Source organism: Microtus oregoni, unplaced genomic scaffold, assembly GCF_018167655.1.
Source record: "Microtus oregoni isolate MIOR12 unplaced genomic scaffold, Mior012 000017F_ref0000208, whole genome shotgun sequence".
NCBI classification, from domain to species: Eukaryota; Metazoa; Chordata; class Mammalia; order Rodentia; family Cricetidae; genus Microtus; species Microtus oregoni.
In genome coordinates this window covers 36461743-36605921 of record NW_024543076.1, presented here as the reverse complement: position 1 = coordinate 36605921, position 144179 = coordinate 36461743, and the positions used below count along the sequence as shown (strand labels likewise).

The 144179-nt window shown below is 37.7% G+C and overlaps 1 protein-coding gene, 1 long non-coding RNA gene and 1 pseudogene across 3 annotated transcripts; 1 reads left to right on the top strand and 2 right to left on the bottom strand.

Annotated features, from left to right (window-relative positions):
• Positions 1-4670: 4670 nt before the first annotated feature.
• Positions 4671-5752, bottom strand: LOC121458316 (annotated as a pseudogene).
• A 30375-nt stretch (positions 5753-36127) lies between these two features.
• Positions 36128-88744, bottom strand: LOC121458348. 2 transcript variants are annotated; one of them, XR_005975833.1, is made up of 4 exons: positions 88486-88619; positions 84163-84223; positions 84005-84010; positions 77647-77667 (listed from the first exon to the last, which is right to left on the bottom strand). It is a non-coding gene; the product is annotated as an uncharacterized LOC121458348 (long non-coding RNA). The 2 variants fall into 2 exon arrangements; XR_005975834.1 differs by lacking the exons at positions 77647-77667; positions 84163-84223 and adding an exon at positions 36128-36145 and having other exon boundaries at positions 83956-84010; positions 88486-88744.
• Positions 88720-102143, top strand: Pex2 (peroxisomal biogenesis factor 2). Its single transcript, XM_041667568.1, has 3 exons — positions 88720-88974; positions 99499-99610; positions 100887-102143. Exon 3 carries the CDS (start codon positions 100904-100906, stop codon positions 101816-101818), a length of 915 nt encoding a protein of 304 aa, XP_041523502.1. The 5' UTR covers positions 88720-88974; positions 99499-99610; positions 100887-100903; the 3' UTR covers positions 101819-102143.
• The last annotated feature ends 42036 nt before the right edge of the window (positions 102144-144179 follow it).

Below are 144179 nucleotides of genomic sequence, written 5' to 3'. Positions count from 1 at the left end.
ATGTCATTTTTGATTAATTCTTTTTGTACTCTGATGACAGCTAATGGAATGATTTGAAAGCTATTTGCTTTGCAAAAAGAAAAAGAGATTCAATATAGCTGCCTTTTATGCCCATTCTTAAAGCTTTTACCTCTTTCTCTTGAAATAATTAGTAAAAGAGGGGAAAGATTGCTGTAATTACTAAGCATTATAAACTATATCTGGGTTCCTGACATTAACAGTAGCTGTCATTAAAATTAGATCACTTGTCTCATCTTAAGAAAATGTTACTTTTAACGATTTTATGATATAATCTGAAAAATATCTTGACAGGATACTAATTCTGAGAATGAAATACAGACCTTTAAATATATACATAGTTTTGCCCTCTACAGAAACCTATAAGGTGATTAAAGGTCTGTCATTAAGTGCTTAGATTGGTATTATGAAAACGGGTCATCAACTATTTCATAAAACTGACCAGAATTTAGGTATCATATTTGAAATCACTTTTAAGAACAAATGAAACAATAAAAAGGGGATTATTTTTTAATTATATTAAAGTAATCAAATAACATACTTTAGGGGCCAGACTTTGGGTAAAGGGTTTTCGCATACAAGAATAAATTTAAGAAGTGCTTGTTATCTTTCTGACATTTGCTTCTGCAACATTTTCTTCCTCTTTAACTTATTTGTGATAATTATAAGAAAATACATTTTATGGCATTGTATTTTATATAAATATGTGTCTAGATAAAAGTATGCAACTGTAGAAGGCATTATTAGAATGTGGGATGTGATGAGCACAAACCTGTAACAGCAGCTCTTGAGCATTGAGTCCAGGAAGATCAGAAGTTCACGGTCAGACTTGTCTAACATAGTGAGTTCAGGGCCACAACTGGCTCCATGAAACCCTGCCTCAAAGCATACAAACAAATAGGTAAAACTGTGAGCAAGCCATCGTCATACGCAAACATGGAGAGTGCTTCTGATACAAGGGCGTACAGCAGTACGAATTATAAAAGTTCAAAATATTATGAGCTGAGATACAGGCTATTTTGCTAATATGAAAATGTTAACTATCAAGTAATAGTCTAAAACAGACAATAACCTCAAATTATGTTAATTAAACACTCTCACTGTGTTATCAAACATATAATCCATACAAGCATAAATATTTTAAAATTGTTACATAAGTGATCATTACCAGTAAAATTTTGTGTTATGCATCTTAAATTTTTATGTTAAATACCATGCTAAAGTGTGCTAAGTATGAAAACCAACAACAAAAATACCTGAAATTCATAATATCCAAAGTTATTCTAGGAAATTAATGACTTTCCTTACTCTGAAAAAGACAAAGTTGATTCTATTAAATGTGATAAGTGAAATGTAAATTAAAATTTTAATAAGGTGCTTGTTAATCCATTTGTTCACAGCTAACTTGAACTCAAGTTAAATTAGCGCCTAATTATCAACAGTAGAGATATGATTTCGTCCAAATCTCAAGGGCAAATAAGTGTTGGAGGATGGCTGATCCCAAGACAACAGCTTAAGTGTTATTAAAAGTATCCACTAGTCACTTTTTCTGTGATGTATTTCATTTAGAAAATCAATTCCATGTTGTTAAAGATAGCAACAGTCCTCTAGAAAAAATCCCCACAGTAGATTAAAGTCACAAATAAGTTCATGCAGGATCTTTTATGGAGTTTCATCTTAGCCATGGTCATTTTACCTAAGAGAATTGTAGAAAATATTTCTCTATAACTATAAAATATCACATCCACAGAGAACCAGGGATTCTCACGTACAGGAAATATTCAGAATCTTTTAAGTGTTTGCTTCATCCTGCATGACAAGGTTTCTTGGTTCTGAACCTTAGATGTTATTAAGTTAGACAATATATCAACAATCAATACAAACACCACATTTTAATAAACTTTTAAAAATAATTCTTTATAAACAAAAACACACAATTTTAACATAAGAATTGGTAGCCTATGCATATAGATTTAGTTTGTAAACTAAAATCTGAAAACATATCATGGAAAAATGTGCAAGCAAATGTTGAGAATCATGTCAATATCTCAAAATGTCCAATTGCTGATGAACAGAAAAATAAAATATATACATATTGATACCCATATAAATACACTATACTGACACTGGAGAATATACTCAGGGGTATGATGTAGTGGTGCACACTACAACATGCATAAACTTTGAAAGTATACTCTAAGTGAAACATGCTATTTTAGAATGATCATATTTGTAGCCTGTGTTGATAGGTGTTGTCTAACCAATAGAAATAGAACTGTTCGGGGTTTCCCGGGACTTTGTGAAGGACAATATACTGAACGTATTTCTAATGGAAATGGGGCTTCTTTTAAGGGAACAAAATGTTCGCAAAGGTATTATTAGTAATGTTCACACTTTGTCAGTAGCCTGATAACTTAAAAATAGCTGAATTATATTGAAGGTTGAAAGTCCATATTTCATTAGAGATGCAGAAAAAATGGAAAATAGCATGGAACTGCTTTCAAGATATTGTTTTTTATTGTGTCTCATTTTACTACTATTTTTAGATGACTGTATTCTAGTAAAAGAGAGGAAGAAAGAGTATGGTTTGAGTGGGTGGATAACTGGCAAGGATCTATGAGGCATTGATGGAGGGGAAACTGTAATCAGAATTTACTGTATAAAAAATCTATTCTTAATTTTAAAACAGATATGTTAAATTAGGAAGGAAGAAATGAAAGAAAACATAGTGGAAAACTGAAAATAATGTCTATTAAAGACTGAAAATAATTACTTAACAGTGTTAAAGAAGATGGTAATCAACAGTTTTCATATACTGAGACTGAGTTCATATACAAAAAAGTCTAAAGATTTACCAAAAATCCTGCCTCAAATGATGTGACAGACCTTACTGAACCCCATGGGAGGCCTCACCCTCTCTGAGGAGTATATGGCAGGTAGAGTTGGAGGAGGGGAGGGAGAGGAAACTGGGAGGGGTTGGTATGTGTGATGTCAGCATGTACCAAAAATTTAAATAACCTGTTATATTGGTTTATTAAACACACAACTGATAGTCCTCAGAGATTTCTCTAATGCAGAGAAATATAAAAATAAGAATGGAGACTCACTGATATGTTCTAGAAACTTAAGACTAACAAAATAAAATAAACCAGCAACAGGAAAGCATAGTAGAATAATATTTATTGTTGGTGTTGTGTTTAATAACATTGTATTGTTGGCATTTTGAATGTTCATTTACAGTTTTAGTAATGAAAGCATACTGGAAAGTTTATAAGAGAGAAGATCAAAAATATCACTAAGAACAACAGTATTGCCTGCTGTGACCAACGAAGCAGGTTAAGGGAGATGAATCCCTTACTTCATTTTAAAGCTGCTGAGAAAAGACAGCAAAATTACAGATGAGAAGACTTCGTTGCAGTCCTTGAATGCCCATCTGTGTGAAGCCATGTGTTCTTTTTTTTTTATTCTTTTTTTTTTTTTTGTGGTTTTTCGAGACAGGGTTTCTCTTTGGTTTTGGAGCCTGTCCTGGAACTGATGAAGTCCTGAGTGGATTGTTGCCATTAGGAAGGCCATATAAAGGACCCAATGGCTCAGATCCATGGGAATGACAAAGTTCAGAGGATGACAGAACCTTCCACTGCTCCATGTGAGGATGATGGCAGTGTGTGCAAAACTTAGCAACCTTAGCTTCCACCTTGCGTGTCATAGCTGAGACTGCTCACTTGCAGAAACCTCTCACCAAGAGTAGCTAACTCTCCTCCACCATGCTATACATAATACATGCTCCAAGGTTTCAGGTTGTTTCATATTTGGTGCAGCTCCATCAGAGCATGTACAATTCACCTAATCCCAGATTTTCTTACGTGCCTTGTATTTTCCTTGTTTTTCCCCTAGTTGGGTTTTAAGAACCAAGCCATGCAGGTTCAAACATTTGCACCCGTCTGAAGAAAAAAAATTATACACGCGAACATGCACACCTGCACATAAGCATGTGCACATACAGACACTAAAATAAATAGGTATATAGATAAATATAGATGGTAGATAGATAGATAGATAGATAGATAGATAGATAGATGATAGATAGATAGATAGATAGATAGATAGATAGATAGATATGATAGATATATAGATAGATGATGATGATGAAGAAGAAAGATAGATAGATAGATAGATAGATGATAGATTGATAAAAGAATCTATCCATCTTTGAATTCTTAGAAGGAATATCACCCACACACATACCAGTAGACATCTTTATTGTTTAACCAACCATCATCAAGTCATGAACAAAGTTTACCAGAGGCTGTATCAAAAGAGAACACTTTTCACAGCCATCTTTCCTTTTTAGAAAGACTCTAATAGATGCAGTCTAGAACGCACAATGCTTTTAGCCTCTGAAGAATTCAAATGGGATCTTGAAAAGCATAGATGAATCCTGATGCAATAAGACAAGCTGAGATGCCATGCAACTGTTAAATGGTTCCTGGTTCTGCATCTCAACCACAAGTTGAATCTTGTGCTAACACCAACTGGAGATGCAAAGCACAGCTATTTGACTTAGGGGCTTGCACAAGAACCAGAAAGGCAGGAAAGCACTAAACATTCCTGAAAGCATCCACCTCCAGGAAAGACTTTACCTTCCTGGGGCTTTAGACTGCCCCTTTAGAGGACCCCCCCCCCCCCATGCTCACATAGCTGAATTTATGCTCTGTGTTCCATGTAGCACAACAAGTAGCAGTGTCCCCACCACTTCTGACAAGACTGGAACCCGTGGAAATGGCTTTTATCACCACATTCATAAGGGACTTGTCTCCCCTGGCAAACACGTCTCATCCAAATACTCCAACAGGTTCATTCCAAACAGTCTGCTTAGCTCGAACCACAGCATCAGCATATTTCTTGATACTCTCAGTACCACAGTTCAAGTACATCCAACCAGTAGGTATGCCAGTGGCCATAGTAGCTTGGCCACTTTAAGTATTTTTATCAAATTTTCAGCAGTGACGAAGTCAAGAGACAAGGTAATCTTCACATCAGTTTTTTCATCTTTGGATATGATATCTTTGACCATCATGACCCCTTCTTTTTCATCATGAAGAGAAATGCCAATCTCCATGTTGTTGAGTTCCTTAGAGAAGGTAAAAACCATTTCATCATCAATGATCATTGAATTGACTTTGTGCAGAATCGTAGTGATCTGCAACATTAGCTCCTCCCAATAGCAGGAGTAACGCAATTCCTTCATCAAAAATCATCAACCATCTGTGGCAAATTCATATCAACCATGGAACTGTGGACTCAAGATGCAACCCCCAAATCATAATTGACATAAACATTCCTTCCTTAGTTTGAGTAATGCAGTTCAGAAAGCATCAATTTTGGCTTACTCAGCTTTAATCTTGTTCCCAGAAGCTTCCTTTCCCTTCCCTTCTTCCTCTATATGAAAGCAGAGATTTTCCAGCAGGATGGCAGACATAGAGACTGGAATGACACAGACGTTCTCTACTTCTGGGCCCACACAATCCCTCAAGAACAGAATATCCTTGCCCACCAGAGATTTGAGTTCTGCGACAACTGGCTCTAAAGACTACATTTCAGGCATGGGAATACCATCAGACTGGCCCATATAGCTCATAAGGACAACACACTTGACTCAATTATCAAAGCAGAATTTGATGCTTGAGACAGCAGTCGTGATCCTTTGGTTATTTATCATTTGGTTTTTCTTCATGGGATTATTGACGGCTTCCCTCATTGTGACCAGCTTCTTCTTTGCTTGTGACTCCTGTTAGAAAGTGACATTTTGACAACACAATACTGTGCAGTCAAGAGACCCAGAGCTGAGAAAGAGGTTAAAAGTCCTTTTTTTTTTTTAAAAATACTACCTTGTTAAGTTGTAAGATGGGAAGAAATGAAATATAACCAGTTGGGAATACTCCATGAGTAAAATGTCTTGGAGAAATAGATGCACACAGGACGTGGGTCTAGATTAGAACTTTAGTTCTTTTTGATCAAACCACTTGGATGTGCTGTTGTAATATATTCACTGTCAAGAGATACATTACTGCGCAAATGATGGAATCTATCATATACAGAAAAATTGACTTCCTATCAACTGCATAATATGAAAAGAAAAATTGTAATGAGAAGCACTGTCAAAATGTGAAATGGTATAAAATATATTCAGCATTCACACATAAAAAAGACAGAGAAGCACCTGGTGCAAATCCTTACAGAGAAATGAACAGTAGGAAGAAGGTGGGAGGCTGCAGACTGGATGACGACACTCATATTTACCTCATGCTAGATTTATTGACTCTTTTTCAATCTTGATAAGACTTGGAAAATGAGTTCAGTGACGGAATAAGGTATAGATGTGTCTTTATCAAAGGACAATGATTACAATACAACATCAGTCCAAAGATAGGCTCTCAGAGTTCCATTTCTGACTAAATATGTATTATAATTCAGAAAAAAAGCATTTAAAATTTCATAAATATTTATGTTTTATAGAGTTTAGACCATCACTTCTTTCGACTGTTTTGAAACCAAAAGATAAACATCATTGAAATGCTTTCACAGAAATAAAGATAAAAATTGGCTCTTCAGCATTTCTCTTGAAATGTAAACATACTATTAATTGAGTAGCCATTCAAAAGACAATAAATTAGTGGTGGCTGAAACCAATAAATACTTTGAATGCATTCTCCTGAAACACTATGTTTATAGTAAATGTTTTTGAGGAAAAAATAACAGATTTTTTGGAAATTATTATTGTATCTAATTTACATTGTGCTCATTTAACAACTATAACAAAATAATCTAAGATTCATGATTTGAAAAACAGTATATATTTCAAGAGTATGAAATCTTCATTTCAGGCAGAGACTGTACCTTTCTGCTGATGTTGCCACCTTCATTTCAGTTCAGATAAAGGAAATACATTACTGTCCTCAACTACATGCATTTCCCTAGCTTTCTTTATTTGGTCATTTATTTTTCTGAGACAGTATCCTGCTATATGGCCCAGGTTAGTTTTGTATGTTAGTTTTTATTTACTTTGGGGGACTTTATTAGGAAGTAGTTACATACAGTTACAAGCTAAATTTTTTCAAATAATTGCTTAATCTTGCCTAATAATTGTTAAATTAAATTTATTGCTATGGCAAAGGCTATTTTTATTTTCATTTTCATTCACCAAAAACAAATATGCTTTATAAAACCTAACATTTAGAGATATATAAATGAAAGGATATTTTGAAGACATTAACCAGATGATATTAACCTGAATTCATAAAATTTTATTATTTGCTTCCCCATTCTAATCAAAATTTTACTGGAATGACAACTGTAACTTGTGGCATAGTCAATAAGACACTGGTCTCAATTTAATTCAGTTTATACAACCTCTCTGTAACTTACGTTTCAGTATCTGTTATTAGTTAATATGTGCCAAGAACTTAGGTAAGTTAGTCACTGAATTCAAAGTTCAAACCTAAGTTGCCTGACCCCCAGGCATCTACTTTGGTCAATATATAGAAAATTATTTTTTTTTTAAATTTTCAATACTCTTATACTATGTAAGTGGCTATAATTTTTTGGTTTTTTATTAATTAAATTTATTTATGTTTTGTATATCTTGTCCACAATTTTCCCTCCCTCCTCTCTTCTCATTTCCTTTCCCCCTTCTCTTCTTCTCTCCCCCAATCCACTTCTCCTTTTCTATTCAGAAAAGGGCAGGCCTCCCATGAATATCAATAAAAGATGGTTTGTATCAAGTTACAATAAGGCTAAGCACCTCCCCTTGTATTAAGGCTAGGCAAGGCAACTCAGTATAAGGAATATGTTCTCAAAACCAGTCAAAGCATTAGGGACAGCCCCTGATCCCACTGTTAGGAGTCCACAAGTAGGCCAAGCTACACAACTGTCACACATAGGTAGAGGACCTAAGTCAGCTTCATGCAGGCTCCCTGGTTGTCAGTTCAGACTCTGTAAGCTCCCAAGAGCCAAGGTTAGTTGGTCCTGCGGGTTTCTTTGTGATGTCCTTGACCCTTCTGATTTATGCAGTCCTTTCTCCCTCTCTTCATCAGGATTCCCTGAGCTTGGCTTAATGTTTGACTGTGTATCTGTACATCTATTTCCATCAAAAACTGGATGAAGGCTTTCTGATGACAACTGGACTAGACACCAATCTATGAGTATAGCAGAATATCATTAGAACATTGACTTTTTTGCTCCAATCATGTTTTCAGCTATCCCATACCTCTGGGCCATCCAGCCTGTGGGTCTAGGTGGTGTCAGTGCTGGATATTCATTATCATGGAGTGGGTCTTAGGCTATACTAGTCATTGGTTGGCCACGCTCAAATCTGTAACACCAATTAGTAACTTTTTCTAGAGGTCGAGAAATTATCTGGGAAGAGGTGGGACATTTATCTGGAATGATGGAAATATTTTATATTTTATGTGGGGTAATATTTATGCCTGAGATCTATGTATTTTAATGTATGTAAATTATACCTAAATTAAAAATGAATAGAACTGAATAAAAATCTGTACCACCCTTTTCTCAGCACATCCCATAAGCAGGGCAGACTGTAGATCAAAGGTTATATGGTTGGGTTGGTGTCCCAATACTTCTACTGGAAATCTGGCCTAGTCAGAGGAGATGATCAGTTCAGGCTTCATATTCGCTATTGCTAAGTGTCTGAGCTGGGATCATTCTTGTAGATTCCTGGGAGTTTCCCTTGCACTGGTTTATACACGGCCTAAAATGCTCTTCCCCTTTTCCCATCATCAATTTTACTACTCTTCCACTCTATGCTCCTTACAACCTGATCTTTCATGTTCCCAACTGGGTCTTTGTTTCCATTCCACTCAGCCACCTGTCTGTTTTTAAGCCAATACCATGACGTTCTTATTACTATAGTTCTGTAGTAGATGGTAAAATCAGGAATGGTGTTCTGAAATTTTTTATTGTACAGGATTGTTTTAGTTATCTTGGGTTTTTGTTTTTCCATATGAATTTTAGTGTTTTTCTTTCAAGGTTTGTAAGAATTGTGTTGGAATTTTAATGGGAATGGTTTTAAATTTGTAGATTACTTTTTGGTAAAATGGCAACTTTTACTACAAAATTCTACAGATCTCTGATCGTGAGAGATCTTTCCATCATGTCGTGTCTTCTCCAATTTCTCTCTTCAAAGACTTAAAGTTCTTGTCATACAGATCTTTTACTTGCTTCATTAGAGTAACTCCAAAATACTTTATTATGTGTGGCTATTGTAAAGTGTATTGTTTCTCTGATTTCTTTCTCAACCTGTTTACAATTTGTATATAAGTAGGCTACTTAGGTATTTTTTTAGATGTTCATCTTTTCAAATTTAAATAACACATTGTATTTATTTTACATACAGTTTCATTTTACCACTACTTGCCTTCCCTCCTCTCTTCCTGATCCCCCAGCCTCCACTCTCAAATCTCAATGCCAGCTTCCCATCTACCCTCTTCCCTTCTACTCATTATCTGCTTCCATTCAGAAAGGGGCAGGCCTCTCATAGACTTGAATGAAACATGACAAATCAAGTTGAGTCAAAACCAAGTTCTTCCCCCTTGCTTGGAGGCTAGGCAGGGTAATCCAGGATGGGGATCAGATTCTCAAAAGCCAGTTATGCACCAAGTACAGACAGGTTCTGATTTCACTTGAGGGACCTGAATGGGCAGGCTAAATTTAAAGGCAGGCTGGGGACAGGAAGGAGGAGGAGATAATGAAAGGGACATCTTTATAGGGGATACATTTCAGGGTTAGAGAGAAACCTGGTGCAATGGAAAATTCCCAGAAATCCACAAGGATGACCCCAGCTAAGACTCCTAGCAATAGTAGAGACCTGTAATCAGATTGGTGACTAACCTAATTGTCATCAGAGATAACTGATTGAGATACACAGCCACACACTGGGCTTAGCTCCAAAAGTCTTGATAAAGAAATGTAAAAGGAATTATAAGAGCTACTGAGTTTTTTTGAGTTAATCTTGTATCCAGCCACTTCACTAAAGGTGTTCATCAGGTTTAAGAGTTTCCTGGTAGAATTTTTGGTATCACTTATGTATACTATCATATCATCTGTGAATGGTGATACTTTGACTTCTGCCTTTTCAATTAGTATCCCCCTTGATTTCCTTTAGTTCTCTTATTGCTCTAGCTAAAACTTCAAGTACTATAATGAATAGATATGTAGAGAGTGGGCATCCTTGATTTGTTCCTGATTTTAGTGGAATTGTTTGAGTTTATCTTCATTTAATTCCGTGTTGTCGGTTGGCTTGCTGTATATTGGTGTATCATGTTTAGGAATATCCCTTGTATGCCTAATCTCTCTAAGATCAATGCCATGAAGAGGTATTGGTTTTTGTCAAAGGTTTTTTCAATATCTAATGAGAGGATCATATGTTTTTTTTCTTTCAGTTTATTTATATAGTGGATTACATTGACTGATTTTCATTTACTGAATCATCCCTGTATCTCTTGAATAAAGCCTACTTGGTCATGGTAGATGATGTTTTTGATATGTTCTTGGATTTGGTTCGCAAGTATTTTATTGAGTATTTTTTGTCAATACTCATAAGTGAAATAGGTCTATAATTACCTATATTTGTTGGGTCTTTGTGTGGTTTGGGTATTAGGATAAATTTGGCAATGCTCCTTTTTGCTTCTATTTTGTGGAATAATTAGAAGAATATTAGTATTAGCTCCTCTTTGGAAGTATGGTAAAATTCTGCAATAAAACCATATGACCCTGAGCTTTTGGTTTTTGGGAGCCTTTAATGATTGCTTCTGTTTCCCTGGGGTTGTAAGTTTAAATAAATAATTTATCTAATATTGATTTAACTTTGGTAAGAAATATTTATTTAGAAAATGGTCCATTTCTACAAAATTTTCAAATTTTGTGTATACAGGTTTTTGAAGTATGACCTAATAATTGTTTTGATTTCTTTTATTTCTGATTTTAGTAATTTAGATATTCTTCCTCTGCCTTTTAGTTAGTTTGGAAAATGGTTATCTACCTTGTTGATTTTATCAAAGAACCAGTCCTTTATTTCATTGATTCTTTGTATTGCTCTCTATGTTTCTGATTTCAGCCTTGCATTTGATTATTTACTGCCCTCTACTCTTTTTGGATGTGTTTGCTTCTCATAATTCAAGGGTTTTCATGTGTTCTGTAACATTGCTAGTATTAGATTTCTCTTATTTGTTTCTTAGGCACTTAGTGCTGTAAACATCCCTCTTAGCACCGCTTTCATTGTGTCTCATAAGTTTGGTTGGGTTGTGTATTAGTTTTCATTACATTCTAGAAAGTCTTTAATTTCTTTCTTTGTTTCTTGACTCAGTAGTAATTCAGTAGAAAGTTGTTCAGTTTCCATGAGTCTTTTCTGTGATTTCTGTTGTTGCAAACTACCTTTAATCCATGGTGGTCTGATAAAATACAGGGGGTTTATTTCAATTTTCTTGTAACTCTTTGTAAATAGAAGTCTCCGTCCCACCTAATCTCACAGCCGTTCAGTCCCAAAGAAACACACAGAGGATGATATTAATTATGAACTAACATTATGTAAATGGCCACTATGCTTTTGTTTCCCAGCCTCCCAGACCTGAATAATCACACAAAAGTGTATTAATTACAGCACTGACTCAGACATATTCCTAGTTAGCTCTTATATCTTACATTAACCCATTTCAATTAATCAGTGTATTACCATGAGGCTGTGGCCTATTGACAATGTTCTAGAGTCCTTCTCATTGGCAGCTGCATGGTATCTCCCTGACTCTACCTTCTTTCCTCCTCTAACTCTGCTTGCATTTTCTGCCTTGCTATACTCTGCCCTGCCATAGGCCAAAGCAGCTTCTTCATAACAAATGGTAATAAATATTCACAGCACACAGAGGGACATCCCACATCATTTGTTGAAACTTGCTTTGTGATTCAGTATATGCTCAACTTTAGAGAAAGTTCCATGATGTACTGAGAGAAAGGTATATTCTTTTGTGTTTGGATGAAATATTCTTTAGATATCTGTTAGGTCCATTAGAGACAATATGACTATTATTCCCTTTATTTTTTCATTTAGTTTCTTTCTGGATGACGTGTCCATTGGTGAGAGGGAGTGTTGAAGTCTCCCACTATTAATGTGTGGAATTTGATGTGTGATTTAAGCTTTAGTAATATTTCTTTTACAAATGTGGTGCCCTTGCATTTGGGGCAGAGATTTTTCAGAACTGAGATATTTCCTTTGATGAGTATAAAATGTCCTTCTCCTTCTCTTTTGATTAATTTTAGTTTGAGGTTTATTTTGTTAGATATTAGGGTAGCTTACACAAGCTTATTTCTTAAGTTCATTTAGTAGGAAAATCTTTTTCCAGCCCATTATTTGATGTAATGTCTATCTTTGATATTGATGTATGTTTATTGTGTGCAGCAAAAGAAGGATGCAGTTTTCATATACATTCTGTTAACCTACGTGTTTTTAATTGGAAACTTGAATTCATCAATGCTGAGAGATATTTATGACCTGTTAATTTCTGTTCTTTGTTTTGGTTTTTGGTGATGGTGGTTGTGTGTGTGTGTGTGTGTGTATGTGTGTGTGTGTGTGTGTGTGTGCGCGCGTGCGCACGCGCACACGCACATATATTTCCCTTCATCAGATTTTGCTGGTGTGAGATTATATATTCCCTGTGTATATGTAAGGGCAGGTAACATCCTTGGATTGAACTTTTCCTTATAGTATGTTCTTTAGGTCTTTATTAGTGTATAGATATTTTTTTTTAATTTGACTTTGTCATGTATTATCTTGTTTTCTCTTTCTAAAATAGTTGAAAGTTTTGTTGGGTGGGGTAGTCTAGACTGGCATTCATGATCTCTTAGAGTCTGTAAGAACCTTGTGGATTTTAAAGTCTCCATTGAGAAATCAGGTACAATCCTGATAAGTCATTTTTATATGCTAATTAGCTTTTTTCCATTGTAGATTTTAATATTCTTTCATTGTTTTGCACATTTAACATTTTTATTATTAGGTGGTAGAGACATTTTTCTGGTCCAGTTCTATTAGGTTGGAAAATTTTTCTTCTATGTTTTGCTGAATGTATTTTATGGGCCTTTGAGCTGGGATTCTTCTCCTTCTTTTATTGCTAGTATTCTTATTTCTGGTCTCTTTATACTGTCCCAGCTTTCCTGGATGTTTGTGTTAGGATTATTTTTGACTTAACATTTTCTTTGACTGATGAATATATTTGCACTATAGTGTATTCAATGCCTAAGATTCTCTCCATCTCTTGTGTTCTGTTGTTGATATTTGCAGTTCTTGTTCACTTACCCAGAATTTCCATTTCCAGAATTCCCTCAGTTTATGTTTTCTTCAGTGCTTCTTTTATGATTTCCATGTTTTGAGTAGTTTGCATCACCCGTTTGTTTTTCTTAGCTTTCTTTGTGTTCTTAGCATTCTTTAAGAGATTTATTAATATCCTTCAATTTTTTTGTTCATGTTTTCTTCCATTTCTTTAGGCTTTTTTCATTTCTTCTTTAAGGACCTCTATAACCTTGTTATAATTATTTTAAGGTCATTTCCTGTGCTCCAGCTGGGTTGAAATGTTCACATCTTGCTGTGGTAATGCATTGGAAATTTGCTTTTTTGCTGGTATCTCGTGATGCCATAGTGACCTTTCTTTCAATGATATTAACTATATTCTAACACTGGTGTTTAGACATCTGGATTTGGGATGGTTATGATTCTAGGTGTTAATTCCTGCATTTGCCTTTGTTGGATTGGTGTTTTGCTCTTTGGTTTTTGTTTCCTCTCTCTTTTTCTTTTCTAAGTGGTCAAGGATTTCAATGACTAGCATGTCTTCAGGTCTAGTATGGTTTCTCTGCTAGGTTTTGGGTGCCTTGGGTCCCTAGTTCTGGCCTGACCTCTGTCAAAGTCTTCATCCAAAGTTGCATGCCGGAATATAAAGCCTGGGAGTGGGGTTACAACTGTGATTATTGGGTGGGTTGTAAGAAATGTTATCAGCGCATACCTCTTCAAAATAGTGCTTGAAGTTCTAGCAATAGCAATAAGACAACATAAGGGAATCAAGGGGATTCGTATTGGAAAGGAAGAAGTTAAGCTTTCGTTATTTGCAGATGATATGATAGCATACATAAGAGACCCCAAAAACTCTACCAAAGAACTCCTACAGCTGATAAACACCTTTGGTAATGTGGGAAGATATAAGATCAACTCAAAAAAATCAGTTGCCTTCCTATAAACTAAGGATAAGGAAGCAGAGAGGGAAATCAGAGAAGCATCACCTTTCAAGATAACAACAAAAAGCATAAAATATCTTGGGGTAACTCTGACCAAGGAAGTGAAAGATCTATTTGACAAGAACGTTAAGTTTTTGAAGAAAGAAATTGAAGAAGACACCGGAAAATGGAAGGATATCCCTTGCTCTTGGATTGGGAGGATCAACATAGTAAAAATAGCAGTTCTACCAAAAGCAATCAATAGATTCAATGCAATACCCATCAAAATCCCATCAAAATTCTTCACAGATCTGGAGAAGACAATAATCAACTTTATATGGAAAAACAAAAAACCCAGGATAGCCAAAACAATCTTAAAAAATAAAGGATCGTCTGGAGGCATTACCATCCCTGACTTCAAACTTTATTACAGAGCTACAGTGATGAAAACAGTGTGGTACTGGCATAAAAACAGAGAAGTCGACCACTGGAATCTAATAGAAGACCCTGACTTTAACCCACAAACCTATGGACAACTGATTTTCGATAAAGGAGCTAAAAGTATACAATGGAAAAAAGAGTGCATCTTCAACAAATTGTGCTGGCAGAACTGGATGTCAACCTGTAGAAGAATGAAAATAGATCCATATCTATCACCATGCACAAAACTCAAGTCCAAATGGATTAAAGACCTCACTATCAGTCAGAACACACTGAACCTGATAGAAGAGAAAGTGGGAAGTACTCTACAACACATGTGCACAGGAGACCACTTCCTAGGTATAACCCCAGCAGCACAGACATTAAGGGCCTTATTGAATAAATGGGACCTCCTGAGACTGAGAAGCTTCTGTAAAGCAAAGGACACTTTCGCTAAGACACAAAGGCAACCTACTGACTGGGAGAAGATCTTCGCCAACCCCGCAACTGACAAAGGTCTGATCTCCAAAATACATAAAGAACTCAAGAAACTAGACCGTAAAAGGCTAATCAACCAATTATAAAATGGGGCACTGAGTTGAACAGAGAATTCTCAACAGAAGAACTACAAATGGCCAAAAGACACTTAAGATCATGCTCAACTTCCTTAGCGATCAGGGAAATGCAAATCAAGACAACGTTAAGATACCATCTTACACCTGTCAGAATGGCTAAAATAAAAAACACCAATGATAGCCTTTGCTGGAGAGGTTGTGGAGAAAGGGGTACACTCACCCATTGTTGGTGGGAATGCAAACTTGTGCAACAACTTTGGAAAGCAGTGTGGCGGTTTCTCAGGAAATTCAGGAACAACCTACCCCTGGACCCAGAGATACCACTCTTGGGAATGTACCCAAGAGATGCCCTATCATATTACAAAAGCATTTGTTCAACTATGTTCATAGCAGCATTGTTTGTAATAGCCAGATCCTGGAAACAACCTAGATGCCCTTCAATGGAAGAATGGATGAAGAAAGTGTGGAATATATACATATTAGAGTACTACTCAGCAGTAAAAAACAATGACTTCTTGAATTTTGCATGCAAATGGTCGGAAATAGAAAACACTATCCTGAGTGAGGTAAGCCAGAACCAAAAAGAGGAACATGGGATGTACTCACTCATATTTGGTTTCTAGCCATAAATAAAGGACATTGAGCCTATAATTAGTGATCCTAGAGAAGCTAAATAAGAAGGTTAACCCAAAGAAAAACATATAGGCATCCTCCTGAATATTAACCTTCATCAGGCAATGAAAGGAGATAGACACATTGGAGCATCGGACTGAAATCTCAAAGTCCAAATCAGGAGCAGAAGGAGAGAGAGCACAAGCAAGGAACTCAGGACTGCAAGGGGTGCACCCACACACTGAGACAATGGGGATGTTCTATTGGGAACTCACCAAGCCCAGCAGGCCTGGGTCTGAAAAAGCATGGGATAAAACCGGACTCGCTGAACATAGCAGACAATGAGGACTACTGAGAACTCAAGAACAATGGCAATGGGTTTTTGATCCTACTGCACAATACTGGCTTTGTGGGAGCCTAGGCAGTTTGGATGCTCACCTTACTAGACCTGGATGGAGGTGGGTGGTTCTTGAACTTCCCACAGGGCAGGGAACCCTGATTGCTCTTTGGGCTGATGAGCGAGGCGGACTTGATCGGGGGAGGGGGAGAGAAATGGGAGGCGGTGGCAGGGAGGAGGCAGAAATCTTTAATAAATAAATAAATTTAAAAAAAAAAGAAATGTTATCAGGCAGTGCGCAGTGTCTTTACTGGACTCCTTAGGACCAGCCTGGCTCTGATATCTATAGGGAATCTAGAAGGAAACACACCAAAAAAAAAAAAAAAAAAAAAACCTATCTGATGGTGAAGTTTATCCAATCACATTCTGTTTAGGGTGTGTCCCCCTGAGGCCAAGGAAAAAAGATAAAACATCCAGGTACACTAGCCAAGCTGTCTTTGTTCTCTCCGTGCTCCTGGTTTTCCTTAGATCCTTGGTTGTGTGAGTTTCCTTTTTCACCAATTATTAAATCTTTTTAATTGAGCTGATCTGGATAATTCTAACTACCAATCGACCACACCCCTTCAGAGTCTCTGGTTTGGGCCTTCTCCCTCAGTGATGGCTCTCTTGTACCTGCTCCTGTGGAGGTCATTGCCTTGGGCCTGCTCTGGCTGAGGTTGCTGGCTGAAGCCTGTTTCCATAGATGTCCCTGACTTGAGGTTGCTCCCGAGGAAGTCCCTGGTTTGGTCCCACAGATGTCTCTAGTTTGGGCCTGCTCCCTTGAAGATCCCTGACTCATGCTGGATCCCACAGAGGTCTCACTTCAACTTCTAAAGAGAAGATATTTTTAGAACTGAGTCACAACTACCATGCATTTTGGTGAGTATGTTCATTAACCAAGGACCTATTATTTTTTGTTAAAATATAATTAGTTGTTTTAGATAATACCCACTGGAATTTTTTTTCTCCCAAATGAACAAAATTTGTTGTTAGCAATTTTACCTTTATTTCTACTCTGTTTTTCATCTGCTAGTTGTAGAGATGAGGAGCAGTGCACACCACTTCCCACCACCTGGCTCCTGCACGGCTAGCTTTATACCTGAAATAACAACACACAAATTGTATTCATTTAAACACTACTTGGCCCATTAGTTTCAGCCTCTTATTGGTTAATTCTCACATCTTGCTTTAACCCATATTTAGCAATCTGTGTAACATCACGAGGTGGTGGCTTACCGGGAAAGATCTTAACCTATGTCCATCTCAGAGAGGAGAGCTATGGCGTCTGCCTCACTTCCATTCTTCCTAGCATTCTGTTCTGTCAACTCCACCCACCTATGTTCTGAGCTCTCAGGCCAAGCAGTTTCTTTATTAATTAACCAATGAAAGCAACACAGAGAAAGAAGACCCACCTACATCAGACCTCTATGAGACAGGGTGCAAATTGGCAAACTACAAGGGAGCAGGCCTGATCCAGCAACTTCTATTAGAGCAGCCCCAACACAGCAACCTCAGCAGAAGCAGTCCCAAGCAAGCAACCTCTGTGGGATCAAGACCAAATGACCCCTGGATTGCAGAAAAAACCCTGGGAGTGCTGCGGGACCTCCAGAAACACCATGTAACCTGCAGAGTAACTGGAATCATGACTGCACCATGAGGAGTAAGTATCTGAGTCTTGGGTCCACTAGTACCTGGAAGATTGATCACCAGAGACATAGCCCCAACTATACCAATCAGAGGAAAAGATGGGTAGACAAAATAACACATTCAATACCATAAAGAGCAACAAAACATCAACTAGTGTCTCTACAACAGGAAGACTTGAACCCAAATATAAATGAAGCAGAAGAAAATGACCTAAAAAATAAGAAAATGTTTGAGACCCTTAAAAGGGAAATGAAAATTTCACTCAAAGAAATTAAGGGAAAGATAAGCAAAAAATTGAAAGAAACCAACAAGTCCCTTAAAGAAGACCAAGAAAAAGCAATCAAACAGTTGAAAGAAATAATTCAACTCATGAAAACTGAAATAGATTCAATAAAGAAAACATAAACCAAGGAAATTATAGAAATTTAAATTATGAAAAAAGGAATAGGAACCACAAAAGCAAGCATACATGGCAGAAAACAAGAGAAGGAAGAGAGAATGTCAAGTGCTGAAGATACAATAGAAGAAATAGATTCATCAGTCAAAGAAAACGTTAAATCTAACAAAGGCTTAACACAAAATATCCAGGAAATATGGGCCACCATGAAAAGACCAAACCTAAGAAAAATAGGGATAGAAGAAGTCCAACTCAAAAGAACAGAAAATATATTCAACAAAATCATAGAAGAAAACTTTCCCAACCTGAAGAAAAAATGTGCATATGAAGATACAAGAAGCTTACAGAACACCAAATAGACTGGATCAAAAAAGAAAAAAAAAAGTCCTTTTGCCACATAATAATCTAACCACTAAACACACAGAATAAAGAAAGACTATTAAGAGCTGCAAAGGAAAAAGACCAAGTAACATACAAAATCAGAGCAAGCAAAATTATACCTGTCTTCTCAATTGAAACAATGAAAGACAGAAGGTCCTGGTAAAGTGTTATGTAGATATTAAGAGACCATAAATAGCAGCCCAGACTAGTATACCCTGCAAACTTTCAATCACCATAGACGAACAAAACAAGACATTTTGTGACAGAAGCAGATTTACCAATACCTAGTCACAAACCCAGCCCTACACAAAGTACTAGAAGTAAAACTCCAACCCAAGAAAGTTAGCTACATCCACAAAAACTCAGACCATTGATGGTCTCACAGCAGCATATCACAAAGAAGGAAAAAACATACACAATAACATCACCAACAACAAAAACTAAAATAACAGGAACTAGCAATCACTGGTCATTAATATCCCTTAATATAAATGGACTCAACTCACCTATGAAAGGACACAGGTTACCAAATTGGATATGAAAATGGACTCCATCCTTCTGCAGCATACACGAAACATACCTCAACCTCAAAGACAGACATTGCCTCAGAGTAAAGGGTTGAGAAATTTTTTTTTCCAGTGAAATGGATCTAAGAATCAAGCGGGTATAGCTATCCTAATATATAACATAATAGACTTCAAGCTGAAATCAATCAAAGAGGCAAAGAAGGACATTTCATATTAGTCACAGGAAAAAATCCATCAAGAGGAAATTCCAATAATGAACATCTGTGCCCCAAATACAAGGTCACTCTCATATGTAAAAAGAAAGACTACTAAAGCTTGCATCACACATTAAACCCTACATACTAATAGTGGGAGACATCCACACCCCACTCTTATCACTGGCCAGGTCTACCAGACAGAAAATAGCAGAGAAATAAGGAAACTAATATGTTATCAATCAAATGGACTTAACAGACATCTTTAGAACATTCCATCCAAACATAAAAGAATATACCTCCTTCTCAGCACCTAATGGAGCCTTATAAAAAGTTGACACCATACTAGATAACAAAGCAAACCTCCACAGATAAAGGAAATTAGAATAAGAAATTGGGAAAACTCCATGTATATTATCAGATCACCATGGCTTAAAATTAGAATTCAACAGCAGCACTAATTTCAGAAATCTCACAAACTCATGGAAATTAGAAATGCTCACCTGAAACATCAATGGGTCAAAGAAGAAATAAAAGAAGAAATTAAACACTTCCAAAAATTCAATGAAAATGATCACACAACATACCTATATTTATGGGACACAATGAAAGCAGTGTTAAGAGGAAAATTTATACCACTAAATAATTACATAAAGAAGCTGGGAAAAAGCCATACTAGTAAGCTAACAGAACACCTGAAAACTCTAGAACAAAAATAATACAATTCACCGAGGAGGACTAGATGGCAGGAAAAATCAAATTAAGAGCTGAAATCAAAAAATAGACAAACCTTTATACAAACTAATCAAAAGTCAGAGAGAATATCCAAGCTAACAAAATCAGAACTAAAAAAAAGGGGACATAACAAACACAGAATCCAGAGAATCATTAGGTCATATTTTAAAAGTATGTATTCCAAAAAATTGAAAAACTTAAACGAACTGGACAATTTTCTGAATAAATATCACTTACCAAAATTAAATAAAGACCAGAAAAACAAATTTAATAGACCTATAATGGATAAAGAAATAGAAACACTCATCAAATTCTCCCAACCAAAAAAACAAACGAAAAAAAAAAAAAAAAAAAAACAGGATCAGATGGTTTCAGCACAGAATTCTACAAGATTTTCAAAGAACTAATACCAATACTTCTCAAATTGTTTCACACAGTAGAAACAGAAGGAACATTGCTAAACTTTTTTAATGAGGTTACAGTTGCCCTGATACTGAAACCACACAAAGACTCAACCAAGAAAGAGAATTACAGATCAATCTCTCTCATGAACAATAATGCAATAAAATCAATAAAATACTGGCAAACCGAATCCAAGAACACATCAGAGAAATCATCCACCATGATCAAGCCAGCTTCATCCCAGAGATGCAGGGATGGTTCAACATATGAAAATCTGTCAGTGCAATCTACCATATAAACAAACTTAAACAAAACAAAATATGATCATCTCATTAGATACTGAATATGCCTTCGACAAAATACAACATCTCTTCATGATAAAGGTTCTGGAGGGAGCAGGGATACAAGGAACATACCTAAACATAACAAAGCAATATACAACAGCCAACATCAAACTAAATGGAGGGAAGCTCCCAGTGATCCCACAGATATCAGGAGCAAGACAAGGTTGTCCACTGTCTCCATAACTATTCAATATAGTTCTCAAGGTTATAGGTAGAACAATAAGACAAGAAAAGGAGATCAAGAGGATACAAATTGCAAAAGAAGTAGTCAAATGCTCACTCTTCGCTGATGATATGACAGTTTATATAAGTGACCCCCAAAATTCTATGAAGACACTTTTATAACTTATAAACACATTCAGTAATGGAGCAACAAAGAAGATTAGCTCGAAAAAACATCAGTAGCCCTCCTTTACACAGATGTTAAATGGGCAGAGAAAGAAATCAAAGAAACATCACCCTTCACAATAGCAACAAATAACATAAAATGTCTTGGAGTAACTTTAACTAACAAGTTGAAGACCTGTTTGACAAGAACTTTAAATCTTTAAAGAAATAAATTGAAGAAGACACCAGAAAATGGAAAGATCTCCCATGCTCTTGGATAGGTAGGATTAACATAGTAAAAATGGCATTCTTACCAAAAGCAATCTATAGATTCAAGGCAATGCCCATCAAAATCTCAACAAAATTCTTCACAGACCTCAAAAAAAAAAATTACTCAACTTCATATGCACAAAGAAAAAAATCCTTGGATAGACAAAACAATTCTGTAGAATAAAGGAACTTCTGGAGGCATCATAATCCCTGACTTCAAAAACTATCACAGAGCTACAGAATCTGGAAACATAACCAGAACCTGGAAACAACCTAAATGTCCCTTGACTGAAGAATAGATAAGGAAAATGTGGTACATTTACACAATTGAGTACTACACAGCAGAAAAAAAAATGACATCTTGAAAATTTTGAGCAAATCAATGGATCTAGAAAGCATTATATTGAGTGAGGAAACCCAGACGCAGAAAGAAAAACATCATATGTACTCACTCACAAGTGGCTTTTAGACATAAAGCAAAAAAATAAAATAAAATAAAATAAAATAAAATAAAAACAGCCTACAATTCATAATCCCAGAGAACCTAGACAGCAATGAGGACCCAAAGAGAGATATGCATGGATCTAATTGACATGGGAAGTAGAAAAAGACAATACCTCCTAAGTAAGTTAGGTGCATGGGGACTATAGGGGAGGGTAGGAGGGATGAGGGCAGAGGAAGGGAAGGGTGCAGAGAATATATAGCTCAATAAAAACAATTAAAAATAAAAAATAATAAAATAAAATTGTTATTCAAAGAAGCTAGTCCAGAAAGCAGCAAAAACTTACTTACAGAAAGAAAATATTTACATTTGCTACTGAAATTTCTACTAATATTCCTCTTGTGTAAGTTAAACCATTTCTCTCTAAAAATTAGTCAAATTAAAACTAATAAATCTTTTTAAAACTGTGTAGTGAGAAGGGAAATTGCCCTCCTTTACTTAAAAGTGTAGCTCTGTGCTACCTTATTAAAATAACAGCATATAAAGTATATATGGTAGGTACAGAAGAAATAAAGAGTCTTGTCAACCCTTAGGTTAGCAGATTTGTAAGTGACGTTGTTTAAAAGTAGAGGATTATCACCTTCCCTGGAGGTGAAAGGAAGTTCCCCAGAAATAAAACATCCCTGTTAACCAAGAGGCAATTTTCCAACATGGCAAACACACACATAATCTAGTGTGCTTCAGAATGTGCAAAATAAAAACCAAAGGCCACCACAGAAACATTTGCAAACAGTTACTTAAACACTGAGTGTATGACTATTACTTAGGCCCCTGAAGATTTGCTTAATTTACTTTCCTATAGTAAAGCTTGTAAATATGGCAAAAAGTAATGTATTTTTATATTGCTTTTGGAATTATTTCCAATTATTACATAGTAGGTTTCTTGGGTGTTCTAGGAACTATCTCAAAAATACATGTATCCAGAAATTATTATTATGGACATTATATCTATACAAATTCTTAAAAAAATAAAAATATTGATAGTTTCAAAAAATCAGTTGTCATTATTAGAATGTTTTAAAAACATAGAATAGTCCAACCACAGCACAGACAAAAGTATTGTAAATAGCAAAGCACAAAATAAATCTAAGGTCCCCACATTTTGTTACAAGTGGTGATGGGACCTGTAAGAAGTATGCGGATTTGTCAATAATGTTTTTTTTTAATTTAGTTATTAGAGAGTAAGTCTCTTTGAACTTCTGTTTGCTCCTCCAGTGCTATGATAGAAATCTCATATTTCTCCAAATAATCAAAAAGTGAATTTTGATGTATAGGCAATGGAAAACGATTCAGTCACTAAAAGAAACAAACTACTGAAACATATAACATGGGTAAACTGCCAAAATTCTATTTTCAGCAAAACAGCTGGTTTCAAAAATTGTATACTTTGTGAAGTTCTGGTAAGAAATCTCTTTTCCAGGGAGAGAAATCACTGGTCTGTAGTATAAAAGCTGGACTTGCAATTACATGGAAAGTGTGGAAAAGAAAGATTTAGGAGGAAAAATATCTTGACTTTGGCATATGTTACACCAGAATATATATACCACTATATTTCCTTAAATTCAATAAACTCGATGTTTAAATTGGCTTCATTTTTGGTGTATAGTTTAAGCATTAATTAATAAAGTAGAATTTAAATTTCATCAAAGAAAAACAAATGGGGAAAAAAGGGGATTTTTCTATATACTAGCCATTTGATATATTTATGGATAATGGATTTATTATTAACAGATATCAAGAAAATGAAAAATGTCACCAAAATTTCTCACATTTTGTAGGTTAAGATATTGACACCCAGGAGTCATAAAGTTTAGTTCAAACTAAACATTTTTTGCAAATCATAGGCTAATCAGAATTCAAGAAATACATAGTAAAGACATAGTACTTTGTTTGTTACCACAATTCAAATCCAGTTATAAGAAATCATGAAGTTACTCTAATGCCTACAACGACATTTTATTTTAACATAAAATATATTGTGGGGCTGGGGAAATGCCAGGTTGTCCTACAGAAAGAGGAGGGGCAGGAAGAAACACACACACTGCATTGGGAGTCTGTTGAAGCATGATCTTGTTTAATTGCATCAGGCAGGAACTTATGTAGGGTGTGAAGGGGATGGAGAAGCTTTGGATGGGTTGAGGCAGTTTAAAGAATAAGAGCCAACAATATTCTGCCATGCTAGCTGTAGCTGGGCAGAGGCTGGTCTAGCTCGGGTAGCCAGAGACAGGTCTCCAAACTCCAGCCAGGCTCAGAAAGTTACACTAGGCCTCACCAAACTCAAGTTAGGCTCAGGAAGTTACACTGGGCCTCACACCAGGGCCTCACGAGGCCCAACAGGGAAATGGTTCAATAGATAAAAAGCTGTTACTTGATAAATTGAGCTCAGATCTCCAGAAAGTGTGTAAAATGTGTGGTATCACCAACACCATCCCAGCATTCTTTCTGATAGATAGATGACAGAGACAGGAAAATTGCCTGAAATCTCACAGACCAAGTAGTCTTCAGGCATAAACAATAAGAAAGTCTGTGGCTCAAATAATGTTCAAAGAGAGAACTGAGTCCTGAATGTTATCCTTTCTCCATAAATACAAGAACATGTGAAATGGCAGCACACACACACACCTTAAAATAGTTCATTTCTTAGTTTTATAAATTTTTATAAAAAAGATTTCTTAAGAGAACATTTGTTAAATTGCTATCTCTAACTTTAGGAATTGATAAAATTTATAATGTTTAACATAATTGTCCATTAAAACTTAGGCTGAACCATGCAAAAGAGATTACTTTTACTGTGTACTAGAAATTTAGAACAACAAAAAGAAAAATTTACTGTGGCAATCAATAGGTTTATTGCCCAAAAGCAAATAAGTGCATGCATAGAAATACATACTATTCATGGCTTATTAAATATTCCACTCCATTTATTCTAGTTTACATTATGTTGCTGTGATAAACACATGTCTAAAAAATATTTGATGAGGAAAGGGTTTATTTCATCTTACACTTTCAGGTCAAGATCCATCACTGAGAAAAGTTGGGACAGCAACTCAAGACTTGAACATAGAGGCAGGAATCATGAAGCAAACCTGATGACTGACTTGCTCCCTATCTCCCCCAGCTTGCTTGCTTGTATAATCCAGGTCCACCTGCCTAGGAATAGTGCTGCCAACAGTGGGCTATGCCCTCCCATGTCAATTATCTATTGAAACTCTTCTGCATAGACATGGCCATAGGCCAATTTGGTAGAGACAATTCTTCAACTGAGGTTCCTTCTCCCAGGTGACCCTAGTTTGTGTCTGGTTGACAATAAAACTAACAAGCCTTCCATGTACATCAACAGGTTTTCTAACCTATTGTGCTTGGAATTCTTGGCAGTTTCCCTTCTTGGATTCAGCTAAATAAAAGTTAATTTCATCTAATCAATGTGTAACTTTTATAATAATGCATAAAAACTAATTGTAATATTCAACTCTAAAAAAAAATCATAGATCTTACCCTGTCACAGACTTAGCAGTTTAAAGAAGATAAACAGCAATAGCCACTGTGAGATCTGTACCCTGAGGGTATTTCCCCATGTCCTTTTCTACATCAAACACCCACTTCTGGCCTAGAACTATAGGAGAGATTGCAAACTCGGTGGGGAATTTAAATTATGAAATCATATCCTTTCATATTGCAAGGGTCTTGGGTACCTCACCCACCCATGGATTGCAGGGTTATTTGTGCACAAACAACTGTACCAGCTCTTTGTTCTTGCTACTAATGTGACACAAACAATTCCAATAACTTTTGATCTTGGATTATTAATTAAAAGCTCTCTCATCACTTTGTTCATGATGACAGTACTATTATGCTTATTGAAATGAGATGTGTAGTGTACTCTTCAAAATTCAAAAGTATGAATAATTGACTTCCTCCTAATTTGGCTTGGCACAGTCTCATAGTAGAAAATTTGCAAAACAACAGACTGGGAGTCATACAGACTTTCCAATTCTAAATTACAGTACCCAGTCTCTCCAAGAGAATAGAAGCAGCTCACTCTCCACAAGTTAGTATGGCTGATGGAACCAAAATCGTACAGCATGGATGTGCTTTGTATTATATCTTCTCAGAGATTACTTTACACATTGAGTGGGATGAATTTTCAGAGATTGAGGTACGGCAATTTCCATGATGCAAACCATAATCTTCTCTAGTCTCCTTCGGTCTCCTCTTCCTCATGACTTCACTTTCTAGATGACCTTGGTGGAGGACATTTATCTCAAGGATTTCCCTGCCTATCTCTTTCCTTCAGATCAACTGGACTCTCATATTTGCTCCAACTGGGAAGATTGCTTGCAATCAGACTTGATGCCTTTGCCTTTGCAGTGAGATAGATGCCCCGTGAAAAGTCTCTTGCCTTCAAAAATCTGTCATGAGTTCAGATACAAATCCCCACACCTTCAGCAGAGTAAGTGAAATTTGAGCCCCTTTTCACTGTCTTCGGCAGAAGGTAGGCATTCTACCTTCTTCTCTTACTAAACGTTATTTCTTTCTAAAGTTGCTCTGTCAAATTTTTCACATCCACCCAGTGGATGAGAATTGATTGATTATTAATACCAATAGAACTCTTATCCCAAGTTATTAGAAGACTCAAAATAGATGTGAATAGTGGGGAATGTGGTAAAGTTCTTATATCCCTTAAAATCTGGAGCCTAGGGTAGAAATGGCAATGAAATAACTGGGAGGACAAACACACACAGACACATGCTTTTATTATTTTGTTGTACTATAAAGCAAGATGAATAATGGTAAGTGAAGAATAAATTAAGTGGAAAGGGAGCAAAATAAAGCTAAAAGTCAACCATTTATTCCTATACACGTCAACAGCCTAGAAATACACCACACGGTTGTAGCAGCTCATTCCATATTTCAGAGCCTTTCATACAGTATAGTTATGTAGGTATAGTAGATAGAATATGATTTTAATATTTGACTACAATGCCTTCTTAAAATCCTCATTGCTTCTACTTCGGCTACTGAAACCCCCCCAAAAAAAACCCTTTTCCTGTTAAAGCCATAATATGGCTTCCACATTTCTGATAAATTACTATGTTTGCACTAAGTGCCAGCTCTAATATATCCAGTAACTTCTCAAAGGTCTTGTTTTGATTCTTTCAACCTATTGAATGCTCAACTCTCAACCCATCATGTGCTTTGTTTCATAAAACATCCTTAAAGCAAATGCTACTGAAGCTGGAGCAATATTTTCCTGTTAGAATTAGCCTACATATTTTGCTTCTAACAAATCAATAACAAATTATCTTATTCTTTTTGTTGACAGACATATAGTTGCCTTTTTGAGTCTTCAGTTATGCAAATGCCTTGATATGGGCTTTTAAATTGATAACCATGGCTTAGAAAATATAACAATAAGATACTTTCAAGACAATGGAATTGGGAAATTTCAGCAGTGTGACTTATTTATTCCAATTATAACACACCAAAACCAAATCTCACAAGATTGTATAATGCTACAGAAAAGAGAAATAAAAATATGCAGACTGCAAACTGAAACAGAAACTAACAAATTTAGCTATTATATCAAGTCAAAATATTAATTCTGCATCAGTCTTGTAAGTTAGTGTAGACAATGCAGATATAAACAAAAACAAAGCCTACAAGAAATTCCCATTATTGCTGCACGCGGTGATGCAGGCCCACAGCCCATTATAGATGCACGCGGTGATGCAGGCCTACAGCCTGAGGGAAACTAAAGGAAGACTGACATAATTTGTAGGGTAGTATGCGCTATTCATACGGAGGGTGTCAAAGTCAGATTCGCTGAATTAGAAACATAAGCACACATTAGTTTTTAGAAAAATATCATAAAATAGGTTTATACTTACATTTTACATCAACAATGTTAACAAAGGAATGAAGAGTTTTGGGGTGTTTAATAAAGACGTTTTGTTATAAAAGCTTTAACAAAAAAGGCAATATATCCTATAAACTTGGGAAAGAATGAAACTCAAGTCAATAGAAAAGATGAGGGCTAGCATTCCAGGTGCTGTGAATACTGTATGCCCAGGGCACAGAGAGTAGAGGTGTGTGATACACCAGAAAGGTAGGATGGGAGATGAGTTACCTTAATCTCACTGCCGCTGGAGAGAGATAGTCACTAGTGGTTTTGTCCACACAAAAGCATCCATAAAGCCATATGTAAGACCCCAAATCCACGTGGAATACATGAAACAGATGGGTAAATTGGTTGGTGAATTAGAAGTAACTGCCAGTAAATGAGACACAATAAGGAATGGCTCTTAAGATATGTTGTCTCTGGGAAAACTATAAAAATAGCAATCTGGTAATAATCTGAATGTAGAGCCAAAAAGAGAACATTTAAAAAGACATAGATAATATGGTTGCCTTTGGCAATGATACAAAATGGAAATTGAATAAAATTGGTTAATTTGAGGAAAGACTAAAATGCTCAGAATAAGGCTGACGGGTTGTGTGGGGCCAAAGCTTAGGTAAACAGAAGCTAATGTGGCTTAAGCTGAAAGGAAACAGCTGATGTTACGAGCCATAGTGCTGTAAGGATGGTGGGAAGATAGTAACTAGGAATGCAAACGGCAGACTCAGAAAACAGGAAAAGACAGCGGAGAGAGCAGCCGCACAAAGGAAGCTCAACCAGGAAAAGGCATTCTCATAGATCCCTACAAGCAAGCGCATACAGAAGGGATGAGCCTGCTGGCAAGCACACATCTGGGAACGTTCATACAGAGCTGCCAGACCAAGCACTGAATCAACTACCATATGGCTAGAGAAACCCTGCTGGTCAGGCCGTGAGATTCATGAGATGGTCTTTAACCCTGGTTGTGAGTATTCCACATGAGATTTTATAGCAGCTTCTCAATATTACCAGATGGTAATGTCAGGCCGTACAATCCAGAATATTCAATAAAGAAAGTGCATTTGGCAATGTTAAAGGCTCAAAGAGATGGAGAATGGAAACCTATACTGATGGCCCCATCCGTAAAGTCTCCAAATTATGTCATTTGTTCTGCCAGCTGATTTAGTATTTCTACTCCAGTGTTGTTTATGATATTCACAAACCTTCTATAAACCCCATTCCACTTTGAGTCAAAAAAAAAACATAATTTAATGGAATAGAAATTACTGACAATATACTCAAATAAAAGAAATACATAACTTCTGTATAATTTTAGTTGAGTAAAATTTCCAATATTTAGATGGTTACTAAAACCAATATTTAAAAAGAAAAAAATGCTAAAATGCATTCAAGTTTTTTGTACAATTCAGTATATGTCTTAATAAATAGGTGTCAAAACTTATCAACCATAAAATGGATATTTGCTATCAAAATTAACATGAAATTAAAGTGACAGATTTCCTAACTGCATTTACAATTATAATATGTGTCATATTGTAGAATACAGGAAAGAAAATATTGCTTTTTCCTTTTGTCACTACCAAGGGACAATATAATGAAGTAACAGTGTTGGAGAGTGTAACTGGATGATCTGATTAATTCCCAGTTTAGTTTTGCTGTATATGGGTGGCCAAAGAAAAGTCTTGACATTGTCTCCTTTCATGCAACTGTTATAATGTTATCTCCTTTTTTACTCTAAAATATATAATTTTGGATTATTTGGTCCCTTTACTTTACAGTGTTTATACATACCTAGAAGATTATTTGTCTGTTGGTCTTATTTAAGGATAGCCCCTCAACATATCTAAAAAATGGTGTAAGAAGAAATGATAACCAAGACTCTAAGTAAATATATTTAAAATTAGAAGGTGAACCATAATTAAATAGTATGAAGTAATTATTATACCAGGAGGATTCTAAGTGTAACTTAATAATAGCCAATCCTTAAGTAAATTGAAGTTATTTAAAGAATTATTAGTGATAAAGTGCATTCTGGCTGTCATATTTAGGGGAAAACACTTAATATATCCTGGAAAAAGCTCATTTTAAAATGTAAAAAGTTAATATTTTCTGAATATCAGAAAATGTATACTAATTAGAATGAGCAAATATGTTTTAAAACAGATTCTTGGAACTCGTGATGAAATGTTTTACTTAGTAACACTGATCCCCTTTTTATTTTTAGCAATTCCTCAACATTCCTTAGTAATTCTTTAAAAGGAAATTTGGGGGAAAACTGTCATTTATTGGTACACAGGACAAGAAGAACGTGCAGATGCTATCTCATTTCCTGAAATCATTTAATTAAAATGAAACTTGAAATGCAACTGGCAATGAGACAGTGGAAATAGCAGATCGCTTGGAGTCAGGGCACCGCTGACCTGAATTCCAGTCCTAGTTGCTTCATTATTAACTTTCCTGAGTTTCAATTGCAGCATCTTAATGAGGTTGGAACAAGTGAATGTTTTTCAAACTTCGCTTAGCAACATGAACTTCTCTCTTCAAGTGAAAATTCATGTGGAAAAAATAATGTATTTTACTTCCCCATAAACAAACAGAGTTGAAATGTCTGTGCTACAATCAAGCACCATAGGAGGCAAATTGAAAGTTACTGAAGCAGCTGGCGCCACTCAATGGTAACATTTAGGAATCCCCAAAGTAGTCATGTTTTATTAATCACAATAGCAACATTTAGACATCTGGACTAAATACTTTATATATTTTGCTTCATTTACTTATCTAACAGCATTAAGTGAAAATGAAGCCCAATTCATTAATCTATCCAACAGACAAACCACTAGTAAATTCTAGAGTCAGAATTCAAACCCAAGACAATTTGCCCAGAAATTTCATATTGACCCTTTGATGAATATTTACTGTGTACTAGGACTACTTACCTAACACAATAATAACCACGTGGCTTAGGTGTTATAATGCTTGTTTTGTGGGGGAAAACTGAAGTTTAGATGATCTGGTGACTGGTTCACAGCTACACTTTCAGAAGACAGATCTCCCATTTCTTTGCCACTAGTAAGCTATTCCTCATTAATTTTGAATTTTTAAATCTCTAACTCTCCGTCGCTGTTGTTGTAAGCACTTGCTGTATCTGACAGTTCAATATGAAGGGTGAACTTTGTTAGTTTTCATTAACTTGAATTTGTATATTATTAAAAGCAAAGCATTGTGCTGTCCAAAGGCACTAAAATATGAAATAAGCACAGTGACTTTCCTTTCAGAACACAAAGTTTCTTTCCTTTACAGCAGAGTCTACAGCCAGTCCAAGTACTTACACATGACCATGATTATCACTTTTTGAATACAGAAATTATTCCACTAAACATAGATTATGATTACCTAATAAACAGAAACATAATATACCAGTTTAATATATCAGATATTTAACATTTATTCTTTATATTTATAAGCATTAAGAGAATAATCTCATCTTCTATGATCTAAACATTGAATATTAACATTCAAAACTTACATACAATTACCCGAATAAAGGATATTTGAACTCTCAAAGGTAAAGAAACATGTTAGACAATCCAGGATCTTGGTTTTGAGAATTCATATAGCAAAGAACATTTTGTCTTCATTTTTTTCCTAATGTAAAAACCTCTTCAGGGTTTTAGAAGTAGAACTACAGAGAAAGTGATTCCAAAGTGATATGAGTATCACATATTAAAAGTAAAGTGCTGGATTTCATCCAGAAGCAAACTAGTAATTGTGTTAAAATGGGAATGCTGAAATCTCCCCCTGAGCTGCCTCTTGAAGTTGACCAGGTCATTCTAGTCACTGCCAAAAGCCCAAACTTGGCACTAGATCTTGAATCAGCACATGGGGTGGCCAGCTGGAAAACTGCCTGAGGATTTCCAATCATTCGAAAATCATCAACATAAATTTTCTCCCTAAAAAATAATGCTTTTTCTGGGGAAACCAAACCACGATTCTAGAGGCTGTTGACACATTTTAGGGATTTTATTGGCTGCACATCAAGGAATAGGCCTAAATTTAGGCTCACAGGACCAAACCTTACTCCCACGTAAAAAGAATGGAAATAAGAACAGCCTCATTTCCTAAGGAATGAGAAATCTACTTAAGATACTCCATCTTCCCTGAATCACAGTTTCCTCTAGCAGAATCTTCCACCAGTGACTTTTTTAAATTGATTTTTATTGAGTTCTACATTTTTCTCTGCTCCCCTTCCTGCCTCTCCCCTTGCCTTCACTCCTCCCCCAAGTTACCCATGTTCCCAATTTACTCAGGAGATCTTATCTTTTTCTACTTCCCATGTAGATTAGATTCATATATGTCTCTCTTAGTGTCCTCATTGTTGTCTAAATTCTCTGGGATTGTGATTTATGTGCTGGTTTTCTTTACTTTAGGTTTAAAATCCACTTATGAGTGAGTACTTTTGATACTTATCTTTCTTTGTCTGGGTTACCAGACTCAAAATGATATTTTCTATCTCTGTCTATTTTCCTGAAAAATTCAAGATGTTATTTTTTCTACTGTGCAGTACTCCATTGTGTAAATGTACCACATATTTCTTATCCATTCTTCCATCGAGGGGCATTTAGGTTGTTTCCAGGTTCTGGCTATCACAAACAATGCTGCTATGAGCATAGTTGAGCATGTGTCCATGTGGCACGATTGAGCATCCTTTGGATATATACCCAAAAGTGGTATTACTGGGTCTTGAGGAAGGTTGTTTCCTAATTTTCTGAGAAATCACCACACTGACATCCAAAGGGGCTGTACCAGCTTGCATTCCTACCGGCAATGCAGAATGTTTCCTTTATCCCTCATCCTCTCCAGCATAAGTTGTCATCAGTGTTTTTGATTCTGGCCATTCTTACAGGTGTAAGATGGAATCTGAGTTGTTTTGATTTGCATTTCTCTGATGACTAAGAATGTTGAATATTTCCATAAGTGTCTTTCCGCCATGTTAGATTCCTCTGTTGGGAGTTCTCTGTTGAGGTCTGTACTCCATTTTTTATTGGAATATTCGTTCTTTTGATTACCAATTTCTTGAGTTCTTTGTATATTTTGGAGATCAGATTTCTTTCTGATGTGAGGTTGGTGAAGACCTCTTCCCATTCTGTAAGCTGTCATTTTGTCTTGTTGACCATGTCCTTTGCTTTACAGAAGCTTTTCAGTTTCAGGAGGTCCCGTTTATTGTTTTTCTAAGTTGCTGTGCTACTGGGGTTATATTTAGGAAGTCTCTTGTGCCAATGTGTTCAAGTGTACTTCCCAATTTCTCTCCTATAAGTTTCAGTGTGGCTGGCTTTATGTTGAGGTCTTTGATCCATTTGGACTTGAGTTTTGTGCTTGGTGATAGATATGGATCTATTTTCATTCTTCTACATGTTGATATCCAGTTATTCTAGCACCATTTGTTAAATATTCTTTCTTTTTTCCATTTGATATTTTTTGCTTCTTTGTCAAAAATCAAGTGTTTGAAGGTGTGTGGATTAATATCCGGGTCATCGATTCAGTTCCATTGGTCCTCCTGTCTGTTCTTATGCCAATACCAGACTGTTTTCAATACTCAGCTCTGTAGTAGAGTTTGAAGTCAGGGATTGTGATGCCTCCAGAAGTTCTTTTATTGCACAGGATTGTTTTGGCTATCCTTGGCTTTTTCCTTTTCTATATGAAGTTGAGTATCTTTCTTTTGAGTTCTGTGAAGAATTTTGCTGGGCATTGCATTGAATCTGTAGATTGCTTTTGGTAAGATTACCATTTTTACTATGTTGATTCTACCTACCCAAGAGCATGGGATATTTTTCCACTTTCTGATGTCCTCTTCAATTTCTTTCTTCAATGATTAAAGTTCTTGTCATACAAGTCTTCCACTTGTTTGGTTAGAGTTACTCCGAGATATTTTATGCTATTTGTGGCTATTGTGAAGGGTGTTGTTTCTCTGATTTCTTTCCCAGACCTTTTATCATCTGTGTACAGGATTGCTACTGATTTTTTTGAGTTAATCTTGTATTCTGCTACATTACTGAAAGTGTTTATGAGTTATAGAAGTTCCTTGGTAGAATGTTTGGGGTTGCTTATGTAAACTATCATATCATCAGCAAACAGTGAGTTTCGCTTCTTCTTCTTTTTTGATTTTTATCCCCTTGTGACTTTTAAAGGAGCTTTCAGTAGAAAACAGAAATAACATTAATACACTCTACAAGGGAGGAAAAGTGAGAGAATGACTAGTTGAGCCTAAGAGAGTAGCCATTTACTCTGCTATAAATAGATCACTTGGCCAAAATAATTTCATGTTACCTTACCAAATCTCACCAATCAACAGGATCTTAGAGGATTGCTGATAAAGACAAGCTTCTGCCCATTCAACTTCTGCTCATGTTCTCTCTCTCAAAATTAAGATACAATGACTAGATAGAGCACAATATTTCTGGGCATTTTGATGGACTTTATGTCAGAAATTTTTGTTTTTCACTTTAGCTGTCCTATTATTTCCAATCTTAAGAACCATTTTCACACATAGATAAAAAATATCTAAAGATTTCCAATGCTTCCTTACAACTGAAAAGTAGCCTGGGTGCTCACGAGCAAGATGAAGAGCAGTCATTTCATGCTTGTTCACACACCAGCACTCTCTCACAAACTATGTTTTAGAGGAATTCTCTTTAACATTCATATATTTAATTAACATAATGTGCAAATTTCTCCCATGAAGAAAATAACAAAGAGTGTCAACATGATATTTATTTCAAAATATGACATCTCTATATTAAAAGATATTTAGAAAGCTATGAAAATAAACATAGTTAACAAGTACTGCTTCATAATAAAATATTTTCCTATAAGTCATAAAATCTTATTCTTCTATCAGTTTTCTTACTTACAGAAAAGAATTATTGGTCTTAATTTATGATAAAAAAAAAGGTCAAGTGGATAAATCATTAGTAATGATGGTTGAACAACATGAATGGAGTGCATTACCCATGACCAACTTAAGAATAGAGAAGAAAAAGCAAAGTAGCCATGCTCAATCAGAGACTGGGAGAGTAGTCAGAAGGGGCAAGTCACAACATACAGATCTGTAGCTAATTTTAAATGTAACTTTTATTATAAAGATTCTGCTCCATTCATCATATCCAGAAATAAGAGCCTAGATATCTATCAATTTATGAATAGGTGGTACAATTATACAAGAGAATATTACTTACTTATTAAGAAAATTAAATTATAAAATTTGAAGATAAATGTATGCAGCTAGAAAACATCATCCTGAGTGAGGTAATTCACACAGAAACAAATATTATATTATCTTTTTGTATGTGCATGTTAGGTTTTAAGTTTTTTATATGTGTACTTTTCTATATGTGTGCTAAAATCCAAATAGCCACAGAGGTTAGATATATAATAAGGGACCAGTGTGGTGGATTTTCCAAGCAAAGGAAAATAGAATAAAATGTTAAGAGAATAATGGGAAAACAAGAAGAAGAAGAAGAAGAAGAAGAAGAAGAAGAAGAAGAAGAAGAAGAAGGAGGAGGAGGAGGAGGAGGAGGAGAAGAAGAAGGAGAAGAAGAAGAAGAAGAAGAAGAAGAAGAAGAAGAAGAAGAAGAAGAAGAAGAAGAAGAAGATTAAATACTGAGAAGTATGAAAAGGGGAGAATATATGTTAGGACAACTAATGGTAAAGGTCATTTGAAAAACCATATGGAAAACTAGTACTGTAAAAGCTTACTAAAACAGATGCATCTATGGAAGGAATCTAAATAAAGTCAATAAATAGTAGGGGAAACAATGCTCCATTAGATGACTTATACCACTAAGTAAAAACTCTAGTGACACGAATGGGTTATATCTAGTTAAGTAAAACCCAAAGAGCTTTCATGGAATCCTTCAAACATCATAGGATATTGCCAACATTGATGGTTGCTCTCCATAATCTGATAGCATGGCTCTGTTACTGAAGAAACACTCACTTGTGTCAAATATATAGACCTGTGTTGTCTGCACCACCTGAAACTGTGGTTGGGCAAGGGTCTGGGGGCTAAAGAACACACAGAGACAAGGGTCACTCTTGAAGCAAGAATGACAATTTTATTGTGTTCCAGGGCAGCTTATAAAGTGCTCTTCTTGATTAGTGGCCATGACTTAGCTCTCAGGATTTTCTACTGCAAGTCTACCAGAAACCACTTTCTTGTTATCAGGAACTCATGAGGGCTTCATGCTCAGAGCATCTGCAAGCAAATGAAAGCAAATTGTTTACTCTGGCAGGCAAGGGGTAATAGAAAGTTCAGAGTCTGAGGGTCTTCAGCCCCTAACATACAGCTGTTGCCTAAATAGAAGATTCACTCCTCCTAACTAGTATTTATAGTACTGGAATATACTCTAAATACTACAAGGTGAAATGTATTCATAAGCAACACCTACAATAGTGTCATGCCTATAACATATACTGGTGTAATTCTGGCAGAAATGTTAGGAAACCAACTAGTCACTTTTTGGTTGTATTTGGGGTTCACCATGAGATGGAACCCATAGACAATACTCAAAAGAGGCAATAACCTGAGAGTAGATATGGCATAGACCTAGGGGAAAACCTACTATTCTTTTTCTCTTAAAAGAACATAGCAGTCAAGGGGATTCGAATTGGAAAGGAAGAAGTGAAACTTTCGTTATTTGCAGATGATATGATAGTGTACATAAGCGACCCCCAAAACTCCACCAAAGAACTCCTAAAGCTGATAAATAGCTTTAGTAATGTGGCAGGATACAAGATCAACTCCAAAAAATCAGTTGCCCTCTTATACACAAAGGATATGGAAGCAGAGAGGGAAATCAGAGAAGCTTCACCTTTCACGATAGCCACAAACAGCATAAAATATCTTGGGGTAACTCTAACCAAGGAAGTGAAAGATCTATTTTACAAGAACTTTAAGGCATTGAAGAAAGAAACTGAGGAGTATACCAGAAAATGGAAGGACCTCCCTTGCTCTTGGATTGGGAGGATCAACATAGTAAAAATGGCAATTCTACCAAGGGCAATTTATAGATTCAATGCAATCCCCATCAAGGTCCCATCAAATTTCTTCACAGATCTTGAGAGGACAATAATCAACTTTATATGGAAAAACAAAAAACCCAGGATAGCGAAAACAATCCTATACAATAAAGGATTGGCTGGAGGCATTACCATCCCTGACTTCAAACTCTATTACAGAGCTACAGTGATGAAAACAGTGTGGTACTGGCATAAAAACAGAGAAGTCGACCACTGGAATCGTATAGAAGACCCAAATTTTAACCCACAAACCTATGAACACCTCACTTTTGATAAAGGAGCCAAAAGTATACAATGGAAGAAAGAAAGCATCTTCAACAAATGGTGCTGGCATAACTGGATATCAACCTGTAGAAGAATGAAAATAGACCCATATCTATCACCATGCACAAAACTCAAGTCCAAATGGATTAAAGGCCTCAATATCAGCCAGAACACATTGAACCTGATAGAAGAGAAAGTGGGAAGTACCCTACAGCTGATGGGCACAGGAGATCGCTTCCTATGTGTAACCCCAACAGCACAGACATTAAAGGCACCATTGAAAAAATGGTACCTACTAAAATGAGAAGCTTCTGCAAAGCAAAGGACACTGTCACCAAGACAAAAGGCAACCTACAGACTGGGAGAAGATCTTCACCAACCCCACAACAGACTAAGGTCTGATCTCCAAAATATATAGAGAACTCAGGAAACTAGACTTTAAAATGCTAATTAACCCAATTAAAAAAATGGGGCACTGATCTGAACAGAGAATTCTCAGCAGAGGAAGTTCAAATGGGCAAAAGACACTTAAGGTCATGCTCAACCTCCTTAGCAATCAGGGAAATGCAAATCAAAACAACTTTGAGATATCATCTTACACCTGTCAGAATGGCTAAAATAAAAAAACTCCAATGATAGCCTTTGCTGGAGAGGCTGTGGAGGAAGGGGTACCCTCATCCATTGCTGGTGGGAATGCAATCTTGTGCAACCACTTTGGAAATCGGTGTTTCGGTTTCTCAGGAAATTTGGGATCAACCTACCCCTGGACCCAGCAATACCACTCCTGGGAATATACCCAAGAGATGCCCTATCCTATGACAAGAGCATTTGTTCAACTATGTTCATAGCAGTATTATTTGTAATAGCCAGAACCTGGAAACAACTTAGATGCCCTTCAATGGAAGAATGGATGAAGAAAGTGTGGAATATCTACACATTAGAGTACTACTCAGCAGTAAAAAACAATGACTTCTCAAATTTTGCATGCAAATGGATGGAAATAGAAAACACTATCCTGAGTGAGGTAACCCAGAACCAAAAAGATGAATATGGGATGTACTCACTCATAATTGGTTTCTAGCCATAAACAAGGGTCACTGAGTCTACAATAGGTGATCCCAAAGAAGCTAAGAACGAAGGTGAATCAAAGGAAAAACATATAGTTGTCCTCTTGGCTATGGGAAGTAGACAAAATTGCCGGTGAGAAAATTGAGATCTTGGGGGTGGGGTGGGATGGGGGTAAGGGGAGATGGGGAGAGAAAAGGGAGAAGGGGAGAATGGGGGGAACTTGGGGAAAAAGGAGGATTGGGATAAAGGAAGGTTGGATAGGGGAGCACGGAAGCACAATTCTTAGTTAAGGGAGCCAACTTAGGGTTGGCAAGAGACTTGAACCTAGAGTGGCTCCCAGGTGCCCAAGCCGAGGTCCCCAGTTTGTTCCTTGGGCAGCCGAGGATAGGGAACCTGAAATGACCCTATCCTATAGCAATACTGACGAATATCTTGCATATCACCATAGAACCTTCATCTGGTGATGGATGGAGATAGAGACAGAGACCCACACTGGAGCACTGGACTGAGCTCCCAAGGTCCCAATGAGGAGCAGAAGGAGGGAGAACATGAGCAAAGAAGGCGGGACCACGACGGGTGCACCCACCCACTGAGACAGTGGAGCTGATCTATTGGGAGCTCACCAAGGCCAGCTGGACTGTGACTGAAAAAGTATGGGATAAAACTGGACTCTCTGAGCATGGCGAACAATGAGGGCTGATGAGAAGCCAAGGACAATGGCACGGGGTTTTGAACCTAGGTAATGTGCTGGCTTTGTGGGAGCCTAGCCAGTTTGGATGTTCACCTTCCTAGAAATGGACGGTGGGGGGAGGACCTAGGACTTACCACAGGGCAGGGAACCCTGACTGCTCTTTGGACTGGAGAGGGAGGGGGGAGGTGTGGGGGGAGGGGTGAAGGGTGGGAGGAGAGGGAGAAGGGTGGGAGGAGGGGAGCGAAATGCGAGGCTGGTAGTAAAATACTAAGAATAACAGATATATTGCCGGGCGGTGGTGGTGCACACCTTTAATCCCAGCACTTGGGAGGCAGAGGCAGGCGGATCACTGTGAGTTCGAGACCAGCCTGGTCTACAAGAGCTAGTTCCAGGACAGGCTCCAAAACCACAGGGAAACCCTGTCTCGAAAAACAAAAATAAATAAATAAATAAACAAAGAATAACAGATATAATAAAACTATGTAATAGTTTCTGACTACAAAAAAAAAGAACATAGCAGTAAAATGACTTTTAATGACCGACTACTTAACCTGAAAATACATGCCTTGTTCAACCATCATTTAAAAAGGTTGTTCTTACAGATGATGGGAACTAGCACAGAGACCGACAACTGAATAATGTGAAGATCATGAGAGACTTTGCACTTGCTCCTAAATGTTACTTCTCTCCATCAAAGGTTCTGGGGCCTAGGCGGAAGAGGAGGCAGAATGACTGTTACTACAAGAGGTGATGGATGACTCCAATGTAAGGGTGTCTTTAAGACATAACAAGGAGCTAAAAGTATACAATGGAAGAAAGAAAGCATCTTCAACAAATGCTGCTGGCACAACTGGATGTCAACCTGTAGAAGAATGAAAATAGACCCATATCTATCACCATGCACAAAACTCAAGTCCAAATGGATCAAAGACCTCAATATCAATCTGAACACACTGAACCTGATAGGAGAGAAAGTGGGAAGTACCCTACAACATATGGGCACAGGAGATCACTTCCTATGTATAATCCCAGCAGCACAGACATTAAGGGCAACATTGAATAAATGAAACCTACTGAAACTGAGAAGCTTCTGTAAAGCAAAGGACACTGTCACTAATACAAAAAAGCAACCTACTGACTGGGAGAAGATCTTCACCAACCCCTCAACAAACAAAGGTCTGATCTCCAAAATATATAAAGAACTCAAGAAACTAGACTTTAAAATGCTAATTAACCCAATTAAAAAATGGGGCACTGAACTCAACAGAGAATTCTCAATAGAAGTTCAAATGGGCAAAAGACACTTAAGGTCATGCTCAACCTCCTTAGCAATCAGGGAAATGCAAATCAAAACAACTTTGAGATATCATCTTACACCTGTCAGAATGGCTAAAATAAAAAACACCAATGATAGCCTTTGCTGGAGAGGCTGTGGAGGAAGGGGTACCCTCATCCATTGCTGGTGGGAATGCAAACTTGTGCAACCACTTTGGAAAGCAGTGTGGGGGTTTCTCAGGAAATTTGGGATCAACCTACCCCAAGATCCAGCAATACCACTCTTGGGAATATACCCAAGAGATGCCCTATCGTATTACAAAAGCATTTGTTCAACTATGTTCATAGCAGCATTATTTGTTATAGCCAGAGCCTGGAAACACCCTAGATGTCCTTCAATGGAAGAATGGATGAAGAAAGTGTGGAATATCTACACATTAGAGTACTACTCAGTAGTAAAAAACAATGACATCTTGAATTTTGCATGCAAATGGATGGAAATAGAAAACACTATCCTGAGTGTGGTAACCCAGACCCAAAAAGTTGAACCGGATGTACTCACTCATATTTGGTTTCTAGCCATAAATAACGGACATTGAGTCTATAATTTGTGATCCTAAAGAAGCTAAATAAGAAGGTGATCCCAAAGAAAAACATATTGTTATCCTTCTGGATATGGGAAGTAGACAAGATTGCCATGCCAAAAAAGTTGGGATCTTGGGGGTGGGATGGGGGTGGAGGTAATTGGCGATGGGGGTAATGGGCGATGGGGAGAGAAAGTGAGAAGGGGAGGATGAGTGGAACTTGGGGAAATGGGATGGTTGGGATAAAGGAAGGGTGAATATGGGAGCAGGGAAGTATATATCTTAATCAAAGGAGCCATCTTAGGGTTGGCAAGAGACTTGAACCTAGAGGGGCTCCCAGGTGCCCAGGGCTATGTCCCCAGTTAGTTCCTTGGGCAGCTGAGGATAGGGAACCTGAAATGGCCCTATCCTATAGACATACTGATGAATATCTTGCATATCACCATAGAACCTTCATCTGGCGATGGATAGATGATGGAGGAAGGTCATTGGTTAAATAAAAAGAAACTGCTCTTGCCTGGACTATTGCATAAACTGGACACAGAGAACCCACTGAGAGAGGACTATTGAACTTGCCTAAGGTGAGATGATCTTTCGGGGTTCCTGATTCATGAAAGAGTCTGCGAGACATTCTACAGGACACAACAGATATTGACTGAACTGACTTTGAATTTTCCTGCTTTATGGAAATGTCTGCTGGATACCATGGGCCTGAAGGCTAAAGATGGATGCCCCAACGGTACAGAGGAACTTTGGATGACTGTCCAGGCAGCAAGATGTCTCTGTCATTTCTAGAGTTTTAAAAGTTGCTTTTTTCTTGTTTGTTAAGTAGTATTGTATCTTTCTGGAGTCTTTGATGGAGTTAAGAATAGTTAGTTATAGTTATAGTTTTTCTTAGTTATGATAAAGATTATTGTAACTTTTACTTGATAACTGTTTCGTTATTTGTAATTTTGCTATGTTGAATTTAAAGCCTTTTTTGTTGTTTAAACTGAAAAAAGGAAATGATGGAGGAAGGTCATTGGTTAAATAAAGAGAAACTGCTTGGCCCTCATTGGTTAGAAGATAGGTGGGAGGAGTAAACAGAACAGAACGCTGGGAGGAAGAGGAAGTGAGCTCAGACTCCACAGCTCTCCTCTCGGGAGCAGATGCCTCAGAGAGATGCCATGCTCCCAGCTCCCAGGCAGACGCACGCGATAAAGCTCCAACCCAGGATAAACACAGGCTAAACTCCTCCTGGTAAGCGCACCTAGGGGCGCTACACAGATGTTTAAAAATGGGCTAAATTAATATGTGAAAATTAGCCTAGAAGAGGCTAGATAGAAATGGGCCAAGCAGTGATAAAAAGAATACAGTGTCCGTGTAATTATTTCGGGGCATAAGCTAGCCGAGCAGGTTGCCGGGGTGCTAGGAACGCAGCCCCGCCACTCTTATTACTACAGATAGAGATAGAGACAGAGACCCACACTGGAGCACCAGACTGAGCTCCCAAGGTCCCAATGAGGAGCAGAAGGAGGGAGAACATGAGCAAGGAAGTCAGGACCACGAGGGGTGCACCCACCCACCGAGACACTGAGGCTCCTATTGGGAGCTCACCAAGGCCAGCTGGACTGGGACTGAAAAAGCATGGAATAAAACTGGACTCTCTGAACATGGTGGACAATGAGGGCTGATGAGAAGTCAAGGACAATGGCACAGGGTTTTGATCATACTTTATGTTCTGGTGTTATGGGAGCCTAGCATGTTTGGATGCTCACCTTCCTAGACCTCGATGGAGGGGGGAGGACCTTGGACTTTCCACAGGGCAGGGAACCCTGACTGCTCTTCGGACTGGAGAGGAAGGGGGAGAGGAGTGGGGAGAAGGGAGAGGAGTGGGAGGAGGGGGAGGGAAATGGGAGGCTGGGAGGATGCAGAAATTTTTTTTTCAAAAAAAAAATAAATTTGAAAATAGAAAAAAAACTATGTAATTCCAGTATTCACTATACATAGAAGTTACACTATACTCTAATCCCATAAAGAAAATAAGACTGTAACACAGCCACCAAAATGTAATGACTAAAAACCCTGAGCTCAATGTTACACTTCCATGAAATGTTCAAATATACCAAAGTCAACTTTCCGTAGTTGAATGGATTTCTCCGAAAAAAAAAAAAAAGACATAACAAGACTAGTACACATATGCATTCACACAGACTATGACAGTGCATATAAAACCTACAATGCAAGAGAATATCCTAGCACTGATAAGAAGTGGACATAGGACCTCACCACTACCCAAGAAGCTGTTTTTAAACTGATAGCTGCTGACTTGGTGGAGACTTCTTATTTGTATTCCCAACTGCCCAGAACCAAAATAATCACTCAGAAACTCTAATAATGCAATACTGTTTGGCTGATAGCTTAAGCGTAATTCTAGCTAGCCCTTATATCTTAAATTAATCTATTTCTATCAATCTGTATATCGCCATGTGGTTGTGGCCTACTGGCAAGGTTTACTCCAGCATCTCCTGTGTCTACCTCCTCCGGAAGCTACATGGCTTCTCTTTGACTCTGCCTTTTTTCTCCCAGCATTCAGTTTAGTTTCCCCTGCCTAATTCTAGCTTCTTTATTTATTAACCAATAAAAGCAACACATATACAGAAGGACTTCCCACACTGATCTAATCCTGAAAGAATATTGAGCACTGAAGACACTCCACTTGTAGTTTGCTTTCTTCTTGGCAAAACTGGACTTTGGACAAAAAAACTGCCCATGCCTCAACCACTGACAAAATGCATGGTATTCATACAGGACAAGTTGTTGCAAGGAGGCTGTTAGTTTGTTTTCCAGATGCTCAGCCCCTAAATAATCACACAGAAACTATATTATTTAAAATACTGCTTGACCCATTAGTTTTACCTTCTTACTGGCTAATTCTTACATCTTAATTGAACCCATCTTCATTAATCTGTGCATCACCACGAAGTCGTGGCCTACCAGCAAAGTTTCAGCATGTCTGTCTTTGGCAGAGGCTCCATGGCTTCTCTCTGACTCCAGCTTCTCTCTCCCAGCATTCAGCTTAGTTTTCCCCATTTAGCTATGTTCCCCTATAGCTCTGCTATAAACCCAATGCAGTTCCTTTATTTATCAATTGTAATCACAGCATACAGAGGGACATCTCATTATCAACAAGCGGGACACAAGAAAAAAGATTGCCAAACCTTTCCAAGACAGGGTAAGATGAAAATGATCTGTGAGTTACTCTAGGCCTTAGCCAATGTTGGTTGCTCCAACATTGAAAATGAGACTTTGGGTGATTGTCCACATAGTCATTTGTCTTTGTCATTCATTGCACATTTTGGAAGTTGTTTGATTGTGCTTCTTGTTTACTTAATAACATTGATTCCCTTCTCAAATCTTCTATGGGATTGAAGACTAGATAGACATAGTTACTTTCCTTTCATTACTAATACAAGGCTTAGACTCCTTAGGATAGGATAACTATTGAAACATTTAGCATATGTTTCTTGCTTGATAATGATTATGCTCATTGTAATTCTAATTTTTATTCTTGATATTTGTTCTTATTGTACATAGTTTTGTGTTAAGATTAGAACTCTCCTACTTAAACAAAAGGGGGAAGTGCTGTGGGAACTCCTTCACCTAATAGCCTTTAAGATACCAGCTTACTTGGGTATGGTCTTTTTTACTATAACTGTAGCTGTAAAACTTGTGTATGTTCTCTCTCCAGGCTGCTAGATTTGTTTCCTGTTCCCCATTCATTCAGAGGACTTTGATCTGTGAGTCTACCCCTAAATAAATAACCCTTTATTAATTATACTCAATTCTAAACTAGTGTGGGGTTACTTTTTAGCATCCATCTTCAGCTGATAAGGTGAAAATTATTTTTTTTTCCAAAGGAGTTTCTCTTGGTGAATCAACCACATTTCAGGCCAGGCCCCATGCCAGGAGTAATTTGACAATACAAAACTGCTTATCAAGAGGGAAATCACTGCTGATACTGGAAAACCCCACCAACTACCTAGAACTAGAAAAGTCATGGACTTTGGAGGATAGCATATTTTATTAAAGCATACTTTAATAAACCTTCACAATTACTAACTACATGATAAATATTCATCATACTATACACTGATAAGTGAAGAAAGCTTTTCTTTACAACAGACTGAGACCATTATTTAAAAAGTAAAAACAAATAAAAATGTAGAGTTACAGAGCCCAATCCTAATGAATACATCTTCAAAACAAACTCTACACCTGAGGTACAGGGAACATAGAGGGATGGGGTTAGGAAGATTCTAAGATCCAGATGAAGCTTGCTGTGAATTTGTATCTTCTACCAATATCAGAAGCTACACCCAAAGAGTATAACCAACATGAGTGCCTAAACATAAATTGAACAAGGACAACAGCAACAGACATGCTAAAGTGAATAGAACAAAGCCCAAGCAGCCTCAACTCTATAGAAAGAACTACAGGCAACTAACAAATCCTGAAAGAGGAGGTAATCTTCTCTAGGGAAGAGTACACCAATTAGTTAGCCAATACCAAATGTCAGTCCTGAAAACATCCATAAAAATGATTTTATAAACAGAGCATGCTGCATTTATGTATTTAAGAATGTATATGTAAGTAATATAATATATGCATATAACAACAATTCATGAAAATGAAGTCATGAATCTTAAAGAGAGTATACAGAGGTATATGGGGGATTTGAGGGAAGAAAGGCAAATAATGTAATTATTTTATAATCTCAAAACAAATAAACTCCATTGTGTTTTGTTCCATTTTGTTTGGCTAATTTTTTTGTCATATTGTTCTTCTGCTTATTTGTTTTGATTTTGCTTTCCAGTTTGGGGAGGCTTAAAAGGGAAACAATGTAGGGCAGGTGTGGTGGTGAAAACATGATCAAATTAAAGGAAAAAACCACATTTATTAAAAAACATGTAATATACAGTTCTTTTTATATGTCAATCTTTTTGAAGCAATAACAGATTGAAATATTCTGCCTAATATCCAAACAAACAATCTGACTTAAAACATAAAATTCTTTGTCTCTGTTCTTTGAATATGTGAGTTATTAACATCATTTTAATTTTAACTTCATAGAATCAAATGAGTTCAAATAAATAAATGAACGAATTTAAATAAATAAAATCACATCCATTAAGCAAACACTACTGAGTACTATCCATCTCTATTACTCATACTCCTCATCTCTCAGTGATCAGCTCTTGCATTTTCCTTTCAGGCCATGATTGTTCAGATAATCTAGTCAGAAACGGCTTCTTCCAACCTCTTTCTAGGTCATTACCCCATCATATGTCATGCTGGCCTGTATCACTCTCTTAAATTACCTTACTCACTTCTTTATATGTTCATTTCTGTGCCCTACCCATTATCTGCCTTCAACCAGAAGGTAATCTCTTTGAGAGCAAAAAGTGTGTCATCAATGCTGCATCCGCAGGGCATTAAAAAGTGTCTGGTTGATGTAGGTGATTGGCTCACAATGAAGAAAGAATAAATATTTAATTTTCATATTACATAGTAAATAGTAATTTTGAATGTATCATTACAATTGATTTCCAGGAAAATTCTATAAAATAACTGTATTTAGAAAATATGCCCAGAGGCTGACATTTGTAGTTCAATGTGCTGTTTACTAAACATAAATGAGGCCCTGGATGCAATGCCAAGTATTATATACACACGTAAATACACACATGCACACACACACACACACACACACATACACGCACACACACATGCACGCACACACATACACACACAGAGAACATCCTACTGTCATTTTCAAATATCATAGTTGATACAAGATGAAATCAATTTCACAGACAATGATTATCATTAAAAGATGTCCTTATTTTCGGGATGTCTTCATATCATACACTTGCCATATTAAACTCCATCTGCCTTATTCATTCTATGGCCCAGATGCAGGAACAAACGCCATAATCCCATAAATTTTCAATGACATTTTGATTCATTAAACAGCACGAAGCACTGAGAACTACTAGAAAATCCACGCACTTAGCGCCTTCAATTAGCCCAGCTGTGCATGAACACTAGCACAGCTTCCCCGCATCATTAAGCTAAAAACATTTTTCTTTGCAAAATAACAATATTCAGTCTAATAGGGGGAATCTATTCATATTTTCAAAGCACTGTTTCAATTTCATTAGTTATATGGCTAATTTTGCAGCTTGTGGTTGATTCAATGATTTACAGTATATGTTGTACAATCTGCTTTCTGTTTCTGATCATAAATATTTGGCCAGATCACTTTGTTTTAACAAATCTATTATCCTTTTTCTAGTGCACACCACTGTATTATGTTTCCCAGCTTGACAGATAAGTAAGAATGTATCAGAGATCTAGTCCAAGGACAACAAATGGGCAAGCAAGATTAAGAAATAACTCTAAAAAGAAGATCCCAGATAGCTTAACAGAAAAGTATTCTCAGGAGCTTAGCTTGCTGATTGGTCATGGAGATACATTCAACCACAACCGCTGCCTTTCGACTGTGACATGAATGAGATATGAGATGCACACTATGTCCATTATATGGACTCGGGTAGTGGGTATGACTTGGTGTGGTAGTTTGAATGAGTTTGCCCCCATGAGCGCAGATGCTTTAATACCTGGCCCCAGTTGATAATGTTGTCTTGGATATGCTTACTATATATTGCCTTGCTGGAGGAAGTATGGTAATGGGAGTCATTCTTGAGGTTTCAAAGCCCCTGCATTCCCAGTGCACACTCTGCTTCCTGTGTGTGGTAGGAGATATGAACACTCAGGTGCTCCTGCCACCTGCAAAAATGGATTCAGTTGCTCTATAATTAAATGTAAGCCCAAATAAACCTTTCCTTCTAAAGTTGTTTGATCATTGAAGAGATGGCTAAGTGGTTACAAGCATACATCATTCTTGCCAAGGACCTAAGGTCATTTCCAGCATTCATTTGACAAGTCACATAACTATCTGAATTCAGGATCCAGGAGGAACTGATGCCTCTGGCTTCCACAGGTGCCTGCACTCACATTCAGACAGCATCCTACACACATACACATAATTGCAAAGAAGTCTTTAAAATAAAATAAAACCTGTCACGTATTCTAATATATTTTATTAAAGACAGAGTTTAAAATGATTATGTTTGGATCTTAACTAAGATTGTAATAATATGAAAAATGTTAATATCAATAATACCATATACTGTTATCCATAATCAAGTGTGTTTGTGCAGTTATGCATGCTACATACTCCACTTTTAAACCTTTTAAATTGTGTATTTCTGACTAGCTTTAATCTGAGATATTTGGAGGTTTTATTTTATTATACTTTCTGCAAGTAAAAGTGGACTACTCTTTGTTTTTTATTATGGTTTTACCAAGCTCATTTTATATATTTTGTGACCAGCTATATTATTAGATTGTTTTATTAATAGCATTTTCCTATTACATCCTGAATTTTTCAAATATATAATCATGTAATATGTAAACAATATATAATATGTAAATAATGTAATAATAAAATGTAAATAATGCTAACATTTCTTATTTTCCAAAATCTATAATCATTAATTAATTTCTTGCTAATTTCAATGTCTATAATATTTCCAAAAAAATATCAAATAATATGGAACTTAACATATCTGCTTTATATATGACTACCTTGAGCATTCATGAATGTTTAATTATCAACAGTGATATTTGAAAATGATTGGAGATATGCATAAAATTTGACTTAAAGAAGTTTCATTCTTTTTGTACATTATAAAGAATTTTGTTCTTTGACCTTCAGTAAATTGTGCTAGAGGATCTTGTATTGATAAACATTGTGATCCTGAAATAAAACCATTTGGTAATGGAATATTATTCTTTGAATGAAGTGCTAGGTTTATTTTCTGTATTTTTTTTGCTATGCTGCATTTATATTCATATTAAGGTTTATCTATTTTTTTTCTTATGGTATCTTTGTCAGATTTTGGTTTCAATGTCTTAACTTTTTTGAAAAATAATTGGATATCAGTCTATTTGCTATGCCTGGAAGAATTTAAACTGCATAGGAATTACCTGCACTGGGGGATGGGTAGAAAACATTCATCCATGATATTTCACTTGTTAAAGTTAGGTCCAAATGTACTAACAGCAAATTATTTCCAGGATCATTATTTTATTTAGCATATCCTGCTCTTTTGAGTAAATGTTGATTATTTTCAGTTTCCTAGAAAATATATGTGTATATTCCTGAAATTTTAAGTTGGCTATACTCTGTAGGGCAGCAATCATGAAAGTAAAAGTTAAATACTTGTTAGAGATTAAAAAAAGATTCAAAACTTTATTCCACATAAATTTAAGACAAACATTAAAAATTCTATCTCTCGTATATTTCCAGAATGCATTTTTGCCCTGTGAAGGGAACCATTGCATACAGCATACTCTATATTTGACTTGCAGCATTGTCCCCTTCTTTTGGTAAGGAGATTTTCATGGAACTGATATCCTCTGGTAGGCACTGTAGAGGAGCAAAACATATAAAGAAATTTGAAGAACAATGTTATTTTTTTATTTTTTGTTTTTTATTATTTAATTAAAAATTTCCACTTCCTCCCATCCCCCTTCCCCTCCCTCTCTAGTCCAAAGAGCAGTCAGGGTTCCCTGCCCTGTGGGAAGTCCAAGGTCCTCCCCCCTCCATCCTGGACTAGGAAGGTGAGCATCCAAACAGACTAGGCTCCCACAAAATCATTACATGCAGTAGGATCAAAACCCAGTGCCATTGTCCTTGGCTTCTCAGTCAGCCCACCTTGTCAGCCATGTTCAGGCTAGAATCAAAAACATCAATGATAGCCTTTGCTGGAGAGGATGTGGAGTAAGAGGAACAATATTATTTTTCAAGAACATTTTAGGAAATGCTTGACAACAACCTTTCTGACATTTCCATCACAGTGCAAGAAAAGAACATAACTTTTTGGTTCAAAAGGACACTTGACTTTGTTTGATCCAAGCACTTCTGGCTTATACGTATACTTGAGTAGCACTGAAAAATCCATAGCCCTTGGGTATTATGTAAAAGAGACAGAATCGGTGGGAATTAAAAGAAACAAAAACAAGAATGATGGAATTTTATTTGATGTAACTATGGGTCTTGTGCAACATCTTCTTAAAGAGTACTTCTTAGTTAATCAGAAAACACGTTAATTTACACTTACATTAAGTCAAAATCATTGTTGTTTAAAGTATTATATTCCCTTTAACTTACAAATAAAAATTTTCATCTTTTTATTTATAATTGTTCATTTGATTTCATAGAGTTATATGATGAATTTTGGCCATCTGCACCCCATCTTGTTCCCCAACTAGAACTCTTCTCAACAAGTCCCCTCCTGCTTTCATTTCTTCTTTCTGTGTGACTATCTGAGTTTAGATTCTTACTCACACATGGTGGGACGTTGCTGAGTGGAGTGAAGACCACTTCATTTTTTTTATCTAAACAAACCTTTGTGACAATCCTTCAGAAATCTTTAGAAACAAAACCCATAATGTATCTGGAAAAGTTTCAAATATCCAAATAAAGAAAAGTGGATGTCAATAGCACCTGCATGCGGCTGACAAAGGGGCATACCAGTACAAGTTACCAGTTTCCTCATTTCTAAATCCTTCCAATGGACATGGAACCAAGGCCTGCACTGCAACAACCACGGGCTGGATGAAGCCTCTTCTGGAAAGCTCTGTATATGTTGGAAGTTGTTTAACAACTGCAGGCCTGGGTGCAAAGTAAACAAACTTGAACTTTGTTTTCTGTAATTGCTTGAGGAAATTGAGAAAGGATGAAAACATCTTTCAAGGTAATCTGTCTTCTACTTGATGATTCCTTTTCCCACTCTAATAAAAGGTACCACACTTAAAGCAGCGAATGCCTCCAAACAAAACAGGAAAAGAATCTGGCAGTGGACTGCTAGACGTGAGCTTAGAACGTGCAGGAGCCAACTAATGCTTCTCTGCTTAAGTCTATGACTAATCACTTCACGTTAGTCAGTGGAAACTGACAGGGATGGAGATTACATGATGGAAGTTGATAAGTGTTGTAAATCAGTATCCTTTTCCTTAGAGATCTGGTTCATAGACATTTCCCAATATTTTAACCAACTAAAACATACCAATAATATTAATTTCAATAATCGTTGAGGCTATGTTTGTGGTAAATGGAAATTAAATAATGAACCATAAATTAATTTTTTAAATTCCAAACCATACATGGACTGTTTATAAAATAAACTTTAACGTAGTCTATTTCCCAGTGTAATTCACATGTCTTAATTATAAAACATTTTATAACAGACTTACTTATTACTATATATATAATTTCAAAATATCCAGTTTTATATGATACAATTAGCCATTTCTGAGAGGAAACAAAATATCAAATTTGGGGCCTATCTAAACAATAGTTGGACATGTGTTTTATGTATACTACAGATGTTTATATTTGTGACAAATACAATAAAATTGTCTGTGTCAATAATTTCCCCAAAAATCTAAAAAAAAATACATAAATCATTTACTTTGGAGTTCAGTGTCTAGCATAATACCATTTGCAAATTATTTGCTAAATATGTAACTAGATCTTTGTAGAAGCCATAAAAAATGATTATGCCAAGAAAATCATTTACTGCTTATGTAATTAAATTTCTTTTATAAGAAATTGCAATCTTACCCATTTATTATATAGTATATTAGAAAGGTTTAATAATCTGACATATCTACAATTATCAAATGATTATATTGTAAATAGTACCTGTAAAATTGTTCCTGAATTCTTCTCTTTATGCATAAATACATAGGTACTTACACACAAGCTGTATTGTGATTTTCCTGGGGACATGTAAACAAAGCCTTATTTGCCCTAATTAGGATAAACCGTCAAGGATAAACCAATGAAGTTATTCTATCCAAGTCTTGATTAGCGTCATACTTTGTTTTCAGTTTCTCTCATGAATACCATGTGTGAACAGCTCTGGAGCTACAAACGGACTGCTTTGGAGGCTGGAGCCGCAACACAACAGCTCCGGGGAAAGGTATCCTGATTGGTGGGGAAGTCAGGAGATACCTGCAGCTGGGGTACACTGAGGGATGGTTTCCCCACAGAATGTAGAAAGCCTGTTTCTCTCCTAGAGATAGGCAGAACAGCTGATCTCTGCTCTGTTTCCCTAAGAGAATGTCCTAACAGAGCTATTCAGTACTTCTGCTCTACTGCTGCCCAAGATGTTACTTCTTCTGCCTCACTTGGCTAAACCAGAAACCCCTGCAGAAGTGAAGCAATCTCCTCTGGCTGTGGCAAAATGTTACTTTTTCTGCTCAGTTCTCAGGGAGTTTCCTAGCAGACTTAACTGTTTCTTCTGGTTTTTCTGCTCACTCTGGCTAAGGGAACATCTTAGCAAAGGTTCTTCTGGTCTGTGTCAGCAAAAGATATTCACCCAAAACTCTTTTAAGAAAGAGATGTATTTAGGACGGAGGAGTCACAGGTACATGGGGTGGGGTGCCCGCTAGGTTAGACTCTCGCAAGGATGGGGCCTGGGTTTAAAAATGGCTTTAGTCTTGTCTCTTCAATAAAAGCCCAAAAGCAAAAGGTAGTGGGGATAATTTAAGATTTAAAATAAAAAAAATGCTGGCTAAAAAAAAAGCCAAGGTAAGGCCAGGCATTCTCAACTAAGAATAAGCCTCTATGTGTGATTTATTTGGCAACTGGGTGGTGGGCCCCCTCAAAAAGCTAAAAGAATAAACCATCCCAAAAGAGCGGGTTTTGTGGCGCTTTCTTTCTACCCGACACCATGAGCAAAAGCAACTTCGAAGAGGAAAAGGTTTATTCAAGTCCATCACTGAAGGAAATCAGGGCAGGGACCTGGAGGGTGGATCTGAAACAGAAGCAATGCAGGAGCAATGCTTATTGTATTGTTCTTTATGGCTTGCTCAGTCTGCTTTCTTATACAAATGAGGACCACTTTCCCAGGGACAGCATAGTCCACAGTGTTCTGGGACCACTAATATCACTCACTAATCAAGGAAATTCCCCCATAGTTTTGATTACAAGGCCAATATTATGGAGCCAGTAACCCAACTGAGAGTCCCATTCTAAAATGTGTTGAGGTTTATGTTTACAAAAGCTACCTAAGAAAGTCGGGAACCAGTAACTATATTGGCAGTGTAACCTACAGAATGTTGGGTGAGGATACTTGTCACATGATTGATTCCAATGCAGATATATCTTATAAATTCCATCATAACATGGGTAATAACTTAAGAAAACTTACAGTCAGTTCTGCTGGCCTGAGAATCTCCTTTCCTAAGCAGTTGTTACTACTTGTATAATCTTGGAAAGGGACATTGTGAACCTTGCAAACTTCATGAATTTCCCAAAAATGTTGTTTTCTTGGATTTATGAATCTTATTAGCCTTGTACCTCCCTTCTAGAAGGAGTGTTTCAGTTGGGAGAAAATTTCTACACACCACAAATAAATGTATTGTTTATTCTTTTAAACTTCTAAAGTTAATCCAAAAATATTGTTAAAGAGAACTAGGGAAAGACTTCAGGTATTCCAACAATATAGGTTAACATATTCGGTAACTTTCTGAAATTTCATGTTATCCTGTATATTATACAGGTGAAGGACATACATTAATATCTTACTACTAAAAACTATCAACTTTAACTTTTCCAGTGAAACAGTATTTCTCCTTGTTTTAATTTATTCAATAAGTTCATCTAGTCAGCATTTATAAATTGATCACTATATGCTGGGTACTACAATAAAGCTGAGTTAAGCAGTTATTGAGAGAAGATATAAAACCCAAAGCAGAAAAGAACACAGCAAGCCCTGGTCATGATGGGTATGGGACAATTTGGGGCACAAGTGAATGAACAATAACTTTAATCTAAGGCCATGATCATGAGAGCTTTCATAGAGATTTTCCCCTGGAAAAGCTTCCAAATGAAATAAACCCTTGTATTACAGGCATTTCAAGCACAGGGTGGCACAGGAAGAGGGGACAAAAGCACAGAACACCAGGGCACATTCAGGGAGCTTCTAGAGCTTTCAGTTCTGTTGCAGCAGCTTGGGGAAAAAGAATGAGACTAAAGATCACAGCACACAAGCTGGAACAGATAGCAAAATGAGAGAACAGGGATCTTAACAGGTTCCATTCCAGCAGAAGTAAGCTTAAGTGATAGGTGGTAAATACAGGAGACAATTGCTATAAACTTAATTGTGGGTGAGGAAGCTGAGACTGTTGTGACAATGACATGGTACAAATTATCTTCCAGAGCCCTTTGTTCGCGAGCTAACCAGGCAGTGCGGAGTTTCGATCTGGGCACCAAGTGAAACATCATTGTGGTGAGTGAGTGCTGCGGCAGCTGGGAACATACCTCAGCCCGCCCACACTTCCAGGCCATCCTACAGGGGCTATACTGCCCAAACCGCCTCTCTATTTCTATCCCATTCAGCTTACATCCAGATCCCCACACCCCCTGTCTCCCTCCCTCTCTCCCTCCTTTGGGGCATAGCGCCTCCCTGCCCAGCCTGCTAGGACTCTGGGACAGAACCTGGAGGACAAAGGGGTGGCCGGTAGCTCCTTTGTTCCCATAGCCTGCCAGCAGAGAGCGGGGTGGGCCCTTTGTTCGCGAGCTAACCAGGCAGTGCGGAGTTTCGATCTGGGCACCGAGTGAAACATCATTGTGGTGAGTGAGTGCTGCGGCAGCTGGGATCATACCTCAGCCCGTCCACACTTCCTGGCCATCCTACAGGGGCTATACTGCCCAAACCCCCTCTCTCTTCCTATCCCACTCAGCTTACATCCAGATCCCCACACCCCCTGTCTCCCTCCCTCCTTTGGGGCATAGCGCCTCCCTGCCCAGCCTGCTAGGACTCTGGGACCTAACCGGGAGGACAAAGGGGTGGCCCGTAGCTCCTTTGTTCCCATAGCCTGCCCGCAGCGAGCAGGGTGGGCCCTTTGTTCGTGAGCTAACCAAGCAGCGTGGAGTTTCGATCTGGGCACCAAGTGAAAGATCATTGTGGAGAAACATCTCTGGGGAGTGACATCACTGGGAAGGTACATCAGTGGGCAAAAAGACCTGATCCTGTAAAAGAAGATCCAAAAGGGAGTATTGGGAGGAAGAGATGGGCAGACGTCAATGCAGGAATTCTCCCAACAACCTGAAAAACAACACGAAACCACCAGAAGCCAGTGACCCCACAACAGGAGGACATGAACACCTTAATCAAGAGGAAGTAGAAAAAACTGACTTCATGAAAGTGATTGACACCCTTAAACAGCATATAAAAAACGCCCTTATGGAAATGGATGAGAAGTATAATAGAAAGTTCGAGGAATTGAGTAAATCAGTGAATGATACCCTAGGAAACCAAGGAAAAACAATCAAGCAGATAAAGGAAACAGTTCATGACTTGAAAACTGAAATGGAGGCAAAGAAGAAAACACAAACAGAGGGCCAGCTGGACATGGAAAATCTAGGTAAACGAATAGAGACTACAGAATCAAGTATAACCAGCAGAATACAAGAGATAGAAGAAAGAACCTCAGATTCTGAGGATAACATAGAGAAAATAAACACTCTGATCAAAGAAAACAGCAAGTCCAACAAACTCTCATCACAAAACATTCAGGAAATATGGGACACAATAAAAAGACCAAACCTAAGAATAATTGGAGTAGAAGAAGGAGAAGAAGTGCAGCTCAACGGTACAGAAAATATACTTAATAAAATTATAGAAGAAAACTTTCCCAAACTGAAGACAGATGTACCTATGAAGGTTCAAGAAGCATACAGAACACCAAATAGGCTGGATCAAAAGAAAACATCCCCTCGCCATATAATAATCAAAACACAAAATATACAGAATAAAGAAAGAATATTAAGAGCCGCAAAGGAAAAAGGCCAAGTTACTTATAAAGGGAAACCTATCAGACTTACACCTGACTTCTCTATGGAAACCATGAAAGCCAGAAGGTCCCGGATAGATGTTCTCCAAAAACTAAGAGACCACGGATGCAAGCCCAAACTACTATATCCAGCCAAACTTTCATTCACTATAAATGGAGAAAACAAAATTTTCCAGGATAAAAACAAATTTAAACAATATGTAGCCACAAATCCAGCCTTACAGAAAATAATAGAAGGAAAATCACTAACCAAGGAGTCCAACAATGACCACAATAACTCAGACATCTAGAGACCCTTCACCAGCGCAACTCAAAGAAGGGAAACACACAAACCCTACTACTAAAAAAGTGACCGGAGTTAACAACCACTGGTCATTAATATCACTTAATATCAATGGGCTCAACTCACCTATAAAAAGGCACAGGCTAAGAGATTGGATAAGAAAACAGGTTCCAACATTCTGCTGTCTACAAGAAACACACCTCAACCACAAAGACAGGCACCTACTCAGAGTAAAGGGCTGGGAAAAGGCTTATCAAGCAAATGGACCTAAGAAACAAGCAGGTGTGGCCATACTAATTTCTAACAAAGTTGACTTCAAACTTAAATCAATCAGAAGAGATGGAGAGGGACATTTTATACTCATAACAGGAACAATTCATCAGGAAGAAGTCTCAATTCTGAATATCTATGCCCCTAATATAAAAGCACCCACGTATGTAAAAGAAACATTACTAAAACTCAAGGCAGACATCAAACCGCACACACTAATAGTAGGAGACTTCAACACTCCTCTCTCACCAATGGACAGGTCAATCAGACAGAAACCTAACAGAGAAATTAGAGAATTAATGGAGGTAATGAAGCAAATGGACTTAACAGACATCTATAGACTATTCCACCCAAAGAGGAAAGAATATACCTTCTTCTCTGCAGCTCATGGAACCTTCTCGAAAATTGACCATATACTTGGTAACAAAGCTAACTTACACAGTTACCAAAAAATATTAGTAACCACCTGTGTCTTATCAGATCACCATGGATTAAAGTTAGAATTCAACAACAATGCTACCCCCAGAAAGCCTACAAAGTCATGGAAACTGAACAGTCAACTACTGAACCATACCTGGATTAAGGAAGAAATAAAGAAAGAAATTAAAGTCTTCCTTGAATTCAATGAAAATAAAGAAACAACATACTCGAACTTAACTCAGGAACACGGCAAGGCTGTCCACTCTCGCCATATCTCTTCAATATAGTGCTTGAAGTTCTAGCAATAGCAATAAGACAACATAATGGGATCAAGGGGATTCGAATTGGAAAGGAAGAAGTTAAACTTTCGTTATTTGCAGATGATATGATAGTGTACATAAGCGACCCCCAAAACTCCACCAAAGAACTTATACAGCTGATAAACAGCTTTAGTAATGTGGCAGGATACAAGATCAACTCCAAAAAATCAGTCACCCTCTTATACACAAAGGATATGGAAGCAGAGAGGGAAATCAGAGAAGCTTCACCTTTCACGATAGCCACAAACAGCATAAAATATCTTGGGGTAAATCTAACCAAGGAAGTGAAAGATTTATTTGACAAGAACTTTAAGGCATTGAAGAAAGAAATTGAAGAGGATACCAAAAAATGGATGGACCTCCCTTGCTCTTGGATTGGGAGGATCAACATAGTAAAAATGGCAATTCTACCTAAGGCAATTTATAGATTCAATGCAATCCCCATCAAGATCCCATCAAAATTCCTCACAGATCTGGAGAAGACAATAATCAACTTTATATGGAAAAACAAAAAACCCAGGATAGCCAAAATAATCCTATACAATAAAGGATCTTCTGGAGGCATTACCATCCCTGACTTCAAACTCTATTACAGAGCTACAGTAATGAAAACAGTGTGTTACTGGCATAAAAACAGAGAAGTCGACCAATGGAATCGTATAGAAGACCCGGATTTTATCCCACAAACCTATGAACACCTCATTTTCGATAAAGGAGCTAAAAGTATACAATGGAAGAAAGAAAGCATCTTCAACAAATGGTGCTGGCACAACTGGATGTCAACCTGTAGAAGAATGAAAATAGACCCATATCTCTCACCGTGCACAAAACTCAAGTCCAAATGGATTAAAGACCTCAATATCAGCCCGAACACACTGAACCTGATAGAAGAGAAAGTGGGAAATACCCTACAACAGATGGGCACAGGAGATCGCTTCCTATGTATAACCCCAGAAGCACAGACATTAAGGGCAACATTGAATAAATGGGACCTACTTAAACTGAGAAGCTTCTGTAAAGCAAAGGACATGGTCACTAAGACACAAAGGCAACCTACTGACTGGGAGAAGATTTTCACCAACCCCACAACAGACAAAGGTCTGATCTCCAAAATATATAGAGAACTCAAGAAACTAGACTTTAAAATGCTAATTAACCCAATTAAAAAATGGGGCACTGAACTGAACAGAGAATTCTCAACAGAAGAATTTCAAATGGCCAAAAGACACTTAAGGTCGTGTTCAACTTCCTTAGCAATCAGGGAAATGCAAATCAAAACAACTTTGAGATATCATCTTACACCTGTCAGAATGGCTAAAGTCAAAAACACCAAGGATAACCTTTGCTGGAGAGGCTGTGGAGGAACGGGTACCCTCATCCATTGCTGGTGGGAATGCAATCTTGGGCAACCACTGTGGAAGTCAGTGTTTCGGTTTCTCAGGAAATTCGGGATCAACTTACCCCTGGACCCAGCAATACCACTCTTGGGAATATACCCAAGAGATGCTTTATCAAATGACAAAAGCATTTGTTCAACTATGTTCATAGCAGTATTATTTGTAATAGCCAGAACCTGGAAACAACCTAGATGCCCTTCAATGGAAGAATGGATGAAGAAAGTATGGAATATATACACGCTAGAGTACTACGCTGCGGTAAAAAACAATGACTTCTCGAATTTTGCATGCAAATGGATGGAAATAGAAAACACTATCCTGAGTGAGGTGTCCCAGACCCAAAAAGATGAATATGGGATGTACTCACTCATAATTGGTTTCTAGCCATAAATAAGGACCACGGAGTCTACAAGAGGTGAACCTAAAGAAGCTAAGTAAGAAGGTGAACCCAAGGAAAAACATATAGTTGTCCTCTTGGCTAACGGAAGTAGACCAAATTTCCGGGGAGAAAATGGGATCTTGGGGATGGGGTGGTATGGGGGTAAAGGGAAATGGGGAGAGAAAAGGTAGAAGGGAAGGAGGGGGGACCTGGGAAACAGGAGAATTGGGATAAAGGAAAGGTGGATAGGGGAGCACGGAACCACAATTCTTAGTTAAGGGAGCCAGTTTAGGGTGGGCAAGAGACTTGACCCTAGAGGGGCTCCCTAGTGCCCAAGATGAGGTTCCCAGTTAGTTCCTTGGGCAGCTGAGGATTGGGAACCTGAAATGACCCTATCCTAGAACAATACTGACGAATATCTTGCATATCATCATAGAATCTTCATCTGGTGATGGATAGAGATAGAGACAGAGACCCACACTGGAGCACTGGACTGAGCTCCCAAGGTCCCAAGGAGGAGCAGAAGGAGGGAGAACATGAGCAAAGAATTCGGGACCACGAGGCGTGCATCCACCCACTGAGACAGTGGAGCTGATCTACGGGGAGCTCACCAAGGCCAGCTGGACTGTGACCGAAAAAGCATGGGATAAAACCGGACTCTCTGAACATGGCGAACAATGAGGGCTGATGAGACACCAAGGACAATGGCAGGGGGTTTTGATCCTACTTAATGTGCTGGCTTTGTGGGAGCCTAGCCAGTTTGGATGTTCACCTTCCTAGATATGGATGGAGGGGGGAGGACCTAGGACTTACCACAGGGCAGGGAACCCGGACTGCTCTGTGGACTTGAGAGGGGGGGGGGGGGGAGAGGAGTGGGGGGAGGGGGAGAAGGGTGGGAGGAGGGGGAGAAGGGTGCGAGGAGGGGGAGAAGGGTGTGAGGAGGGGAAGGGAAATGGGAGGCTGGGAGGAGGTGGAAACTTGTTTTTTTGTTTATGTTTTTTTTCTTCTTTTCGCAAATAAAAAAGAAAAGAAAAAAAATTATCTTCCAGAAACAGAAGAATGCAAAATTCTTCAATATTCAGAGAATCCCACTGCTCTGTGAGGACCATGATAAGAAGCAGATGAAGATGACTGAGGAGGAGGAGCTCGGTAATGGCAATCTAAACTGACAAGGAGTCTCTTCATAAGAACTAGCTTTCAAAAGTGAAATTACCACTGGACTGACATCTATCTCTGGCCGTTTGCTGTGGACACACTGTAAATGGCACTTGCTGAATTATTTATTCTTCCTCAGAAGTTTTTGAATGAAAATAGCTGGGAGGCTTATTTGCTTTAATTCTCTTTGGATGTCTTACTTAAGGAATTGCTAGTCTTGTGTATATGCTGATGCATCTGTTTGCACATGTGTGTATGTGCATGAGAGACTGTTAAAGAATAGAGAGCATATTCCATCTTGAGCTACAAAAAAATAAATGAAAGAAAGCTGCTTAAGGTTTGCAGAGAGACAGATGGGCTGTTTTCTATTTACCAGGCGCATAATTTGATCCTATTAGTATCTCTACTTTACTGAGGGACAAACTGAGATTTCACAGGTTAACCCAGAAGAGTTGGAACTGAAGACAACACTACTTGGAAAAGCCTCTATTCTTGACAGTATGCTAGGCTAACCAGCTATTTATATAAGAATCAAAACTCAAAGAACTAAAGATTAGTCAGGTCCTTGCTAGTTTTATGCCAACATGACAAGGCTGAAGTCAACTGAAAGGAGGGAACATTATTAGAAAATGCCTCCACGTGTTTCATCTATAGTACATTTTCTTAAGAAGGGATTGACAGTGGAGAGCCAAGTTCACTGTGTGTGGTGCTATCCCTGGGCAGGTGGTCCTAAATCCCATAAGAAGTAAGCCATAATGAGTAAGCCAGTAAGCAATAATCCTCCATGGCCTCTGCAGCAGCTCTTGACCCTAGGTTCCTGCCCTGTTTTAGACTTGGCAACTGTCACAGATGTGAATATATGACCCGGCAAATAGGGGCCTTCACACCACAAACACATGTACAAATAAGTAGGATGTATTTTAGTTCTGTTTTTACATTGTATCTGTATGCTGAAGATACAATGCTGTATCACTTCTTATGAATATTTTTATCACCTCTTGCGAGAGCTCCTTCCACTCCTTCAGCCAATAGCCACTGAGAGACCACACGCAACAATCACCAGAATGGGAAAAAGCCTGTTCCTACTGTCAGGTAATTGAACTATGAGAGAAACTAAAACCATTTGTACCCTTAGGACAAACTATGACTTCTCAATGCAATGACCAACAATTTCCACAAGTTAGCTGGATTTGGGTTTTTCTTTCTCGCCATTCAATGAGGCATGGCTCATACTTCAGATTTAAATCACAAGCCAATTACTACTTCTGGCTAGTCAAACTAGCTCAGAAAAACCATGTCTTCTCCTTAGTTCTGGGCTTCATAAAAAATTTTTGGAGATTACAATTACATTTCTCTTTCCCCCCTCCAAACCCTTTCAATACCCCTCCCCACTCTCCTTCACTAATTGTTATAGCATATAAATAGTATATACATGTATATTCCTAAGTATTACCTGCTCAATTTCTATGTTGCTTTTCTCTGTGTAATCAGTGCTGACCAGCTGGTACTGGACAGCAACTGGTATGCTCTTCCCTGGGGACAGGTTCTCCTGTGTAATCAACAAAATGACCACGATAGGACTGGCAATCAGATCATTGTCTTTCCTAACATTACAGGATTCATGATTTAACAGATGAGTAACTTAGTTTAAATAAGTATTTTACACTATAACCAAGTATTACTCAATATTATTTTGCTCACCATTTCCCTGACTATAAAACCCTTCAGAGCTCTGAAGAGTGGGATGAACAGAAAATAAAGAACACAAGAAGAGGGTATAGGTAATAGTTTTTCAGGGTTTAATTCTTGACCTGTCACTGATGTTCAGAAAAGAAACTGTAGATAAAGTCTGCCTCCCACAAAAGAAGTTACCCATTCTCTATGGAAATAATCTGGCCTTATTGATTTATGCCTATTACTAAATATTTTATGTTAGAATTATTATCTGAACTTGAAAGCATAATAAATTCTTTGCCAATTAAATTGGATTCAGAAAAGTTTATTAAACACTTACTCTGATGAAGGAATAATTTACATATCACCCAAACTGGGTCTCTTTGGGTCTTACGCTTAGCGCTTTGCTCTGCACATTAAACACTCAATAAATGTTTGTTAAATTAAATTAAATTAAAGGAGCTGCTTTTACTGCAGCTCACATGCCCTTCCATGATTAATGAATCATCACTAAGTGAGAAATTAATGAGTGTGCTTTTCGCATCAGGAGGAAAAATGTATTCTGTTTTGGAGAGGGACAAAATTTCACAGCAGGGAGAAGGAGAGACAACTCAAGGAATTAACAGGAAAAGAAGCTTGCAATTACAGCTACTGACATGTGGATAAATTCAGAATAGCTGCCAAAATCACTGCCTGGGAACTGACATACACAGTGGTTTCAAGTTAATCAAGGATTCCAACCTGCTTAGCTGTACCACTAGAAATGAATACGAAATGAAGAATCTATTCATGACAGCTTTAAGCAGTAAAAACTGAAGTTCAGAATTCCTGTTGCTGCCATGTTTGCTGTCACTTTGCCTGCATGGTTCTCATTCTTGTAATCAAAGAATCTGTGCACAGTGAGGATCCTACACTAAAACTAGGCTGCCCCAAATAGGAAAGGTGGAAGTGCTGGAGATGGATCCCAAAGGGAATGTTTCTTAAAGCACAAGTGACATGTTAGAGACTTACAGCAAATAGGGAAATTTAAGCAATCAGGCAATCAATGGGAGGAAGAGCCCAGCATGAAGCAGCAGCTCATGAAGGTGGAATGCAATTATCCGTGGAAAGCAGCTATGGCTGCAAAAAGTCTGCAGGACCTAGCAAACAGAAAAAAAGTTGCAAACCATCCTGCAATCTGGTATTAGGTAAATCTTGATAAAATTCAGGATAAAATCTAGGTTAACAACTCAGGGAGAATAACAAAAGAATGAGTAGAGAATGAAAGATGTTAATAAAATATTTATCAAATGTGTCGTTCATATGTATGAATGATAAGTATTTGGATATATAAGAATGATATATATCTTTGGATTAACACCACCATTTATTGTTCTCAGATGCCAAAGAATAAAAAAACTATACTTTCATAAGGATGTCCTGGTGTTCATTTAGCAAGTTGCTATCCTGGAACTCTATTTCTCAACTAGGAAAAAAAAAATTCGATATTGAACACCGAAAAAAATAAATCAGGTATGAACCAAGTATCTACCACAGAAAAAGTATATCACTGGCTCATCTCTCCTTTTCCTTGGTTACATTGTTTGGAGACCAGAGAGGAAGAAAATACATATAAATAGAATGCCTGCTACACATTCAGCAACATATAACTTGTTCTGCCAGGATTTGAGCATTGGAAAGTTTCTATTGATACTTCCATTGTTATTTTGTCCTTACTATAGCACCAGGCAATGATGCATTGCTAGATACCATGGACAGACAGTAAGCATACAATTAATTGTCTTGGGCAACAATGAACAGCCCTGATTGCAGGAATAAATAAGCAGGAGAAGCTGACTTGAAGAATCATGGAAAGGCAGCACTTGACCCTCTTACACCCAAGTATATACTTGGGAAGGAAAGAATTCACTACTCCTTCTCATGTGTTCTATAAACATTGTTCCAGGTGGTCAGTGGAGGTGAGCATCTCAAGCTTTCATTAAAATAGCCTGCTATGTGCACATGTAGAGGTAGAGGAGGGTGGTGTATATAGAGATATCATATTATTCCACTACAAACATCCCCATTCAGTCATATTGCTCTGTTCTTCCCTTGTAGGTCTGGTAAACACAGGGCTCAAATTATGTCATCTGGTATGAGTGACCAGAAAGTGAGAGTGGTTACAATTTTGGTTCAAAGAACATATGGTGATGGAAATAGAGTTTTAGATGTAACAGACTAACAGAGACATTACAAATATTGGCAATTAATTTCATTTCTTTAAACTAGAGACAATAATGATCCCCTGTAACCTTTTTTTCTGACATTGTCAATTAATTACAGACTAACAAGTTTTCCATTACTTACAACCGTCACATAGTCACTGACATTTGAGTATTTCAAATTAAAAAATCTATATGAAATAATGTTCTTCAATTAAACCAGTACTTATTTAGACACTGTATAAAGATACCAGTGTAACAACATTTTAATTGTAATTATCTTAATTCTTTCTATATTAAGACATGATAATGTAAGCAGGCTTGGACTTGGTTAAAATCATTATAACATTCACTTTACAATCTCATTTCTAGAATAGATATGAAAATTTAAATATTAAAATATAAATTAAGTTGGGGGTAAAATAACATGCCAAATTTTACATAAAAATATCCATCCCAAGTAATTATGACTATTTTTTGTTGTTATTGTTGTTTTGAGACAGGGTTTCTCTGTGTAACAGCCCTAACTGTCCTGGAACTAGCTCTTGTAGACCAGTTTGGCCTTGAACTCACAGAGATCCACCTGCCTCTGCCTCCCGAGTACTGAGATTAAAGGTGTATGGAACCACCTCCTGGCCTATGACTATTTTTTAATATAGGGTGTTGCAGAAATTAGTACTTCCTTCTGTCAACAGGTTTCTTTCTTTATTAATGATTTTAGATTTTCAGGCCAGTAATAGCTAATCTGGGAACAAAATAAACTATAAATGTTTTACCAGCCTTATAAATATGGATACTGCTATATCCCTCACAGATTCAGAACAACAAAGCAGTCTCTTAGGTAGCTGAATGGGAAGTTTGTTGGAACTGGGCCATAGGATTTTTGTTTTATTAGTTGACTTCTGTGGAGACATGTGTGAGCTCTTGGTTCTTTTATTCTGTGACACTTTGGGTGCAATCAAACCTACTGTTCTCTTTACCATTCCTTCATTTCCTTAAAGTGAAATCAGGCAAAGAAAATGTTCTAGGGTCACAAGATTAACAAGGTTTACTTTTGAATTTGTTATTTTAAAGCATAGATTTTGAAAGAGAAAATAATTTAAGTTATTTAGCATATTTACCCTATTACATTTTCATATTTGTGCTTCCTTTTTTCAGTCAATTTTTGTATTGGAAATTTATAGAAAATAATGTGTCCTGCTGCTGTAGTAATTTGGTCATTTAAAAAGAGTTACATTTTATCAAATCAAACAAATTACTGGAATTCCAAAATAAAGCGAGGGCATGAGGGGCCAAACAAGCAATGGATAGACGTTTCCAGAGCTGGTGGCACACCCAATACAGAATGGGAGAGTAAATGCTTTTTATCATCAGGAAACACTTATTTAATACATATTTTATATGCTAAGGGAAGTTAAAGCAGTTTATTTGGATTGCTACAGATAATGAATGCTTTCTACAATCAACAAGATAAATTTAGAACTGACCTGCAAATTGCAGTCAAAGACACTGAGCCTCAGCACTTAAGTCATTGTCCAAGGTCTCCCCAAGTAGTCCTTCACAGAGTAATAAAGGAAATGTTGGCCCCGTAGCTTTATAGTTTCAACCCTAAATTAGTCTTTTTTTCCTCAACTTGAAAACATAAGAAGTGACTTGTGTTCTCTTAACATCCACTTAAAAATCTCTAAAATATAAATGAAATTATTGATTGCTTCAGACATCTGGGAAATACTTGTGTGTGTATGTGTGTGCATGTGTGCACACACACACAATATGTGGATATGTGTCTATCTGTAATTACATTAACACATAAAAGTGAAGGACTGATGTTTGGTAAGGCAGACTTTTACAGAACTAGGAAGTCAAGAGACTGGAATTCCAGAGATACTTTACATGTGACTTCCTGTGATGAACATTCACTGAAGCACCAAGTTATATCAGAATAAGAAGAACACTCAAGAGCCCCATTAACTATAATTTTACAACTATCAAAGGAAGAAGGAGAAAGAGGAGAAGAAACCTATAATTTTGACTTTTAATTTCCAATTGGAACTCATAACTGATTTATAAAGAATCAAAAATATGAATTAGAAGAATAACACAAATTTTAAAAACCTTGGTGCTCATCTTGATGCTGAAGAAAGTGAAAAGTATCAGGCTTTTAAATGGTCTTTAATCAGACTAAACTAAAGGGTGAGATGGGTACACAGTATTAAGAGATGTATAGCAAGTCCATGTCTCCTATTTTTTAGAAAAGAGTGATCCTGTTGTATCTTGGCTACTGACATCATCTCATTATGATTGTGGTAATGATGGAGATGAAACTTGTATCCTGGGGAGTTCCCAGTCGTCATCCTTTTCTTCTTTTCTATATGCCATAGCAAATGTGGGAAACGAAAATGTGTTCCTATCAGGGTGTAGAAAACAAGTACATGAAAGTTTGGCACTGACCTAGCTTCCACTTGTATTCATGGAATGTTGAAAGTGTATGAGACAAAAAAAAAAAAAAGTTTGATCAAAAAAGTGCATTTGACTGGCATAATTGATGATACTTCGAACATAGACAAAATGGCTTCCTGAAAGTAAGATGATTAAAAATCAAAGGGACTAAAAATAATCTATAACACAAAGCTGATCAAACAAGAATTCTAAGTAAGGATCAACATGTTAGTATATGTTGAATATCAAAGTGATGTAAAAACTTTCCATTGGTCAAATGGCTTGGTGAAAGACATCTAAAGGAGTAGCTAGACTGTCTAAGTTAGCAATAATCAAGTCTACAGGCTGAGGTCTGTCTTAAAAAGTTTAAATACATGGCTACTGTCAAATTGAGCCTAACAATTTAAAAGCTATAGAGCTAATTTGAGTTTGGCAGATGCCTTAGCTCACCATTGGTGTAGGACAATGGTCTGTATTCTGTCAATTATATTTTAAATGCCGATTGGCCAGTAGCCAGGAAGGAAGTATAGGGAGGACAACCAGGCAGGAAGTAGAGGCAGGGTGATGAGCACAGTAGAATTCTGGGAAAAAAGGAAGTCATTCTCCAGTCCTGTCCCAGCTACAGAAGAAGCAAGATGTGACTGCCCAGCCGAATAAGGTACCAAGCCACATGCCTAACATAGACAAGAATAATGGGCAAATATAAGTTATAAAAGTTAAAATAAAGCCATGTAAAGATGAAAAATACACAGAGTCTGGATACTGTATGTTATTATGTTCTCTTTGAATTGTTTGAATGCTGAGGAAGGAGCAACAGCTGCTAAAAGATATTTGTTTATAAATCCTACTGAATTAATCAATGATAGGTATTTTGAAAATACCTTGACTTCAAAATTGAAATCAAAAGGTATCTTACTTTGGAAATGAGGTTTTTGTTTTTGTTTCCACAGAAAATGAGAGGCTGTGTATTCCTTCTGAGTTAAGAAAAATCAGGTTTGATCAAGAAAGACCACCTGAGAAATCTCTGTAAGGAACATATGGCCCAAATGTCTGAGTTCTACATCCAGAACAGATTCAAGACTGCTGCCTGAGATTATCAAGCTTCACAAGATACTCCAGTCAGGACTTGATCATAATTCTAAATTTTCTTTAGGTCCCCATAAGATTATCAGTGCCCCCAAACAGCCGGAAGTAGCCTGGAAAACTGCACCCACATTCCCAAAAAAATGGACTATGGATATTTTCCTTTGTTTAGAATGTTGGTTATAAGCTGTTATGGCTAATGGTGAGGAGAAAAGCTAAACAAGGACATTAATTCAGAGTTTTTATCAAAAAAAAAGAGGAAAGTTGTGTGGGACAATGGTCTGTATTCTCTCAATTATATTTTAAATAAACACTGATTGGCCAGTAGCCAGGCAGGAAGTATAGGCGGGACAACTAGACAGGAAGTAGAGGTGGGGCAATGAGAACAGTAGAATTCTGGGAAGAGGAAAGCTTATTCAGCAGTCCTGACCCAGCCACAGAAGAACCAAGATGTGACTGCCTCGCCAAATAAGGTACCAAGCTACGTGGTGAACATAGACAAAAATAATGGGCTAATATATGTTGTAAGAGTTAATAAGAAGCCTGAGCTAATGGACCAATCAGCTTATAACTAATGTAGACCTCTGCATGATTTCTTTGGGACTTAACAACTACAGGAACCAGGCAGGACAGAAAACTCAGTCAACAACACATTGTATCCTTGATACTGGTTCTGAAGTCTGTCTTCTCCACTGGAATAAAATACTATTCTGAAAAACTGTCATACAAAATTCCAAAGCTGTTGTACAAGTTTGCACTGCCACCATCAGTGGAGGAGTAGTCCCCTTATTTCACATCCTCTCCAACATAAGCTACCATTGGTATTTTTTATCTTAGTGATTCTGACTGTTGTAAAATGGTATCTCAGAGTCATTTTGGTTTGCATTTCCCTGATGGCTAAGGATGGTGAGCAATTCCCTAAGAGTCTTTCAGTCATTTGAGATTCTTTAGTTGAGAATTTTCTATTTAGATTTATACCCTATTTTTCATTGGATTATTTGATATTTTGATGTCTAATTTCTTGAGTTTTTTTTTATATATTTTGGAGATCAGTGCTATATCCGATATAGGGTCAGTGAAGAAGATTTTGTCCCAGTTAGTCGACTGCCATTTTGTCTTACTGTGTCCTTTGCCTTTCAGAAGCCTCTCAGTTTCAGGAAGTCCCATTTATTTATTGCTGCTCACAGTATGTATGCTACTGGTATTATATTTAGGAAGTGAACTTCTCCAGACGGATAGTGGGGGAACCTACATTGGATTAGACTAGGCTCTCTGAATGTGGGTGACAGTAGCATGGCTGGGCAGTCTGTAGGGCCATTGGCAGTTGAACTGGAATTTATCCCTAGTGCTTAAACTGGCTTTTTGGAGCCTATTCTCTTCAGATGGATACCTTGCTCAGCCTAGACATAGTGTGGAGGGCCTTGGTCCTTCCTAAAAATAATATGTCAGACTTTATTGATTCCACATGGGAAATCTTATCCTCTCTGAGGAGTGGATGGAGGATGAAGTGGGTGAAAGATGGGGGGAGTAGGAGGAGAGGATGGAGTAGAAACTAGGATTGATATGTAAAATGAGAAATGACTGTTTTAAATAAATAAGTACATGACACTTTTCTGATTTACTAGCTGAGCTAATTAGAGAGGATGTATTTCAGGGATTTCCATTTGTACTTCCTCATTGTTACAGCCTTGTTCCAAAAGCCCATAGTGGAAGTTTAACAAATACTTTAGTAGTGGAATATTTCTAATTTATACATCAGACACTAATGAACTGACCATTGCATGTGTTCTTGAAAAGTGCACTCACGGTGGGTTAGATTTTAGTAAGGATTCCATGTTCCTGTCCCCTGGTAACAGAAGACATGAATCACTTGAAGGATAGAGAAATTTGACCTCTATTTGGAAAGAATGGAATTTACCAGAATGTTAAGGAAGGGGAGTCCTAATTAGAATGAGTAGGAGGAGTGACAGTTCTGGGTGAGAAGGAGAAGCCCTTATAGTATTTTCTTTTTTTCCCTGTAGCAAGGCTTTTCCCTTCAATGCTAACCACAGCACTAGACTTTTGTAACAACTTGAAATATTGTGCTCACATTTTTTCTTATTTGTCTGAGGCAATGGCCTTCTTTGTGACTAACCATAGGTGCCACAAAAATATTATATTATATATAATACCTTATGTATATTATAATATAAATATTATATACATGAATGTAAAAAGGTTTTGTGCTTGAAGAAAGATGAAACAAAGCGGATATAACTGATATTGAAAAAGAAAAGGCAAAGGGAAGATTTTGAAATACATGCAGACCAAATTAGGATTTCCGTGTTTAATCTAAGGGTGAGAAAGCATTGAAAGGGTTGTCAGAGAAATGATATGCTCATCATTACATTTTTAAATTATTCAGGGTGGATGCATACACAGTGGATTACAGTAAATAGTGATGGGTATAGATAGACTAGTCAAGAAGTTTGTTTAATGCTTTTGAGGATGAGGCAGTCTTGGTCTAAGAGGCAAAATAGGAGATGAGAAAGAATCAGAAGTACATAGCCTTCAAAAGTTTAAGATAATGATAATAATAATAATAATAATAATAATAATAATAGTAATAATAATAATAATAAATTGTAGGCTATAGCCTTGAGTTGCTCCTAACAATACATTTTAGCTGACTATTTGGCTACTGGCAGTAGGAAGGGATAGAAGCAGGGATAGTTAAACTCAGTGATTTGAATGGAAGTCAATGGAATCATGAGAAAATTCCAGTTACTGTATAGATTTTTTTTTAAAGAATACAAATACATACCCTTCTAGTGTTTGATTAATATCTGAGTAGTAGATAGTGAACGTGTCAATGAACATCAAAGATCATGGAAAGCTTTGAATCTCACCTTTGGAAACCTGTTGGGAGACAACACTGTTTGGAAAAGTATTTTGGGAACTAGACTTCTACCACTTCTTATCATTTCTCCCAAAACTACACGAACAAGTAAAGAGATCATCTGAAATAACTTAATGACATTCATATGAGTCATAAGAGGGCATAGAAGTGAAATTTATTCATCTTCATTGTGTAGTAATGGGGTGACCAATGATATTAGACAGGAGTTCTTAGAGTAGATTCAGGGACTGATGCAATGCTCTCTCCAAACACATAAAGAGTGAAATAGGCCTTCTCAGAATATAGAGAGCCAGGATCACAAGAGTGGTTTCAACCTACTCCTTATAACATAGGGTGACAGAAAATAAGCTCATATAGGAGTCCTTTCTGTATTTGTGTTGCTTTCGTTCATTAAATAAAGAAACTGCCTTGGCCTTTGATGGGGTAGTACTTAGATAGGCAGGAAGACAGAACTGAATGCTTGGAGGAGGAAGGCAGACAGAGAGCCACCATGAAGCTGCAAGTTCAGACATGTTGAATCTTTCCCTTTCTCAATAAGCCACAACTTGTGGTAAACAGAGATTAATAGAAATGGGTTAGATCAAGATGTGAGAGATGGCCAAGAAGAGACTAGATACAATGGGCCAGGCAGTAATTTAATTAATACAATTTCTGTGTGGTTATTTCAGGGTTAAGCAGGCTGGGTGGTAGGGTTTGGTCTGTGCCCTCCTACTACAGGTGTAAGCTAACCGGGTAGGATGTAACAAAAGAGGCCCTGCTCCTACCACAATAAGCATCTAAATCGACCTTTTGGTTTATTTGAATACAAATCCAAGGGAACAAGTGTATTAGCCAGGGAATTTACCATGGTGGGATTAGTTAATGGCCAGTCTTTATTAATCTTCTTAGAAGCAGCAAACAGGCAGATGGCAAAAGTGTCTGGTTAGGAGCTTGGTCACAGAGTTCTAAGAACATTGGTCTTTGATTTGGAAAGCTATTATATGAATATGTTCAGGAATACAATCACAAGTATTTCCTCAAAACACATTGTCTGGTACTACTGCCTCTATTCACATGAGGTATTTAGGAAGTTTGGCTTTGTTGAAGTAGGTGTGGCCTTGTTGGAGGAAGGATTTCATTATTGGGTGAGATTCAAGGTCTCCTATACTCAAGCTACACTCCAGTGTAGGGACAGTTCGCTTCCTGCTACTTGTGGATCAAGATGTAACCCTCTCAGCACCTTCTCCAGCACAATGTCTGCCTGCATGCCGCCATGTTTCCTGCCATGGATAATGGAGTAAACCTCTGAAACTGTAAGCCAGCAACAATTAAATGTTTTCCTTTATAACAGTTGTGGTTATGGTGTCTCTTCAGAGCAATAGAGAGCCTAACTAAGGGTATGTATGGCTACTCAAATTTGAAAGTCAATCACTGTTCTAGGGAGAATAAGGTAAGAGTGCTTAATGTGAAAGCAAGAAGACGTGAGTTCAAATTCCTGTGTCAAATTCCATGTGTCTTTTACCCCAGTATATGGGAATAGGATGGATAGATTCCAGCAGTTCATGGAGAGAGTCACAAACTAGAGCAACACTATCCCTAAAAGTAAACAGGCACAGGTAAAGGCATCCTGACGACCGGAGTTCAATTTCTATATCTCATTTTCCTGAAAGTTGTCCTCTGGCCTCTACATGTGTGAGAATATGTGGCCTTAAATAAATCACACACACACACACACACAAATAAATAAAGAAGTTAAGATTCAAAGAATACATTCTGGCCTCTACATGTTCATGCTAAAGCACATACATCACATACTACACATACACACACAAACACACACACACACACACACACACATACACACACACAGTCCATAAAATAAAAAATAAAGATAAAACTCAATCATTAAAAAAATGCAACTGTTCAGTCACTTAGTTATCCTTTAAGTTCTTGATAACCTACATATGGCTATTAATAATATTAGAGAGCACACATACAGGGGATTTCAATCATCAAATAGCAATGGAGTAATCCTTCCTAAGCTTTCAGTTCTATAAAGTATGAAAATAGTTCTTCCCTGTATCATGACATTTGGAACTCATGTGATAATGTAGGTGAAATATGACTTGAAAAATGCTACATTCTTTCTGAGGAACACATTATATATATATTGCTCAATTTTTGAGGAATTTTGTTTATCAACTACTGTCAAACCAGAACCAGCAGGCTTCACACTCCAATTTTATCCAGCAGAAACAAACAATTCCACAGAAACCCTGACTTTTCTGAAGTCTGTAATACTGTGGAAAGTGTAGACTGGCCAGGGCCTCATGGGACCAAATGACATTATAGGTTCTTAGCTAAGCTGTTGCCGAGAATCCACATCCAAGATGGTAAAGTTACATCAAAGTCAGATGTCACATAACAGAGAAGGTGGTCTCCTAGCTTGTGTCTGTGAACAGCCGAGGCCTCCTGGCCATATCTGGATCACCATCAACTACTTATGGACCCTCTTGCCAATCCCTGGTACTTTGGAACAATGTTTGAAGTTGACCAAGGAAGTGGCTTCAGTGCAGCCTAGCTTCTAAATCACTGAATGATACCAAGAAATGTCTTATTCAGAGACACAAGACCTAGGCATTCAATCTTATATTCAAAGGAGTTCACCAAGGCCAGCTGGACTGGGACTGAAAAAGCATGGGATAAAACTGGACTCTCTGAGCATGGCGAACAATGAGGGCTGATGAGAAGCCAAGGACAATGGCACAGGGTTTTGAACCTACATAATGTTCTGGCTTTGTGGGAGCCTAGCCAGTTTGGATGTTCACCTTCCTAGAAATGGATGGAGAGGGGAGGACCTAGGACTTACCACAGGGCAGGGAACCCTGACTGCTCTTTGGACTGGAGAGGGATGGGGAGAGGAGTGGGGGGAGGTGGAGAAGGGTGGGAGGAGGGGGAGAAGGGTGGGAGGAGGGGGTGGGAAATGGGAGGCTGGGAGGAGGTGGAAACTTGTTTTTTTTTCTCCTTTTCTCAATAAAAAAATGGAAAAAAAATTAAAAAAAATAAATAAAATAAAAAAAAATAATCTTGTATTTTCAGTATTTTCCTATTTGGGCAGATTAGTGAAATCCAATTAAAAAATGGACCACACAGCATAATCACAGACAGATAAGCAAATGAAATGCATGCCAGTCTCTCCTGTTCCATTTGCCATTTAGTGTTCATGATGCTCATGATTGTTGTGTGTGGGAGTACAGATACTCAAATTAAGAACAAGGTAAATGTGTTATGTCCATAAACCTTAGTAATCAAAAGAACTTACCACCCTAACAGGCTATGCTATGTGTATCAGACTTATACCTACCATAGTAAATTTTGGTGTTCTAAGAAATATAAACAACACTGGAAACAATATTTCCTTCCTTACAGTAATGCCACCTATTAGTATACTACTTACAATGGCTGGTGACACACAGGAAAGGATAATACAAAAGAACATATCTAGACTTTTCAAACGCATACTTTCTTCCTTGTCAAAAGCCAAGGGAAGAAAGTATTTATGTTAGAAGCTGAAATTTGAAAGATTGTGACAGGTTTGTGATGTTTTCACAATCCTACAATTGTGGAAAAATAAAATCTATTCATCAACAAAATAAAAAAATTGAGTTTTGTAATTTGGGTGATTACACATACAAAGACTTTTGCATATTGAATAGACTTTGCACAAGATAAAAAAAAGGGCATATGCTAATATTTTAAAATATACTTTTCCTTTATTTAAAATGACATTAATTAATAAACAATGATTAATGTGATAAGAGATGAAAGGTAAATCCTTTCTATTAATTAAAAAAAAATCATCTCTGCCAAACGTATAGTACTTGTGCTGACTAAATTTTATGTCACCTTGACAGAGGCTAGAGTCATCTGAAAGGAGGGAGCCTGAAATTAAGAAAGTCTCTTCAAGGAAGTCAGGACCGTGAGGGGTGCACCCACCCACTGAGACAGTGGGGCAGATCTATTGGGAGCTCACCAAGGCCAGCTGGACAGGGACTGAAAAACATGGGATCAAACTGGACTCTCTGATCGTGCCGGTCAAGGAGGGCTGACTGAGAAGCCAAGTACAATGGCACTGGGTTTTGATCCTACTGCATGAACTGGCTTTGTGGGAGCCTAGTCTGTTTGGATGCTCACCTTCCTAGACCTGGATGGAGTGGGGAGGACCTTGGACTTCCCACAGGGCAGGGAACTCTGACTGCTCTTTGGACTGGAGAGGGAAGGGGAGGAGAGTAGGGGGAGGGGGAGGAAAATGGGAGGTGGGGAGGAGGCAGAAATTTTTAATAAAAAAAATAAATAATAAAAAAATAATAAATTATAAGGTGTTCCTTTGACGTGAGAACAGTTCTGAGACTGGACAACAAATGTTATACTTAGTTTTCCCAGGACTTGACCATTATCTCAATTACTCAGGGTACCCCTAAAGATGCTATTGCCACTAGACAACAGGGAGCAGTCTAGAGAACACAGCAACCACATTTCCAAGAGGTGGAGTGGGTGGTTTTTGAACATTTAGTGGGTTATGGATATTTGCTACTATTTATTGGGGATATAGGAATATAGGATAAAAAGACAACTATTAACCTCAAATATTTTACATTCGTATTGATTTGGGTATATTGATATAAACTTAAAGTTATTTTTGCTATACTGTATGCATATTTCTACTCTTGTTTGGGTTATTGTGCTTGTATAGCTCAATTAAAATGTAATGTATAATTTAGAAATACAAGTTAATAGACATCTATAATAATTAAAAAAAAGAAAGAAAAAAGAATGTCTCTTCATAACATGGGGTTATAGGCAAGCTTGTAGAGCATTTTCTTAAGCAGTGATGGATGTGAGAAGGCCCAGCCCATTGTAGGCAGTGTCATCAAGCAGATGGTGGTTCTGGATGCCATTAGAAAGCATATTGAGGAGCCGGGCGGTGGTGGCGCACGCCTTTAATCCCAGCACTTGGGAGGCAGAGGCAGGCGGATCTCTGTGAGTTCGAGACCAGCCTGGTCTACAAGAGCTAGTTCCAGGACAGGCTCCAAAACCACAGAGAAACCCTGTCTCGAAAAAAAAAAAAAAAAAAAAAAAAGAAAGCATATTGAGAAAGCCTTTGATGAGCAAGCCAGTAAGCAGCACCCCTCCATGCCCTCTGTGTCAGATCCTTCCTCCAAGTTCCTGCTCTGCTTGACTTCCTTCAATGATGAACAGTGATGTAGAAGAGTAATCTGGAATGGAAATGGAAAACCATTTCCTCCTCAGGTGTTTTAGGTCATGGTATTTCATGACCATGACCTAATAGTAATCCTAACTGACCATAGCTTAGTATCTTGTCTTCTCATCTCATCCTCTTTTTATTTTCTTAAGGGTATTTTATTCTCTGAATGTTTTAAAAATTATAACATATATTTAGATCATATCCTTCTACCATTTCTTTCCTCCAGTTCCTGCAATGGCTCCACCTCTCCTCCCTTCCAGCTTCATGTCCTCTACTTTTCTATAATCAATAAGCCTAGGTTAACGTTGGCCATATGCACACAGGTACTGGGCCATCCACATAGGCATGTCTAACCTATCAGCAACCATATCTCCAAAAGAGAATAACACTCAGAAATCATCAACTGTCAGAGCATATTCCATGAATAAAGTCATCTAAGGGAAATTATGAGTGCAACAGATATGTCATTTCCAGAAGACAGCATCACACACACACACACACACACACACACACACACACACACACCTTCTGCTATCTCTTACATTTTTTCTATCCAACTTCCACGATGTTCTCTGAGCCTTAAATTGAGAACGTTGGTCTATGTAAATCAATCACAACTGGGCATTCATGATTACTAACAACTGAGCTCAGTTGTGAAACTCTGCATTAACCATTATCTATTACAACAGAAGGTTCTCTGACCAAAGGGCGAGAGAAAAGCAAGTAGATGAGCCGGGCGATGGTGGCGCACGCCTTTAATCCCAGCACTTGGGAGGCAGAGGCAGGCGGATCTCTGTGAGTTCGAGACCAGCCTGGTCTACAAAAGCTAGTTCCAGGACAGGCTCCAAAACCACAGAGAAACCCTGTCTCGAAAAAACCAAAAAAAAAAAAAAAAAAAAAAAAAAAAAAAGCAAGTAGATGACATAAACATAAATATCTCATTTTGTTAACGTTGAATATTTATGAGGGGAAACAGACATAGGCTGCAGATCTAAAACTTTAAGACTATGGATCCCTTCTCCAAAAATGGCAAAACTATGGCACAGGCTATTTTGTTGAGAGGACACATAGCTTAATTATGGACAAGATGATTATCAGATTCAGGGTGCCAGAAACAAATTGTGACCCTTTTAACTTTATGATCAGGGATAAGTTACTTAATCAACATATGCCTCAGTTTCTTTACATGGAAAAGAGAACTGGGGTAATAATTCTTTTTCCATTAATGTGTTCAAGTTCAATGCAATGATAATTATAGAATATCAATAATATATTGGAACTATATTTAGTACTAGAATATAGGGCAATACTATGGTCTTACAAGAGACAGAGAAATAGTATACTTCTAATTATCTATGAGTCACTAGTATTATTCTAGTATATATTAGTATTTTTAATAATACACAATAATCTTAGCAATATTTACCTGTACAGAGATTTTTATTTCAGTTGCCAGCTCACATGAAAAAAAAACCACAGAGACTTATTATTATGAAAGATCAGCCTATAGCTTAGGCTCATTCCACTAGCCTTACAATTTAAACTATCCCATTTATATATTTTTTTGATTAATTTATTTATTAAAGATTTCTGTCTCGTCCCCGCCACCGCCTCCCATTTCCCTCTCCCTCCCCTAATCAACCCCCCCTCCCTCCTCAGCCCAAAGAGCAATCAGGGTTAATCTATGTTTTGCCTCATGGCTTTTACCACTCCTCCACTTGGACCTCCAATTTCCTTTCCTTGTCCTTTCCCTCACATAGATTCATCTCCATTTTACTCTCTGCTAGGAAGTTCTGCTCAACCTTTTCCTGTCTAGCTATTGGCCATTTCTCTCTTTATTAAAACAATCAGAAGGCACCTTGACAAAGATACATTTTCACAGTGTACAAGAAAGATCATCTTACTTTTAGGTAAATTCAGCAGTCATTTTTCTGTGGGTCCTGCATGTACACTTAAGTAGTCCAGGCATGAGCAGTTTCTTGCTCAAATGGCTAAGGAGCCTCTTCAATGGCCATCTTCCTCTCAAAGTAATTGGTGCTGCCAGGAGCAGATGTGTTTCATTGTCATGAAAAGTCCTAATTATTAAAACATTTTAAATGTCATATTCTGAAGGTCGGTCTCTGAAAGATTTAAAGAATACCTATCTAACTGAAACTTATCTCTATACATCTAAATATTTTAACTAACACGACTACATGCTTAACTATTATAGATGAGTATTTATTAATTTATATTAATTATACATTTTTTAAATGGATTACACAAACACAATACCTTACTAAAGATCAGAAATATACAATAACAAAACTGACCTTAAATTTGCATCCATAGATCAAGATCTGGACCAAGGCAAATTATCTGTATCTATATCATAACCCCTTTTAAATGTCAAACAAACATTTATAGTCAATATTTGGGAATATGGGCATAGTTATTTTTCTAAACTTTTTCCTGCTGTTTTGGGGCATTGTTAATCAGGTCTTTCATGGTGTATCCTGTATCTTCAACAAATTGATGGTTTTAATATAGTAGGATTTATAAGTAGATAAACAATAGATTTTTACATTTTCTCTACTCAAAAACTTAGAAATTATAAATTGTTAAATATTATTAAATATTCTCTTAGGACTAACCTAAGAAGTTACAGAACTAAGTAGTATAAGCCTGTATGTACCTCTAGTACTTTGTATAAAGTCAGTCTAGAAAGCAGCATTATTCTTTGACAGTCTCCATGGTGTCTGATCAATCAAAACCATTTATAGACAAATGATGACTTACTCCTAAAAAGCATTAAAGCTTGAAGTAAAATGTTCCTAATATGTCTAGCCATGTTTCATTTTCTAGTTTCTGTGCCTATGCACTTTTATGCCTGCTTATCTTTGTTACTTTTCAATTGTATTAATGAAACCCCTTGACTAAGGCAACTTAGAAAAGAAAGCATTTAATTTGTGGCATCATGATTCAAGGTGTTCAAAAGGTTAGAGTCAAAGACTGTCATGACAAGGAACATGACAGCAGGCAGGCAAGCAGGCATGAGGCTAGCACAAGAGCTGAGAGTTCATATCTGATCCAGAGACACTAGGCGGAGAAAACTAATTGAGAATGTCTGGGTTTTCAAACTTCAAAACCTACCTCAAGAACACATCTCATATAAAAGCACACCCCCAAATCCTTCACAAACTGTTTCACGAAGTAGTGACCAACTATACAAATACAGGAGCCCATGGAGGCCATTCTCATTCAATCCACCATTAATGCTAATGCATGTGCACAATTGTGCATGCATGTTTATGGAGCTCAGAGGGCAACCTCACGTGTCCTCCTTCAGATTTCCCTCTTGCATCTCTCATTGGTCTGGAACTTGCTAAGTGTGTAAGACTGGCTATACACAAAGTCCCAAAAATCTCTTTGCCCCTGCCTTCTAGGCCCTGGGAAGTTAGGAGTATACCAACACACTCAACTTTCGTACATGAGTTCTGGGGATTGAACTCCTGCCCTCAGTCATGTGTAGACATTTTACTTGCTTAGCTGTCTTGCTAAGTCAATAGAGAAAGCCTCAAAGCCACCCTTCATGACCTACTTCTGCCAGCATGTCCCCAATATAAAAAGGTTCTACTTCCGTAAACAGCAACAACTGGGAAGGACTGTTTACATGCATAGAGCATTTCATATACAAATCATAGCACCTGGAGATCCTGAGAGATTAGACAATCAAGTAGAGTTAATATACTTTCAGATACTTTTACTTTTAGACTGCTTCAGAAATAATATGATTCCATGTAATTTAGTTTTTTAGTCATACCTTTTTCTTATGTGATATATTTTGATCATGTTTCTCCCCTGCACTTCTCCCAGATCCTCCCCACCTTCCTACCCACTCAACATTACGTTCCTTCCCTTTGTCTTTCAAAACAACAACCAAAAAAAAAACACACACAAAAATGAATCAAATCTTCATTTTTTGAGGGCTATGAGAACAGTGATTTAACAGCAGTCCTGAAGCTCTGAAATAATGAGCGAGGAGGTCTTGCTGAGAATATCTCACCCAGGGTTTTTACTGCCTTTCAGAGGTGTCTTTTAGAAAAAAAAACCCTGCCATTAAGAGACCATCCAGCCTTCCAAAGTTAGAGGCTTAGGGGTGGGGAGGACACAGCTAAGCCATGGATGCTGAGGCTGTTAATGGTGTCAGGTTAAAATACTGCCATATAGATGCATAGGAATACATACATACATACATACATACATATGTATATGTATACATATATATACACACATACACATACATACTTCATTGACTCTTGTTATGGGAGTTAAGATATACAGTACAAATAGATACATGCAGAAAGAGAAATGTTTTGTAATGAAATTATTTCACGCTTATTTCTCTAGGGCCATTACAGAATTTACCTGCCCGAGAGGTGGAATGAGTATCCTCTTCTCAATTAAAGGCCCACAACTAACAACAGTAACCAAACTGCAGCTGAGCTAAGGATCAAGAACTTATATGTTTCTCTTATGGTTGTAATTATGCATGTAATTATGTTCTATGCAGACATAGAAAACATGGCTTCAGATAATACGTGGAGACAGCCGAGAGGCCCATATGCTTAAGCACAGACTTGGGTTGAAACTGCAGTCATAAAAAAAAAAAAAATGGCCTTTGGAATCCTAATCCATTAAAACAAAAAGGAATTTAAGCAGACATGTCAAACAGATGAGAGATTAAGAAACTAAGGCCCCTGACAGTTAAGAGACCTTTCAAAGGTCTGTCAAAGTCAAATCACGGTCAGTCAGGCCTCTTCATGTATTTCATATCTGCAATTGCCTGCTTAGTATTGCTGTGAAGCAGTTCAGTTCTTACATTTAAGGTTAGGAACATTGCTTAAATCCACACAAAGTGAAATTTTGAGAAACAGCAAAGAGACAGCAACACTAGAGACAATAGGAAAAATAATGGTTTTCCTTTTGTCTTTGGCCAGTGAATTCTTTTCTTTTGGCTAGACATGAAGCTGTGGGAACTTTCACCTGGATTCATCTATTCTCTGGGAAGGAAGTTCAATGTAGCTTAAGAGGAAAACAATTCCTGGCCAAGTAATGATAAATTGCCTAGATTGAAAGTTCACACCATAAACACATTTGAAAATCACAGACATCTTACAAAATTAAATTTCCATCTAGTGAAGTTGAAAAGATTCTTTGTAGAAAAAGAGACAAACATTTTAAGCTCTGCTTCTGTGATCTGCATTTGTTGTTCTGTCTTTAGGGCTTACTTGCGGGTACCTGAAAATACTCATAATGGTCTTTCTTTATTGTTTTACCTTAGTGAAATGGATAATGTTTTGAGTGTAACTACTGGAGTTCCTTCTTCATAAAACACAAAATTCCATCGAGGTTTGGCATTTACTCAGTTATATAGACTCTGGTGAAACTAAACACAAAGTGATTGTCTTAGTCAGAGTTATTTTAGGTGATGGGTTATATGTGATGATAACAGACCATGACCAAAGCAATCTGGGAAGGAAACAGCTTATTTGGTTTATACTTTCTTATCATAGTTCAACATCAAAGGAAGTTGGGGCAGGAACTCAAACAGGGCAGGAATCTGGAGATAGGAGGTGAGACAGAGGACATGGAAGTGCGCTGTTCCTAGCTTACTCAACCTGCTTTCTTATAAAACTGGGACCATCAGCTCAGGGATGGCTCCACCCACACTGGGTTAGGCCCTCCCCATCAATCACTGTGATAGTCTGAGTAGGTCTGGTACCCTGTAGACTCCTGTGTTTGAATGCTTGGCCACAGGTAATGACACTGTTACGAGGTATGGCCATGATGGAATCTGTGTGGCCTTCTTGGAGAAAATGTGTTACTGTGGAGGGCACTCAACCATGCCCAGTGAGGCAGTTCACTTCCTATTCCCAACAGATCCAGATATAGAACTCTCAGCTCCCTCTGCAGCACCGTGTCTCCACGCATGCTGCCTTGCCTCATACCATGATGATAATGGACTAAACTCTGAATCTGTAAATCAGCCCCTATTAAGTTTTCATTTATAAGTGCTGTCATGGTCATCGTGTCTCTTCACAGCAATAAAAACACTAAGGTAATCACTAATTAAGAAAATGCTCTACAGGCTTGCCTACAGACCTATCTTATGAAGGCATTTTCTTAACTTCAGTTCCTTCTGTTGATATGATTTTAGCTTGTATCAAGTTGACATAAAACTAGCCAGCACACTTATCAGATATCTTCAACAAGTTTGGCCATATGAAATGTCTTGTGTGCATTCACACTTTTTTTGCATACCACAGAAACTAAATTTCCAATAATAATTGATATGAATGGATTTGTAGAGTGTTTCTAACTCATCTGAAAATTATCTTTATAAGTGTTAACTGTACCAGTTAAACTGATATGTAGTTACTTCAAATAGATGAAAAAGATCAATAATTTGAGTTCCAATATTTTAAATAAAAATATATTCATAATTGAAAACACATTTTTTCATATAAGTATACTCAAGCCCAAACTGTCTTCTGAGTCTCTCACTTTTCTTCATCCTGTCCCTCTATAGACTCTGCATTGCTTTCCCATAGTTCTTAGGCCCCAACCCCCACCCAGCTTTTGCTCTGTTATATACATAGACACACATATTTTGCCTCACACATGCTAGCAAATGCTATACCATAAAATTGCATCCCCAGCTCTCTGTTTTTTAATAGCTACACCAAATTCTATGTCACATGCCAGAGATAGATCAGGTGCCTTCCAAGAGTCCAACACTACCTTTCTACCGCACCTACTATATTTTGCCTGATGCTATATAAACTTAAGAAGCAATGAAGAACAATGGTCTTAAGTAAGGGTTCAAGTCATACAATCTGAGTTCAAAATCTGCCATCTTTTGACTACAAATCACTGTCCTTTAACCTTTCTTGGATTTGAGTTCATTATTTTTAATACCTAATAGAATTGTTCTAACAACTTAAAGTTATTGTCCTACTTTGCTTTCTCCTGATGTGATAAAAACACATTGACCAAAGGCGACTTGGGAGAGGAAAGTTACTATTTCACCTTACAGTCTACAGTCCACAATGAAGAAGAGTTGGGGAGGAACTCAAGAGTGGAACCTGGAAGTAGGAACTGAAGCTGAGACAACTGAGAAATGCTGATTACTGGATTGCTCTCCGTGTCTTGCTGAACTTGCTCTTTTATACAACCCAGGACTAGCTGCCCAGGGGCTACCCTGCTCCTAGTGGGCTGGGACCCAAATTAATCAGAAAATGATCCCACAGACTTGCATACAGGCCAATCTTACAGAATCATTTCCTCAACCTGAAGTTTCCTCTTTCCAGATGACCCTTAATTATATTAAGTTATCCAAAATTAACTAGAAGTTATAGATTATATAATATATACAGTATATTATATGTGTGTATATTTGTCTATTTCTTTGAAAACCCAGTAAGTAATAAATGTAACTTAATGCCAATATTTAACATTATCATTATTATCTATAGTAAAAAAGAGCTTCCATTCAACAAGGTGACTCAGGAAGTTGATTAATCTTTCAAATTACTTTTTTTTATCAGAAGTAAATAATGTTTTCCTTGGTATTATTGTATAGAAAATGAACTCCAAACAGTGATTTTAAAAACCTTACTTTCTAATTCTTACAGATTATCAGTACGAGTATTGTACATGGTATTCCATCACTTGGGAGAATGCATTTCACATGGCTAAGAACAGAGGAGGATCAAATGGAAGAATATACTTCCAACCGCATGCTTTGCTGGCCTCTACTTCTTAGAAGCTGTTCATCCGGGGACTTTGTTTCCTTTTTGGCTGTTTGCCATGGGTGACCTTCCACTATCTTGACATGCTGATCTCTTTATAGGTCAATTTATCACACTGCAGCTTCCTTTGTCAAACCAAATGGAAGCCGGAGCTGTTTAGTTCCTAAGCGGGGATGAAAATCTACTGTTCTCCCATTGGCTGGAAAAGTGTGAGTCAAACTCTCATTTAATGTAATGAGACTACACAAGAGTTTGACTGTTGTGGCAAGAGGGTTATCAAGAGTCCTCTTTGAATAGCTCATAAACTTGCTGCAGAAATTAATGGGATTAATGTACCAAAACATTAAGAGTATCTTGCCTGGCAGATCAGATCATCAACGACTACAAGCTCATATTCCACTTTACTAAAAGTTCTACAAGATGAACAGACTGACCATTGCTTCATCAAGAAGGTTGGTCCTCGAATAAACAGATTTGGCTTTCACCAAACACTGGAGGTACAAATGATATTAACCCCATTATTCACAATCTATATACTATACTCACTCTCCAAAAGTTCAACTTATATACCTTTCATCAGTGTAAATGTCAAAACAATGGTCCTCAAAAACGTCCATACCCCAACCTGTAAAACACGCAAAAATGTTTTGTAACAACAATAACAACAACAAAATAAACAAACAAAAACATTGCATAGTTTAAGAGACAAGGAAGATATAATTACGGACAGATCATGAACTAGAAAAACGAATCGTAAAAGCAGCAAGCATATCCTACCTGTAGTCAGAGAAGGAGCAGTAAAGACAGGAGAGTTATTAGAGAGATGCAACATTTCAAGCTTTGAAGCAGAAAGAAAGGGACATGAGTCAGTGAATGCTAGACAGCTTCTAGAAGGTACAAAGCCAAGAAACCAGATTCCAGCCTGGAGGCTCTAAAACCTAAGATAGATTGCTGACAATTTGATGAGGTCAGTGTTGGACTCCTAACCTAAACAGTATGCTATTAAAGTGGCATTGTTTAACTCACTATGTTAGTGCCAATTTATTACGACAACAATATAAAAATAGTACAAAGAGAACATATGCCAACTCCTAGTGAGAAAAAGAATATACAAGTACTTAATGAGGATAGAGGGTCATTATATGATTTAAAGTATTATAGATCATTAAAGGTAAAGAAATTCTACTTCAACAACCAATTGTAAGCCATGAACTATTTTTAAAGAAATATATTATATTATAAAATCATTACTTATCATCAAAAGCAGAAAGAATAGGAAATACTATTTTTATTTAAAAAATATTTATAGAACATTGACTGTGGAATACAGTTACAAATATTTTATTAAATCATTCATTTACTTATTTAACCATTAAAGGAAGTTATTATTACCATTCTGTTTTAAGGTGATAGAGTCAAAAAACCTGCCTAAGATCATACAGTTTTATAAGAGACAAGGGAAAGATTTAAGTGCTCTAATTCCACAATTCATACTTTAAACCACTAGCTATGTTTCTTTAATAATTTAAACAAAATTATGATAATAAAGTAACTATATATACATATAAATATACACACATAATTTCTCCAAAATTCACTTCATAAACTTTTTGACTTAAGCAACTGAACATACTAAGTATTCTGTATCATCCTTCCCAATTTATTTATTCGCCAATTACTTACTGTCTCTTGTGACAATAGACACATAGAGAAAGAGAAATAGAGTTCATAGATTAGTGATGACACAAAAGAGTAAATAATTTACAGTATGACAAAATAATATAAATAAGTATTAATATATTTTAAATAAAATGGACTCAAGCAAAGCCACCTCTATGGTCTTATTCGCAAACAAATTCACAATTTATATGAGGAAATAACATGTATAAATAAATACTTGCTTGACATCTTACACACTATACTACCAGCATGTAACTTGTGCCAAGAGTAGAGGAACTGCTGTATATTTTGAAGAACTGACAAGGGCAGCAGCATTTTATGGTTCGAAGAAGGAGGGGTTTATGGAGGTTAGTATTTTAAAAAACTATTGTGGCAAACAAGGAAGAATACACTTGTCATGTGGTAAAGCTAAAGGCCATCAGCTTGGTATGACACACCTGAATAATGGGGACAAGAATAAAGCAAAGTTAGTAAATAGTCACCCAGGAAGTAAGGTTTAAAAAGTGGTATTAGAAGGTACCAGGAACCCAAAGTGCCATTACCCCTTCACAGCCCTTTAGGCAACAGACCTTAAGGGAATGTCAACAGCAAACCATAAATGCAAGAAATTTAGGGGATGTTGTTTAAACAGCAGGCAAGGAATGGTCAAAACAGTGCCTGTTGTCCTAAAGAGTTTGGGCATTAGCTTAGGGGCAACTAGAGTCTGAAAAGAGTTCCAAGTGCCACAACCTGGGAATAAGTTACTTTACCATGATAAAAGGGACTTTTTAAATGTGATTAAAGTCACAGACTTGACAATGAGAGGCAACATAATCAAATGGATTTTTCTAAAAACCAGTGATTTGAGATGTAAGGATGGAAAAAAGAGAAGAAGAGAGGAGCAGAGGGTGTCGTCCCCCTGATGCTAACTAGAAGATGGAGGAAGACAGCCCAGCATGGAGATTGTGGGTGGTCTCCAGACCATTCCAACAGTCTTCTGCTCACAACAGTCAAGGAGCAAAAAAGAAAGAAAGGATAAAAGAAATGTCAACCTGACAGGAACAAGAAGCTAAATTTGGCAGGTAATCCTTTGATGAAGAAAAGCTCCAGATCCTTCATTGAGCTTCCAGGGGAAAAGCAGGGCCTGTGCACACCTTGAGTATAGTCCACTGAGGCCCATATGGAAATATAAAATAAAAAAAATAATAAATAAGGGTTGTTTTGAGGTGCTTTGTGGTAATTCAATACAGCAGCAATAGTAAAATAACAAGATTGTAAGATCAACTTTTTCTTTAAAAACCCAATCATATTGATTTAAGAATAATGTATTATGCTAATATAAATTTAACTTCTTAAAGTCAGCAATTTTAAAATATGTTAGAGGCATAAATCAATGTGTTCTTAACATTTTTACTGTTAAATTCTTTAGAATCTAAAAGTCACTAAAAGGCAAAAGGAGGATATAAGATGCAATTATAATTTAATATTTTCATTGTACTTAAAGGTAAAAGAATAATCAATTTTTCTTCTTTAAACTCTCATGGTAAATGACTGAATTATATTAATTTGTTCATACTTTTTAAAAGACCACAGTCAAGTCTTCACAAAACTCTTCCTTAGAACATCTGTATGAGTAAATTCTTGGCTTAAAATATTAATGTGTTTAATTTACAAAAGCAAAACCCACTATGCCTTGCTTATTATCTACATAGTCACTGACTTGATCCTTATTAGCTCCAAGAAATAAAGGCCATGTCTGTCTACTCTTTGACTTGTATTCTCATTAACACTGTCTAGCAATATCCCAGGCCCAGGCTTTTGTTCAATAAGTGAATGGATAAGCTTTTAAGGCAAGTTTTAAAATACTGGAAACAAAGTTTCTGGAACTACTAGTTCACTGTAAAAACAAACAAAGTAAGAAGTACCCATACTGAGAAAACAAATTATTTTAAATATTTTCTGCAGAAATTTAAATGCTATGTTTGCTTCCTGCATTCTTAAGGGTCATCTAACATAATTCAAATTTCCTGGGAAGTTGGGATCTTTTTTATTAAGATATTGTGATGTTCGTAAACCTATAAAAACTCTTTGCACTGCAGAGGCTTACTGAAAATGTCTTCTCTACCCATTTTTGTCAGTGTGTGTGTGTGTGTGTTTATATGTAGTTGTTTATCGTGTGTGCGTGTTTATATGTAATTGATTAGTGTGTGTGTACATGTGTTTATATGGGACAATCACTGTTAACGACTCAAGAGGAGGTGCTCTTTCTACCATCTGAGTCTCTGGGATCCAGTTTGAGCGTCCTGCTTGCCAGAAAGTACCTTCAGGTTTCTGAGCCCTCTCCGTCGCCCTCTTTTTTAATTTCACCTTTATCTTTCTCATAAAAATCAAGTGAAACCAGGCAGGATAACATACAGCTGTCATCTTAGCTGAGACAGAAATGCTGTTGGGGCCAACCATGGCTACACAGGAAAAAAAAAACAGCTTCCAAAGGAAACAAAAATTAAGTGAATCACAGTAGGCTACCTGAGAAGGGCAACATGGACATCTTCCTACACTACCAAGTCAACTACCTGCTCTTCAAAGAGAATATAATCTTTTGAACAACACTGTCCAACAGAAAAATAATGGGAACTATATTATGTAATTTAAAAAATTTGGAACACTTTCAATATAATGATCAATACCTAAAATTGATGAGCTTTTCGTATCCCTTTTTGATATGTCTTAGAATCATGCCCTTATAGAGCAGTCTGTATTTTAAACTAGTCACAAGAAGCTAGTGGCCACCATGCGGTTGATAGGCTACATCTCGAGATACTTTCCTCCTGTCCCTATCTGAACCCCAAATCCTACCAACCTGTAGCTACTGCTGTGTCATCTACATTGTTGGGTCACTTGGTAGAATAAAAGGAGTTTGTTTCAAGTGGGCCTTCTCTCTTCCCCAGCCTCTATTGCTCCCAAGAGCTCCTTAATGAACAGAAGTTATGCCAGGTGTTAAGTGACAGCATTCTGTCTTTATAAATAAGCCAATACTGTACAGAGTGAATGGTACCAGAGTTCCTTATTCCTTTCTCCTATACTTAGTCCATATTTCACAGTTTGAATAAGAACTCTCTGTTGCACAGAGCAATTACAGAAATAAAATACATGGAGGAAGAATCGTATTCTTGTACCACTACCCCACCAGCCTGAGTGCAGTTGGTGTAGGGTGGGTGCGGGGTTGCAAGCATTGAAAGGACCATGAGGGTTCCTCTGAGTGGGGCTCTCTACTTGACTTCCTAAGACTTCCAACCAAGCCACCGGTCAAGGTCATTCCTGCTCCTTGCCGCTGGGGTTGCACCCCACACGGCGAACGGCTAGGAGCTACCTGATGGGGGGGGGGGGGGGGGACCCAGGGCACGGCTTCAGATCAGGGGAGACGGTCAGCACGACACCCACCAGGAGGAGAGGGCGTCCTCCTCACAAGGTCGTCCCTCTGCTCTCCGGCGCGCAGGCGCCCCACCACCACCCGGCGGCGCTGGTCCGGCGGCCCTGAGCCCGCCCGCTTAGCCCAGGCGTCCCGCCGGGCCTCGACACGGAAGTCTCTTCACGCCGGGCCGCGACCCAGCGCTGACCGCTTCGTGACTCTTTTGCCAAGCAGACGCAGCTTAGCCGACCAATCCCAGAGCGAGGACCGTCCTCTTCGGCTACTCGGCCATTCGGCCCTTCGGCTTCTCGGCTCTTCGGCATTTTCCGTGGCCGGGCCCTCGCCGACTCGCCGCAGACCCGGGAAGCCGTTTTCTGCTCTGTGTCTCTTCTTCAGCTACTTCCGGGTCTTCCGTCGTTCCGGAAGCCCGCGAATCCCGGAAGCGGGGCTGCCGCAGCTTCGGCTGGGGAAAGCTCAGCTTGCCTGAGAATGTTTGAGGAAAGGTTCCGCAGACCCCGCAGGTCAGTGTCCGTCCGGAGCGCAGCCGGCAGTCTCGGAGGACGGCCATGCGACGCTCGCCTGCCTGGGCTGCAGGCCGCTCTGCCTTCTGTCTCTCTGGAAGGAGCCAGTTTGTCTCTTGGTTTCCGGAAAGGCAATAAAACAAATGCAGACTCCTAGTCATGTCCCCCCCCCCTCCCCCCCGGTGTAGCGCTGTCACACAGAGCGACAATGCTAGGAGCGAGCGAGCTACTGCTTTCCCTGATGCGACTTTTCAGACAGCCCCGAAATCACCTCCATGCCCTAGTACCTAGGCTTCTTAAACTCAGATGAAAAAAGATTTTGTATTTCAGTGTGTTGGAGTTTCGACCTTTTTGAGAGACCATTCACTTAAACTCATTTTTGGTATCTGTGCGCAGATGTATGGAAGGTTTTCTTACGAAATAGCTTGTAGAATGTATTGAAATTCATTGGTTTGATAAAAGGAATGTGATAATCATTTCTGTTTTTCTTTTGGGATTCTTAAAAGTCGTTGGTTCACTAATTTATTTACGTGTCATTTTCCACACACCAGATACTTAGCAAAAAGACTTTTCACGGACTGAAAAATTTCCAGTCTATCACCTTCAGATTTTTTATGGCACCCTTTGCCAGCTTTTCATGTTGACAAGTTTTTGTAATTATGGGATGACTTAAGAGCCCCAACTCCAACCCCCCTTACCAGTTTGTAGTCAAAACACCTTCCAGGAATGTGTGGCCTTTAGATAAACCTGAGCAGAATGAATTTGAAGTGGCTGACTTTTCTTTTTTCTTTCTTTTTACTGACTTGATCTCTTTTGTATTACCAATTACTTGTATCCAGAACGATTACAGTTGAAAGACCATGAGCCAGGGGATTTGAAAAAGGAGTCGGCAGAATTACTTAGAAAAAAGAACCTCATTTTTTTTCTTTAAAAAGTAAAATAACAGAACATAATAGACCACTAAAATGAAAAGAATTAGGTTCTAGTCCTGATTATAGTTTGCCCCTGCCCAATTTTACCTTTTGGCCTAATTCTCCTCTTTAGTAATTAGAGGTAGCACTCAATCTGTGGTTTGAAAATTGTTCCATAAAAGAACTTTTGTAGAAATTTCCTGGAGCCATGCAGAGGAGAGACAAAGCAAGCCGACTGTCAGCTGTAGTTTAACAAGCACAGCTATTTATGTCTTCTTTTATAACAGTGTCCCTGTTAAAGTTTAATTTATATCTTGGACCAGATGATCTGCCTTTCCTTTGCGCGTAAAAATTCTCTTTCTTAGGACAATTGAACGCTTGTATTCAGTATGCATTCACTTGGTCATTCTGGCTTTCTAAAATTAAATATTCCTAGTTTCTAAAAGCTGCAGACATGGTAATGCTGCTTCGTGTTTATGAAATATTTGTTTCAAGTTTAGTTTTGTCTTTACGATGGGTCATCATTCCTAGTTTCTCGTCCTCTCAGATAGTCTTGTTTTTTAACTGTAATTCATGTGTTGCTTAATCGATTGGTCATAAAGTCCTTGCCATAATTTTGTTTGACTAATTCAGTTGCTGAATTAGCCTTAAAGTTACGTGCAGTCTTGCTGGTCATCACTTCTCTAGTAAGACTAGGAATCTAGCACCATTTGTTCCTCAGGGCAATAAAGTAATTTTTGAACTGTGAGCCATGTCAGATTTTATGTCTGAAGCAAAATTCACTTAAGATTGCGTCCCCCACCCCAGTTGTGCAACCAGAATATAGGTTACATGTTCCTCTCTCTTTTCTGTGAAGGAGGCTGTCCAGCTTTTATTTCTTCAGAATGTGAGAGAAACCTTGGAAGAGAAGCCTCTACCGTTCCATTTCCCCTTGACTGTGAGCCTGTCACTGTCCCTTTTAACGCAATACTGTGGTTTTTATACATGGTAGTAGAGATAGGGACAAGGATTATATATCCTTTGGCCTTGCTAGTGTGGCTTTTTTGTCTTTCCGGCCTATTTCCTTCCATACAGTCAGAAAGTCCCTTTCTACATTATTTTTTTTTAATTCTGTTTAATATGTATTCCTCTTATCAGAGCTCAGATTTCTTTCCTGAGTGAGTAAAGTAAGATAAAATACCATCCAAGTTGTCTTTTTTTTTCTTATTAAAACACAAAAGCCAGGAGCTGAAAAGTAATTCTGTCTCTATCACGTGCAACCCCTGTGTTCACTGGATGAGCTGGCATGACATCTACCATACACATAAATCTGTATTCATAATAAATGATCATGCCACATTTTTCACCCATATAAGTCTCTTTGTTTAGGTTTGACATTCAATCCCTTCGGCTGATTCTCTGACCGCATGTATAGGGGGAGGGAATGTGGATGAGAGCATGGGTGATTTACCACATTCCTTTAATTTTTTTCTCCATCTGTACTTCTGAAAGCTTGGTTATGAATTTGGTATTTTGAATCATTCCTAGGAGCAAAAATTCGCTTTTCATTTTGTGGAATTACATTTGCTTCAAGCTCAGCAACTACCCACCCATTCTAAGTTTGTGTGTGTTGCAATTTTGTAGTGATTACTAGTAATTTACTGTTACCTTCATCTTAATTTTTTTTTATTTAGAGTAGAGATTATAACAGCTATTGTATTATAATGGTTTCAGGACACAATATAAAGGAAATAGTATATGGTACAATTATGTATCATATTGTAATTTGTTCTGTTCTATGATCGATACCTCTTTGTTTGAGGATATTTTCCCATTCTCTTTTGCTATAAAAATTGCAATTAAATCTTTGTTATAATAATTTTCAAGTGGTCTGGAATTCTCTTAAGCAGTTTGATTTTAAAAAAATATAGACTGATTTGAAGCCATTTCTTCAGGTATTTTATCTGGATGTTTCAGCACGCTTGGATTGTAGGTTTTCCTGTAGTTGGAATCCCTGCACTTAATACTTAGCATTTGAAAATAATTCCTTCTGTGTCCTCTGGTGCCACCTGAAAGTATTTATACTTCCAGGCCATTGTCACCTTGTCCGTAGAGGGCACAAGTACAGAACAAGGCTCTGCCACTTCTAGCCCTGTGACTCAACTGTAGTTACTAATCTTTGTGTCCCATTTGTTATTTTTCCCTTGCTCTCTCTTTATCTCTTTATCCTTTTTCAGCATTCTCCAGCATCAGTGCTCACTCTTACCATGTCTTCAATCGGAAGGGGTTGTTTTTTGTTTGTCCCAGTTTCCTCCCCCTTCCAAGCTTTGCTATGACACTTCCTGTAAATTACCAGTTTTGTCTACAGTTGTTTGTTTCTCCAGTAAATGAAGAATATTGTATAGTAAAATGAATTGTCTGTAGTCTCTTTGTTCCTCTTGTGTGCACTCAAACATCTCTTTAGTGTTGCTGCCTACTCTTTGTATGATGTAGAAAGAGCAGGTTTCTAAAAGAAAAGACTATGTAAACCTTGCTGATTTCTTTTTATTAAGTGGGTGATGCTAGGTTAAGGTGTTGGAAACTTTGTTTTAAGGTTTAAAATAGCGTTTTGGTTAACTTTAGATACTGAAACAAGTAAACAGTAGCTAAAATAAGCAACACCTTGGGGGTGAGTATGTTTGCTTGTTTTGGGTATGAGTGTGTAAAATCAATTCTAGTCTTGAAAAATTACCATTTTCTTTGGTTTCTTCCTCTTTCCAAATGGGAATAAAATACACCCCCCCCCCCCCCCGCTCTGGTACAAAGCTTGTCCCTGCTCTCCTTTTTGAGAACTCTGTACTGTTTTTATCATTGTACAATTTTAGAAAAATTACTAAAATACTAGAATTTTTATAAGAGCTGTGTTCAAGCTAAAGAATTTGGAGACCTAATATCCACAGTTTGAAAACTTCATGTATCTATCTTGTTTGTATCCAAATGAGTATTATTGTGATTTATCACATTGTCTCTCTATGAAATATTGAAACTGAATCTTTGTTTGACAGAGAGAGTAACAACAGAATAAGAGCAATTCATGTAGCAAGTTCAGCAGAAGTGGGATTTGAACTTACAAATTTTGGGGTTTTAGGCCTGTTCAGGGTGCTAGAAGTCAGGGTTTTATAATGTATCTCAGCATAGCTTTACCTATGTTTGAAGTGTTCTCTGGGAATCCAGTAAGTCCCTTTCTGATTCATGTCCCATTTGCTAGTGTTGATTTCAGTACAATGGACAGTAAATCTGACTACACAAAGAAGATAAAGTAGTAGAACATAGATTCAAAACTTAAGATATACGATTAGAGATTATTCATATAACTCCGGGTATGAAGTTTTACCCTAAAACTTTTAGAAACGTAGAAAGAAATAAAATGGAGTTACAGTTCCATCCATTTTGATCAGTAGAATTCCTAGGATAGTATAGCAGTGACTTTGTCCTGTGAATGGTGTATTCCCTGTTTCTAAGATGCAAAAGAACCTGGCAGGGGAAGTGGGCGTGTATGGTAACTTAGAGATTAATTGGAATTCAGAGGTTTCTGCTGACAAAGTTTACAGGCCTGTAAATTTAAATGTAGAATTTCTGTAGGCAGTATGCATTGACAAACATGTTTAATGGTAATACATCTAGTACTGAGAGTCCCAGAACAGGTCAATAATAATGTGTATATTGATAGCAGTATTGGAGGAGATGTTACTTGGTATTATAGCTAAACTCCATGTTATCCTCTTAATCATAATTACATTAATATTGACAGGCCCTTGACAATACCCACATTATTATTGATAGATTTCTGTCAATAACGTGTTTTTAAATAAAATATATTCATTCAAAATTTGCACCACACTCAATAAAAGCTTTAAAGTACATCCCGAAAATTTCCTTCTTCCTCAATGAGATAAAATCATTTGTTATGTTTTTTTTAATGTGATGTTGATGATAAAGGTTTTATTTTTGGCAGTGAAAATAAAAAAGAAAACAGGAGTCATTTAAGGCATGAGTTACATGTTGCTGCTCTTCCAAAACCTATTTCCAGGATTTTTTTTTTTTTTAATCTGAAAGGAAAGCAGTGTGGCGTGTCCCCTGATAAAATTTCAGCAGGGGACCCTTTTAACAGTTCTTAGTGCTGGGTCATTTAGTCTTAAACATATTTATTTGACAACTTAGTTTTAATTCCCTTAACACTATTAGGTATTAGACTTTTTATTTGCTCCTAACTTTGCCTTTAGCATCTTTCCCATGTATCCTTAAAGTACTAGAATCTGTCTCTAATGTTAAAATGTATATCACAGATTATAATTTTAATCACTTTAATGTGACTATTTGCTTGGATAATAAATATTTTTTAAGTTTATCATGATTTAGAAAGTGAGGGAGAAAAGTATCAGGTTGGGCATTAAAAGGTGGAATAGGATGAAACTTGCCTAGGCATTTTGAAAAATATCAATCTATTATTACTTTAATTCAGAATAATTTTAGTTTTCAGGAGCAAAAAGATTGACAGATTGACTTTTATTTTTTGAACCTTTCAACTTTGAGCCAACCTTTATAAAACTTAGTACCAGTTTAAAAGAACCCCCAAACATTGAAGTATAAAGCTTACCTAAACTGAAAGTAAAGAACCTATGGTCTCACCGGTGGTTGAGCCTTGGTATTGGTAATCACTGTAAAAGGATCCTAGAAACTACTGGCTTACCGAAAGTAGTAGAAATTTATTTATCCAAAAATGTAATTAATATCTTCTTTTTATTTGCAAAGTTTTAATTGAAAATAAATTATGTTTTCCAAAATTTGGAAGAAGTCCTGGAACTGTTCTCTTGAGCATTAGTTTTCCTCTAGCTCAGGGAATTCTGTTACCAGGCTGACCTTCTGAAATGTATGCCCTGTTATGTCACTTCTGGGTGATCATCATGCCTACAGCATCTGTGCAGCATCCCTAACAGCCTAGGTGCTTTGTTCAATGTGGCCTAGTCTTTGGTCCATCTCTTGTGAAAGGCCTCTCTGCCTCCATCATAGCAGATAACTTACCTCTTTGCAGCCAGGTGACATATGAAAACACACTGATTAACTAACCAAGGCTACATTCCAGCAGCTCCTGCTGAAATCGATCTCCAGGAGTCCCAGCGAGACCATAGCCAGTTCACATCTCAAGCTTTTTGCACAGCCTGTTCCTTTGTCCTAAGTAAGAAAGATACTTATCTTTTCCTCTGAGGAGATCCTTTCATTGATTCAGGGATCCATGGCCAGTTCTGATTTACTAAAACTCTGTTGTATTAAACAAGTATGGGGAAAAGGAGAGGGGAAGTCCACTGATAATAAATATTTAGATCAAATCCCTGCTACCTAGGAGATTGCCTGGCATTTATATGCCCAATGAATATTAGTTAAATTGAATAAGTATTTGTCAGAGAATTAGAAGTCACTAAAACACAGACTACTTCCATTATGTTGAGAATGATTTTATGTGATTTAAAGGCATTTATGGCATTTTTCTGTACTTCACGCCTATTACGGGACAAATCTTATTATGCTGCAGTGGAAGGAAGAGGATTCTATAATCAGATTAATTGAACTTCCAATTATATTTATTTCATCAGTTTCCTCTCCTGGGCACTGCTCATGTCTAAAGCTAGTATTCTGAAAGATCTGTGCCTGCCAGAATAGGGACTGGGTGGAGTTGGGCAAGAGGAAGAACTGAATATACTATTTTGTTGATAAACCAAGGATTAAGTACTTGAACTGTCTGTGCCCTGCCCTATGGGACAAAGTACACCCAAAGCAGTTAGTACCATGTGTTCCTGAGGTTTCTTCATTTCCTAGTCACAGTCCCAACCGCGTTGATGGGGTTAAATTGATGAGTGTGTTAGTAATGATGGAACCCAACCCGATTCTCTAGCAGTCCTCTTATGTGATCTTCCAGATGAGAGGCAAACTGTATGTGAATAAGCCTTATGTCGGCCTTCTTGCCTGCCTCTCACAGAAGCACAGGTAATGGTGATATTATGTTTACAGTTTCTCTGCCACGATTACATGTTAATGATGTAGTCAGTATTTCCTGTAAACAAATTCTTTTGACACAGGTTAAGGCATTATTGTGAGTAATAATGAAGATTACAGTCTTTTCAAACGAGATTGGCCAAAATCAACTTGTAGTCTTTTTCTTTTATGCCCATCCTTAGCCAAGGTAATAACGATGCGGTAATAAGACTTCTTTATAGTTTCAAGCCACTTTCCTAGCATTATCTAGGTTAATCTCAACAACCCATTGGAGTTGCTGTTATTTCTTTTCAGAAGAGTCTGAGGCTAATGAATTTTTTGATCACATAGCAAAAAGGAGACAGAGCTAGAACTTGCGCCCAGGAAAGTTTGACTCTGCTTTCCTCAGTGCGCCACAGTTGTCTGAGAGGGGGTGTAGAATATAGGTGTAGAATATAGGTGTAGAATATAGGTGTAGAATATAGGTGAGACACTCCATCCTGACAAACTGTGGAGTGTAATGGACAGTGTTTGTTCTAGGTTTACGACTAAAACAAGGCACAAAACTATTAAAATCTTAGAAATAAACTCTAAAACAAAACTCAAAGAAACAAATTATTCATCTGGGGAAGCAAAGGCTGAGGAGCGGTTTAATAATAAGTCTTTTGGTCTCCTAAGAGCCTTACCGAGGGAGGAGAGTGAGCCCAGCTGTTCCTAATCTACACTGGGGCCAGGCCTAGGGAGGAAAAAAAGCAAAGAAAAAATGTTAAACTATAACAGAAGGAATAAGAAAGAATTTTTTATAGTATTGTTAAATATTGGATCTGTTAGACTGTGTTAAGTCTTAAGTCTCCTTTCCTGGCAGTCATTAAAAATTCCTCTTTACTACATGGTCTCAAGTATGATTTCTCTAGAAAGAAGGATTTTGAAAAAGATTATGTGTCTGAGAAACTATTCCCTGACAACTCACTAAGTATCAGTGAAGCACTGGAGGCTGACATATCTTCCTGACTGTCCAGCTTTTCACCTAGTGCTTTGACTGGCTACCTCTCTCCGCCATCTCATACGGCTTCACAGTTGTTGATTCATGAGCAGCTCCTGTAAGCAGCCAGTCTTCATGGTGAATTCCAGAGTGGCGAGATGAAGATACTTATGTCCTCTCATCTGCAACTCTAACAACCCTAGTCTTTAGAGATGTGTAAATTAGCACACTGACCATGTAAAGCAGGCATCACATCTCATCTGCCCCTTGGCTAGGAATGCTGCCTCTCCAGCTCAGCACTGGGGAGCAGGTATGTGACGGATGGGGCGAGCAACCATGTAGCTTTGTGTTAGCTGATCAAATAGTGCTAGTTTGTTTTTCCTGTTAGTACATAATGTTAGTACGTTAGGGAAAATAGCACCTAGTTCTGTTTACTTGATTGCTTCTCTTTTTAGGACTTGTATGATACCCTTATGTGAGAGCCAGGAAATGTCTTTTTCTCTGAATTCCAAGATCCAATAATGATCAGGTTTTTTGTGGAATCAACAATGGCCTTGAATTTCACAAGGACTACTTAATAGAAAAAGACGTGCTGAGTCAGTGAGCTTTTATAGATGAAGTGATGAAAACCAGCTAGAAATGAATGACAGGAAGAACATGCAGTATTGAGGCATACAGATGATAGGAAGGAAAAAAAAAGATGAATTTATCTTTGAAATTGACTCACCCAGAAGTTCTCAAAATCTCTAGAGCACTTATGAGAAACGTGAACTGTGGAGGTCCCATTACATATCTAGTAAATCAGAATTCTTAAGAGTGGAACTCAGCATCTAAAAGATCCTGTGAGTGGTTCTGATAAGCTCTCAGATTTGAAAAGCACTATAATAGAGGGACATGGAAGGAATAGAGTATGTAGAATACACAAAGAGATATGTATCTTTCTTATACATTTTTGTATCTCTTTTATCAGTTGAAAAGTATGAAAATCAGATTCTTGTTATAGAGAAAGCTGAATTCACTGTGAGGAGATATGGACCACCAGAAGTTTGTATCACTGCCTTCCTCATTTAGTGTTTAACTAGGTAAATTTTATTAGAAATGCCTAGACTTATAAAAATCTGCACCCAAACTCTCGGTCCCATGTTAACAAGATAGCCACTAAGGCATCTCATAGAAACCTTTGACTTTGAAAACTGGTTGCATATATTCATGTATTTCCCATGTTAGAGCACTGAGCCCCCATTTTCTACTCTGCTCATTTATTTTTATTTAATTCTTGTCAAATGGTGTCAGGTCTCCCACCCCACTTTAGACTTCGACATTCCTTTTCTTTGTCCCCATTGATAGCTTTATAACTTACACCACCATTAGCTTCTCACTAGATCAACCTAACAGCCTGTTAAATGGTCAGTGTGCTTCCAGGCCTCCTCAGAGCCAGCAGAAATCTATTCTGTGAGTGGCCAGAGCAAGTGTCTGCAGAGCAAACCTGATTAGCTTTTCACTTAGGAGTGTTGTCTAAATCCTGTTTCCTTCCTGGAGCTTCTATCCTAGAGACTTTAGGATCCATTTCTTGCTTTCCTTTGCAGCTTTCTGCTTGTTCTTGTGCTTCTGGCTTTCGTAACACCTCTCCCTAATTGTTTTTAGTTTCATAACTGTATTGACCCCGCTGCTTCTTCTCTGGGCCTTCTTAGATGGCTCTTTGCCAGGAACCTGTCTCCAGAAATGAGGATGGAGGCACAGTGTCCTAAATTTCCCCTAGAAAATCAGTTACCCCATCTGTTTGCCTGTTTCTATAGCATGCCCTTACAGTCCCCCTCTCTTAACCTAGGTCACAATTGTCTCTCATTCTACTACATATCAGCGTCTCCAGCACAGCTGATAAGTAGCAGATGGACCACAAACATGGTTGAGTAAATAAGAATCTGTTTTTTATAGTAATTGGAAATCATTTTAAAAGTTAGCAGATAGAATTTGTGTGTGCTATCCTACGCTTTCATTCTGCTCATTTATCCATTTATCGAGCAATTCTAAAATGTCTTTATGTACCAGGAACTAGGTGCCCTGATTCTACTCTGATAATACCCAAATATTCTTAGCATCATTGCTTACCATGTAGTAGAGGAAATAGACAATTAGAAAGTACATTGTGTCCAACGTATAGAGGCCAAAGAAGGAAAGTGGGATGCTAAGGAAACCCCAGAAGGGCATCCAAGCAAAATTAGAGCCAGGAGGAAATGGTACTTGAGCCAGTACTTAGGTTTTTCAGCTGAAGAATGGGGACACATGCTCCAAGCAAAAGAAGAAGAAAAAATACATGTTATGAAGTGGCAGGGGTGCTTTAAAAAGGAACTGGGGCACCTGTTCAGAAAGACTTGTGTTCCAGAATGACTCCAGGGTGGACAGTCTCTGATGGGTCAGAAAGGAGATAAAGCAACTAGAACTAATCCCAGTGGAGGGGAGAGCGGCCAGACTTCTTTAGGAAATGGGTTCTAGCAGTTGGAGAGTGATGACTGTGTGAGAAAAAAATATTTTGGACAAAGAGCTGACACTCATTGGCAATAGATTAGATTAGATTAGATTATTTTAGTGAGTGAGGAAAGGCCTCTCTTCTGTCTCTTTTTAATCCCCCTTTCTTTACTGTAGCTCCTGGCAAGTATGAGGCGAGGATCTCTTGAAGCAAACGTGCAGGAGAGCTCTCCACTGCCTTGTGGGTAGGCTGCTGAGTCCAGAAGGGACCACAGGAACAGGGGGAAAGGTGAGTGCTCCCTCAGAAGGAGATTGCCCTTTTTATAGGAAAGTCATTGCTCATGTCTGGTTTAGTGCAAGTCGTCACCAAGCAACCTGTATTATTCAAGGCTCATTTTGCTTCCTGTGTTTGAACTTGTTAAGCATAAGGTCTCTGCCACTAATTCAATCTAGGACACATGAGCAGCATTAAAATTCACTTCTTGAAAATGTCTTGTGTTGTCAGAGATAGTTCTCATTTCAAGAAGTACAAATTTGTTTTAGGATGTTTTCAGTTGTAGACACAATCATAGCCATCTTTAAAGATGCATGCTGTCTTAGTAACTGTAGTAGCCATGCTGTACAAAAAGTTTGCAGAATCATTCATCTTCTAACTTAGAATGTGCATTTGGTGAGAATGTCTCCCCGTTTTTGCTATTACATGGCAATCACAAGTTTACCCTCAGCTTCCTAGAGTTCCACATGTTTAGATTATGTAGGAAAGCAAAGGACCCACTTAGACACTAAAGCAAATTTGGGTTTTGGCTCGAGTTTGATGGTTCATTCATAGGATGTAAGAGATCTCCACTGATCTGTGTACCAACTGCTGCAGTGATAGGCTTTTCTTTGCCGCATTAGAAATCGTAAATTACTTCTGAGGCATACCTACTGAACTACTGAACTAACATTAATTAACTTTTTAGAATTCACTTATTATTTTGATTCTTCTTTAGCATCTCTTTCTTTACTTGTGCATCTATGAAATTTTTATAGTATGTATCTTTACTGATGCTTTTTATTAAGTACTTTATAGTGTATATATCCAAAACACACCCTAGTATTTCATTAGTGAAATGTAAATATATTTGAGAAAGATTAAGTGACTACTTGAAAAACACATCCTTGAATCCCCTAAAAGAACTGAAAATCACAGTGAGGTCTTGATTTAACCATCTATTGCAGTGTTCTATGTAAATTATCCTTCTCCATTTGATGTGTTACTCTGCCTCATTGTTAGTTTCAGGATTTTAATCTGTCTGACAGAATATCCAACCAAGGGGTATTATGTAGAGGTATATTCCTGCAATCAGTAAATAGCTGTCCTTCCTCATCTCGTTCTTCTCTCTCACCTGCTACCCATGAGTCCCTTGCTGAGAAAGGGTAACAGGTGGGGCATGAAGCGAGACATAAAGAAAGGAAGAAGAAAAGAGAGGTTCTGATTAAGAGCCCATCTCTGTGAACCCCAGCAGCTGAGGCAGTAATAGAAGATTGCTGTTGCTTGATGCTCCCTAATTGTTTTTTCCTAGACAGTTCCAGAGAAGACATGGCTGGCAGAGAGGAGAAGATGAAGAGTGCGAACAGAGTGCTGAGGATCAGTCAGCTGGATGCCCTTGAACTGAACAAGGCTCTGGAGCAGCTCGTGTGGTCCCAGTTTACTCAGTGCTTTCATGGATTTAAGCCAGGGCTCTTAGCTCGCTTTGAACCAGAAGTGAAAGCATGTCTGTGGCTTTTCCTATGGAGGTTCACCGTCTACTCCAGAAATGCCACTGTGGGGCAGTCAGTTCTGAATATTCAGTACAAAAATGATTTCTCTTCCAGCCCAAGATACCAGCCACCAAGTAAAAATCAGAAACTGTGGTATGCCGTGTGCACCATTGGGGGTCGATGGTTAGAAGAACGATGTTATGATTTGTTTCGAAACCGTCATTTAGCATCTTTCGGGAAAGTCAAACAGTGCATGAATTTTGTGGTTGGACTCATAAAATTAGGTGAGTTGATAAACTTCTTGATTTTCTTGCAGAAGGGAAAGTTTGCAACTTTGACAGAACGCCTCCTTGGCATTCATTCTGTATTTTGCAAGCCCCAGAACATGCGTGAAGTTGGTTTTGAGTACATGAATAGGGAACTTCTCTGGCACGGTTTTGCTGAGTTTCTGATTTTCCTATTACCACTCATCAATATCCAGAAGTTGAAAGCCAAATTGTCTTCCTGGTGCATACCCCTTACCGGCACTGTTAGTGACAGTGCGCTCGCCAGCAGTGGCAAAGAATGTGCCCTGTGTGGAGAGTGGCCCACAATGCCTCACACCATTGGATGTGACCACGTGTTCTGTTATTACTGCATTAAAAGTAGCTTCCTATTTGACATGTACTTTACCTGTCCTAAGTGTGGCATAGAAGTGCACAGTGTGCAGCCACTGAAATCAGGAATTGAAATGTCAGAAGTAAACGCTCTTTAGAAACCAAATTGTTTCCTCTGAGGGAAAATGTATTGTGTGTCCTTGGTATTAGTCATCATCAATGTCATATGTAGGTGTCTTTGAAAAGGCATGTGCTGCTCAGCCACTGTCCTCTTTTTTTCTAAGCCACTAAATTCTAATCACTGGAAACTAAATGATATGAAAGCATCTTATAAATGTTCAGGTTATTTTTTAAGTCATCTATTAAATTTTTTAATGTCAAGAATAATGGGAAATTTTTGTCAGATGAATACTGAGAATGACTAAAAATGCTTCTTCATAGAAAAGGTCGAACTCTAAAAATAAACGATTTTTGAGACTCTGAGATGAGTATGCATTTATTTTCAGAAATGACAGAACGTCATAAGCCAACATCATAAGACCCTGTTATATTAAACTTCAGGTTCTAGAGTCTTGCTCCTACCTGAACTTTTTCCTGAAGCCAGTTTTCAAGAGGTTCAGCCCCTAGCTGCAGACCCCTTCAGAGTTGAATTCTTATATTTAGAAGGTTAAAAAGTGCTTAAGGCAGCCTAGAAGCGAGGTTTGGGGACCATGGGACAGCTAGTCTAAAGAACACTATTTTCTAAGTCTGTATCTTTGGTCTCACCAAGTGTATTGGTAATTTTGTGACATACTGGAGGTCTTTTGGGTACTAGGGTAAACTAGCAATGCATGTCAAGTAACTTCTTCTCTCTGAAGAATCACTAAATGAACCCTTTGTTAAATAATATGAGAATATTGGTGCTGTTTTAAATAACTTTGCCAAAATAATAGCATTTATCTTTAAAGAGTATCAATTTTGTGCCTTTACAATATGCTAGAATCTAATTAGTTCGCATATTAAATAGTATCAGTGTACTTTATATACTATAATATATATATATATATATATATATATATTTCTGGAAATTAACAAATTAGCTTGTGTTGATCAGTCTCAAGTCTTAATTAGAATATATTAAAAGATGGTTTTTAAGGGACAAACCTAGAAACATGAATATATGATGTGGTAGACTAGTGACCATCTGTGTTCATATTTCACTCAACACTTAAGATATTGATGCAGCTGGAGATAAAGCAGTGAACAGGGAAAGTAGCATACTTGGGATATCCAGTCACCTAATGTTGAGTCAGTGCAGCATCAATTTAGTGTAAGCTAGGTGAGGTGCTTCACAGTTTGAGAAGAATGTATCTAAAATTTATCTTTTTTTCTCATATAAAACTTAGTTGTGAAAAACTGAAAATTCAGGATAATACACAATTTTCAAATATAGATGACAATATTCACATGTATTTCATTCCCTGTATTGAACATGCATTTCTTATTTCAACATTCCTTAGCCTTGTAAGGCAGCTCAGCGCTGTCTTCTTTCTCATAGAAAGAAATGACACAAATTGTTATTTAGGACTCTGAGTTCCCACTAGATAAAGCAACAGATGACCCAGTGAGGAAAAGCACCTGCTGCTGATTCACACGCTCTGAATTTGATCCCCAGAATCTAGATGATAGAAGGAAAGAACGATGTCTCCTGACCACCACGTATGCACTGTGGAGTGTGTGCATGCACATGTATGTGTGTGTGTGAGAGAGAGAGACAGACAGACAGACAGATGGAGGGAGTGAGAGAGAATGATCTCCAACTCAGATTGTTTGGGGTAAACTGAAAATGATTTGCTGATATACCAAAGTGAAGAATTCAAGACAACTCCTTCCATCTGGGCGTAGATTTTCAGTATCTTTAAGAAGGCTGGTGAGATAGCTCGGGGGCTCTTTTTGCCTGCTCCAGAGCCTGAGGATCTGAATCCCATCTTGAGAATCCACATGCCTGAAGGGGAAAACAGACTCTCACAAGCTGTCATTTTACGTCCACGCATGCCACAGTACATGTGTGTACACGCATGAAACTATAAATGTAAAAAAACCCTTTTTAACAGGCTCACTCCATGAATTCTCATGTTTCTGATCAGCAGTTTGTATGGGCTGAGGGACAAAGGCATAAAGTTGGCTTCAAACCCTGCTTTTGCCATTTCTGTATATATCCAGTACAATATATACCAAACTCATTTACATTGGTATGTTATAAGTACATGTTTAGGACACCATTTAGTTAGATTTTTGTCACTGAAAAACATGCTCTAGAAAACAGAGGAGAAAGGACTTATCTTGGTGCATGGTTTCAGAGTTTTCAGCCCCATAATCAATTGGCTCCATTCCTTCTAGTTATAAGGGAAAGCAGAATACCATGGTGGAAGCCCACTGAGGAACAGATGGCTACCTCATGGCACACAGGCAGAGCAGATCAACTCTTCTCTGCTCACATCCAAGGACCAACTTCCCCTAAGTAGGCCACACCCAGTTTCTTCCACCTGTCAATAATCACATCAAATTATTAAGTCCACTGATGGGTCAGAGGCATCATAGCCAAATTAAGTCAGCGGGCAGCCATACACACATAAGAAAACGGTTCAGGCTGGGGGGTGGTGGCGCACGCCTTTAATCCCAGCACTTGGGGGGCAGAGGCAGGCGGATCTCTGTGAGTTCGAGACCAGCCTGGTTCCAGGACAGGCTCCCAAACCACAGAGAAACCATGTCTTGAAAAACCAAAAAAAAAAACCAAAAAAACAAAAAAAAAAAATAAGAAAACGGTTCAGATTTAAACCACAGCAGAAGTGAGAGTACGAATTCTTTCCATGACTGTTATCATTAATATTCCGAATTGACTTTATTCTCATGGAAAATATTGACCACTTCAGAAGTTTGAGGTTTCTATTCTGCCAGCTTTCTGATCCCACTAGATTGACACCCTCTTGCCAAGTAACACAGCAGAACTACAATACTCATTGTTATGCCCAGCTTGGGATTACATGCGCATTCCTAAACACATGATAGATGAGGATAGATGCCCACTGACACGTCTCCATGTATACCCCCTGAACTTACGTGCTTTGGGCAGACTGGCCACGCTAAGAAACTGAAATGCTCTCATTGGGGAGATGGACGTTGGGCAGGGAAAACAACAACATCTTATCAGTTTTCTGGTATGCCAACATTGACAGTAACTGGATGTCTTAGAATACAACCATGAAAAGATAGAAGTTAGTAATAGATACACTTACCATCTTTTTATATTGTTTTGGTATATTAGGTATAAACTTAAAGAAGCAACTCTATTGTCATAATACAGCTGCCATAGACCATAATAGCACTTTATAAAATGCATTTTTTTTGTTTTTTTGAGACAGGGTTTCTCTGTAGTTTTGGAGCCTGTCCTAGAACTAGCTCTTGTAGACCAAGATGTCATTAACTCACAGAGATCCACCTGTCTCTTCCTCCCAAGTGCTGGAGTTAAAGGTGTGTGCCGCCACTGCCAGAATGATAAAATGCTTAATTTTTTTTTTTAACTGTGAGATTTGTTTTGTTGCCTGTTGCTCCTAGGCTCAATCAATCCAATAGTTCTGGCTGTTTTTCTTTCATGTGTGTCTGTTTGTCTGTATGTGCACGTGTGTATATATGTGTCTATGTGTATAATGTGTCTGTGTGTAAATATGCGTGTTTGTGTGTATATGTGTATGAGTGTCTGTTTGTTATGCGGATTTTGTTTGTTTTTAACATCTATCCCCTACTAGATAACAATTCCAGGGGTTAAAAATTCTGCATTTTATTCTATAGCAGATAATCAAAGCCTTTTATTTCTACTCTATCTTCAAGGGGATGTTATTAGCTGCACACAGTGTTACAATAAGATTGTTTAGCAGCAGATGTTAAAGGGGGATGAAATCTGAGAAATATATACAGTCATCTCTTGATATCCTAGAGAAGTTGGAGGCAGCCTTTTCATGGAAATATGCCTTACGGAAGGTAGACTAGTATTTACATGGAACCATGTGCATCCTGCTGTATATTAAATTGTCATGAATTCTTTATAATGCTAAGAACAATGGGAGTGCTGTGGAAATAATTGCTAGTCTATGTTGCTTTGTTAATAATGACAGGGACAAAGCTGTACATGATCAGTGCAGCTGTGACTTTTTAGAAGTCTGGTTTCTTGAATTCACCGATTCAGAGCCTGCAACAGCCACTGCAGGCTGCTGTGTATATTAGAGATCCACATTGTGAAAGGTATGGACAACAAAGCAGAAACAGACAGAAGTGGTAGATTTTGGAGTCGCCAACTCCGAGGGCAGCACTAGCACTTACTGAATGTGGGCTTCTCTGAGAAGGAAGGCACTCTGAGCAGAGCTGTTCCCTCCAGCTGAAGCTGATGCTTGAGGCAGTGTGCTACCACCATCAAGACTATCCCCATAGAAGAATGTGGTGGCATGTCTTAATGCATATAACACACAGTGTCATCTTCACATTTTAAATTTGGTTGCTGTTTCCTCACTCATGGGATACTTGCCCTACAAGCTAATGGCACAGCAAGTAATCAATGGATTTATTAGTGACTGACACATTCAAGTGCTTGCTCCAGGAGCTCTGCCTTGCTGTAGGTGACAAGGCCTCCTGGCCAAGTTCTGTGACAGTCTCAGAGGTTTCTATTAGGCCCTGTCTCCCTGGGCACTGCCAGGTTTGGTTTAATGCGAGGCAGCTGTTTTTACTCCCCAGTGGCTCCAGAGCTCATCATTCAGGAGAACTGGACCATAATCGTTATGTGATGCACCTCTCTTTTAGCCTCAAGAACTCAGCCACCAGTTATTCATGATTTCCCTTTGTCAATCTTAAACACAGAGTTTCTTTTCTCTCCCATGCAGCTTGTCAAATCAGGGTCTCTCCTGTGTGTTACCAGTGAGGGTGCAGGGATGCATCCTAGTCCCTGATGGATCAGTAAGAGCTCTAGCCCCATGTATGCCCTAAACCTTGCACAACTCCCTTGCTTTAAATGATGAGTGAGTCAGTTTGAACAAATATATTTAAGCTTTTAAACATTTCATGTGTTCCCCTGCTGTGGGACAATGGTTTTACCCTGTACAAATTTGTTTCTTGTACTTGTTTAATAAAATGCAGATTGGCCAGTAGTCAGGCAGAAAGTAAAGGTGGGGCAACCAGGCAGGAAGTAGAGGCGGGGCAATGAATGGGAGGATTCTGGGAAGAGGAAAGGCTGACTCTGCAGTTGTCACCCAGCTGCTGAGAAAACAAAATGGGAATCCCTCGCTAACAAAGGTACCAAGCCATGTGGCTAACACAGACAAGAATAATGGGTTAATGTAAAATGTAAGAATTAGTTAATAAGACACCTGAGCTAATAGACTAACCAGTTTATCATTAATGTAGGCCTCTTGTGTGCTTATGTGGGACTGAACGACTGCAGGACTGGACAGGACAGAAACCTCTGTCAACATTCCCCTGCAAAATAGGCATTTGATATCTATGTCTTAGATTTAAAATGGGAAATAAATAAATCACTTTTTCAAAAACTGTTTATGAGCCCCTGTTGTCATTTTCCAGCACTCAGAATGTTTTTGTGAATAGAACAAAGCCTGCTCTCATGACTTGTACATTCTTGGAGATTGAGCCTGCTGAAGAAAGCAGCAAGGGCGCTGTCGGCCCTACTTCCAAGAGGCCTCTCTGACGAGGGGCTTAAACTGAGAGGAGGGTCTGTTACCTGTCCCAGGATCAGATCACCCGAGGAAGGAGCAGAGGATGTAGGGAATGGGGTGGCTGAGAAGTTTTTACCAGGCTTGGCTGTGTCCACATTTGTAAGCCAAAGGTGAAAATGTGCGTGCATTTGAAGCATAAGAAAGTCACAGGAAGCTTTGAAGCAGAGAAATGAGATGATCAGGTGTGCATTTTCAAGGGATCACTGTAATAATTTGTGGAGAAGTAAGATGGACAGCAAGAAATTCCAAACAACAGTCGTTGTGAGCAATATGTTATTTCATTTGAGTTTCTGAAAGGTGTCACCCATATCATAGCCTTGGGAAAACACAGGTTTTCAGAGTGCACTCAGAAAGTCCTGCTCCTGGGACTATACTCTGGCTCCCATTCAAAGTCTACCATACCTTGAATAGAGTGCTAATGAACTTTCACTAGCAAACTGAAAATAGCAGAAAAGAGGAGAAGGAAAACTGGTCTTACAGAAACATGTAATAATGGCAGCCTTATATCAAAAGAAAAATTTTTTCTTTATTAAAAAACTAAAACCTATAATCTAGTAGCAGCGTAGGAAGAGAGCCTCTGAAAACTAACAGTGAATAGCAATTGTGGTTTAAAAAATGGCCATGGATCATCAATAAGAGCTACCTTATGTTCTATATAATTTGGTTAAGAAGACAGGGAAATTAGTATTGCTATATTTGAAGAACCCTTCAAACTTGGCAATGAAAGGCAGAAACTTTTTATTTGAAACATTCTTGTTTCCACCAAAAGCTACTTTTCTCAATAGTTCTCAATAAGAGGAACATTTAGAAGGATATTTTCCACAACAGAACAACTCTAAAGGTTCTTTTCCTTCAGAGAAGTTGGCCAGAATCTCTATAGCCTGATGGTCTTTGGTTATCTGAAGCTCTACCTAGCATTTAGTTTGTATGTTTATATAAAATAGTATGAACTGTGCATATTAACACAGATAAGTAAACAGGTATCATGTATGTGGGGGGCACACACTACAGAGAATATATAAAATTTGAAATAACTTGTTTTTTTCCTCTCATTTACAGATAATTTTCTATTTTCTCTAACTTCAGGGAAAAGCTTACAGTTTTAAACTTAAAAAGTAAAATAAATGCAAGTGTTTTATTTAAAATAAAATGCAAGTGCCTTGCACAGTGCCCTTCATTGGCTCTCCTGAGTGATTGTTTTGTCAGCTGTAATGAGTCAGACAAGGTAAAGCCACTCCTAAGGCCAGGAAATCCGAAAGGATTCTATTCTTCCCATCATTAACTTTCTTTTTTGCTAATCTCAGAATAATATATTCTTCTTACTATGTTTATCAGGCCTTTTCTAAACCTGAGGGCCAAAAAAAAAAAAATAATAACCATAAATTTTTTGAGTTAAGTAACACTGACTTTCAGAATCGGGCTGATGTGGACATATTTCTGTCCATCAAAATCGATCAGAAGAAAATTATATAAATTAGGAGTATAGAATGAGGATAGATTTATTGAAACTATGTTCAGTACAGCCCTGTTCACAACAAAAATGTAAAACCTCAACTAAAATAAACATTAAACACCTCTCACTGTGACTCAGTTTTGATTTTCTCTGCATTTTGTCTACTCAGATTTGCTACAATTAGCATGTGGTATTTTTTAATTAGTACAAAGGAAGAGATTTCTTAGAGATCTTCCTGTCCATAACATTTCATTATACTTGCCCTCATGAGTATGGTGAGGTAGGGGCATTTTCATTTGACCAAGGGCAACTTACTAGTGGACATACCACTGGGAAATATGACTGTCTTTCCTAAGCAACCGTTAACTTCCTATAACTCGTCAGAGAAGAATTGGGCTTTATGAATCTGTTCCTGGCCATGATGGGATGTTGATGGGGCCCAGTCTCATCAAACAAATTGACAAAATAACAAAGATGTGAAAAAGAAGGGTTTCTGCAGAAGAAGACAAGAGAACCTCTCCTGTACTTTAGGGGATTCAGAATCGTTCCCTGGGATAAGTGAAGGGCATGGGGGATACAATAAAATTCTCTCTCTCTCTCTCTCTCTCTCTCTCTCTCTCTCTGTCTCTCTCTCTCTCTCTCTGTAATTGCAAAGGAATAAAAACATTGAAAAATATTTTATGGTCTATAGTCTACTTTGTTGCAGTTCTATCTAAAGACAAAACATTCGTACAGCTAGTAAGTGCATCTTTTATATATGTAAGAATTTTGTTGATTTTCTTAGGATTAAAATTGCTGTGACAAAACACCAAGATGGGAAGGGTTTACTTGACTTACACTTCCGTCTTGCTGTTGTCATTAAAGGCAGTCAGGACAGGAACTCAAACAGGACAGGAACCCAGAGACAGGAACTGATGAAGAGGCCATGGAGGAGTTTTGCTTACTGGTTTGCCTCCACTAGTTTGCGCAGTCTGCTTTCTTATAGAACTCAGCACCACCACCCCAGAGATGAGACTACAGTGGGCTGGACCCTGCCCATTAATAACTAATTAGGAAAATGCCCTACAGGGATCATACGGAGGGATTTTCTTAATTTTGAACTTCCCTCCTTTCAGATACCTCTAGTTTGTGTGTAAAGTTTATGTAATACTAGCCAGCATAGAGACAAGGTTTTTAAGTTGCTAGAATCCTGATTTTCTGCATAAAAATAAAGTCTGTCTTTATAGTAACTAAAACTTGAAAACTATCTGGACTATTTCATACCTCCTAGATTTCTTATGAATTGTCAAAATGTAAAATTTCTCATCCCCTTTTCCAAAGCACTTGTATGGTATGCATAAACATGCAAGTATTATTTTAAAAACAGTGTTTCTTTTTCTACTAAAACTTTCTGTTTACTTTAAAATATCTAGAATGAATGCAGTGGATTATAACGCTTTAAGTAACCGTTTTATGTTATTAGTTCCCCAGACCTACAAAATGACTGTTTTTCCTCTACTGTTGTGTGATGTTTTACTCTTTGAATTCTTTTAGATTCTCCCAAATCAGTCACACAGAGAGGCTTATTCTTACTTAGTTAATGAATGCCTCACCTTAGCTTGGCTTGTTTCTTGCCAGCTTTGCTTATCTTAAATTATCCTGAATTCCTTTTGCTCTTAGGCTTTTATCTTTCTTAATTCTGTATATCTTACTTTCCTTCTTACTCCGTGGCTGGTTCAGTGATTGGGTGGCTGGCCCCTAATGTCATCCTCTCCTTGTTTTCTTGCTCCTCATCCTCCCTCTTTTCAGAGTTTTCCTTCTGTTTGTATTCTCCTTGCTAGCCCCACTTATCCTTTCTCCTGCCTCACTATTGGCTGCTCATCTCTTTATTAGGATCAGGTGTTTTAGACAGGCACAATAACACAGCTTCACAGAATTAAACAAATGTAGCAGAACCAAAAGTAACACCTAAAAATAAGATTCCCCAACACTCTGGAGTCAAGATCCAGAGAATGACATGGGATTTTTTACTCTTCCCAGATATAGACATACTGACACTGACATTTCTGCATGGGATGGTTAGGCAGCCAGTAAGAGATGGAGGTTCAACTGAGACTTGATGTTAGCCATCCCAGTCCTGAGCTCATGGATCTGGAGTATCCCCTGTGCTGTTGAGTGATTCCGAATTGTTCCTGGGACCCATGGCATTCATAAATGCCACCTTTTATTCCCAGCCTCCACTCCTCGACAGCTGTCTATTTATGAAGTACCCTTCTAGTTTCCAAAAATATAAAATAATGCAAAATTGGAAAATATTACACTAAAAGTGATGTGTTGTAGTTAAAATATTTATCTCCATGTCAAATGTGAAGGGCAGATAAGTTATTGAAAACAAAGTCTTTTACCCAGCATCGTCTGTGTTCATGTTAGTACCCAATCTCAGACCTGGTAGAATTCTCCTCACTTTGAACTGGATAAATCTCTCAAATAACAAGATACTCTGTGGTGTTAGGGAGAACAGAATCTTCCCTTATAACAATACAACCAACTGGCGCAATTTGGTGCTCTCTGAAAGTTTGAACAAGTTGAGAGTTTGGGCTTTCATTGTCAAGCCCCTTACAAACACAGTGTGATACAGAAGATGGTTTTAGTGCAGGAAGACTTCCATAGGCATGCCTACGGGGATGTAGAGAGCACAACAGTCCCAGTGTGTATCTTTTGTGTGTCTGCAGAGTGCCATTTTTTAAATTTGCAATGTTCTCTGACATCCTTGCTTTGAGGAAAAATGCAACTAGAAAACAGGAGCTAAATAAGAGAATTAATAACTTTTCTTTGAAAATACATGCAATTTTGGAGCTGTCAGTTTCAGCTATGTCTCTTTAAATACTTTTTCTACTAGAATACAGCTGAGTAGATGAGATATAGGTTTTTTGTTGTTTTTTAAATTCCATTATAAAAGTAATAGCCCGTTTGGGTGTTTTGTAAGCAGATAATATTATGCTGGGGACTATCTTTGCAGTAATGCATTGCTCTGAATTCTGAATTCTATTATTTTACAGCTACAACAGCTTAACGTGTATTTTTTTATAAACAGTAAACTTTACCTCATAAGAATTCATTACACAAAGAGCATAAACAAGTGACTTTCCTTCTAGTCATTGGCAGTAAGTGATTCATCAGTTATCCACAAAAAAAAAAAGACAATAAAGAAGAAGAAGGAAAATAAAACCCAATATCATTGCTGATGTTCTGTAACTTCCAGGCTCCCTGAGCTGTAACCACATCATGCAAAACCAAGGCAAGAAATGTAAGGAGTTTGCTGGAGGGATGCTCTTAGTCTCTTTAATAGGATTGACTATCATTTTCTGTCTCACCAATTGTATCTTCTTTTAAAAAAAAAATAAGAAATTGAAATTGATTTCTTATTCTTCCACACATGTTCATTCCACACATGGATGGAAAATGGTAGAAAAATTCAAAACCAACAGATTCCTGGATGTTTGAAAACAAAGTCACTCCTAAATATCAAGAGAAAAAAATTTCAGTCTTAAATCTGTTTTTTTTTTTCCTTTCCCAACTCCTGAATGGTTGGGGGATGGGCTGGTGAAATGTCAATAAATACCCCTCTTCTAGTTGACAATGGACTCCTGGGAGTTATCCCTGGATAAATTACTGCCCCAGATAACTTGAGTTTAGTTTTGTCCATTTTCTTAATGCGGAGTAACGGAAAATAGGATTTAGGTTTAAAAAACATACAGAGATTAGAAGAGGAGGGAAGCCTGCCATCTCAGTGGTGATCTGCCCACAGCTGTATGTGCTAATGGGCACTGCCCAAGCATGCTAGAGAGGGAGAGACTGACTTTGTCCTGGAAGCAAAAGAAAAGTCAATCTTCCTGCAAAGATCCTCAATCTCTGACCTCAGGTATTGAATCAAGGTATGATCATTTTAGTTTACTCAAGATAGCAGTTATGAGGTATTACAAGGGTGGATTGTAGATTTTTGAGATAATCAAGTAGATACTAAGCTGGTGCTTTGTAATCCTTCTGCCTTCCATTGTGACTCTTCCACATAGATTTTCTTTAATAAATTGCATAAGCAATGCCCATAAACTTGTCTCAGCTGGGCAGTTCTCAGGTAGAAGTTTCCAGACAGAAGTAGCCATACATTAATCTGCACAAGTGCTTGAATTTTTTTTTTTTTTTTTTGGTCAATGAAAAGGAATATAAAGGCAAAACACAATCTATGAAGGGGTCACTTGCAGGAGATTTATCCTGCAGTCACCAGTCAGGAATTAGAAGCAGCTTAGGACAAGACTGGAAAAGTAGAACCTATGCATCCATTTAAATATTGAATAAAAAAACAAAAACACAAACCATAACCTGGTTTTATTCATACTCCTTGTTCCCGAATCACTACACAGTGAATTTGGGTATCTGAAAGGAAAGGCACACATCTGTTATAAAGGTTTCACGATTAGTATTTGGTTATTGTGGAGAGACAGGCAGCTACAGATGCTGTGCAGAATTGGCATGCGCTACCTTTAGTCTCCTTAATAACCAGTGCCAACCTCATGGCCAGAGTAACAATCCTAATGATTATCTGGTGCAATGCTTTAGAATGTGATAACTAATAGATATTGGATTACCAACCCAAAGCTGAGAATGTCATCAGATCCAGTCCACAACAGAGATTCCCCCCCCCCCCCACTTCATTGGAAGTTACCTCTCTAGAGCTCCCACCAATATACACAGTAAGTGCCCTGATTTCAACTTCTGTCTCCTGTAAGTATTAAAGCTTCATTGCCGGGCGGTGGTGGCGCACGCCTTTAATTCCAGTACTCGGGAGGCAGAGGCAGGCGGATCTCTGTGAGTTCGAAGCCAAGCCTGGTCTACAAGAGCTAGTGCCAGGACAGGCTCCAAAGCTACAGAGAAACCCTGTCTCAAACAAAAAAAAAAAAAGCTTCATGAAATTGTTTCCACACTGTAACATCATATTAAGGGTAGCCTAATACCATGATTCTGGGCCATAATCACTTTTCCCCTATTCCCTTTGAGGTGAGAACTATATTTTGCATTGAAAACAACCTGCATACTTCACTGCTCTTTAAATTCATTTGAAAGTGATTTCTCCTTTAAACAAACAGAAATTTAAAGTCATACCAACAATTAAGCCTCCCACCTCTCCCCATTCAATTAAGACAAACATTTTTTTGTACTCTGTCTTCATTATATGGGCATTAGAACCTGAAGGAAAAAGAAAGACAAGAGTCAACAGGTGAGACGGTGCTGAGAGTAAATTGGGTGCTTAGAGGGCACCAAGAACAGTGGCATCCGTGACGGACTTGCAACTTGCTCCCAGAGAAGGTGGTATTTGAATCAATCATTTTTGTAAGATATCTTCAGGTGAAGATGTGGGGAAAAGCAATCCTTTTAAAAAAAAAAGATTTATTTATTATATATAATGGAGTTCTGCCTGCATGTATTCCTGCAAGCCAGAAGAGGACACCAGATCTCATTATAGATGGTTGTGAGCCACCATGTGGTAGCTGGAAATTGAACTCAGGCCTCTAGAAGAGCCAGTGCTTTTAATCTCTGTGCCATCTCTCCAGTCTAGGAAATACTACTCTTAAGAGTTAACATATGAACTTTTAATAACCAAATTCAGACAAATGGCCACTCACTAGATAAAGATTCTATGATGCGGCACAAATGTGAACACAAAGGATTCAATGACCGACACAGTACATATATTCTGCCCTGCAGCGACTCACAGTTTTCCAAACAGCTAGTCATCAACATGGCCAACAGGGTTTGGTCAGATCAGGGTTTTCTGCAAGAGGAGGATGAGTACAAGGTATTGTGGGACCAATAAAACACATCTGGACTAGTAATCCCAATTGAGGTCGTCCTCAGAAGTCTAGGGGCGGGAACACTGAAGCAAGGCTATCAAAAGGGAAATAGTAAACAGTATTTCTGCCAAACACCTTTGGGGCCAGAGAGATGGTTCAGCATTTAGGTGCAGCGCTCTTACAGAGGAACCAAGTTTGGTTCCCAGCATGCATACATCAAGTAGCTCACAATGTATAGCTACAACTTCAGAGAATTCCATGTGTTTTGAACTCTGTAGGCTTCTGCCCTCACACTGCCACACCCTCACAGATACATAATTAAAAAATAAAAATATTTTAGTAACATATTTTTGTCAGAAATAAAAGCAAAAGTTTTTAGCACTATTCAGTAGCTGATTCTCTTCTAGACCTTTTGTTTTATGAGATCTTACAAAGACATACTACACAAAAAAAAGCCCATTGGACATTTTGTCCAACACACAGCAATTGTGAAAACTTCTATCATTCCCATTTGTGCTTTATATTCTAGACTACAGTGTGGTTTCATTCCATAATGTTCAAGTGGCTTGCCCATCCCCTCTGTTTCTACTGTGGCAATAAAAGTTAGAGATGTAGTGTAAAGAAGGAAGGGAGGGCAGGAAGGAAGGGGGAAAGAAAGAGAAAGGGAGAGAGAGAGAGAGAGAGAGAGAGAGAGAGAGAGAGAGAGAGAGAATTCTCAGGTAAAGATGTCCTTTATAGTAGAGGCAATGTTAGAACAGATAGCGGCTAGGATCTAGGCTGGCCAGGGTAAGAACACAATGACTTGACAGACAGGAGAGGCGTGCTCTAATTCTTGAGATGACTAAGCACTGGAAATGACTCTAGAGACATAAGGAAAAGCATTTCTTTCTTTTTGCATACAATTTTGTTTTATTCTGGGTAGACTTGTACAAACATATATACGCTTGTTTAATTTAAGTCTTACTAAACCCAGTGTGCATTACAGATAAAATGATATAACATGTTTTATCTGAAAACCCATTTAAGGTCCTAAACAATGGATCTAACAATCTAGTGAACGTAATAGCTTGAGATGAGTTAACAGTTACTTTGCGAAAAAAAACTTTTTCCTATATTTTTCCGTGGCAAGTTTGAATTCTCCATAATCAATCTTGTTAAGAAGAAGCATTTCTATCAAGAGCTCTTTTTGATCTGGGGGTGGAGATAACAGCCTGAGGGGGGAGGTGCGGTTACTACTGCTTTTCTTGGAGCTTATCATGAAACGTGATCCACAGCAAGGTTCAATAATCATTTGTTGAATAAACAGAAGAAAGAATGAGAGAGAAAAACCAAATATCATTGAATGTTCATTTTTAAAATGGCCATTTATTTTTTACTCCAGTTTTTACTAATAACACAAAATATTACCTTGTAGAAATTAGTCATTTATGCCACCATAGTAGTGCAAATTGATGTTTTAAGAACTGATTGAACTTATGCATCAGAAATTCTATTTCTATCCATAAAAAATCGTCATTTGTGTTGTTGATACTTATAGGAGACCTGCCCTTTCCTGAACAGAAACAAAGGAAGAGTGGATTGGGGGCTCTAAACAGGGGGTGAGGGCGAGAGGGGGACTAGGAAAAAAAAGGAGGGGAAACTTTGCCTGGGAGGTAAAATAAATGAATTTATTTTTAAAAAAGGAATTATTATTCTATAGTTTAATGCTACTAATATATGAATATATTTAATTAACAGATGTTATCTGTATAGTATATTAAAATGTTTAAAAAGTAGAATGTGTTATGTCAAAAGAATCATTATAGAAAAGAATAACATGTGTTCATGTGCGTGTGCTAGTGTGTGTGAAAATTAATAACAAAAGACTAGAGTAATTTATTGTAAAATACTGGCAATAGATGTTTTAGAGATTTTGGCAATTTAGATTTTTTCCATGTGATTGTATTTTCTGTAACAAATATTTATCAGAAAATATGCACCTCATAAGAATAAAAGTGAAGGGCTGTGGTTATAGCTCAGTTGCTATAACTCACAGATTGTACAGAGCCTTGGACTTGATCTCCAGCAACACATGCAACTCAGTGTGGTCATGAACACCTATAATCTCAGCAATCTGGAGATAGAGGCAGCATGAGCAGATGCTCAATGCCATCCTTGGCATCATAGAGCATCAGAGGACAACCTGAGAAACTTGAAAAAAATATTTTAAAAAGTTATGTGAAAAACTTTTCAAATTACATGAAAGATAAAGAGATAATTTTCATCCTTTTCCGAGAAATGTATATATATCAAGATGCTTGCTAGCAAAGGAAACATACTTTGATGTAATTTTATACACTATGTTGTACATGAGTATAAATTGAAAATTTGTGAATTAGAATAACAAGGCACTCTAGATATGGATGTTAGTGATACAGCTGAGAAAAGCACTAAGGCCCCCAGAATAGGAAACTTAAAGTAGCTCGTAGCTTTTGGAAGAAAATGTTACTTCTCAAAATGTGCCATAGGAAGGCTACAATGATTTATATAAAATAAGCATGGTTGCTCTAGCATTCATGTAGATGTGTATCTGCACAACTGATTCTATAAGTCTTGAGAAGTGAGTATATTCAGCCTTGATTCCATAAGTGTTAAAGAATGAATATATTTAGCCCTCGGGGTGTTTTGTCTGAGACCAGTGGTGAAGGGAAAGGATTTACACTGTGAGACAAAGACAAAAATGGCAGAGAGTAAGGCAAAGTGCTGTTAAACGGGTGCTGGATGGCCTGCCCTGCCTCTATCTGCATTCTCTAGAGAAAGAACCAATGGGATATTATAAATTGGTATAGGAGGATCTTCTATCTATGTGTTACTTTCATTGGCTAAATAAAGAAACTTCCTTGGACTTTTGATAGGGCAGAAAATTAGATAGGTGGAGTAGACAGAACAGGATGCTGGGAAGAGGGCAGATAGAGAGAGCTGCCATGGAGCCAGCCACCATGTCAGACATGCTGAATCTTTCCTGGTAAGCCATGACCTCGTGGTGAAATACAGATTATTAGAAATGGGTTGTATCAAGATGTGGCATTAGCTAATAAGAGGCTAGAGCTTATGGGTCAGGCAGTAATTTTATTAATACAATTTCCATGTGGTTATTTCGGGTATAAACTAGCCTGGTGGCAGGGATGTAGCCTGCCACTCCTACTGTTACAATAGATTATGTCTTCAGTACATATACTACATTGTAACATGAGGGTCTGCTTTGTTGGGGTTTCTGTCCTGCCCAGTTCCCACAGTGGTTTAGCCCCATAGAAAATCACAAAGAAGTCTCCATAAGATTATAAACTGATTGGTCCATTAGTTCAGGCTTCATATTAGCTCTTGTAGCTTATATTAACTCATTATTCTTATCTATGTTAGCCACATGGATCAGTACCTTTTTCATCAGGGAAGGTCACATCTTGCTTCTTCCATGATCTGGGCAGGACTGGGAAGAAGGGGCTTTCTCCTTCCCAGAATTCTCCTCTTCTCTTTGCCCCACCTCTAGTTCCTGTCTGGTTGTCTTGCCCATATTCCCTGCCTGGTGACTTACCAATAAGCATTTATTTAAAACATGATTGACAGAATACAGACAATTCTCCAGTACCACTATATTACTATATTATGATTGGTAATTAGAAGAGAAACAATGTGTCCCTGAGATACTTCAAGACTTGAGAGGAAAAGCTTTCATTATGATTGGTTTTGTTCACACAGAAATGGAGATAAAGTCTTAGGTATGGAAATAAATGTGCATTTTATATGTTTATTATAGAGACATGTTCTACTTGACTAGCAAGAAATGTGAATTAGAATAATAATGTAATATATCAATATTCATTTTTTATGAAATCTAATGATGACTCATTTGAGAAAAAATGTGACATTCTCAATTAAAAGTCTGGAAGCCCTCATACCTGTTGACCTATATGTGTGGGCATATATACACACACACAAATACAAGTGCACACACAGACAAACATATACACACAGACACAAACATGTGTGCACACAGACAAAAGTTTCTTTTTGTTGGGGAAGGCTACTCTTATTCTATTCAGGCCTTTAATGGAATAGAAAAAAAATAGGCTTACTGTGTTTTGAGGGGCAATATGATTTCTTTAAATATTATTTGAGACATTCAAGCTTTAATTTCATCAAAAACACCCAAACAGAAATGCCTTGGGCAATGTTTGTCCAAATATGCAGTCATTTAGTAGCCCAGTTGGGTTGCCATGATAGTTTGTGATGCAGAGACAAACATTAGAAGATGGAGAGCTTCTCAGAAGTCCCTGCTGATGATGATGATGACATGAGGTGACCAGAGGGGAGGAGACTTTCCTCCGTACTTTTTGACAGACAATGTAAAAGTTTAACACACTGAGTACTTACATGATACCTTAATTTCTAAAGCCATCTGGTCTGACAAGCAAGAGTCATCCTAAAGGAGCAATTTATTACACAAAGTAGGTAAATATTGTAACAATCCCTCAGAATGTTACACCTAATTAATGACTGCATGTCAAAAGACAATAAACTATGGAGGACTGGCATCTAAATCTGAATATCCTTTGTTTCTTTTTAAAAATTCTGTGTCTTAATATAATATTTACAGTTAACTAGTGAAGATGCTTAAATTCACTGAACTTGGTATACCATGAGGATATGTGTTTTTAGTCTTTAATAAATGAATCTGATTTGAATTGGTCAGTACTCAGAGTATTAGAGGAAGCCAACAATGCTTACTAAACAGGAGGAAGAGTCATGGCTGCTGTTTTGTTTTGATGGTATTTTTAATATTTATTTATTATGTACACAATATTCTTTCTGCGTGAATGCCTGCAGGCCAGAAGAGGGCACATGACCTTATTACAGATGGTTGTGAGCCACCATGTGGTTGCTGGGAATTGAACTCAAGATCTTTGGAAGAGCAGGCGATGCCCTTAACCGCTGGTCCATCTCTCCAGCCCCTTTTGATGATACTTTTTTTCTTTGTCTTAAGTCTTTGTCACATGCTAAGCATTCTACATGTGAATTTGGGGGTTCCCATTAATTAAATGAGGATCATTCTCTAAAAATAAGTCATTTCATTTTCACCGAATTCATATTTTTGTAGTATCACTGATCTTTCCAATATTGAATTTTTCTATTTCTCCCAAGCCTGATTAAATTGCACTCATGTAAGCATTTTTATATACATAATTGCTTCAATTCTATTTTGCTAAAGCCATTAGCTCCTAGTCACTGGTAAGTTGGAACCTGTTTGGGATCTCCTATCAGGGCTGTGTTGGAAAGGGGAAAGAGTGCCAAGATGCTCCAGCAACTACTGACGAGGAAACAGGGTCTCTCTCTTCAAGATTTCCCACTTTCCCTTTGAAAAGGCAGACGGCACTAGTGTGCTGCTAACCTGCCCCATCTAGCTTCCCTTTCCTTGACTGTTGCTTTTATCCATTTCCCATCCACAGTCACACAAATGAAGTATTCAGCAAATAGTTGGTTTCTATCAAATTACATTGTTCTCAAAAACAGAATCTAGTTTTCTTAAATTTGTTGTCAATTGAAGAGTAAATGAAAACAGACATTTGACGATCATTATACTTACTGTATAATTTTACTTACATACTTACTGAATAATTTATAGAGTATGTTTAGACATATTTTATGCCTTCACTTTGAAAGATGTTGCATTAAAATCCAGATTGTATTCAAGATATCTGCTGTGATGTAAAAATTATGTCCAAAATGTAAAGCGTGTGAAGTCAAGGCAATTACGTTTACCAACAGAATAGCAATGCTACCAAGGAAGTCACCTGCATTAAGAAATCTGGGAAACACATACATGCTGTCTTGCCAAAGACCTTTCAGGACTTCATTTGTGATACTTCAAATTCAAGTAAGAATTTTAAACTGAAGCTAATTTTTGCCAATAATAAAAATAACCAACTTAGCAAACGTTAGACAGGTGTAGAAATATGAGAAGTCATAAGTTTTAAGAGACTATCTTTCTTAAGTATTTCAAAGACAGTATTTCTTTTACAGAAACAAGTCACATTCTGACTCTTCCATTGCACACTGGCTCTTATGTATGAAGTTGCTGAACATAGTACTTCCTTGTCAATTCTGCATAAAATTACAGGCTTGAAAAATTATTTTTAAATGTTCCCTTTTCTTTTTAATTTATATATGTGGGTATTTTGACTACATGTATATCTGTGTACCATGTGCATATATAGTGCCTGGAGCAGTAAGAAGAGGACATCAGACATCCTAAGACTGAAGTGACAGACAACAGTGAGCTGCCCTGTGAGTCCTGGGAATCAAACTCCCAGTCTTCTGGAAGAGCAGCCCATGCCGTTAACTGCTAAACTATCTCTCTGGCCCATGAAAGCTGTTTTGGAAGAATTAATGTATAGTCTTTACCAATCTGGTATGCAGAATCCATTTTATAGGTTGCAATAACCAAATTCACTATTTCACTATAGAAAATGGTATACCTTCAAACAATTTTATTTAGCAAAAATATTTACTTGTCTTAAAAGTAGTTATCTAGTAATTAGAGTTCTGCTCCTTAAAAATCACTAGAAAAATCACAACTTCTGACTCACTCCTAAACATCAGATGGAGCTGGGGTATCTTGAAGAAGAGGGGAAGAATTGCAGCAACCAGCGGGGTCAAGGACACCAAAACAGAACTGCCCACAGAATCAACTAACCAGGGTGAAGAGGGACCCACAGAGACTGAACCAACAATCAGCAGCCTGTATTGGTCTGATCCAGGTCCTTTGCACATAGGTTGCAATTGTGTAAATTGGTGTTCCTGTGGGGCCCGTAACAGTGGCAGTGGAGGTGTCTCTGATTCTTTTGCCTGCTTTGGGGACCTTTTTACTTTCACTGGGTTGCCTAGTCAAGCCTTAATATGAGGGTTGGTGCTTAGACTTTAAGTTGATATGCCTTGTTTGGTTGATATCCCTGGGAGGCCTGCCCTTTTCTACAGGAAAAGGAGAAGGAGTGGATCTGGGGGAGAGGGGAAGTGGGGCTAGGGGACTGGAAGGAGAGAAGCAAAAGGAAACTGTGGTTGGAATGTAATGTATGAGAGAAGAAGAAAGGAAAAAGAAAAGTCTTACCTCCCTTCTGCAAGAGAGTCCTTTATGAAACATGGCTGTTTGCCTTGGTCTTGTCGCCTTTACTATGGTCTCCCATCTCCTAGCACCAATGCTCAGAGCCTCATACTGCAAGAGGAAACGGAGTCATTGGATTGAGTGGGACAAACTTGGTGCACTAAATGTTGCACATAGAAATGTGCCCCAAGTGGGATTCTCTGGCTGGCTTTATACTTTTGGGAAATTCCTCCATCACTTCAACCTGCTATGCTTTCCACTAATTGCCTTTTCAATAATTTTATCTCAAAAGACTTCTTCTCGTTGAGACTATGGTGTCATATAGGTTAGGAGATCTGTAAAATTTTGTATTGCAATCACCATTTCACTATCATTAGGTAATTAAAGACCCATTGCACTGGAAATAGTTTTTATAAAACTGATGTATTGATAAATAATAGATTATATGCTATCACCAGTTTTATCATCCTATGATTTTATGCTTCAAAATTTTTGGTCATAGCTGGGCGGTGTTGGCACATGCCTTTAATCCCAGCACTCAGGAGACAGAGGCAGGTGGATCTCTGTGAGTTCGAGGCCAACCTGGTCTACCAAAGCTAGTTCCAGGACAGGCTCCAAAGCTACAGGGAAACCCTATTCAAAAAACAAAAACAAAAAAAAAAAATCTTTTTTCTTGCCCATTTGCTTTAACAATGATGAACTCTTAACCCGTTTTACAAAGACCCTTACAGATTAGTTCTTTGATAATGTAACTCAACAGTTTAAAACATAACTAACTGGTTCATACTGTCCTCAAATACATGTTTTTGCTACGTTCTTTTAATTGCATCATCATAAATTTAATCTCCGTGAACAGAAATCTAATTATTTTTGGTTTCTCTTCCCCTCTTACTCTTCATTCATTTCTTTTGCTTCCTATCTCTGTTAATTCTCCATTTACAGAGTTTTCCCTAATATTTACACAGATATTCTCCATTTCTACTCATCTGGCCTAGTCTTCATCGTTCTACTCTAGGTTATGCTTTTATCTATACTACTTTGAGTCTGTTTGAGAATTTCTAACTTAGTTCATGGAAAAACATCCAAGGAGATTGATATGGCATTCAGGAGCCATTTGGTTATTGCCCTACTTGTTTTCCATGGTAGAACATCATAGACTTCCAGGAATTTGTTCATCAGAGAATTCTCACTCCTTAATAATTCTGATTTTTTCCTACTCTGCTTAAGTGTGAGGAATCATGGCTATGGGAACCAATCATCTTTGCTTATAGTTAATGTCAATCATCAGTATATATAATCACCCTTCATATTATAGACAGAAGCTAGTAGTCTAAATTGCTTTAGAGTGGATAAACTAAGTCTTCTAAATATTATATAAATATATATATGTGTGTGTGTGTGTGTATGTATATATATATATTGAAATCTACAATATGAATATATTATTGTATACATTGCAGATAGTTAGATAGAAATAAAGACAGATATATAGATACAAACTATTGCATCTAACCCAGGAAACCATTGAACTGATGATATTCCTGTCCTAGCTGCCAAGCACTGAGGTTTCAGGCATGGACACCATGACAAGCATTGCACTTGCAGTTTTGTAATAGTCTCTTCCTGTTTTCCTGTCCTTATCTGTGTGATACAAACACAAATCTAACTCTCAGTAGATTGCCCTGTAAATGGCAGTAGCATAGGTGTGGTTTTGTTCCTTTCCATGTTATCTAGCACCTTGTAAACATTATATACTTTCTCACTGGTATAACTCTTCTATTCCTGTTCTTCAAGGTCACACAATATGGAGTCTTCGCATTAGAACATGATCATGTACTTTTTGTTGATTGAAACATTTACTGATCATTTCTCCCCAGCTAAGTAATATCATAGGCTTTTAACTTGTGAAAAAGTTGGGCCTGAATCTGTTTTAAATTTATTCCTGCTGTGTTATGTTGAAATATCATAATGTTTTGACGAAAAGATTAAGCAAAAGTTCTTATCAGCAGAAAGCTTGCTTGGTTGCTTGTCCTCAAGACTTCCTGACAGTTCAAGTGGAGCCAGAGGAGACAAAGTGTCTGTTAATACTTTAAAATCATTTGAAACTCACAGATGGAAGGCTATGCTAAGACGGATCTAAAACTAAGAGACACCACAATACCCAGATTTCCTACATTTTCTAGAAGTGATACCTCCTTGCTTGAGTAATGTATTACTTAAAAATAAGCAACTAATCAAAACCTTCTTTTAGAAAGAGCTTAAGTATTTAAGATATTTGATAGGTCAGTTTTTCTGAGTCTTTTTTTTTTTTTTAGGAAGTACAGTCATCAGTAGAAATGACAACTGGACAGGGAGATGGAACAGGATCCATCACAGAAACTGTAGAAAGGTGAGATATGAAGGTAAAGGTTGGAAACCTAGACTGAAGAGGACACTTTGTAAAACTCACTTGGTGACATTCCAGACCAAGAAGGAAAGAAACACAATCATCATAAAATTGCAGTTTCCTTTCTCTACCCTTAGTGTTGAAAGATACGTAATATTTATACTTTATCAGTAGTGTTTGCCTCATTTTGAAAAGACAAGTCTCTGGCACTGGCTCCTGTTGTTGCCAATCAATGAGAAGACTGGGTAAGATCTTAGCTACCTAAGAAGACAACAGAATAATCTAAATCTGGCTATTCTGAACCATAGCTCCAAGACCTTTGCAAACCTAATTCAATTCATCTGTTTTCAATTGCAAGCATTACGTTAGCTTATCTGAACTCTGGTACTTTTTTATAAGGATGTTTTTCAAACTATCCATCAGGGTCCACTAGGGTTAATTAATTCACTTAAGTAGGTTGGACCACTGGTTTTGAAAGATTAAATAAAGATACAATCATGCAAAAGATGGAAGAAGATGTGTTGTAGAGAGAGCCAAATATAGTCTCTAAACAGTATCAATGTAAAAAAAATGACCTTCACTTCATATTTGGCAGAGGACAAGATAGTCCATCTGGAAAAAGCAGTATTCGTGTTTGGAGACAAACAAGCAAAAAAGAGAAAATGAATGTGGTACAAGACCTGTATTAAGTCTAGGCCTAGCAACAGTTTGACTCAAATATGCCCATATCACATGGGTCAGTGTGTGGTTGTGTGGACCCTATCTAACTGTAAGGAAGACTATCTTCTTGTCCATATAAAAGAGACAATGGAAATAAATTGTGGACCGCTTCTTAATACTTATACCCATTCTTCAGCTGAATTGAATGTTTCTGTGACCCTGTTGGATAGGTAATTTAGACCATCTTACAGATAACTAACCATTCTAGTGGTAGTAAGTAGAATATTTTTTATTTTTAGGAAAACAATATATATTCTATTAACAGGGATCCAGTTACCCAAGTTTGTTTTTATGTCCTTAGATTTTCTTAAGAAATCAGTTAACTTTTTGTATTTTGAACACCTATAGTGGATATGGTCTTTTACATGCTCAAAGATGCATCAAGCTGTCACCTCTGTTTTCCTTCCATATCTATCTAACTCATCAGAAACTTTCAAGCTATACACCCCCAATGGACTCTACCAAAAGCCTAGGTGACTGTAGTTTAACACTCTTTCCTATAAAAATATCAGACATTTGGAAATGTTTCCCTTCTGAGAAAAGTATAGCCTTCTTTTGAAGAATGTTAATCATTTTTTAGAATTCTGGGTGACCTATATTACACATCTGAACTTCTGTTTTGCTTTATTCAGTTTCTGCTAGGATTTGAATATTAAGTGTCCCATAAAAATATTTTATGTTTTGAACACACAATCCCCAGATAATGGATCCAATCATTAAGAGGTAATTGGATCATGAAGACACTGATCTGATCAATAGATGAATTCACTGACCCGGTCATAGCTTGATGGTATTATTTGGAGGTAAGGGAAACTAGAAGATGGGGTCCTTGTGGAGGAACTTGATCACTGGGGACACACTTTTGACAATTGTGTCTTGAGCATGTCCCCTTCCTGTATATCCCTCTCTGTTTCCCAACTATTATGTGATTACACAGTTTGATTGCCATGGTGCCCTGACTCTCAACAGGCCCAGCAGTGGTCCTATGAAGTATGAAGCGCGGACTGCGTTCCTGCCCAGTTCCTGCACGGCTAGTTTTACCCAAAATAATTACATGGAAACTGTATTCTTTTAAACACTGCTTGGCCCATTAGTTTTAGCCTCTTACTGGCTAACTCTCACATCTTGCTTTAACCCATTACTAATACTGTGTGTATCACCACAAGATGGCTTACCAGGGAAGATCTTAACCTGCATCTGTGTCCGGGGGGAGAATCATGGTGACTGCCTGACTTGGCTTCTTTCTCCCAGCATTCTCTCTGTCTACTCCGCCTACCTAATTTTCTGTCCTATTAAAGGGCCAAGGCAGTTTCTTTATTTAACCAATGAAATCAACACAAAACAGATGACTCTCCTCCATCAGTCCTATGTGACTGTGAAACAAAGCCCTCAAAACAATGAGCTAGTATAGTATACATCATACCTCCCTTTGATTATGTCCCCCACCCCTAAGGTATTTTGTCACAGTGATTAAAAATAGTAATAAATAAAACTAACAGAGTCTTCTGAACCCAATATCTATAGGTCTTTAACAGTTCTTCACTTCTAGAGTTTAGATTCTGCTGTGTGAACTGAATGGTGCCCTTCCTACCTCATAAGGGAAAGACCAAATCTCCAACATGACTTCATTTAGAGAAAGGTGCTTTTAAAATAACTGTGGTTAAATGGCCAAGAGTATAATCACTTTGTAACGTTAGTTATTTTATAAGAAGTGTCTTTCTTTCCTTTCACAAGCCACTTGAGAACAAGAAGTCATGTGAGGACACAAGAAAAAATGGCTGATTGCATACCATCAAAAAGCTTTACTAGAACCCAGCCAAGTAAGTACTGTGTGTGATAATTCTTAGGCTTATAGCCACTAGACCTATAAGGACTATAGCATGTTGTTTATGACACCAGTCTAAGGTATTATCTTACGTGACCTTATGAAAGATACTTATTTCCAATATTCCAATGGCATGTAGCTACTAAGGGTCTCCTCTGTGGAGTGTCTTCTTAACTATCGCAGCTGGCTTCATCAGCTTCCCCTGCACACCTCACACACTCAGTTGTCATTCCTAGCACACACATTGTGTCACACACGAATAATGAACATACCAAGAGGAAAGGGAAGATGCCTGATCCTGTGTGCAAACAAAGTGTGGTATGTTACATCAAACCAACTGAAATAGTCATTTATTAAATATCATGTGAAATGATTTATACATGTTATGTAAATTAATAGATCCGTTAGCCACAAGGGTGGAAATTATTACCACCATCTGTCAAGTCAGAAAGCAAGCTCAAACAGCTCTACAATATTACTCAAGGAAGCAGAGAAACTGATATTTGATGTATGGATCCAGAGTTTCATTCAGGATTACATTATTGTCATCTCTTTCCTCTATTTTGCCAAACTCTGGCAGTTGATAGACCCTGGAACAACCTTAAGTTCTAAGTCTCATTTTTGGGCCTTATCTACTCCACATTTTCCCACCTTCTCTATCCTCTCCATTTCCTTGTTTTCTTTGCCCCAGATCCTGAGAATATTGTCATCTACAGATTGAGTTTCAGAGTCTGATTAAACCATGCAGTAATAAAATACTGGGGGCCTATATTTTTTATCCACTTTCCTTAGTAGCCTACTTATTATAACTATTCAATTACTTTAATTAAAACATGCTTATTTTCTTTTAAAATTGTAAATTACTTTTTACTATATTTATTGCTGCAAAAGGAATAAGCTAAATCTTGTGTTAACTTGCTTAAATCCATTGAATCTATGCTGTCAGGAGCTAACATTTGCTATTATAATTTTAAATTTCTTTCTCACCCTTAGAAGGCACTCATATGTGATACATGATCTAAATTTCTAAAACTATTGCCAAAAAGGAACAATAAAAAATATTCCTTGAAATGGAATATTTTGATGACTTAGATAATGTGTAGCAGTATAAATAGATTAAGAAGTCAAGAATGATCCACACTCATTTTCCGGTGCAAGTGACTTGCTAATGCATGATGCCATGCTACGGCAAAAGAAGCCCCTGTAGCAGAGAGTTTATATATGCCCTTTGAAAAATAAGTCTGTTGTTTAAGTACATTGACTACCATAATATATTTGGCCTTATAATATCTATGATTTAATTTTAGTTGAATGCATCCCATTGCAGAGCCATATTGTTTTTTAAAAGTATACTAAAAATACTATTGCTGACAACCCCCAACAACTAACACTGTTAGTTTTCACTCTTTGTGTCACTTTTATTTAAAAACATAAAAATGTTTGCCAAAAGATACTCCTACTACAGAGTCTTTAATAGGTTAATGACCTATTGTTGGATTATTGGAGCTAGAGAACCTAAATTGGAGCCATCCATCCAATTAACCTTTTCTCTATTCTGACTTGAAAGCATTTTTCCTTCAAGAATTTGAGACAGGGATTTGGTGGCAACATAATCAAGATTCCAAAATGTGCCAAACCACCCTCCTAGATACATTCACTTTATTTGGAAGTATTCTGAAAAGAGACAAAAGTACAAATTACTGAAATGGGTCTTGGATGTCAGCCTGGTCCCATTGATTTTAGGGTTTGGTCTTGTTTTGTTGTTTTTTTAAAAGAATGAATATAACGGCACTAACATCAATATTGACTTCTATTTAAGTTTTATAAGGTTGTTACTCCACAGCCAATTGCCTCTTAATTGTTCAGCAAGGTCTTGGGTGGCTTTCAGCTCAACCTGTGTGTTCTAATGGAATGTAACCTAATTGCAAATATTGGCTAACCATGAATCATGTAACCCTCATTCCATGGAAAGCCACATGTAAATTTCTCCCACTAGAAATGCATTCATCCCAATTATCTGCTATTCTTGATTATTCACACTGCTGCTCTTATGCACTTAAAATGTGTAGTAATAAGGGGTGGCGGGGCTTCGTCCCCAGCACCCCAGCTGCCTGCTCGGCTAGCTTATGCCCCGAAATAATTACATGGACATTGTATCCTTTTAATCACTGCTTGGCCCATTCTCTTCTAGGCTAATTCTCACATATTAATTTAGCCCATTTCTAATCATCTGTGTGTAGCACCCCAAGGTGCACTTACCGGGAAGATTTTAGCCTATTCTATCCTGGGACGGAGCTTCATCCCGGGAGCGGAGCATGGCGTCTCTCTCAGGCGTCTGCTCCCGAGAGGAGAGCTGTCGAGACTGAGCTCACTTCCTCTTCCTCCCAGCGTTCTGTTCTGTTTACTCCTCCCACCTATCCTCTAACCAATAAAATGGGCCAAGGCAGTTCCTTTATTAGCCAATGACCTTCCTCCATCATTTCCCCTTTTTCGGTTTAAACAAAAAAAAAAAAGGCTTTAACTTTAACATAGCAAAATTACATATAACAAAACAGTTATCAAGTAAAAGTTACAATAATCTTTATCATAACTAAGGAAAACTATAACTATAACTAACTATTCTTAACTCCATCGAAGACTCCAGAAAGATATAATACTACCTAAGCAAACAAGAAAAAAGCAACTTTTAAAACTCTAGAAATGACAGAGACATATTGCTGCCTGGACAGTCACCCAAAGTTCCTCTGTACCATTGGGGCATCCATCTTCAGCCTTCAGGCCCATGCTATCCAGCAGACATTTCCATAAAGCAGGAAAATTCAAAGTCAGTTCAGTCACTATCTGTTGTGTCCTGCAGAATGTCTCCCAGACTCTTTCATGAATCAGGAACCCCGAAAGATCATCTCACCTTAGGCAAGTTCAGTAGACCTCTCTCTGTGGGTTCTCTGTGTCCAGTTTATGAATAGTCCAGGTGAGAGCTGTTTCTTGCCCAAGTGGCTATCAAACTCCATAAGGATCCTCTTCGATGCCCATCTTCCTCTTGAAGTAGATTGGTGCTGCCCGGAGCAGAGTGTCTCATTGTCATGAAAAGTCCTAAGTTATTAAAATATTTTAAATGCCATATTCTGCAGCCTTTGAGAGATATGAAGAATGCCTATCTGAAATATATCTCTATATGTCTAGAAAATCTAACTAACATGACTACAAGCTTTACTATTATCGATGATTATCCATTAACAACCTATATTTCTTAATTATACAGTACATTTTTAAATGAACTACACAATCACAATACCTTAATCAAAATCAGAAACATATATATAACAAAATTGACCTTAAATCTCTATCAATAAAGCAAAATCTATACTAATGTAAATTATTCATATCTATATCATATCCCCCTTTAAATATAAAGAACATTTATAAACCATATTTGGGAACATGGGCACAGTTTTTTCTCTCCAAACTGCTTCCTGCTGAATGGGGGCATCGTTAATTAGGTCTTTCATGGTATAACCTGTGTGCTAGTTTCATCTCAGTTGGCAGCTGAGCGAAGCAATTTTCTGAAGATGTTCACTGCAACCCTTCAGGAGGGCGTGGTCCATCATACCAAATCAGAATAGAAGAAATGAACAGTGTCTCATCCTCTGTGAAAACAAAATAAGAAACTCCTTTCCAAAGTATCATATCCTTAGATCCAAATTCAAAATATCTATGTTGGATTAGTTCAGAAGCATTTATAAACAAATATCTTTTAGTAGCTTTTGCTCTTTCCTCAGCATTCAGACAATTCAAAGAGAGCACAATAGCATACAGTATCAAAATTCTCTGTTTATTTTCCATCTTTGTACACCTTTGTTTTAACCTCTATTTCGTTTATTTTTACTTTTAACTTTTTGCTTTTTGAGACAGGTTCTCTGTATCTTTGACCTGAAGTAACTCTGTAGACCAGGCTGTCTTTGAACTCTTAGAGATCCACCTGTCTCTGCCTCCCAGGCATTGGGATTAAAGGCGTGTGCTACCACACCTTGAAGTCCAGAGGTCAATCTCCCTCTGCCTACCAAGTGTTGGGATTAAAGGTGTGTACCACACACAACAACTCTCTTCCGTTTTTTATGTTTTTTACTTTAAGAACTTCAACTTTTAGTCTGCATATATTTTTAACACACTGTAAACCATTTAAAAATTTTCTTTGTCTTTGAATCTCTCTTTACTGTATATCTCTCTTTTTCTGACCACAAGAGCCTTTAATTTACCAAGCAATATCAGTAGGATTAAAGGCGTGGCTTTGCCGGCTGGATCCAGCCCATTCCTTAGCTTTCCAGCCTCATGGCTGAGGTACTGGCTGTAGCCAGCAAGTGAGCTTCAGCAGCCTGTGCTTGCAAACCGCACAAACTGCCTGCGTAAAAGAGTCAGAGTTTGTTCTGGCAGGACAGCCCAGAAATCCGGCATTTTTAAATGGTGCAGCTTTTTTCCTGCTATGGCTGAAAACCAAAAAGCATGCGTTCAGCTTTTCGTCAACACCGTTTAAGTGTTTTGTGGCAGGACCTCTTAAGAGAAGCTGAGTCAGGAAGCCTCTCTTAGATGAGGCACTTGTTTGCCTCTAGCAAGCAGAGCAGACCCAAGAACACAGCGAGTCTAGTTGCCATCAAACAAATCGTAGCACTTTACTCCAAATGCTCTATTCAAAAGCTCTGTCTCCCGCAGGAGCCAGACAGAGATCGCAATGGCCGCACAGCCCCAGGAAGTCGCGCTTTAAAATGACACAGCGTTTTTTCTGCTACTGTTGCCGAATCAGGAAATCTCTCTACAGCACACCACCAACAGCAAAAATCTGTGTTAAACTCTCTCTCCCTTATTTTTAAGCCTTCTCAGGTTTTTTAAGTGGGTTTAGTCCATTACGTCGGGTGCCCATCTGTAGTAATAAGGGGCGGCGGGGCTTCATCCCCAGCACCCCAGCTGCCTGCTCGGCTAGCTTATGCCCCGAAATAATTACATGGACATTGTATCCTTTTAATCACTGCTTGGCCCATTCTCTTCTAGGCTAATTCTCACATATTAATTTAGCCCATTTCTAATCATCTGTGTGTAGCACCCCAAGGTGATTCTAGCCTATGTCCATCCTGGGTCGGAGCTTCATCCCGGGAGCAGGGCATGGCGTCTCTCTCAGGCGTCTGCTCCCGAGAGGAGAGCTGTCGAGACTGAGCTCACTTCCTCTTCCTCCCAGTGTTCTGTTCTGTTTACTCCTCCCACCTATCCTCTAACCAATAAAATGGGCCAAGGCAGTTCCTTTATTAGCCAAAGTTTCTTGGTTTAGAGTGAGAAAAAACAAGGTGAGAAGAAATCATTGGCACCATCAATAATCATAATGAATGGTAAACAGTATATGCATGTGTTAGCATATACTTTCATTATTATGTATTTTACTCCTTATAATCACTCTTATGTACTGTGAATGTCACCAATTCCCATTTTGTAGATGGGAACAATCACAATAATAAACTCAAGGCCTAGAGACTTCAGGTGCAAAGTTAAAGAGTTGATTAAGTTTCAGACCTTTGAAGTGGGACCATGGTCCTGTATTCTGTCAATTATATTTTAATTAAATGCTGATTGGCCAGTAGCCAGGCAGGAAGTATAGGCGGGACAACCAGACAGGATGTAGGGATGGGTCAATGAGAATAGGAGAATTCTGGGAATAAGGAAGCCCATTCCTCTGCAATCCTTACCCAGCCACAGAAGAAGCAAGATATGACTGCCCCACTGAAAAGGTAACAAGCCATGTGGCTAACATAGATAAGAATAATGGGCTATATTAGTTATAAGAGTTAATAAGAACCAGAGCTCATGGGCCAATCAGTTTATAGTTAATGTAGACCTCTGTGTGATTTCTTTGGGACTTAATGACTGCGGGACCGGGCAGGACAGAAAACTCAGACAACATCAAATTATAGCAAAGGTAGTTCTATCTAATTCTAAAACTGCTGTCTTATTATTTTTTTCTGTACTACAAAGTCATTTAATATCAGAAAGTTTACTAAACTAATTTTTTTCACTATAGTCAAGTATTGTGCTGCTCACTCTGGGAGGTGCAGCAGGAGGTTTGCTCATTTGAGGACAGTCTGTTATACACAGATTATATCACAAAAGGTTTTGAAGGTTTTGTTTACATTTTTCTATCTAGAACTTTACAATTTAAATGTATTTTATTTCCATAGGAAAGTACAATCTTTGAATACTTTAGGTGCTATGATGCCATGCAAGAACTCATATTAGAAATAAACTTTGAGTTCCTACTTATGCAGAAACCACCTATCGTGAACCCCTTTGAGCCAGGCTTCCTTAAGGCTTGTGGTCAGTCTGTCATAAAGACACCAGCCAAGAAAGGCTTAGCTATTGTCAAATTTAAGGAGTGTTTTTTTTTTTAACATGCCAGGAAAAAAGTGGGTCAACAAAGAAGAATGTAAATCAAAAGGGTATACATGTAAAAGGAAAAAAACACAATCACTTCTATGTAAATTAAAGTATTTGCTTTTCTCAAAAAGGAAATTCTGGGAAATATCTTTCCTGAACTCAGCCAAGTGCAGGCAAGATCCCCTGCTATCATCTCTCTGTCTGGGACACTTGTCGCAGGCCAGTGGGCATGTAGGACAGGAATGGGAAGGAGATGGATTAGGTGCATTTTTGCCGTGAAATCAGAGGGATGGCTGTTGATGGCTGGTGTTGCCTTCTTCTCTGCTCTCTGTTTAGTTGGTTTTCTTTTCCTTTTTTAAAAATTAAATCATTTCAAGCCCCATTTCCGTGAACAATTTTCAAGACTCTCACCTATGGCTATGACTATGTGATTTAGTAAAATTTCTAAATTTAAATAGCAGGCTAGAATCAGCTATTTCATTTTTCTAATTAAAGTTAACCAGTTTTTATTTTGTGAGTTCCCATGCAGTGGAAATTGACTTCAATCTTTATACCTCTAAACCTGTGTGGTTATTTATTGAAATTATTGGGTTTGTATGGTTCTTTTCTTTATAAAAGTTTACTAATTTATGAAAATATTTTGTACTGGTTGTCAAATGGATATATTACATTTCACATACCATACGGTTGCTATTTTAATTCACATGATTTAATACCTTGCACTTCAAAAATCATATGAGAAATACAATTTTCTTAAGAATAGATCACTGTGCATTTTTGAGAAGCAAAAAATGGGCTCTTTTCAATACTAAATATTTACACAGTATTCTCCTTAACATTGCCTTTTAGCGCCTTGCTCGAATGTCTCCAGTTACCTCTTCAAGTACCGGTATTAGTTTCATTGCTGCTGCAACAAGGCACTGTGAACACTGTGGTCCAAAGCCACATAAATCTTTCTCATAGCTTTGTGGGTCAAAAGTTCAGTGCAGGTATTCCAGTCTTGCCAGCCTGGACGATAACACTCTGGGGAGACTGCGTATCCCCTCCATCCAGCTCTAACCAGAATCCGGTCCCACACAGTGGCAGATGGAGATCTTGGTTTCCTTGTAGGTTGTCAGATGGTTCCTTTAGCTTCTGGAAGCTTCTCTCTGATCCTTGCACCTGGTGGCCACATCTTAAAAGCCTAACTGGAGGGTATCGGCTCAGTCTCATTCCTCGCTCTCATTTGATCACAGCTGGAAAAGGGTCTCCGTTTTTAATGCCTTGTGGAATTAAACTGGGCCGGCAGAGATAATCCGGGATATTTTCATAACTTTAAGCCCTTTAAACTTCATCCCATCTGCAATGTCTCTTTTGCCTTGTAAGGTAATATTGTCATAAACTCTGGGGTTTACAGCGTGGACATATTAGGGGAAAGTGCATTATATTATCTTCTATCTTTCTTCCTTTACCACAGTGAAAACCTGACTCCTTGCAGAACATCCAGCCTTCCAGTAATTCACCTGGTGGATTAACTTAAGAAGCAGAAGTTAGAATATCACTGTTACCTGCTATTCTTGCATTACCCAATTTACTCAGTTTTTCTACCTATTCCTTTGTTTACATAAAGCCATTATTTGCATTTTCTTGATTGTGATTTTAATTTCTCTTCATAATTATTGTGTTAGAAGTGTACCAGGTTACAGCTAGCAATGCTTAGGCTACACCCAATGCTCAGTTATCACATTTCCTGGATCCTCACAAACAGCCTAGTCTCCCCTCCTTTAATGGTGCAGTGCTTTGGCAGTTACATTATTTGGGGTTATTTCCTCTGATTCCTACACACTTACTTTTTTACCATGCTTGATAAACCTTTTTCATCCAATTATACATGCATTGTCACCATGTCCCTTATACAACAGAGTTCTCTCAAGACTCATCATCCACCTATATCAGAAGATTTTATTCAGATTAACTCTGTTAATTACATGACCACGCTTATTTAAAGTCTACCCTGTGCTAGATACTCCTGTCAGTGGATATGGAATTTGTAAAGAAAAATTCCTAATGTCTCCAAGTTAACAGTCTTTCATTCCTTTTTATATACAGTCCAACGCCCAACAATGGAAAAGTTTCCATTAATTTTACACACAGTGCCTTACTTGGTTCATATTTCCACAAATCATAGGTTCTATATTTGTCTAATGAGGCCAAGTAAACATTAAGGTATTGACATTTTGTTTGTTTGTTTTGTTTTTGAGACAGCGTTTCTTTGTAGGGATTGACTTTCTAACTGAGGCAATCAGAGAAGAATGATGTACCCAAACCTAATTTTTATTTGATGACTGGGAGATTATATATATATATATATATATATATATATATATATATATATATATTCATTCTAATTCAATTGGGTCACTCACAACTTTGTTCTATAGTGTGTGAGTGTGCAGGGCCCACAGTGAGCAGAAAAGCATGTGAGTTAGAGGTAGTTATAGTCTACAGGATATGACTCCTGGGAACTGAACCTGGGTCCTTTGGAAGATCATTATGTCCACTTAGCTACTGAGTTACTTTTCCAGGGACTTTTATTCTTTTTATAAACTATCCATATCTTTCTAAAAAGTTTTATCATATCATAGATGCCGTATGATACATGAAAATCAACAATGCTTAGACTTTCTCATTATATATCTCACTTTCCAGCATTCTCATGACACCAGCCTTTTCTTTCTAGGGTGATTCTGCACCCACTTTTAACTCATGTATTAACAATGCTGCTTCCCATACATCCTAGTCAGCTACTGTCAGTTATATACCTATTCTCGAATCTTCTATAGCTTCAACAGCATCTGCTATAAGCCTTTTTGTCTCCCATGACAATAAAAATGCTTCCTTCCATTTCTTTTACTTCCTCAACTATTTTTAAAGAGAATGTTCAATACTTGAAACTCCAACTTATGTCTCATTTCTCTAAAAGTTCACTTTAAGATCTTATCGTTTCCTCTAAAATATTATCGCAAAAGCCATCTAACAGATCGCTTACAGTGTTTGGTCCCTTCTCAATCCTTAGCCAGCTTGAACTCTCCATAAAATGTTGCTATCAATTATTCTGCTATTCCTTCCATATTTGAACCTGTCTTATCTGCCTTCCCAGTGTTCTATTGTTCTGACTGCTCATTTAAGCAGCAGCTCTGCATTTCAGATTGCTCTACCTAAGGATCATTTGTTTACTCCAAGCCTAAACCATTTTTTATAGACCTGAAATTGGTACACAGTCAACCACCTCTGTCATTGTCATGAGGCTATAGCTACAGAACACTTCCACACTGATGATTCTCAGGCTGCATGTGCAGTCCTGACTGGGGGTGGAACCTAGTGCTTTGCATATGCTAAGCAAATACCTTCCTCTGAGTGTTATCTCTAGTTTCACTCACTTGAGATGTCCCATATAGAAGCTTAAAATAGGCCTTTTCTCAGCCTTTACAGGGCCTGTCTGAGTGTACTAAGAGATGCCGACAGGCCATCTTGTAAAGATTTTAAAACATAAATGAAGACAACAAACTGTCAAATGAAATATACTCAGTGCTGCTATTCTGAAAACTTTATGGACTCTGCCTCAATCCGGAAAGTGGATGTCATGACTGGAGTATACAGTGTGCTCGCAACCTCCTTTGTTGAAGGATTTCTTCAGAGCTGATGCTGGTGGCTGTAGTTGTAGATAGTGGGTCATCAGTGTTGAGGGAGCAGAGTTTATAAAGGATTTATTTTCCCTACTTCTCTTATTCTCTACCTGTCTGCCATTAGAAAAACTGCTTTGCTCCATCTTATTCTCCCTGCCATGATGCTGATCCCTGCCTGAGGCCATAGTCATGGAGCTGCCATGCCATAGACCGAAATCCGTGAAATCGTTATCTGAAAAATATTTCCTCTTTTAATTGTTGTAGTAATTTGAATGATAACAGGCCCCATAGGCTCATATATTTTAATACTTGGAACTGTTTGGGAAGGATTAGGAGGTGTGGCCTTGATGGAGGAGGCCTGTAACAGGAGGCAGGCTTGAGGATTCAAAAGACTTGTGATATTTCTAGTGTGTTCTTCCTTTTCATGATGTGAATCATGATGTGAGCTCTCTGCTATTCCTGCTACCATGCCTCTACTCTGACATCATTGTCTCTAACCCTATGAAATTAAATGCTTTCTTTTATCATTTTCCTTGGTTATGGTGTTTTATCACTGCAATAGAAAAGTAACTAAGACAGAAGTCTGTACTAGGCAGTGGGCATTGCTGTGACAGATCTGACCATGTGTTACTTTATGAGAATGTAGAAGACTTTGAGCCCTGGGATTAAAAAGTAGTAAAACACTGTAAACAAAATTAATGGGCCATTATACTAGAAGCTTAGAAGACAATAGTGCTTAGAGCAATGTGGACGATGGTTGTCCACCTAAAGTAGTTTGGGAGAAAAGAATAGTATCAACTGTGGTAGAAACTATTCTTGTGATAGTTTGAAAAGAAGCAGATGCGTTTTGCCCTCATCCTAAGAATTTTCCTGAAGTTAAATTGAAAAGTGGTAAACTCATTACTTTGGTGGAAGAGATGTCAAGACAGCCTGATATTGACTCTGAGGCATGACTACCAGTCATCACTCTCCTCCAGTTCTACAATGAAAAAGAACAAGTGGGGCAAAAAAAATGCAAACTGTATACTTTGACGAGAAATGGAGCACTAGGAAATTTAATGTAGACACTAAGGCTTGTCCTGAAAAAGATAAAGAGATTAAAGGGAGGTCTAATCTGCATTGAAACAGAGGGAGGTAGTGTCCTCAGTGAGAGACCCCCAACCAGCTAGACTTCCACCTTATGAAAATGAAACGTCAGAGGAATCTTCTTCTCCTAAGACAGCAACACACAAAAGCTGCTGCAAATGTGAATCCAGGGAGCAAATCTCCATCCCAACTAGGCAGCAAAAATTGGCAGTGTTGTCCAGCTGGCTCTGGTTTTAGAGTTCTGCGGAATGCATGAATGAAAGGGTAATGCAACATTCATTACTCTACAGGCAATGTTTGTCAGAGAACATCCTGTGTGGAGGCCCAGAAAAGTCACTGAGTGAAGCTTTGAATGTGAAGCCTGAATTGTATGGAAGAACACAAGATAGAAGAGGAGCCAAAGCTGTGTAACACTTTCCAAGGAGAGTTGCATACAGGAAGTGTAATTAGTCAAGTGGAGGAAATTGTGTTGTAGGAATTAAAGTTGAAAGGAACGCATGAGGCCTACAGCCAGACCAATGATTCACAGCAATGAACACTTACAAGTAAAGATGAAAGGGCTAACAGGTGAACTGCGTGACTCACTGGGACACACTACAGCTTCCACAAGATTCTTCTCCTTTTTTTATTTCTTTGTTTGTTTGGTTGTTTTTGTTTTCTTTTAATTTTTTTTGTTTTGTTGGGTTTTTTTGTTTTTTTTTTTTTTTACAGGGAGGTTGCAATGACAGAGGATAGATGTGAGGGGGATGGGGAGATGAGATTGTGATATGTGATATGAAATTCATAGTCAATAAAAGATAAAAAAATATTTTAAATGCTGAAAGAAAAGAACTCTAAAGTTCTTTGTAATCAGACACAGGGTGAAAAATGTGGAGTCTACACTGCTGGACTTTAATCTTTCTTTGATCCAGGATTTCCTCATTATGACCCAATGTCTCCCTTTTTGGTTATATTATGTACCACTGTATGTTGGGATCATATAATTTGCATCTTAATCTTACAGGGGCTTATAGTTAAGATATTGCCTGAACCTCAGAAGAGACTTAGGGCTTTTAAACTGTGTTGAGACTGAAAGACAAACAGCACTTGGGAATCTGGACTTAATACATTTTGCATTATGGTATGGCAGCAAGTTATGGGGGCCAAGGACTGGAAGGTCATGACTTGTATGAGAATACCCCTCACGAGCTCATGTATTTGAATACTTCTTCAACAAGAACATGCCTTATTTACATGTTTGGTCTCCAAGTGCCAGGATAAGGTCCTTATATTCTGATGTTTAACTTTAATATTAGTGTCTCTTCAACACTCATTATTTTCTTTCTTTATAAAATAAATTGCCTGTCAAATCAGGAATTTTTGTGTTTCTAAGTAGGTTAAGGTCTTAGATAACTGTTTCCAAAAGAAATGTTTTGCTTTACTTTCTATTCATAAGAGAATAAAGATACAGTCAACTAATAGTATGTTTTTATCATTGTCCATGAGCAAAGGCTTTCTTCTGTTTGAGTTCTACTTATTAATGTTAATGTTAATGTTTCTTTTGCCAAAGTTTGAAACTGTCTTAAACTGAAACCATAAAGAAGTCATGAATTTTAGTCTGTCAGTTTAATCCCAAAAGAATGCTGAAAATTGATGGTGTCATCGTTTTTAATAGCAAATTGGTTTTGAGCTTAACTTCATCAGCTTGTACAATTACCAGTGAGCTGTGCTTGTAGGTGGACCTCACTTTTTTGAAACATTGCATCATGCTAAGCTGGACTGAAGGACATGAGTAAAGTCCTTTTAAAATATTATGCTGGCTCATCTTCTTCAGCCACAGTTTTCAACACAAAGTGCTTCATAAAATGCTGCTCTGACTATTTCTTATCCTTGTTATCTGGAGTTCCTTATCACTAACAAAATTGTCTTCAGGAGGAAATGACTGTTTATAATCTTCAAAGCAGAGTTATAAATTATACTTTGCAAATTACATGGTCGATATAAAAATTTTGGAAAATATGTTGTATTTGGGTTCTGCTGAAACTTTTCTTCCCTTGGTTAATTCTTGAGTAGATTTGTGCAGAAGAAAGTCTGTGTTTCTGTCCTTCCAAGTGAACATGTCTCTAAAGCACATCATGAACAAACAAAGCAGTAAGCTTTTGTTATAACCTCCAGGGAAAGAATTCAAAATCAGCTTTGTTTACTCATTTGTGAAATCTATGATTGGAGGAGATCCCTTGTTCAAGAGTGTGATGTGGGATTCCTCTCTGTATGTTGTGCTGTGAAGATGTTTTATTACCATTGGTGAATGAATAAATCTGTTTCAGACAATGACTTAACAGAGAAAAGCCAGGCAGGAAATCCAAACAGAGATACATAGAGAAAGTAGGCAAAGTCAAAGAGACATGTAGCTGCCAAAGGAGAAGGACACCAGAAACTTACCACTGGTAAGCCACAGCCTCATGGCGATGCACAGATTAATAGAAATGGGTTAATTTAAGATGTAAGAGTTATCCAGGAATATGCTTAGTCACCGACCAAGCAGTGTTGTAATTAATATAGTTTCTGTGTGATTATTCAGGTAGGGAGGCCAGAAAATCAAGCGCAGTCAGCGACTACACTCTACTCTTTTTTCTCGTATTTTTTTTCAATATATAAAATCATTTTATTTATTTATTTAGTATATTATGTATTATAATTGTAATTACTTGTAGGCATCAACATTTCAGTGACAAGCTTTTATTATTGTTATTATTATTATTATTATTAAAAATGTCCACCTCCTCCCATTTCCTTCCCCCATCCCCCCACTTCCCCTCCCCCTCCCTCTCCAGTCCAAAGAGCAGTCAGGGTTCCTGCCCTGTGGGAAGTCCAAGGTCCTCCCCCCTCCATCCAGGTCTAGGAAGGTGAGCATCCAAACAGACTAGGCTTCCACAAAGCGAGTACATGCAGTAGAATCAAAACCCAGTGCCATTGTCCTTGGCTTCTCAGTCAGCACTCATTGTCTGCCATGTTCAGAGAGTCCTATTTGATCACATGCAACATCAGTCCCAGTCGAGCTGGCCTTGGTGAGCTCCCATTAGATCAGCCCCACCGTCTCAGTGGGTAGGTGCACCCCCTCGTGGGCCTGACTTCATTGCTCATGCTCTCCCTCCTTTGGTGATGAATGGAGACAGAGACAGAGACCCACACTGGAGCACCCAGACTGAGCTCCCAAAGTCCAAACGAGGAGCAGAAGGAGGGAGAACATGAGCAAGGAAATCTTGTTGCCTTTTTAAAGTGTTTAAAGTACATGTAGTATAGGTATGATTGCATGTTCATGTGTGCAGGTACATGTGTACATGTATGTACTTGTGTAGTTTGTATTTGCAAAAGTATCTATTTTCAAGAAAATTCATTATATGTTGAACATTTTCGATGACTTTGATAAGACTCCATTAACAAACAAAGAAGCATACAGCACAGAGTAGGCTGTGGACAAACCTCAGTTGTGACAGAACCTGTTGATACCTCTAAATATCCTAATTGATTCTCCAGCACCAATGTGAATATAGAAGTGTGGTAAATTGTGTTTGCAATCTTGGTGTTAATGAGAAAGTTGGAGATTTTCTTTTTCTTTCTTTTTTTTTTTTTTGGCATTTAATGACCAGTTTTTGTATTCTAAGAACTAAATTCCAGGTTCAAGTGAGCAACCCTGTATCAAATTATCAAGCTGAATGTTTGAGAGGAATACTATCCAAAGCTGACCGGAGTCTTTCTCGTATTTTCATGATGTCTGAAACAAACATTTTAGTGTTTGGGTTAAGGACTCATAGACCATATGGGGATACTTAATTTCCTGAAGTTCTAAATTCAAGAAGTTATATTACTGTCATTATCCATGGCATGTGAACTGCAAAGAGAGAATCTTGAATAAAATGCTAATGAACGTTGACTTTAAATTGCTAGTTCACAAATAAGACAGTGATTAAAAATACCACTCATGTTTTGCTCATAATCTACTTAAGACTTTTATTTTTGTCTGAATGAAGTTGGAGACATCTTAGCAATGATGCAATTTATACTAGACTCTCTGCTCTAGAATGCAGAAGTCGTGCTTATCCACCAGATAAGTCACAAGAACCAAGGGGCAAATAAAAACAAAGAATGAATAGCAACCACTATCATCTGATAGGAGAACCAAATGCTAATAGAGCTGGACCTCAAAAACACTGCTATGGCCACTCACGTGGCTCTCTGATGCCAGAGCAGATTGTGTGGCTTGGAGAAGATAGAATCAAATTTTCTTTTGCTGTGTATCATAAGTTTCATATTGGCCAATCACTGTGGAATCTCTTATCCTTTGCTTTCAGTAGAATGAAACTACACATGGCAGCTTGTGAAAGCAGTGGCTACTAATCCAAGTCAGTAACTGGCACAATGGGCTATGTAAATATAAAATAAAAGTAGCTGTTATTAAATAATACATCAAAGTTACCTTTCATATTAATGAATTTATATATTATCCATACATAAAACCAAATGACCAAAAGAGCTAAATACTAGGTGACAAATGTTGTTAGAAATTTATCAAATAGGTTTTTAAGAAGTTAGTATCAATGATCATAGCATTGAATTTAAGAGAAATAATGACTGAGACAAGGAAGGTTCCTAGTCTTATTTTCCTTTTGAAAGAGTAATTGTAGCTGTTAGAATGGCCTATAATAGAATAGGTAAAAATAGGGAGATAATGGCAAGTTTTTTGTTCTGTTTTGTTTTTGCCCCTATATTAAAAGAAACCTATAGGTAAGCAGATCAGAGCTGTGCCGCAGGCCTAATAAGACATTAGAAGCCCAAGTTTCCTCTGCTTTACAATTCTTTTAACATTAACTCCATTTTCCAAGTCACTAGGAGGCTACTGGATCTCTGACCATCACACCAATATTCCAGCAGAAGAAAGTAGAGAAAGTAAATGTGCTATGGAATATTTGTTTACACTGTGTCTCTTCCCAAGGCACCTTCTGGTTGGTTTAATAAAGAGCCAAATGGTCAATAGCTGGGTAGGAGAGAATGGACAGGACTTCCGGAAAGAGAGAAGAAAACTGAGAGGAGGTATCAAGGTGCATGATTTCAACAGCTGATTCAGAACAAGTCAGATGAGTGGTAATAAGAAGAGTTAACTGAACCACATGGCCAAATGTAGATTTAAAAAATACAGGTTAATTAAGTTAGAAAATCTAGTTGGGAAAAACCCTAAGCTAAGGCCAAGCTTTTATAATTATTAGTAAGTCTCTGAGACATTATTAGCAGGCTGATAGTCCAAAAACAGTCTGACAAGAAAGCTTTCTACATAAATTCTTTTAAAACAAACTTAAAAGTGCCACTTACATTATCACGGCAGTCTTAAATACAGCAGAGATATATAATATCCAAAAAAGGCATGTTGCTACCCATCTAAATATCAGGATTCTATTAAAGATACAACATTGAGCCTAAGTTTTGGGTAAGCAACTAGCAATCTCAGTTGCAAGTTCAATCCTATAAAGAAGCATATTTGCAGGGAACATTGTTGTACAAATACAAAAAGTAAAGTAAAGTAAAAATGTACAATCAACTAAAGAAACTATATAGATCACAGTTAGCAAGTGAATACAAAATATATCTATTATAACTAAAAGCACAGAACATCTTACAGGGTCCATCAAATGAAACACACACACATAAACACATACATACACACACATGCACACTTTGAGAAAGGCACATTCACAAGTACAGACACATACACACATAAACATTTTCACACTTGCACATAAATGCATGTATACACACTGTTCACGCATTCTCATGTACACACATGAGACAGAACATTTATATATTATGAGAAAGAGATCTTTTTAACTATAGGAGAATGCAATATATAAAATTACATAACAGTAATTTAGAAAAATATTTCATGGATAATTTAGAGAACTAAAGTTTAATTAAGAGGAGAAAACTGAATAAATAAGTAAATAAACATTAATCTTAGGATCCCTTGAAAGATATTTTTTTCTCAAAAGGAACATGATTCACTGTTAAACAATTAAGTTAATCAGAACTCAATAAAACATAGGTTCCAGTCTTTAAAATTATCCCATAGAAAGACAAAATTGTAGTTTCCAGTTAATAAAAATAAAAATACAATAAAATTATTCTACTAAATAAACCTGGCCAGAGCATAATGACAAAAAGAATAACCACTAATCGTTAGAAGATAGATGCAAAATCCCAAACAAAGTATTAGCAAATAC

Bases quoted from the DNA above. Each gene is read 5' to 3' on its own strand.
- Pex2 (XM_041667568.1), top strand. From the start codon at position 100,904: ATGGCTGGCAGAGAGGAGAAGATGAAGAGTGCGAACAGAGTGCTGAGG.